The sequence below is a fragment of the Ostrea edulis genome, chromosome 8 (genome assembly GCF_947568905.1).
Source record: "Ostrea edulis chromosome 8, xbOstEdul1.1, whole genome shotgun sequence".
Taxonomy (NCBI): domain Eukaryota; kingdom Metazoa; phylum Mollusca; class Bivalvia; order Ostreida; family Ostreidae; genus Ostrea; species Ostrea edulis.
In genome coordinates, this window is record NC_079171.1 from 14229754 (window position 1) to 14373932 (window position 144179).

The 144179-nt window shown below is 35.0% G+C and overlaps 5 protein-coding genes across 8 annotated transcripts in view; all 5 read left to right on the plus strand.

Annotated features, from left to right (window-relative positions):
- LOC130046609 (receptor-type tyrosine-protein phosphatase T-like) overlaps window positions 1-17530 on the plus strand; it is a 41676-nt gene extending 24146 nt beyond the window's left edge. The window contains exons 11-28 of the mRNA XM_056146966.1: window positions 431-543; window positions 1651-1718; window positions 2095-2378; window positions 3033-3120; window positions 3949-4022; window positions 4290-4326; window positions 5913-6010; window positions 6982-7110; window positions 7272-7420; window positions 7511-7646; window positions 8034-8180; window positions 9025-9118; window positions 9852-9925; window positions 10015-10149; window positions 10586-10705; window positions 11001-11143; window positions 16083-16218; window positions 16720-17530. Of these exons, the coding sequence (XP_056002941.1) occupies window positions 431-543; window positions 1651-1718; window positions 2095-2378; window positions 3033-3120; window positions 3949-4022; window positions 4290-4326; window positions 5913-6010; window positions 6982-7110; window positions 7272-7420; window positions 7511-7646; window positions 8034-8180; window positions 9025-9118; window positions 9852-9925; window positions 10015-10149; window positions 10586-10705; window positions 11001-11143; window positions 16083-16218; window positions 16720-16797 (2103 nt within the window). The 3' untranslated portion in view covers window positions 16798-17530. The remainder of the gene's footprint in view (window positions 1-430; window positions 544-1650; window positions 1719-2094; window positions 2379-3032; window positions 3121-3948; window positions 4023-4289; window positions 4327-5912; window positions 6011-6981; window positions 7111-7271; window positions 7421-7510; window positions 7647-8033; window positions 8181-9024; window positions 9119-9851; window positions 9926-10014; window positions 10150-10585; window positions 10706-11000; window positions 11144-16082; window positions 16219-16719) is intronic.
- A 3945-nt stretch (window positions 17531-21475) lies between these two features.
- Window positions 21476-53282, plus strand: LOC130049426 (receptor-type tyrosine-protein phosphatase epsilon-like). 3 transcript variants are annotated; one of them, XM_056146967.1, is made up of 27 exons: window positions 21476-21631; window positions 23687-23914; window positions 25958-26212; window positions 27332-27469; window positions 29361-29498; window positions 32569-32709; window positions 32925-33062; window positions 33826-33852; window positions 34049-34146; window positions 37567-37679; window positions 37920-37996; window positions 39049-39332; window positions 39976-40063; window positions 40894-40967; window positions 41235-41271; window positions 42845-42942; window positions 43901-44029; window positions 44194-44342; window positions 44432-44567; window positions 44955-45101; window positions 45719-45812; window positions 46546-46619; window positions 46709-46843; window positions 47280-47399; window positions 47695-47837; window positions 51207-51342; window positions 52528-53282. In XM_056146967.1, exons 1-27 carry the CDS (start codon window positions 21556-21558, stop codon window positions 52603-52605), a joined length of 3351 nt encoding a protein of 1116 aa, XP_056002942.1. In that variant the 5' UTR covers window positions 21476-21555; the 3' UTR covers window positions 52606-53282. The 3 variants fall into 3 exon arrangements, with proteins under 3 accessions (XP_056002942.1, XP_056002943.1, XP_056002944.1); XM_056146968.1 differs by lacking the exon at window positions 33826-33852; XM_056146969.1 differs by lacking the exons at window positions 25958-26212; window positions 33826-33852.
- Window positions 53283-60784: 7502 nt separating this feature from the next.
- Window positions 60785-94793, plus strand: LOC130046531 (receptor-type tyrosine-protein phosphatase epsilon-like). The gene is made up of 24 exons (XM_056146974.1): window positions 60785-60895; window positions 64726-64959; window positions 68112-68366; window positions 69902-70039; window positions 71164-71301; window positions 77542-77639; window positions 80235-80347; window positions 81458-81525; window positions 81902-82185; window positions 82848-82935; window positions 83764-83837; window positions 84105-84141; window positions 85592-85689; window positions 86659-86787; window positions 86951-87099; window positions 87192-87327; window positions 87713-87859; window positions 88831-88924; window positions 89658-89731; window positions 89821-89955; window positions 90393-90512; window positions 90808-90950; window positions 94008-94143; window positions 94617-94793. Exons 1-23 carry the CDS (start codon window positions 60820-60822, stop codon window positions 94102-94104), a joined length of 2925 nt encoding a protein of 974 aa, XP_056002949.1. The 5' UTR covers window positions 60785-60819; the 3' UTR covers window positions 94105-94143; window positions 94617-94793.
- A 5111-nt stretch (window positions 94794-99904) lies between these two features.
- LOC125661588 (receptor-type tyrosine-protein phosphatase epsilon-like) lies at window positions 99905-130215 on the plus strand. Of its 2 annotated transcripts, XM_056146971.1 has the most exons (26): window positions 99905-100053; window positions 101900-102127; window positions 104872-105126; window positions 106531-106668; window positions 108328-108465; window positions 111546-111686; window positions 111901-112038; window positions 113034-113131; window positions 114210-114322; window positions 114563-114639; window positions 115691-115974; window positions 116636-116723; window positions 117554-117627; window positions 117895-117931; window positions 119546-119643; window positions 120592-120720; window positions 120885-121033; window positions 121123-121258; window positions 121646-121792; window positions 122636-122729; window positions 123463-123536; window positions 123626-123760; window positions 124197-124316; window positions 124612-124754; window positions 128124-128259; window positions 129445-130215. In XM_056146971.1, exons 1-26 carry the CDS (start codon window positions 99978-99980, stop codon window positions 129520-129522), a joined length of 3324 nt encoding a protein of 1107 aa, XP_056002946.1. In that variant the 5' UTR covers window positions 99905-99977; the 3' UTR covers window positions 129523-130215. The 2 variants fall into 2 exon arrangements, with proteins under 2 accessions (XP_056002946.1, XP_056002947.1); XM_056146972.1 differs by lacking the exon at window positions 104872-105126 and having other exon boundaries at window positions 99906-100053.
- A 6867-nt stretch (window positions 130216-137082) lies between these two features.
- LOC130046639 (receptor-type tyrosine-protein phosphatase T-like) overlaps window positions 137083-144179 on the plus strand; it is a 44267-nt gene continuing 37170 nt past the window's right edge. The window contains exons 1-2 of the mRNA XM_056147456.1: window positions 137083-137191; window positions 141495-141728. Coding sequence (XP_056003431.1) covers window positions 137116-137191; window positions 141495-141728 — 310 coding nt within the window. The 5' untranslated portion in view covers window positions 137083-137115. The remainder of the gene's footprint in view (window positions 137192-141494; window positions 141729-144179) is intronic.

Consider the following 144179-nt stretch of genomic DNA (forward strand, 5'->3'; position numbering starts at 1 on the left):
CGGTTTCTCTCTTTCTCTCTCTCGATTATTTGCAGATTTTCACTGTTGAAAGTCCTTCTTAGAGACATTTTGAAATAATTGCTTGGATTCTCAACAATGTATACCTCTCCTATATGACTTGCACGGTTTGTACGTTTCTAAGGGCGTGGTGTGAACGATCTGCACGTTTCTATCGGCGTGGCTTGATCATGCACGGTACCATTCTTGCACGAAACGATTTGCACGGAACGGTGAACGGTCTGCACGAAACTGTGAACGTTTTGCACAGAACGGTGAACGGTTTGCACGGAAGGAAACGAAACGCTTTGGAGGTGTAGTAGCACGCTTCAGGGTCTGTACATCGTTTAAGCCTACATATAATCATACTATTGATCTATATGCATGCTGCATCCAGATTCTTTGTCATGACCCTTTGGAGTTTATCTTTTAGGTGAACAAACAAGAACATGCAAATACAGTCGACAGCGCTCCGATTATAGGTGGGGTCGCGGCGGCTGTCATTTTATGTATCGCTGTTGTTTTAGTTGTGATCGTGTTCAGAAGGTAAACTTGTTACATTTCTCTTATTTGTAGACACAAAAATCTCTAACAGAGGAATATCAATTCTGCAAAAGTTTTTCTTACGGTATTTTATGGAATATAAATTAATCTAGCCAATAGTTGTTTATCGTATATTATGAAAGATATTTTTTATCCAAATTTGATGAGCGTCCTTCATGTGATTGCATATATTTTCATCATTTTATCTAAATGAAAGGTGAAGATAACGAACAGTCATCAATCTCATAACTCCTGTAAGCAATACAAAATAGTTAGACAAACACGGACCCCTGGACACACCAGAGGTGGGATCAGGTGCCTAGGAGAAGTAAGCATCCCCTGTCGACCGATCACACCCGCCCTGAGCCGTATATCCCGATCAGGTAAACGGAATAACCCGTAGTCAAAATCAGTGTGCCAATATATGCATGAAACACGTTGGGACAGCATTTGACCCAATGATATGCTGTATTGACGAAATAGATCGTTATAACGACCATAGCATTTGCGCAATATTGGCTTCAATCGAGACTGTTGAAACCTCTGTACCATCAACTTGTTTGTCAGTAGCTTGCCTCGATTTAAACACTGACTATACGCAGAACAAGCTCTTGTGTATCGAATCAGTCGAGAGATATAAACACCATATGCAGGTGATAATGGAACATTGCTACAAAAATATGAGAAGTTGACGATGGAGAAGCTGGAATCATACCGTTTGTCATACAGTTGAGTTGTCAGTTATCCGTTAATGTCTACTTTCAATAAAATGTATACCGAACAATTTTGAGACATACAGAAAAAAGCTCTGGCATTCCGTACCCGAGATTCTGTTACTAAATAATCATTGTATCAAGTATCTAATGAAAAACAAAGCAGTTTAAGTGAACATGCCATTTATTATCATGACGTAATAACCCAAGATCAAACAAATTGAATAATAAACCAAAAATACAAAATTAATTGACTGGGACAAATGAATACGGACCGTTTACTACATGTAATGACTAGGTTTGCAGATGAGCAAATAAATATGTAAATTACACAAATTCGTCCAAGCCAATAACGCATGTTACACATACGATATGTACATGTAAATGATATTTTTAGAATGAGGTCGACTAAAACAAGATCGGATCCACCTCCTCAAGCGAGACCTCCAACGGAAAATTTATATCGTAAGAAAAAGTTTCGTTTTTATATATGTCTATACAGGCACATATGCAATATATAGAACCAGTGATCAAATAACTCCCTTTTTCCAAATGTCAGTTTGATTTGATACCTTTTCTTTGCATTGACTTTATTTTCTTTTACTAGTATCGCTGAAAACAAAGTATCGGGAATTAAAGTGATTTATCACTATAATTATGTTTGATATATAAAAAGAAAATAAGATAGCTTTACATAGAAAGGGAACTGTGCTGTCAACCATATACAGGGATTTGTCTGTATTAAAGTATATATAGAACATTCTTGACTATTTGACTCTGATCAAACGAATTATAGATCAAATGCAGTTTCTCAAATTAGCAATGATTATATTTTCTGTAGAGAACAACGACAAAGTAGGTCAAACTTTCACCAACATCTACGAGAATCTGGATCCAAAAGATAAGCTCATCTCAAAACCGAAAAGGAAATCAACTCCTGTCACAAACGCGAAGAAATACGAAACCAAGACTGATTACGACACTGATGACGAAGGCGTAGGGAATCCCTATGGTGATCTGTACATAAATGAAGAAACCATTGCCGATGTTCCCGTCAGTCAGCTAGAGAGTGTTATTGCCGAAAAAAAGAAAGATGAAGAGAATGGATTTAAAAGAGAATATGCTGTAAGTTATGGTGATGAGATCAAGAAAACAAGTGAAGATTGAACTGTACGTACAAGGAATGACGTTGTATTTCAAATGAAACAACATGTATAATTGATTTGAGGATGTTCTTTTAAAAGTTCATTGGTCTACCATTTTCTTTAATTGAGGACATATTGTTAACATGTAGTGACACGTCCCTTCATGTAAGTTCTGTAAACATTGATCAAATGGTATCTAAGAAGTAAATTTTATTTTTGAAAATACATAACAGCATGAACTGTAACGCTTTATGTCAGCATTATTCATGAGGCGTTATCGCGTGAATCGTTGTCGTGCATACTCTCGTGTCATTTTAAAATGAAATTCATTTATCATATTTACATTTTACTATCGATTCTCTCAGAATATTCCCAGCCGTTAAAATAGTCGCACTGTATTTATAAAGATTCATATACACATTGTTAACGTTCATGAAGAAATTAATATTTCCATTGGTAAAGATCTAAAAGGTTAAAACGGGAAATAAGTTAGTTTGAAAATGATGTTGGCTTAAAAATCTGTAAAGTCACTTTGATCAGCATCTCGTTTGTATATATAAATTGTTCATAACCTGATGTATCTAACGTACAATTAAGGAGAAGAAATTCTAATTATCTGTTATTCTTCCTGTAGATGTTGCCGTACGGGGAACAACACCAGTGTGGTGCCGGAAAGCGACCCGAAAACGTGCCGAGAAACAGATTTAAAACGACTTTCCCGTGTATGTTTTCATGATGATATGTTATAAAAGAATCCCTGCTGAATAGAGTAACTGTATTTTATCTACATATTCTCTATTTCTGCACAAGTCTAACGGAGAATATAAAAGCAACAACAAATGTGGGACCTGGAATTTATTCTGTCCCCATTCATCTCAAATGATCATGTGCCATGGAGCGCAATTTCTGTTTGTTTTTATACTTTTGTAGTAACCTGCATATGCGAGTATCTAACGTTGATAGCGATGACGTTTATAACGATTTGAACACCGCTGTTGAAGGAATACTTTTGATAATTATAACTACTGGTTTATATATAACTTCGACATTGGGCTAACTCATTTACATGTAATATTCAACTTTCATTAACTTGTAAAGGGCACCTCCATGGGCTTTATGAAACAGAAATTACAAGGAGTAGCTAAATGTGGTAGCAAGGGGTAGCCTGATATCCAAGAATGTGGTGCACTTATTCTCTGTGTTGGTACTGATATACAGAAAAGACGACTATAGCAATCAATTATGTTAGTGCTCACATTTTGAACGAATCCAGCACTACAGTAATCTGATAAAAAATACGCTGAAAGTATTTTCTTGTGTATCATTTGAAAATGATAAGAGAAATCCATGTTTCAAATGAGAATGTTTAACCATGACATCGTCTCTCTATTTCCTTTTTGGCTACATAAAAAGGCTTTACTTCGATGTCGGGATCCCTCACGTACCTTCCATGCTTTTCTCGCTCAGCGCGGTTTCTCGGACCAGATTGAAAACGTTTGTATGATTTTTTTTAAAACTAGACACATATCTGTCTTATTTTTTGTTTACAGATGATCATTCCAGAGTCATTTTAAAAGGATATAATGGAACATCGTCTGACTATATCAATGCCAATTATATCAATGTGAGTCGACATTATGAACTAGTAGTTGAAGAAACTAAATGTTTATGTTTTCTATATTAAGTAAGTCTGAAATAGAGTAAGAATTCATTTTTTGAAAGAAAATTGATTGCACAAATTAAAGATTGTCAAAATGTTTGTAAACTTCTCGTATTCATAAATGTGTGAATTCAGTTTAAGTTATAATGACGAAGATCGTTATACTGTGTGTTCTTAATACCTAAGTGTTCCACATTTGTGTTTCCACTTTCTATGTTTATTTCATTTAAGGGAACAGACGAAGAGAATGAATACATAGCTTCACAAGGTATTTGTTATCTATCTATCTATCTATCTATCTATCTATCTATCTATCTATATATATATATATATACCTTAATATGTATACATAATGAAATGTTTATTCGGTATTTACATGCATGCCAATGTACATAAATATGTACCTAAGATGACCCACGATATAGTTGCGAATGTATATTTCCAATCTGGTCCTTTGATATGTACGGATGTTTACATTAGGAGGTCTTTATGTGAGTTTACATGTAGTAAACCCACTTGTCTGAGCCTGTGACTACCATACCTTTTCACATACAACCCCTGCCGATCACGGAGATCGAACTGAGGTCGTAGAAATGATAAGCATTAGCGCTACCCGGACATCCTACACGTGTAGATTTATGTTTTACACTGTATTTCAGCTGATTTCACATGTTAAGAAAGATAAGAATACAGTCTGACATTGTTAGTACGAAAAGTTTCTGAAATGTATATCAAGTATACTGCTGTGTTTAGTTAGCTGCTGACCGTAGATTAATGATGGATTCGAACCTAGTTATTCGGACGCGTTGTAGATGTTCATCATCAATGATGCGATCCAATCGAGTCAATTTGAAAGTCTTGATTCCATGCAAAACCACTGGAATCAATGTACTGTCTTGATGACAGAATGTAAGAGAAATTAAAAATCGCTAAAACGCATCAAAGATGCGTATGGCCGAGTTACAGTTTGGTAAATTATTCCCGCTTGCATTCATGAAGTAAAAACAAACGCACGTATTTAATAAAGTTTATAAGAATGAAGCTTTGAATGGCCGCAATAGGTATTTATTTTGATAATGACCTTTGTTCTTTAGATTTCAAAAGCAATATGAATCCTGAATGCAATCAGGATTTGAAGTCCGATAAACATGCTCCAGCAAGTACATGTATAACAGATAGAGGCAAGCTCAAATCTACAGTATATAGTGAAGAAGAGACCTTGACCTTTGACCCTTTAACCTAAAAATGATTAGGAGCATTCCTCTTTCATATGAGATCAAAATATGGAAGTATGACAAAGATGCATCGATTAGTATGAAAGTTAGAGACCGAACAGGCTAAATGTATGGCATTTAGTGACAAAGTGAGCTTGACCTTTGACGTTTTGACGTGAAAATAAGTTGTAACCTTTCTCGTTTGGATGTGATCATGTTATGTAAGTTTTACAAAGATGCCCCTAGTAATATGAAAATTAGAGAACGGACAAGCTCAAATATATGGCATTTAGTGATTAAGTTGCCTTGACCTTTGACCTTTTGACCTCAAAGTAAATAGGAACCTTCCTCTTTTGAATGGAATTATGTTATGTAAGTCTCACAAAGTTGCATAAAATAGTAGGAAAGTTAGAGACCGGACAAGGTAATTGTGGACGCCGCAAGCCCGCCCGTCTGCCCGACTGGATGCCTATCCTTCGCTAATTTAAAAGCCGTGACTTGCTACGCAACTCGGCTAAAATCAACACGAAAATGAAATCTCAAGCGTCTGGACTGTACAGAAAGTTAAAGTGGTAATGAAATATGTAGGCATGATACATTAATTTGCAAAGTGTCTTTTTTATATCACAATGTCTTCCAGGACCTAAACAAACCACCCTGGTGGATTTCTGGGCGATGATATGGCAGGACAATGTTAGTCAGATTGTGATGTTGACAAATCTTAAAGAGGGAGTCAAGGTAAATCTTTACAGTAAAGAACCTCTCAGGGATTAAAGATTGGAATTCAGAAAAGCTATAGTATTCGTGGAGGTACATAACCCAATGTACTTTCAGAGATAGAATCTAGGGGCGGATCCGTAGAATGTTTAAAGGAATGAGTTTCAACATTAGAAGGTACTTTTCCAGGCCGTAATCTGGGATTTCACCCGTCAAGATGTTTAAAAACAAAGCACGTTCCTTTATTCGAAATTGTCCTACCATGTGGTTGGGGGTTATAACCGTTATAACCGTTATTCTCATCCAAATTCTTCACTTCAAATTAATTATGTGTTAATAATCAACTGGAATAAGGTGCAGAAATGAATAAGATATACACAGTAAAACTTTAATCTCAAAAACGAAATCAGTCGAGATGTGAAAAAGAAAATGAAAACGAAACTTTGTAAAGCTGGGGTTGAAGATCAGACTATTAAAAAAACCTTGTGTGATAAAAATAGAGAGCAAGTTATCTTATATGTGTGTGACAGTTTGACATATGTAACTTCAAGGTTTTTAGGAGTCATTTCGAACAAATTGATACTTCGACATTTTATTCAGTTTATTATTATTGTTTTGTAACGGTCATTGTGGTCATTCTAAGATTATTTTACTGTGATGATTTTTCCTCACTGAATCAAATTAATATCCAAGTAACAGAATTTACTATTACCTCCATGATATGGTAACTGATTAATGCTATTATGTTATTAAGGAAAGTTCAATATCGTGTCAGTTATAATGTTTGCATGAAAACTTATTTCTACACGATTGATATTACGAGTGGTAAAACAGGATCAATAAAATGCTGACATTGAATACCTTTGAGCGTACAAATAACATCTTGTGCTTGAACAAGTAGAAGTTTAAAAATAGTTTTGTTCATTAACTATAGACATATTTAAAGTATTCGCATTTAAAATTAATATTGATGACATGAATGCTATTTACAGAGAAAGTGTACACAGTACTGGCCAGAAGAAATGAAAACCAGAGCTTTTGGACAATTTGTGGTGAAATCTGTGGAAGAGAAAAAATATGCGTTTTACATCATCAGAAAACTCTCCGTTTCACACAAAGAGGTAATATAGACTGTTTCTTAAATAGATACAGTTTGCATGGGCGAAATAATAGAAAACCAAGCAATAGAAAGAAATCTTGTCGAATAATTCAAAACAAATATCTATATCAATCTATATTCCCATACATCTATACACTTGTTAACATTGTTCTGTATTTTCAGCTTAAAAAGTCCCGCGTTGTCACACAACATCACTACACCTCCTGGCCGGATCACGGGACTCCAGATCCGCTCTGTTTGGTTGTTTTCCATGACCATGTGACGAGGACAAAACCCAATCAAAATAAAGCACCGATTGTTGTACATTGCAGGTAAAAAAAGTTGCTTCAAGTTTGATAAAGGATATGAGGTGAAATGAATTGAAAACTTTGTGCTTTTTATATGGACTTGGTATTTTTCAGTGCCGGAATAGGGCGGACTGGGACATATATCGCCCTGGATGCTTTGTATAAAGCCGGGAAGGCGACGGGCAAAGTCAATATAGCGGAATACGTGAAGACAATGAGGGCAAATCGAATGAACATGGTCCAAACCTATGTAATTCAACCTTAGTTTTCTTATACGCCGTAATCATTGATGTATATTATCTTTCAATATGAATATTGATGAATATTATGAATAGTAAATGCGAGTTTGAAATATTTGTGGAGAAGTACATGGTTTGAATTAAGAAGTATTCCTTTTATCAAAATGAAAGTATGGGGTGATATATCATATACATGTAAAACTTATACAGGTACCAATTTTAATGCACCAGATGCGCATTTCGACAAATAATGTCTCTTCAGTGATGCTCAACCGAAATGTTTGAAATCCGAAATATGTAATAACAAAAAACCTGATAAAAATGATCAAGAAAAATAATTTAATCCTTCCATCTTATCATGTATTCGATTTTGCTAATCAGTCGATTTCCCATTTCAGGAACAATACATGACGGTGTTTCTTGCTCTGAACGAATATTTTAAATCTGCTGTTGACACCCAGAGTCTTAATCAGTTCATACAGAAGGCAGAAAATTTGGCCGGAGACCAGCCAGCCAACCAGACGACAATTAGGAAGGAGTTTGAGGTGCGTGTGGATTCACTTGAATTTGTATTAAACTAGTTTAAGCTGGTTGATTTGTGTGTGTTGAAAATAATAGAACACTGTAGAAATACAAGCTCATGGCCAATGTAAAATTTTGGGACCACTAGATGTGCTCCAGTTTCTGTCATCTTGCCACAAATGCTTCCGTTTGTCGCCCGGAATTGTTCTGACATTATTAATTGGAAAGAACACAATCTCCCCGATTTGTTTTACGACAGAAAATTCAATAGAAAGGATTTTACATGCTACAGTAATTATGTTATTTTTAATGTACAATGCCCCGGACTGGTCATGAATTGCACTTTTTGTAGCATATTGAACATATTCGACTGTAATGACGTAGTTTGTGACATCACAATTACAAATGAGCAGCGCCAATGTTTACTTATCCTTTTCGTCCCCGTTGGGACATAAGGCTTCAACAAGTTGTCTCCATCTACCTCTGTCCTTTGGGAATCCTGTTCTGGGGCATTTACAGTAATTATGTTATTTTTAATGTACAATGCCCCGGACTGGTCATGAATTGCACTTTTTGTAGCATATTGAACATATTCGACTGTAATGACGTAGTTTGTGACACCACAATTACAAATGAGCAGCGCCAATGTATATCGTGCTTTTGTGACAAAAATATATTTTTTGTGTTCAACAATACATAACAACCAGTCATCGCCCTAGCTCTGAAATACTTTTCTAATTTCCTATCATTACACTGATGAAGCCTGGCATTGTCGACAGAAGGGTTTTTTGTATAAAATATGGTCGTACAGTTATATTTTGTACGTACTTCAGAAATGAAATATTGAAATCTTATTTTGTTTTTCAGCTCTTGATGAAAATAAGACCTATGTACACGCCAACAGATTATAAAATTGCTAGCCAACACAATTCGAACAAAAACGGATATGATTTATTACCACGTGAGTATTATGATTTTACTTTTTATTTTCAGAAAATACGATATCATACCTCCTCGTTCTAACTATAGAGAACGACTCACATATTAAGGGTATCAATTTGGATCGTATATATTAGGATCATTGTTGTGTTGGAAAATTTTATTTTTGTAGTATTCAGCTGCAATTGTGGTAAGGCACCACTACAATATGATCAATAAGATTGAAATTGCATAACCCACATTAGATGTGCGTGATGATGATAATTCAGAGCTTTGGATTGATATGACTTTAGTCTAGTTTCATCTAAACACTATTTTATGATGATAATTCATGATAATATCGGACAACAGGCCGTGTCTATTTAAGTTCTCTCTATAAATTTAGTTTCCTTATTGAGAGAAGTAAAACTTAGATGAGAATTATGCAGATGATGAATTATTGATATATAGACTACAAATTGTTTTCTACATATTATCAAATGTTCCAATATTACAAGTTCCATTGGTTTGTAGTTTGCTCCTTGATCACGCGAGATGTTATATCAATGTCGAAGTACTACAGCAATTTAACATTATTATTTGCAGGCAATTTTTGTATGAAGTATTACAAAATGCTTAGGTAGACTGCTATTTAGAAATGCAGATTTTTTGTAAATACGATACCTTATTCTAACGTTAAATTTTGATGAAGATGTAATACAGTGTTTAGCATAGAGAAATGTTTATAACAATTAGTATTTTTCTAATCAATTTAGTTGACAAGTACAGCTTATATCTAACATCATCGGTTGCAAAACGTGAAAACTTCATCAATGCCATCCATGCCCCTGTGAGTACGATTCAGACAAGAAATATTAACATTACAATGCTATACCCCCAAAGTATCTAAAGTGCAACTGTGCCTTATTTATTCTCCAGTCATACACAGATGATAGGACCTTCATAGTGACGAATTATCCATCAGCAGAGGGCGCTGTGGACTTTCTTCGTCTGCTCAATGACCATGAATCCAATACCGTGATCTGCATGGATCCGTTACGTGAAATAAAATCGGTTTGTATTTGTATTAGAATAATCGACATGCAATATGGATACCCGTTTTTTGAAATCACTTTCAAGAAATTGATTAGTATGTCGGGTAATGGTGAATACTTCAATTTCTTGATTGTCGCTTGTATCTTTGTTAGGTTTGTTTCATTTAAAGTCAAATGCTATTTATAGAAAAATACATGATATATCCCGGAGTCCATGTTTGTTCTACTCCCAATTTTGTATTCTTGTAAAAAGATTTATGAGATTAATCAGCGTACGTTATATTCACCGTTTCCACTTAACATCATTGCATACAGGACTTGTATCTAGCTGAATATTTCCGTATATCGTTAACGTATTTTGAATAGAATTTAAGCTAGCCAGGTGAAAAAGTAGTTTCATGGCTATTCATATACATCAGTGATCTTCATATTAAGTGTTTTTATCTTTGCTTCAGTCAAAAGCATGGTTTCCAGATGCAGGTTCGACTAAATCCTTGGCGCCTTTTGAGGTGCGTCATCAGTCTGAAAATAGCACAGATGTTAAGATCACCACAGCACAGATTTCAAGAGATGAGGTGAGTGAGACGTTTGTATACGCATCTGTTACAGACCATAGTTGCCTCTTAGAATACCTCCAAACATGGTCAAGGAAAAACGATCCTGATATTTCCCTTTAATGTTTGGACGTTTTCGTGCGAGACAAAACGTGATATTTTTCATTAAATGCGGGCCAGTTTTATTATTACTGCAGCTGCTGTGTTGAATTGTTGTCGTGCTGTACGGATAGTAAGGCTAGAAACCAGACAATGATTGCTGTAGTTACACATACTTACATTTCTTGTAGACATATCAGATCTTTATTCATTTCAGGAGACTCCTCAGCTTATAACAATAGTAGAACCACAAGGACCAGTGCAGTCTTCCGGAACTCCTCGTGACACTTCGTTTCTCCGAAACTTAGTGTCATTTGCTCAGAATCTCTCTACAGAATACCCAATCACTGTCGTCAGCAAGTAAGAAAATAAAATTCTCTCTCTCTCGGACAATGTAAATGATATATTATGCTACTACTAGTCGCGGTAGCTTAGTGGTTACAGCATTTATGTCGTGATCGGGAGGTCATATCCCCCTAGTATGGCCGCGTCGAACCTAAGACCTAAACATTGTGGGTTCAAGGTTTGTGATAATGTATATTTAATGAAATGTGTCTTGTTTTGAATGGCACCACATTAACGGTGGGCAGTGAACAGTATAAAGTTATAAATAGTGTGGTGGGAAAGTCCTCTCCCCACAGTAGCGCTGCCACCAGCTGGATTTCCCCCACCAGCAAGGGAAAATAAATACTAAACACCTGTCTGCCCTACTCAACCTCAACCTATACTTAAACATGGGTTGCGACTAAGCGACACACCTAAACAGTGTCTTAATAGGTCAGAAATAATACTCAAATCCAAAAGTCAATTGTTTATTCATTTCTAAGATAATCAACATAAGCAACATGAAGTTAACGCACCAGAGGACTTCACTCTTTCGCGTTGAAGCTAAACAATCAGTGCAATATTCACAATAGCCAGTTAAAAGAAAAGCGGATGACAAACGAGTCAATAAACGAGATGACGAGATCGACATGCGCACGAAAATCCTACTTAAAACTATTCTATAATTCATCCTCCGAAAACACATTCAAGGGGAATAACTCGGGACAAAATCAGATATGAATAATGAACGAAATATTCATATCAAGGGTATTCACTCTCGTGAGTTACTCATAAAGCAAACAATAGCTTACTCCTAAATAAAAAAAATGGGCTATAACTAGAATCTTTAATCTGTAGATTTCTCAGAGGACAATCACTCTTAAGAAATACCCTACCATAAGCCTTAAATAAATATTAAACTTCAATTTCAAATAAGAAAACAACCCTATGCTGCATTCAATACTAAATTGAATCTAAATCACAAGTTAAACTGTGAAATCTGTCACAGATTGCGTTACCATACTCTAGATAAGCAATAAATCAATTATTAATTCCCAAAGAAGAATTTCCCCAAACATTCCCTAAGATAAATCTATTACACTTATGAGAATCAAATTAATAACTAACTTACTCTAAAACACAAATAATAATCCAAATGATTTCTAAAGTTACCCAAAACAATAGAAAAAATAGAGGAGACTCAAAAATAATTAAATTAAAATATAACTTCTTTCAGAAATAAATCCTATTATTGCTCAAATAATAATAATAAAACAAACAGACGACTTACGTCGCTTCCAAATAGAGAGAGAACCAAAAAGAGAGCGAGTCTGCGCAAGTAGTCTTTTATACTCAAAAATACAGAATTCTATATTCCGCACGAGCAAATCATAGAAAAGTACAGAAAAACACCGAAATCTGTATACGACACGCGCTTGACACAGAAACTCTCAAACAGAATTCTATACTCAAATAAAGTCGAATCTTGTCCTTACATAATGAAACAATAAAGTGTTAGGATCGATCATTAAAACATTTGCAATAAAAAAATAATCATCAATACACATCGTATGTACAATGGTAAACCTTTCATATTTTCCGCATTTAAACAGATCGATAATTCTGACATACGGAACTCCTCAGTATGCTTCATACAGTCAAAGGTAAACACCAAATCGACAGGAGATTGACATATCAAAGTGAAAGTAGCTGTAATGTTTAAACACGTGTGAAAATTCATCCGTAGAGCAATATACAAGTAAGATATTCAATAATATATAGCAGCAAGTCAATTCCTTATCATATGAGAACTATGGATAACGTATGTACAACAATAATACAAAAATAAAAAAACCGATCGATACGGGGTGAAATCCTTACACTAGTAACAACACCGGTATCGTGATCCAAAAATAACTAAAATAAAACAGATATTTGAATAGAACTTTTTCTACAAGGAATTTTACGCTAAATTATATGTTGAACATTATCTAGGTTTTAGTTAAGGACTGTCGCGATGTACCGGTAAATAAAACACTTGATGTGGCTGTTGAAAACTCGCACCTAATCTATCTATTAAACTATTACCACACAATACCCGCTGAGTGGTACTTCCAAAGATTTATATACGGACAGTGCGGCGAGATTCACATGAGGTTTGATTTAATCGATGACGTTGGTATCGTTTACAACTGCATGTATTCACGAGGAAATGGCTATCATTACAATTTGTAAAGATATCAAAGGCAAAACCATTGGAAATGTAGACATTTTTAAAAATCAATTTGAACTATATACTTTCAAACAAGTTTGTATTCCTGAAGTGTAGGGGTCATGTAGAGTTAGATAAAAGGAGGAATGTACTAAATTTTATTAATTAAAAACACTATATTAATCAAAGATTAATCTATTTCCTACATGATATGCATTATACAATGAATGATCACAAGTAAACTAGGTCTTTCTGGGGATAAACTACCTATATATCACCTGACCGATGTTTTTGTGGTATTGCAATGGTATTACATGATGACTTTGAATACATAGTTTTAGCAGAACACACTGATCAGGAAGGTAATCTGCGTGTACTTGAATTTAAAGTGCTCAATAAGTATGTTAGCTCATAAACGGTCCAAACATGGATAATCCAAATTTATGTCGTTTAGTTTCGAATGTTTTCCACTTTGAAGGTGACGTCGGTATGAACTTCGATTTTAATCTTGTTCAATGTATAAATCTGAACAATTGTAACTTTGATAGTAAAAAAGGTAATATATGTTTTATCAATATGGAAGATATCCATGGTTTGACTGATCCTCCGAACGTGAAATTTAAAGTGAGAAAAATATATCCTTAATTGAAAACTAACCATACTAAAAAGCTAGACTGCATTTTTCTAATATCTAATGGATTAATGGCATTGTAATACAGCTGGAATTAATCTTGGGTACAGGTCACACCATTCAATAAATAATCATCATATTACATTTACGAAATTCAACAAAAGAAAAGATTATTGGAAATTTAATTACTTACTCATAAAGAATTAGTCATATGAGAATATCATTTTATAAAATGAAAAATACAAAATCCATTCAAAATATAAAGGTAGAATATGCAGCAACCCCATACAACCCTTTAATGGTACATTCTACAGAGGATGCAATACCACAGTGAAGAATGCTGCTATCTGATGGGATACGATTTTTGTCATATACACGATGTGTAGAATAAACAGTATATAAGAATGAGAATGAAACTAAGAATCAGAATACCCAGTAAAACGTATTCCACAGATGTCGGATTAGGCAGTTTCTACTGTATGTTTAAATATAGTTAGGTGATTAGGTATTCATGAAACAAGTACTGTATGCTACGAGGTGTAACAGCATTTTAAATCTCTAGAAAAAAGAGGCATTGCAAAACATTTATGATCTTTCAGACACATGGATGATTCTTCCAGAATCCTATGAAAGCTTAATATAACTCATACCAATGTTGAAGAACTTCTTAAAGCTTTTATCAAAAACTTGCTTGCTAGAACGAAAAGGAAACTCTAGAAAAATATTGTCGAAGTTTAGAAAGAAAGAACGAATTTGTAAATTAAACTGTAAGCCAACTTTTGTATACCAATGGATTTACCTGTATCATGAGTTCTCCATCTGACATTTTATTGGAAATTAAGAAATGTTCCAAGAATTATATTTTGGTTGCGATAACAAGCTGGTGTGGACTTGGGCACTATCATCAATAACTGAAATATCAATATATTGAATATGATGGTGTAGAAATACCAATATATTGAATCTGAAGGTGTAACAACATATGAGGAAGATTGCTGTTATAACAACCGCTTAAACATGAAAAATAATAAGGCCTGGTTGTATTCCCTACAGAATATTTGTTTTCCAATTCTCGATTACTTTCTAATATAATTAAAATGACACATGATGTCTTAATTAATAGTAATGGAAAGGAACTGCTCAAGGGCATTCCTACACTAAGTCAACCAGAATGTATTAGATGTCTACTTACGAACAGAAAAAGGTCCAGATTTATTGATGTCTACAAAACACTATGAGTCAAAATAAATAGGAAACTAGTTTAGAGCTACGACCAGAATTTATTTGAAACTTTATGTCAATATAAAATCAACTACAGAGGATATAAAACTTGTATCGTTTAATTACAGAATCATTTATTGGGTACAATGGATATTTGTATTCAATCCATTAAAATAAAAAACCATCATCTATGTTCAATGCGTTATGTAGAACTGTGAAAATTGAAACATTTATTTGTATTTTGTCCTTCATTCACTAGAATATGATCAGATTTATCATATTTAATTGATTGATGTTTTCCGCCACACTCAACAATTTTTCACTAATATGGTGGCGCCCAGTTTTTAGTGGTGGAAGAGAGAACCCAGATACATTGTACCTGGGAAGAGACCCCCGACCCTCCGAAAGTAAACTGGGAAACATTCTAACTTACCGGCGCGAGCGGGATTCGAACCCGTGCCGACAGAGGTGAGAGGCCTTGTGATTTAGAGCGCCATTCGGCCACGGAGGCCCCAATCATATTTGAATTTTTCGAAATCTGACAAAAGAATCGAATTTAATGTGATGTTTGGTCTTACTGAAAACGTCTTCCGAAACTGTTGATTGAAGTTGATGTATTTTTTGTTTTTATTGTCAAACGGTATAGAAATTCTTGTAATTTCTTATGTTTTCTAAATATAGCCAATAGAGGGGTGGGGACAAATTATTTACCGAGTATTGTAGTTTTCCGAAAAATAAAAACAAATGTTACACAGCTATCGGAGTGGTCAATCTGGCGTCGATTCTAGTATATTGTAATTATTGTAACAGTAGTACCTTACAAAAAGCAATAAGTTGCACACTTTCCAACTCGACTGATCTGGGAATCTTTATCGATCACATTTCCATGTATTTCTCTTGAATTGTTACAGAGATGGCGCCATGCTGTGTGGTGTTTTCTGTTCGGTGTATAACGTGATACAACAGCTGAAGATGGATGACAATATTGACGTCTTTACAGCTGTACGACAACTACAGACAAGGAGACCAGAATTCTGTTCTTCTCAAGTATGTACTAATCGACCACTACTAATTATGTACCAATCAAACACTACTAAGTATATACTAATGGGCAACTACTAAGTATATACTAATTGACCACTACTAAGTATGTATTAATGGGTCACTACTAAGTATGGACTAATTGGCCACTATACTAAGTGTGGACTAATGGGCCACTATACTAAATATGTACTAATAGGCCACTACTAAGAAACTCTGTTTCAACTTAATTAATAATTAGACCACTGCTATATTGATACAAGAGCATGTGACCATCCTTTTTGCGTAGTTATCACTAAACTATTCCTTGCAACTATTCTTAGATATGGAGTACGAAGTTATACACAATGCTTACTGACAGTCTCAATTACTAGCTTGTGTTTTTATTATAATTTCGTGTTTTCAATAACATAGTTCTTGGGAGAATTTTAGATACTCGGTTCTAAGATATACGCATTGCTTACTGATATACTCAATTACTAGTTCGTGTTTTTATCAAAATTTCAGGACGAGTATTTGTTGGTGTATAGAGCTGTTTGTGACTACATCGAGGCTACATCAGAAAACGTATACTACAATCAATAGAGGAGGAAGGAGCGTGATGTGTTGTTTTAATTTATCATTTTATATTGGCGTTGATGATTTGTCATTTGTCATAGTGACGTTGATAAATGTTTCATTTGGAATTGACATTGATGTTTCTCATTTGATATTGAGGTTTAGAAATAGATTGTTTTTATCGCCCTCTATTGTAATTTTATATTAAGATTTCGTTGTTATATGTATTTTATAGTTTAAAGCGTTTATGTGAGAGAGATAGAGAAAGTGGAAAGAAAATAAGAGAAAGAGATGAAAGAAATGTGTCTATGAAAGCGAACGTAGAATACATACCTTATTTAGTATTTAATATACAAGATCACGTATGTTTTACGATGAATATCACATTTACACATGTTAATAGGAGGAGTAAGCATCCTCTGTCTATATATAGTAAGGGAAAATATGCAATTGTCAATTTGAAAAAAAAAACACGAGTTTGAAATGCATTTATTTCAATGAATGTGAACAAAAGACTGATTTGAACTCGGGATCTGCGAGTTAGTATTTCATTTATTCATCCATTGAGCTACGATGACAAAGAAAGATATCGTTCAATCTAAATACTTCACAAAACATCTAAATCACCGATTTATGACGTAGAGTAGTAAAACATGTATTAGTCTTCGTTTGATGAGCCATCTTGATAGGAAAAAAAGTTGAAAAAGGCATATTCTGTTTAGCAATAATGTATTTATTAAAAAAATATTTCAACTGTGAATCAGCTGTTATAATGTATTTCTCATAGACCACATTGTTAACCAAAACATTTCACATACAAAATATTGTGAAATTTGGTAGAGACTCCCAGGCTTATTACAGTCATGTAGCCACTCCCCGGCTACATGTACAGGGGTGTCAACATATGTTAAAATATGTAGTGTTTCTTCAATACATACATAATTCATTTAGCAAGACTCAGGGACCTGGGGCCCGTTGTACAAAACAACTTACGACAAAATCGCAAGTCTTATATTGTATTATACAGTTATTACTTTAAATGAATGCATTAAAACTTTTCTGAGGTTAAATTTTCAATATTTTCTTTAAAAGATATTTTGCATTCGGAGGGAATGATTTACAATGAAGTTAAAAATTCCAGTATGTAAAGTTTCTCGTAAGTCGTAAGTTCTTTTGTAAAACGCACCCCTGATCCCGATGGAGCCACAGAATCAGTGATAGAATTTCACAACCCTGCACTCAGTTTTATGTCCAGCACTCGGGAAGAATTTTAGCCGAAAATTCTGAAGCCTCTAGCAGTGTGACCCAGATCCACAACTTTGGTAGAGGCAGTAACCTTTGTCAAACACACAGTTTGTTTGCGAAATCACTCGCAATAAATGGAGTCAAGTTTTATAACAAATCAATCTTGAGTGTGTTGGCAATGTCTTTCAGCTTCCTGGTGCGAAAGAAGATTACTTTTTGTTCCCCTTATTTCAACGCGAAATATGCGTAAAATCAAAAGTCCAGAATTCCCTAATGGCGTCCTGTTTTGGTATGGGTGAAAGGTGTAAGGTCAGACATAGCTTTGATATGGATAAAAGGTGTAAGGGAAGGCATAATTAAACACCATTTTTAGCTCACCTGAGGCTAAAGCTCAAGTGAGCTTTTCTGATCGCCTGTTGTCTGTCGTCTGTCTCTCTGTCAGTCTGTAAACTTTTCACATTTTCGACTTCTCCAGAGCCACTGCACCAATTTCAACTAGACTTACAAAAACATCCTTGGAAGAAGGGCTTTCAAGTTTGTTCAAATGAAAGATCATGCCCCCTTTAAATTGGGATGTGGTGGGGTAATCTCAAAAATGCAAAAATAAGGTGGGGGTCATTTAAAAATCTTCTAAAGAACCACTGGGTCAGAAGGACTGTTATTTACCTGAAAGCTTCCTGACATAGTGAAAATTCAAGTTTGTTCAAATCACGACCACCGGGATTAGGATGAGGCCACAATAGGGGATCAAAAGTTTACATGCAAATATATAGAGACAATCTTTAAAAATCCTCTCAAGAACCAATGGGCTAGGAAAGTACAAATTTACATGAAAGCTTCCTGCCAGAGTGCAGATTCAAGTTTGTAAATATCTTGGCCCCCGAGTGTAGAATGAGGCCACAATAGGGGATCAAAGTTTTACATGTGAATAGATAGGGAAATCTTTGAATATGGGCCTAAATGACTCATGTGAGTGATGTGGCCAATCAGCCTCTTGTTGATGTTTTAGTATTGATTGTTCACCATGGTGATTTAAGATTCATTCAACAAACTCGTCAACAAGTCTAAAGTGGAACTCTTTGAATTCATATCAGACTAGTATACCATGTGCATGGCAACAGCTGATATCCTTCTGTATTTTAAAGTACTACGGTTAAAATCAATATCTAACCCTGGGATGTTTTCCAATGACATTCGTTATAGTATTTACAAGTGTACTTTATCGTTAAAATGAAAGGTAAAGATAACGAATAGTAATCAATATCATAACTCCTATAAGCAATACGAAATATAGAGTTGGGCAAACACGGATCCCTGGATACACCAGAGGTGGGATCAGGTGCGTAACAGGAGTAAGCATACCCTGTCGACCGGTCACACCCACCGAGAGCTTTATATCTTAATCAGGTTAACAGTTATCCGTAGTCAAAATCAGTGTACCAAGAACGGTATAACAATCAGTATGAAACACGTCAGATAGCATTTGACCCAATGACAGGTTGCATTGATAAACTACATCGTTATCAATACCATAGAATTTCCGAAATACTTACTTTAAACGCGATTGTTGAAACTCCTAAACCATCAACTTGTTTGTCAGTAGACTGTCCCGATTTAAAAACGTACCATGAATTTGAAGACCAGAACGGAATATGTTGTAGGCCTACATATAACAGTGCTTGGCTTCGATATAACAATATTCTCACAGTTTTTCTACGTCTTTGTAAAAATGCTTTTTTGAAAAAGTGCTACTGGCAAAGTAAAGAATATCCACATGTTTTCCTTCATACCTTCCTTTCGAAAATTGAAAAAAACTCAGATGACAAAGATGACAAGATGATAGAAAAATCTTTTCTATAACAGCTAGTACACCCTTAAACGGCACAACATACCCTAATGCAGTGTTTTTGCAAGCCGTTAATGCGAGAATTGGTTTGTTGTCCATTAAATCTAATTTGTTTATGATATGGCTAACAACTGTTTTCAAACCTTCTCGCTCGAGGTCGCATACGACATCACAGATAATGGTGCGTAAAATATCGAAGAAAATAATCATATCGCAAGATTCCAATTTCATCGCTTTTAAACCAGATAACTACGCAAACTGTTTCTAGAACACATGTACAGTAGTTTTAGGCATGAAATGAAAAAAAATTGCTAAAATAAAAAAAAATAATAGAAACATGCGATGTGTCCTTTAAATGAGATTGTTGAAACCCCTGCACCATAAACTTGTTTGTCAGTAGTCTGTCTCGATTTAAAAACTGATCATACGCAGACGAAGCCCTTATTTATCGCAGGGTTGAGAGATATAAACACCATATGCAGGTGGTAATGGAATATTGCTACATAAGTATGGGAAGTTAACGATGGAGAAGCTGAAATGTATGTTAAACTGTGTGTACATGTATTTGAAACATCAGAAAAAAGAGTGGGGCTCATTTCCGTCTCTGTCGGTCATTTAGTCAAAATGTCAGCAATTTTTCAATCCATCACTTCATCTGTTACAGTTTCCGCAAAAGATAGTGCATTGTTTGCAAAATGTTTATGTGTGAATAATTTCCTACCTGCTGTACGACTGAAGTAGTGACGCAAATGTTTGTTACTCTTTCATCAGGCTTCTGGGGATATTTTCATACAGATTTAATTTCTACTTGAGTTTGCTTTAAAAAGGAAGGTAAATTCTGAATTTAAGCTGGGATGGTTCACATTCATCCCCTTGTGACACCAGTAACCGGAAGTTTTCAACTATCTGAGTTACTCTGAAACGGATGACAGGAGGAAATAAGTTTGAATGACAATTAAGACTCTCTGTGGTTTGCTTTTTTCATAATATCGTTAAAAAGTACTGTTATGAACTTTATGATAAGATCATGTATACATGTATTAATTAGATACCAAACACACATGCCATGTTTTATCTTTGTACCGTTAGTCCACTATTTTTACACATCTACAGGGCATACTAAGTTGGTCAGGATATGTGAAGCTCCATACTTCTACTGAAATTCTATCAGCAAGGGATTCTTAAAGATTTTCTTCATCCATCTATCTAAAAATCTTGCGTAAAAGATACAAAACATTTTTGAAATATAAATCCAAGCACCCCCATCATCTCATGAAAGATGGGAGAAGTGGCACCAGTAAAATTCATATATTCCCCACGAATTCAAATTCCCTTTTAACTACATTTGGTATTACAGATGACTGGCGAATTCGGTCTGAATGCATTTAAAGTATATCCATAATTTTATGAATAGCAATTTAACTGTTTAACTGGATAAGAATGAATCCAGTAAAACATGTTGGTTAACAAGATATCTAAACCTCCGAACCGACATATACGACTGACATAATACAAAACACATCAATTTGTACACACATATCTAATGGCCCACTGGCATGGATTTCAAGTGGGTTTCTATCGCCCTATTTTATAAAGGGAACATCACGAGACCTTGACGAGTTATCCCAATTGCAATTCCTCTTCCTGGATCGTAGTGAATCTTTTCCGGACCAGCAGTGCAATAACACATTACAATGGCTGGCCAGATCACGGCCTTGTTGTGTTGTCTCTGTGAACGTGTCTACATAAGGAATGTTGCCTATGCTTACGGTAAGGGAATTTGATTTCTTATTTTTGCTACAGAATAAATAATATACTAATCAGCCCAGTGAATGTTGTATGGAAATGTCCTACTTGTCATGTATGTCGTGGTTAAAATCGGAGAGAACGTTTGATATATACACATCTTACAACGATAGAATGTATACATAGAATAGTAAATTGAATAAAAATGCAAATATACACTAAAACTAAACTACAAAAGTTGATAATAACCAAAACGTCTACATATTGAAATGATCGAGTGTATTAGGATGCAATACAACGTTTGATCAGAAAGAGCGTCAAGACTGGACTGGACTAATTAAGTCTTACGCTGGATAAAAACAACACAAAGAACGAGTTAACTAATCAGCATAATTAAGTCAGAGGTCTCAGAAATCTTAAAGACATGGTGGTGGGATGGAAATTGGAAAATCCTTTGGCCAATAAGGGCTTTAAACATGTTCTGATGGGATATGTCTGATTTGCATTTAGACAGCACGGGCACAGAGTTTTAAGAGCTCTGTCACGGGCCAATGCTTCCGAATTCCTGGGGCATATCCTGTCTCACGGACACATGCTTATATCTCAAAAGCCGCAATATATGTGACATACAATACGTAGGTGAAATTGGGGACCTACGTAAAAAAAATCGTAACTAACGGTCTACCATTAAAACCAAAATGATCAAAGAACCCGCTGCCAAACATTTCAATCTTGTAGGAGAAAACTGGAAGACAAGACAGTAGTAGTTGTTGACCATAACTCTCACTGGACCAATATAGATAGAAAAATCAATGGGGAATTCTGGAAGCCTAAACTGAAGTCATATCACTACAACGGCGTTAACAAATCCAATAACTCCACCAGAATGAATGCAGCCTAGTTTCCCCGGTTATTACTCAGTGTTTTTCAGTCTGTCTTACACTTTATTGTAGCCATGTACTGTCTGTATCAACATCATTATTAGCAGTCGATTTCTTTTTTGAAAAATGTATCATATGAATAAAATACTGGGACACTTTTCCCCAAGGGCAGTATGTATATTTTACAACAGCGGCTTCTTATTTCAATCATAAATGAATGACCAACCCCGAGAAAGAGAGGCCTAAAACAGGTTGTGCCTGTTGTCCAATCTTTGTGAATAAGATATTGATTATCTAGATTAAACCATAAAACTGAATAAACTTGAATAAAATATAAATGAGTATGTGCAGGAAATGAATGTACGCTTAAATATTGATTGACATAAAACGGTTTGGAAATTACGATATTCTTGAGGATTCGAAAAAAGTGGAAATACAAGTTGTAGTTTCGGAGTATCCACGTTGCACAAATAACTGTACATTTAACCAGTAATATATATATCAGTTATATAAAATATATTTGTAACAAGTCAGCATATATGTGGTAACGTTATCAACTTCAAACCTTCAGAAAAATAAAATAATTGTACGGTAATATACATAAATACATGTTTATGTAGAAGTGCACTAAATGCTATAAAGTTTTCGTTTATGTACGTATCTATCAAGCCAGTGGATCATTTAGATAACAAAAATCTAGCTAAAAATAGAAGAAGGGACGTGTTGTGAATTGGGGGAAATTCTATATTGGGTCACATTTTCTTAGGGGATCCGGGTTATTTATTCCAAGAGGGAAAGTTCTATGCTGGATCCGATTTTCCAGAGGGGAGGAGGGGGGGGGGGTCCGTACAGGTAAAGTCTACACTACAAGACCAGGTTTCAAAGTTCGGATGGGCGTTATTGTAATGAAGAACCCTAATTGCTAATTAACTAAAACCCTCAACATATTGACTTGATCAGTACACTTCATCAGATTTTGATGACGATTCTTCATGTAGAGTTTTTTTCAAAACATCCCTTCAACAATGCTATGTCAATTAATAAGTAATTTGCCAACATTGCGATCCCTGCTTGCAGTTAGTATGATACGAGTACATACGACTTTTGTACGTTCTTTTTTTCCAGACTATATTGCTTTTAGACCACAAAAATGCAGTTGATATGGTATTTCCACAATTGTTATAATTATTTTTTTCAGACAACATTGCTTTAGGAAAATATGCACAGCAGCTGTATCCATATAGTCGATATTTTTGGGGAGCAGATCTAGCGGTAGACGGACAGAAATCAGACTTAACTTCTTCAGGAGAACAGTGTACGATATCCACCAATAAAGCGCGGACAGCGAAGTGGTGGGTGGATCTAGGAAGTGTCCTCAGCATACGTCACATAACTATATACTATAGGACGGACAATTTAGTTTGGGGTAAAATCTTTAGTCAGTCCTTCGAATCGGACGTAATCATTACATGTATGGGACTAAAATTCTCAATTAAGACAACGTTTTAATATTTTCTTTGAAATGTAAGATAATTCATATATATATCTACAATATGTACTATCAATGAGAAAGGGGGGTAATTATTGTATTACATTGTTATTTCGGATTTCAAACATTTCGGTTGAGCATCACTGAAGAGACATTATTTGTCGAAATGCGCATCTGGTGCATCAAAATTGGTACCGTATAAGTTTTACATGTAAAGAAAATCGTCCGTCTGTCTATTAGGCTACCTCACACTTTATAACGTAGGAACTGTAACAGATACATATTTTTTTTTCAGGATATAGGATCATTATAAATGTATATGTTATCTGGTGCATGAAATTGGTACTGTATAAGTTTTACATTTCAAAATTAAGGATTATCTCCCTCATGGATGACTCTTATCCTTGGACGAATTTTGCTCTAGTTTTTTTGCACTCTAGTTTTCCTTATAGCTCATACAAGTTATTGTTATTTCAATTTTCCAAACTTTCGGCTTGAGCATCTCTGAAGAGACATTGTTTGTCGAAATTCGCATTTGCTGCATCAAAATTGGTACCGTATAAGTTTTACATTATGACCCCTGGGTTGAGGCCTCTGCTGGTGGACTGTTAGTCCCCGAGGGTCTCTACAGTTCAGTAGCTAAATACTTCGATACTAGCTTGAAAATACGAATGTATATTTAATTGCTGGGATAAAATTTAGAAATTCATTATTCAAAAATTCAAAATTAAGGATTATAATAATAATGTGCGGCATTATATCTCCCTCATGCATAACTATGATCTTTGGACGAATTTGGCACTCTAGTTTTCCTTTTAACTCTTACAAGTTTTGTTTTTCATTTCGAATTTCCAAAATTTCGGATTGAGCATCACTGAAGAGACATTATTTGTCAAAATGCACATCTGGTGCATCAAAATTGGTACCTTTTAAGTTTTACATATTATATGTGATGATATCAGTGGTCAGTATAAATGTATATATTACACGTGATGATATCAGTGGTCAGTACAAACGTATATATTATGTGTGATAATATCAGTGGTAATAATCAATAATCAGGATATAGGGCTCATGGCAGGTGTGCCCGGTTGACAGGGGATGGTTACTCCTCCTAGGTACCTGATCCCACCTCTGGTGTGTCCAGGGTTCCGTGTTCGCCCACCTATCTATTTGGCATTGCTTATAGGAGTTACGAAATTGATCACTGTTCGTTATCGTCACCTTTCATTGACCATTGGTATCACCACATGTCATGTATACATTTATACTGACCACTGATAACATCACGTGCAATATATACATTTATACTGACCACTGATATCATCACATATAATGTATACATCTATATTTACTACTGGTACCATCACATGTAACATATTCATATACATTTGGCGCTGGCTATTATTCAACTTGTTCATACATCAACTGCTATTGTTTTGGACACAAAAATGAATTAAGAAGTAACTAAAAAAACAATGATCTGATCTTTAAAACATTGCATCCATGATTGATTGTTTTGATGTTTTCCGCCACACTCAACAATTTGTTAGTTACCTGGTGGCGCCCAGTTTTTATTGGTGGAAGAGAGAAAAAATACAATGTATTTGGGAAGAGATACCTTCCGAAAGTAAACTGGGAAACTTTCTCACTTTCCGGCGCAAACGGGATTAAAACCCGCGCCAACCAGAGGTGAGAGGCCCTGTGAGTTTGAGCGCTATGCTCTAACCACTCGGCTACGGAGGCCCCTGCATGATGTATCTTATTAAATGTTATATTACATGCATTACGGTAGTTAGACTGATAATCCACGTCTTATGATAGGTATATATGAAAGAAACCATGTTACTAGTGTCATACACAATTTTGACATTGCGATACATAATATCATTAACACAAGAGTTTAGCTTATTGATTATAGAATTTCGATTGCATGCAATATAATACTCTGGAAGCTTTAGCCTTAAACATTTTGTACAGATTCCAAAAACGGTTACACTGCTCGATTTCTTGGTTTCTCGGTATACATATCGAATACAACCAACAAAGATGATGGGGTACTGTGTTTTAAAGACACGATGTACACCAGAGCCACAATACCCAATACGACAACCATAACATGTGCTAGACACGGACGTTACGTCATTTATTACAACGAGAGACTCCAGGATGTCACTTATCCTCCCGACTATTCTACGTACGCATTCAATGAACTCTGTGAATTTGAAGTTTATGGTAAGTAACCACAAATAATGTATTTTGCTATTTTGGTGTAGTAACACAACAAAACCCATTTCTGAAATGTCAAATGTCTGTAACTTTTAGTATATGTTTTAAATATCATAAGAACGGACACAATTTTCTTTCAAGTATATATTTCTTATACATTTAGTCAAATTAGCATGCTTCAAAGATTCATCAAAATATAAAAACTGCGCAAAGCGTTCACAAACAGTTTATATTTTAGATAATATACATGTATATCTATATACTGTGATCAAGATGAGCTAGAAAACTCTATAGTAAGATGTTTCCTCTTTTAACTAGTTATAACTTCACAACCTAAGTACAAGTGCATCTTAAGAAAACATATATCTGGATTATAATACACACAGAAAATGTGCACATCTTCAACCACATACACTTATAATATTTTATCGTAAAATATGACATCGTTTTTTTTTTATTTCATTCGTTAATACAAGAGGTATCCCAACCTCCCTCAGAAACAGATTCAATTTCGTTTTTAATTCTTTTATTACAATAAAAAATTTCCAGGGGCATTATATCAATTTTGGATTGTACACTTTTATAGTATATATTTTTCAAGAATCAGAAGGAACAACTGTACGTTTTCAGTTTCACTCTGCAATTCTGTGGAATCATCAATTATCACGGGGGGGGGGGGGGGGGGGGGGGGCAAATTTCGTGGATTTGACATGCAATCATATTCCAGGAATCGAAATTATTTGAATATAGTTTGAATTTACAGAAATCATAGCCATGGAATTACACCCCAACGAAACCGTATCCTCAACGTTTCATAAAAAAACTGACCCCATGAAATTACACCCTAATGAAACAGTAAATTCTCAACGATTCATAAAACTGACCCCATGAAATCAGAGGATTCTAGAGTGTTATATTGCTTGCAATCCAAATTCTATAATCTATAAAAAAGAAACTATTCTATATAGAATTTAACATTTTGTTGTAAATATCAGGGGCAAATACCACGTGTTTTTTTTTTTTTTTTTTTTTTTTTTTTTTTTTTTTTTGTAAATGTGGTATGGAAATAACCTCCATACATTCATTAAGTATTACCCTTAAAATTAATTCATCAATCAATTGTAGGTTGTCCAACATCAGGTGTTTATGGAGACAACTGTGATATACCGTGTCCCCAGAACTGTCAGGAGAGACACTGTGACATCATGAACGGAAGCTGTCTGGGGTGTATTCCGGGATACAAGGGGTCTTCCTGCCAACATCGTGAGTCTTGTGATTTTGACATTGTCTATGATAACATTTCCTCGAATACTGCAGGAACTTTCACCTCAAAAATTGCATGCAAAATCGTAGACAAATTTATCGCACGGCTGTAGTGACAAATGTAAACTAGGCTTTAAGGATGGTATTTGGTTGCAAACTTGTAAAAGTGCTCACTCCTGATTGTGTTTATGTATTTCAAACATGTTAATGTACTTTAACTTCTAGTCAAAGCAGTTTTATTCGTATACATATACTCACCGATAACGACTATTTCAAATCAAGAACCTGGAATTTTCAGAGTGAAATGATAACCTCATTCAGAATTCTTTGGTAATTTAATGGAAAAGGGACACATTTATCTCACATAGCCTTTCATTAATAGACATAAAACGCCACTCTTATAAAAAGCTAAAACAAAAAAGTTCCAAGAGTAAAAAGTTTGCTTATTTGTAATGGACATAGTCTTTTGTAGAATTTTGGAAATTGAACTTTAAGATTTAGAGTCTAGATTCGACTAATTTCATAATAAAGCTTTTAAATATAAATTTATTAATACTACGGAATTTCCTTTGAAGTACAGCATGCATGTTGTTTGCATCCAGTTCATAATGAATGAATTATTTTACATTACAGCTCAGAAGTAGAAACGTTAAACTTTGATGCGCATCTGGTGCATCAATATTGGTACCGTATAAGTTTTACATTTTGATGATTGTAACAAAATCAAATGTGAAAACTGCGGAAGTCTAACGACGAAGACATCTAGTATATATATAATTTCTACAGTAACGTGATGATCCGAAGTGTCGAATCACGTTGATTTGAGAGCCGCGGGTCATCAGATCACACGAGTCACAATGCGTTGAGTTTAATCTGATGATCTGCGCCAGTCAACGGAACGTGATCCAACTCTTCGGATTAAGTTACTGTAGTAATGATAAATTTATTATATACCCCCATCTGCATTTTAAATCCATATTTATAAGATACTAAATGTAATCCAAATTATAAAAAATACAGACATACAGTGAAATTATGATTTGTGACGCGGTCAATATTTTCCACAGAAACGTTGCGTTGATGCATTGTGACGTCTTTATTATATTATCCGTTTCAGAGGATACTGAAACGGAATCAGAAAAACAAAGTGTGGTAATCCGGAAAACCGAATCACTGTCTGTGAAATCCACAGTATAAAAAACAAACAAACAAACGAAACACTGATGGGTATATAATAAATCTAATTTATCAGTAAGCACACTCATTCTTAATTTCAATTTGACGATTTGTCATGATCATGGAGAAAATTCTCGATAAAATAACAGCAGGATTTATTCCCCCTTTATGGAAGTCCGTGCGCTTTCTATTTGTGTACATTTACAACGCATCGCAAGAATGAACGTGTATCATGTGTAGCAATAACAATAAAACACGTATTTAGTTTATTTAAATGTGAATTATTTGAAAAAAAAAGTTTTGAGTGACTATTTATACATCAGTAAATGTCAATGAAATACTATTTTCGATGTAAATGTGATTTTAAAAATCGTTGGAGACAAACTGCAACACATAAAAAGTATAGTATATTGTACCAGATAAAACACCTGATGAGTAATAAAAACATTATGCATACAAAATTTGTATGTAGATAGTTTACAATTTTGGAAGCTAAAGTGGCTGATACGTTTAATGCGTAGATGTAAATTAATTCCGTATTGATATGTTTGATATATTACAGTTGAACACAAAAAAAGCAATTTTCATTATATGTTATGATTCCACAGTTTTATGTGCATCTAATATATTATGCAGGCATGTCTTGTAATTATGTACACAAAACTTTAGAGTTTAAATTACTAACATTCTAAACATGATTTACTAAATCTTACAGCATGTGATAATAAAAGATACGGTCTGGAGTGTAAACAGAACTGTGGTAACTGTATCTATGGGGGACAGTGCAATCACGTGAACGGAAGTTGTCCAAACGGATGTGACGCCGGAGCTCAGGGAGATAAATGTGACGAAGGTAGGAAAAAATCTAGAATATGCATATTTTGGGGAAAATTGTTCACAGACAGTGATGTGGATCAGATAGATTAAAGATATCACGATTTAAACGAGTAGTTCAGTGACATAGTGTTGGGGTGGTACAGAGATACGTTATCAAATTCATAGGACACACAGAACAAGGAGGTCAATGAGGTACGTTTCATTATACTTGCAGTTTACACTTTAGCCCATCCATAGTTTCAAAAAGTATTTATGACTTGACTAAAATGATAGTTTGGTCCAATGAGGTCATCCCTAGTGTGGTGTGATGAGATACATGTACATGTATTACGTGATAACTTAAGATGTCCGATGCGTTGAAAAGCAATTCACATGCACCTTATTATGAATTTTTGTGATTTGTTTCTATTCATGTCTTGTTGTCCATATGCGTGTATAAACATGTATATTCATAGATGTGAAAAAAGCCATGTAATTGATATACGAATGTACTTGATTTGGGCACCGAGTTATAAAAAAAACTAATGCGTTATTTACATTAATGTATGAAGTGGCTACCCACTTTTTATTTTTGTTTGCATATAAGTATGATTCCCGTCCTGGTCCTTATATACCTTAGCTTTTGTTCCAGTCTAATGTATGAAAATTTCTGCTAGTCTTGCATTTTACTAACTGTTTGTTTAGAAAATATCTTGATCGGACTTTTAGAGAAAAAATGATTTGAACATGTATGCTCTCATATGTCAAAGAAGACACGGATTGTTTTGTCTTGATGAAAATAAGTATTTTCAATCTCAAGCAGATATTGGGTAAAGTGGTTTTTGTAATGAATAAAGATATTTGCAACTCCTATTCGTTGTTTTCAAAGTGAATACACATATTCCACAGACGTTTCACAGCTTTTCTTTCGTACCTCAGTTCGTACACTCTTGACGGATGATATTTTCTGACTGTCTAAATGAAAATAAATTCGCTCCTAAATCTTCAAACTGAAGAAAGCTCTTTCGTGTGTCAACTGAAAAATGTTACAACCCCAAAGATTTCCATGCCCCCAAGATCGAAGATCGGGGGGCACATTGTTTTTGTTCTGTCTGTCATTCTGGTATTCTATCTGAAACTTTGTCCTTGCTTATAACTTTTGAACAGTAAGTGCTAGAGCTTTGATAAATCACACGAGTATTCCTTATGACAAGACCTTTCCGTGGGTATCAACATTTTTGACCATGTGACCTTGACCTCGAGTTAGTTACTTTTAAAATATTTGACATTTGTCATAACTTCTTAATGGTAAATTTATATCAGATCTTTCATATTGCACATTAGCATTTCTAGGGACAAGATCTTTCTACTGGTACCAAGATAAATGTCCTTGTGACATTGGCCATCTTTAGAATTGGCCATTATAGGGGACGTTTGTGTTTCACAAACACATTTTGTCTTTACTAAAACCCAAGAGCACTTAGAACTACAATATTTACAATTGTGATGTATAGCCAATACGTCGCCCTGGAAAAATCGGATTGGATATAACATGCAACCTATCAACCGATGTGTATTCATATGATAAACCAGGAATGTTTCAAAAAGTTTGCTATCTATTGGCTATCAATTGACGGAAGCTAAAGTTTGATAGCATTATAAATAGTACATTTTAACCACTCTATGTATGCAGATACTTTTAATTGAAATGAAATATCGGCACAGTTTTTGCGAAAGGTACTTCATAAACGCAACATTAATGCTGTATTCTACATATATTTTCTATATCTTGTACAAACGTAAGGCAGGTTACTATAATTGGAAACTCTTATAGATTTCGGAGTCATGAGGTTAAAGGTCACATGACCTGAAAAAGTTAAATAAATAAATGTTTATTCGGTATATACATACAGAATATACGTACACACCAATGATGTTATTTTCAATGGGGTCCTTTGATATACGGATATTGGCACAAAGCGAGTGGGCGACCACCATATCCTCTCAGATTCAGCCTCTGCCAATTATGGGGTTCCAACTTGGGTCGCAGTGGTGGGAAGCGAGTGCGCTACGTCTGTTTTACCCGGATACCAAATTTGAAGAAATTGAAAAAGTTTGTTATCAACACCTATCATATTTTTTTTTTTTTTTACAAAAGTAGTTGGTGATTAATAAAAGACACCTAAGATACATTTTGTGGTCATGTCATAGGTTAAGATCGCATCAGAGATTCAATCTAAATTTTATACACATTCATTCTGAACACATTATCTTGGAAAGTTTTCATATTCTACAGACACGTAGTTGTTTATCAAAAGAAGACTTCTACAGATAAGCATATGTCCATCTGCCTTTCTTTTTGTGAACAACTTCAACAAAAACCTTTCATATTTCATACAGATGTGGTGATCAGCAGATATTCCCCCAAAATATTACATTTAGAGTTTTCAAATTTTATACAAATGTATAGCTGATCCTGCATTTAGACATGAAATACAAATTGAAAAAAAAAACCTATTTTTCACTGTCCTGACAAGCATAATACTTTACATTATTAAATTGTCTGTGGAATCCTGTCCTGACTGAAACAGTTCTAGTTTAGCACTAAGTAAATAGGCAATCATATGGCATGCATTTAAAGTCAATATTATCCACAGTCTGTCCAGGTGTTTGGTTTTTATATTTTGATACATGTACCTCTTAGAGAATTCCTCTCTGGTTCCTATCTCGGAATGTTTCAGTTAAAGATACATAATTGAGTTTGGTATTGAGAGAAAAACCGACAAGCTCAACGAAAATGATTCCAATACTAGAGGTAGTTAGGTTTGTAACCATCTAGTTATCTACATGTGACCGTGGTTCAAAACATACATTTTCTGGGAACAATGCCGGTTTCCATCGATATATGAATTTTTGGAGAACTTGCTTAACTACAGATTTTGAAAATTGTGTTTAACGTAATCAGAATATTGATGATGAAAAATTTGGAATTTTAAAAATGATCTCTTGTCGAATGTTTTATTTTCTTTAGTGACGTAGCCCCCGTAATTGAAACGTGCATGTAACTATTGTAACTCGCTCTAACTTTTGTATTGTTTTATAAACAGCATGTCCAGCAGGTCGCTACGGTTACAACTGCCAAGAGAGATGTAACATCAACTGTGGAGTCACTGAGAGATGTGACAGAGTATCAGGGCAGTGTCAGAATGGATGTCAGGCAGGGTGGAAAAATCAGAAATGTGATTCAAGTAAAGAAATATTATAATACATAACTACAGGGATTTTGCTTTCTCATTTTGTTTTTTGTTTGTGCTGTCATAAAGAAATGTATGAGTTTCTACCTGCATACCACAGGAAACTTGTGATCATTTTCGATATTTGATTATCACGTTTTCACAGTTAAGATTTATCTCAGACCAATCACGCATCAGTTTTTTTAATTTATCTATCCTCTTTTACACAGAGTGTGATGGTAAAACATTTGGACTAGGCTGTTCTCAATCGTGTGGAATTTGCCTGGGTAATGAACAATGTCATCACATAGACGGCACGTGCACCAATGGATGTGACAGGGGTTATGAAGGAATCAATTGTAAACAAGGTAATTGATTTAATTGTGGTATGGTTATGTTTTGCTTTTGTTTGGACCAAGAAAGTTTTATTCATTATTTGGAAGTACAGAGGTTTTAACAAAGTAAGGATTGTAGTGAAATTGAACAAAATTTTGGTTGAACACAGAAGTGCCGTATACATTGTGAAATTTAAGTTGCCCAGAAGGCATATGTAAATGATATTATACAGCACTGTGATACAATCTAATATTAAACATAAATGTTATATAACTGATATTACACAGGATTAGGATATACCTTAAATTACTCAGAATTATGATATAATCTTATATTACACAAATAGGTAATATAACTGATGCCACACAGAATTGATAAGGTTAACCAATGTTCAACATATGGTATAAAAATTCCAATGATAATCTACATCGCTACAAGAAAATTTAATAGAGAGATTACAAAATAAGAGAGGAATCTCGAAGATATAAAACATGACTAACTGAAGATATTCACTGTGAATTTGACACCCATGGAGTAGATTTGCAACCACAAACACGAGCATTTTTGATTTCCAATGTTCATAAAGCACACGTTACACAGGGCAGTGGAACTAAAATTTGACCAGAGAGTGATATATTCATTTAACAAACATGGTTAGATTGCAGTTGGTTATTTTCATTGAAAGGAAGGTGTATCTATTCAAATAGATTGCTTTACGTAAGTCAAATTGCATCTCTATATAATTATAATTGGTATACATCCCTATGATAAACCGTATTTTTTTCTCTTCTGCAGCTGATCGCACTTCTGGTGTTTTCAGGGGTTCGTGTTTCCCATACCTTAAATGTTTTATATTTTATGAATTTGTTTGAGATCGATCACTGTTTGCTATCTTTACGATCACGTTGTCGTCATTGTAGCAAGTACGTTCATTGTTATGTATCCTCGAAAGTGCTACCCCGTCAAATACGATACTGTGTTCATTTCATGTCTTTTATTAATTACGTCATTTGTTTAGAATGCGGCTGGAAGTCCTTTGGTTATAACTGCAATGAAACGTGCAGTATGAGTTGTTCCAATCAAACATGTGACGCTATGACTGGATCATGTCCACAGGTACGGGTGATTGTACACATCAGATTAGATAAAAATAACGTGTTCAAAAATTGCTAGAGCTTGGAATTAAGATATGATCAATCGAGTATATTTGTAACTGAGAACATCTGACTAGGTTAAACGATATAAGCGGGTTCAATTCTGAAGCGAAGACATTCCGGGGTCGTTCAACGGGAGAAAAACAATTTTGACTTTCATTACAAAACACTTGGAGGGAAAGTTGTAGGTTTTCTCAGAGAAAACACCGAAGTTCTGTGTTACGTTAGGTAGTGTCTCGATAAAAACAATCCGTAGGAATCCAAGCAATCAATCACAGAAACATACGTTCCAAAGAACACGTAGTAATTAAGATAGTCTTAAAATCAATAGATTTCTGAATCGATTTATATTGAGCAAACTAACCTCTACAAGACAGTGATTATCTTAACTGGGAATGTTTCAACAATTACAAACAATGATGATACCTCTGGTGTGTCCATGACTCCGTGTTTGCCCTACTCTTCATTGTGCATTATTTATGGGGTGTACGGGATTGGATATTATTCTTTTTCTTTACTGTTTACGTTAAGAAATCAATGAGGCGTTCAGATAAGTTTTATTACAGATGTCGAATGATTGTCTACTTTTTCATGGATCTAATTTTCCTAAAGCATGTAAACGTTTGGGATGCATTGTTTCAAAATGATTTTAAAGCCTTCCATGCCCTCATTTAGACCAACATTTAAAATTTAACACATTTTGTTATGTGTATGACCACAAACCCTAAAGTTCATGAGAAATGGAAATAGAAATGAACATTTTTAAAACGTTCTTACTTACAATTACTATTCAAACACGTTCACACATTAAAACCTAAAAAGAGATTCATTTTCATTCAAATTGCAGAGTTATGTACAGAAATACAAATTCCATTTTGAATTACAAACTACAAAGATAGATATCCTTCATTTATCAGAAAGAAACACATTAGCAATGGCGGTCGTTCGCACAACAATGTTCGATTATATCGAAGTCTGTTTTCGTCCACAAAAGGAAAGTAAATGGCAGAATGAGAGTGTTTGTTATATAATAAGTAACGATACTGCTATTTGTGATCGACACCGTGATGCAGCAGCATTCTGTTACACTGCCTTACCCTGGTATATATTGCGTAATAATTCACCTGGATTTTGATGAGGAGAAAATTAACATTTTCAACATTTTTTACAGTAGAAATATGCTAGTACATGCAGCATCATTGTGACATTATACATTGTAATATACTGTCCCAGCCATGTAAATTTATCATTGATTGATGCCCGCTACTTTATTAAATCTGATGACGTCACTTTATGTCAAGAGCGAAAAAATCTGCAATATGAAGTAACACAAACAAACATGTCTACATTATTGATCAGCAAAGTTTTCATTTTATCTGATATCTCTTTTTCTGACAATCAAATTTCTGAGAAGCGGTCGTAAGCTTAAAAAAGAATTCTGGTGCCAGGGTGCTCATTGTTTATTGTGTTATCTACCGAGAAATAGATCTGTTCTTGTTTTACCGTAATCAGTTTCATGTTACTCATTAGTACATATAGTACGTAGGTTTTGACAATTGTTTCTGTATGAGGATATATAATTAATTAGAAATCTCGCGGAGGTAATGGGTGATTAATTAGAAACCTGACTCAGGTTTTTCAAAGTAAACTTAAGTCGAAATTTTGACTTAAGTATGGAAATTTGCTCAGATTATTACGGTGGATTGAAAGGAGAAACCACAGCGTGGTCTGACCAATGCAGATATCCATATTCATATATATCACTATTATCTTTACTTTCATTTTTATATAAATTATAGTTGACTTATTTATTGGTTTTGGGTTTGAATGCACCTAATCGAAAGTTGCAAAAGAGGTTGGCATCCCCTTCCAAAATGTTTACAATTATATGCTATGTGTTTTTCCTTATGACTACTGTTAGTGTTTGCTGTTTTACATCTAAAAGCTTCAAAATACGAATGTATATTTAATTGCTGTAATAAAAATTAGAAATTCATTTCAAAATTAAGGATTATCTCCCTCATGCATAGCTCTTATCCTTAGACGAATTTGACTCTACTTTTTTGTCACGCTGTTTTTGGCTATAATAGGTCTAACGTTTCATTGTTATTTCGGATTTCAAACATTTCGGTTGAGCATCACTGATGAGACATTATTTGTCGAAATGCGCATCTGGTGCATCAAAATTGGTACCGTATAAGTTTTACATTATGACCCCTGGGTCGAGGCCTCTGCTGGTGGACTGTTAGTCCCCGAGGGTCTCTACAGTCCAGTAGCTAAGTACTTCGTTACTAGCTTGAAAATACGGATGTATATTTAATTACTATTGTAAAATTTAGAAATTCATTTCAAAATTAAGGATTATCTCCCTCATGCATAGCTCTTATCCTTAGACGAATTTGACTCCACCTTTTTGGCACGCTGTTTTTGGCTATAATAGGTCTAACATTTCATTGTTATTTCGGATTTCAAACATTTCGGTTGAGCATCACTGACGAGACATTATTTGTCGAAATGCGCATCTGGTGCATCAAAATTGGTACTGTATACGTTTTACATTATGACCCCTGGGTCGAGGCCTCTGTTGGTGGACTGTTAGTCCCCGAGGGTCTCTACAACCCAGTAGCTAAGTACTTCGTTACTAGCTTGAAAATACGGATGTATATTTAATTGCTGTTATAAAGTTTAGAAATTCATTTCAAAATTAAGGATTATCTCCCTCATGCATAGCTCTTATCCTTAGACGAATTTGACTCCACTTTTTTGTCACGCTGTATTTGGCTATATTTAGCTTTACATCAATGAAAGACAATGACGACATGCAGATGTTTAAATGTGTGTTTCTTTAGCTGTGGAGAGGACGTTAAAAAAGATGGCGTATGGAACACCTTAAACATATGATTGGCTCTTAGAGCAATTTAGCAGTGGAGGCTCATTATCATATCAACGTCTTCTTTCTTTCGAACGCTCTATCCAAAAGACCTTCACCTTTCACTTTTAAAGCCGTCCGTTTCATGATCTAGTTATGTTCCAGTTTTCGGTTAGACCCGTACATATATCCCGCTGAGTACTATTATCTGAATATTAAATACTGAATAATACTGTGTAATTTGCGTATTCGTACACTATTTGTAAATAATGACAATACAACAATGCATGAATTCAGCTTTCAGATCCTGAGTCTTCCGTTCAGACTTGCAGTTAAAATGTTTCTACTACGGGCTTTATTGTCCCATACCTTACTCAAACATAGGGACAATCAGGTCATTGTTTTCTCAAACTTCCTATTAAAGAGATCCGAACACGTACTTTTCAGTATCTATGTCAGCCTATTGACAGATATACATTCTACGCCCATCTCCTTTGGGTTTGTTTTTTGCAGGTTCAGAAACAAGAAGATGAAAATTCCTTCGACATCGCTCCGATTATAGGTGGAGTCGCGGCGGCTGTCATTCTTTGCCTCGTTGTTGTCGTAGTTCTTGTCGTGTTCAGAAGGTAAACTTGTTATACTTCTTCTGTTTATAGACACAGGACACTCCCCTAACAGAACAATAGATCAATCCCGCATAAATATCTGTTTACTGCGATCCTTTCTGGAATATGAATTAAATTATTCAGCATGTTTATTGGATTTTATCACATTTATTTACAGATATCGAATTTTGATAAACAGTGAAAATCCTTCATATGCTAATATATGTTTCATATAATTTCATATATTTATGATATTTTTAGAATGAGATCGACTAAATCAAGAACTGATCCACCTCCTCAAGCGAGACCTCCAACGGAAACAGCGGAAAATTTATATCGTAAGAAAATGTTTCGTTTATAATATGGCGACATAACTTCATCTCTATTATGAATTCTGTAGACGATTATGCTAGACGATGGGCTGAATATGAAAATGAAGAAATTGATACATTGTCAGAATGGATTAAAAGTATAAGAGGAATGTTAAAATCCCGCATTAGACATATCAAAACAAAAGTGCGTATCATTTACCCTCTTGTGTTTTTCAAACCAGAAGTGATCAAAGAATTAAATAGTTTCATTCTTAAGTATTCTGAATATGAAATAAAAATATGCAAGAGTTCCTATTTGACAATATCTTCGTGGTCTTTGGTGATCAGGTCTTCCAACAGTCTCTCGGAATTCCCCTGGGCACGAATTGTGCTCCTTTGTTACCTGACCTGTTTTTATATTCATATGAAGCAGAATTTATCAAAAAGATTCTACGTGAGAAGAAACATGTCTTGTTATGGCCTTCAATTTAACATTTCGTGGCCGAGTGGTTAGATCATCGCGCTCTAAATCACACGGTCTCTCATCTGGTCGGTGCAAGTTCGAATCCCGCTTGCGCCGGTAAGTGAGAAAGTTTCCCAGTTTACTTTCGGAAGGTAGATGGTCTCTTCCCAGGTACATTGTATCTGGGTTCTCTTCTCCACCACTAAAAACTGGGCGCCACCAGTTAACAGAAAAAATTGTTGAGTGTGGGGGAAACATCAATCAATCAATCAATTTAACAGTTAGGTATATCGGCAACGTTTTATCTATTATCTTTGAGCCGGGAGGAATCTTTATCGTGCCACACCTGCTGTGACACGAGTCCTCTGTTTTTGCGGTCTCATCCGAAGGACCGCCCCATTTAATCGCCTCTTACGGCAGAGTAGGGGTACTGAGGAACTATTCTAACCCGGGTTCCCACAGGAAGATGAATTGCAACTGCCTTATAAACGATATACAGAGATTTGCCTTAATGAAAGTATTACCGTAAATCTGTCAATGTGTGACTCTGATCAGACATAGAGTTATAAATACTATGCACCGTTTCTCAAATTAGCAATGCTTATATTTTCTGTAGAGAACAACGACAAAGTAGGTCAAACTTTCACCAACATCTACGAGAATCTGGATCCAAAAGATAAGCTCATCTCAAAACCGGAAAGGAAATCAACTCCTGTCACAAACGCAAAGAAATACGAAACCAAGGCTGATTACGACACAGATGACGAAGACGTAGATAATCCCTATGGTGATCTGTACATAAATGAAGAAACTATTGCCGATGTTCCCGTCAGTCAGCTAGAGAGCGTTATTGCCGAAAATAAGAAAGATGAAGACGATGGATTTAAAAGAGAATATGCTGTAAGTTATGGTGATGAGATCAAGAAAAAACGTACAAGGAATGACGTTGTATGTCAAATGAAATAACTTGGATAATTGATTTGAGGATGTTCTTTTAAAGTTCATTGCTCTACCATTTTCTTTAATTGAGGACATATTGTTAACATGTAGTGACATGCCTCTTCATGTAAGTTCTGTAAACATTGATCAAATGGTATTTAAGAAGTGAATTTCATTTTTGAAAATACATAACAGCATGAACTGTAACGCTTTATGTCAGCATTATTCATGAGGCATTATCGCGTGAATCGTTATCGTTTATACTCTCGTGTTGTTTTAAAATGAAATTCATTTATCATATTTACATTTTACTTCCGTTTCTCTCAGAGTATTCTCAGCCGTTAAAATAGTCGCATTGTGTCTATAAAGATTCGTATACACATTGTTAACGTTCATGAGGAAATGACTATTATTTCCATTGGTAAAGATCTATAAGGTTAAAAAAGGAAATGAGTTACTTTGAAAATGATATTGGCTTAAAAATCTTTAAAGTCACTTTGATCAGCATCTCGTTTGTATGATCTATATAAATTGTTCATAACCTGATGTATCTAACGTACAATTAAGGAGAAGAAATTCTAATCATCTGTTATTCTTCCTGTAGATGTTGCCATACGGGGAACAACACCAGTGTGATGCCGGAAAGCGACCCGAAAACGTGCCGAGAAACAGATTTAAAACCACTTTCCCGTGTATGTTTTCATGGTGATATGTTATAAAAGAATCCCTGCTGAATAGAGTAACTGTATTTTATCTACATATTCTCTATTGCTGCACAAGTCTAACGGAGAATATAAAAGCAACAACAAATGTTGGACCTGGAATTTATTCTGTCCTCATTCATCTAATATGATCATGTGCCATGAAGCGCAATTTCTGTTTGTTTTTATACTTTTGTAGTAACCTGGATATGCGAGTATCTAACGTTAATAGCGATGGCGTTTACAACGCATTGAACAACGATGTTGAAGGAATACTTTTGATAATTATAACTACTGGTTTATATATAACTTCGACGTTGGTCTAACTCATTTACATGTAATATTCAACTTTCATGAACTTGTAAAGGGCAGGCACCTTCATGGGCTTTATAAAACAGGAATTGCAAGGAATAGCTGAATGTAGTAGCAAGGGGTAGCCTGATATCCAAGAATGTGGTGCAGTTGTTCTCTGTTTTGGTACTGATATACAGAATAAACGAATATAGCAATCAATTATGTTAGTGCTCACATTTTGAACGAATCCAGCACTACAGTAATCTGATAAAAATACGCTGAAAGTATTTTCTTGTGTATGATTTGAAAATGGTAAGAGAAATCCATGTTTCAAATGAGAATGTTTAACCATGAAATCGTCTATTTATTTCATTTTTGGTTACATAAAATGGCTTTACTTCGATGTCGGGATCCCTCACGCACCTTCCATGTTATTCTCGCTCAGCGCGGTTTCTCGGACCTGATTGAAAACGTTTGTATGAATTTTTTAAAACTAGACACATATCTTTCTTATTATTTGTTTACAGATGATCATTCCAGAGTCATTTTAAATGGAGATAATGGAACATCGTCTGACTATATCAACGCCAATTACATCAATGTGAGTCGACATTATGAACTAGTAGTTGAAGAAAATAAATGTTTATGTTTTCTATATTAAGTAAGTCTGAAATAGAGTAAGAATTCATTTTTTGAAAGAAAATTGATTGCACAAATTAAAGATTGTCAAAATGTTTGTAACCTTATCGTATTCATAAGTTTGTGAATTCAGTTTAAGTTATAATGAGAAAGAGGGTTATACTGTGTTTTCTTAATACCGAAGTGTTCGACATTTGTGTTTCCACTTTCTATGTTTATTTCATTTAAGGGAACAGACGAAGAGAATGAATACATAGCTTCACAAGGTATTTCTTATCTATATATACATACATACACACACACACACACACATATATATATATACGTGAATATGTATACATAATTAAATGCTTATTCGGTATTTACATGCATGCAAATGTACATAAATATATACCTAAGATGACCCACGATAAAGCTGCGAATGTATATTTCCAATCTGGTCCTTTGATATGTACGGATGTTTACATTAGGAGGTCTTTATGTAGGTTTACATGTAGTAAACCCACTTGTCTGAGCCTGTGACTACCATACCTTTTCACATACAATGCCTGCCGATCACGGAGATCGAACTGAGGTCGTAGAAATGATAAGCATTAGCGCTACCCGGACATCCTACACTTGTAGATTTATGATTTACACTGTATTTCAGCTGATTTCATATGTTAATAAAGATAAGAATACAGTCTGACATTGTTAGTACGAAAAGTTTCTGAAATGTATATCAAGTATACTGCTGTGTTTAGTTAGCTGCTGACCGTAGATTAAAGACGGATTCGAACCTAGTTATTCGGACGCGTTCTAGATGTTTATCGTCAATGATGCGATCCAATCGAGTCAATTTGAAAGTCTTGATTCCATGCAAAACCACTGGAATCAATGTACTGTCTTGATCACGGAATGTAAGAGAAATTAAAAATCGCTAAAACGCATCAAAGATGCGTATGGCCGAGTTGCAGTTTGGTAAATTATACCCGCTTACATTCATGAAGTAAAACCAAACGCACGTATTTAATAAAGTTTATAAGAATGAAGCTTTGAATAGCCGCAATAGGTATTTAGTTTGATAATGACCTTTGGTCTTTGGATTTCAAAAGCAATATGAATCTTTGAAGTCCGATAAACATGCTCCAGCAAGTACATGTATAACAGATAGAGGCAAGCTCAAATCTACAGTATATAGTGAAGAAGAGACCTTGACATTTGACTTTTTAACCTAAAAATGAATGGGAACCTTCCTCTTTTATAGGAGATCAAAATATGGAAGTCTGACAAAGATGCACCAAGTAATATGAAAGTTAGAGACCCAACAGGCTAAATATATGGTATTTAGTGACAAAGTGACCTTGACCTTTGACCTTTTGACGTGAAAATAAGTGGTAACCTTTCTTGTTTGCCGCTAGTAGTATGAAAGTTAGAGAACGGACAGGCTCAAATATATGGCATTTAGTGATCATGTTACCTTGACCTTTGACCTTTTGACCTCAAGGTAAATAGGAACCGTCCTCTTTTGAATGGAATTATGTTATGTAAGTCTCACAAAGTTGCATAAAAGAGTAGGAAAGTTAGAGACCGGACAAGGTAATTGTGGACGCCGCAAGCCCACCCGCCTGCTCGACTGGATGCCTCTCCTTTGCTTATTTAAAAGCCGGGACTTGCTACGCAACTCGGCTAAAATCAACACGAAAATGAAATCTCAAGCGTCTGGACTGTAGAGAAAGTTAAAGTGGTAATCAAATATGTAGGCAGGATACACAATTCCTTTCAAATGCTATATTTGTCTTATGGATTTGGATACATCAATTTGCAAAGTGTTTTTTTTTATATCTCAATATCTTCCAGGACCTAAACAAAACACCCTGGTGGATTTCTGGGCGGTGATATGGCAGGACAATGTTAGTCAGATTGTGATGTTGACAAATCTTAAAGAGGGAGTCAAGGTAAATCTTTACAGTAAAGAACCTCTCAGGGATTAAATATTGGAATTGAGAAAAGCTATAGTATACGTGGAGGTACATAACCCAATGTACTTTCAGAGATATAATCTAGGGTCGGATCCATAGAATGTTTAAAGGGATGAATTTCAACATTAGAAGGTACTTTTCCAGGCCGTAATCTGGGATTTCACCCGTCAATATGTTTAAAAACACAGCACGTTCCTTTATTCGAAATTGTCCTACCCTGTGGTTGGGGGTTATAACCGTTATTCTCATCTAAATCCTTCACTTCAAATTAATTATGTGTTAATGATCAACTGGAATAAGGTGCAGAAATGAATAAGATAAACACAGTAAAACTTTAATCTCAAAAACGGAATCAGTCGAAATGTGAAAAAGAAAATGAAAACGAAACTTTGTAAAGATGGGGTTGAAGATCAGAATATTAAAAAAACCTTGTGTGATAAAAATAGAGAGCAAGTTATCTTATATGTGTGTGACAGTTTGACATATGTAACTTCAAGGTTTTTAGGAGTCATTTCGAACAAATTGATGCTTGGACATTTTATTCAGTTTATTACTATTGTTTTGTAACGGTCATTATGGTCATTTAAAGATGATTTTACTGTGATTTTTCCCCACTGAATCAAATTAATATCCAAGTAACAGAATTTACTATTACCACCATGATATGGTAATTGACTAATGATATTATGTTATTAAGGAAAGTTCAATATCGTGTCAGTTATAATGTTTGCATGAAAACCTATTTCTACACGATTGATATTACGAGTGGTAAAACAGGATCAATAAAATGCTGACATTGAATACCTTTGAGCGTAGAAATACATCTTCAGCTTGAACAAGTAGAAGTTTAAAAGTATTTTTGTTCATTAACTATAGACATATTTAAAGTATTCTAATTTAAAATTAATATTGATGAAATGAATGCTATTTACAGATAAAGTGTACACAGTACTGGCCAGAAGAAATGAAAGCCAGAGCTTTTGGACAACTTGTGGTCAAATCTGTGGAAGAGAAAAAATATGCGTTTTACGTCATCAGAAAACTCTCCGTTTCACACAAAGAGGTAATATAGACTGTTTCTTAAATAGATACAGTTTGCATGGGCGAAATAATAGAAAACCAAGCAATAAAATGAAATCATCTTGTCGAATAATTCAAAACAAATATCTATATCAATCTATATTCCCATACATCTATACACTTGTTAACATTGTTCTGTATTTTCAGCTCAAAAAGTCCCGCGTTGTCACACAATATCACTACACCTCCTGGCCGGATCACGGGACTCCAGATCCGCTCTGTTTGGTTGTTTTCCATGACCACGTGACGAGGACAAAACCCAATCAAAATAAAGCACCGATTGTTGTACATTGCAGGTAAAAAAGTTGCTTCAAGTTTGATAAAGGATATGAGGTGAAATGAATTGAAAACTTTGTGCATTTTATATGGACTTGGTATTTTTCAGTGCCGGAATAGGGCGGACTGGGACATATATCGCCCTGGATGCTTTGTATAAAGCCGGGAAGGCGACGGGCAAAGTCAATATAGCGGAATACGTGAAGACAATGAGGGCAAATCGAATGAACATGGTCCAAACCTATGTAATTCAACCTTAGTTTTCTTATACGCCGTAATCATTGATGTATATTATCTTTCAATATGAATATTTATGAATATTATGAATAGTAAATGCGAGTTTGAAATATTTGTGGAGAAGTACATGGTTTGAATTAAGAATTATTCCTTTTATCAAAATGAAAATATGGGGTGATATATCATATACATGTAAAACTTATACAGGTACCAATTTTAATGCACCAGATGCGCATTTCGACAAATAATGTCTCTTCAGTGATGCTCAACCGAAATGTTTGAAATCTGAAATATGTAATAACAAAAAACCTGATAGAAATGATCAAGAAAAATAATTTAATCCTTCCATCTTATCATGTATTCGATTTTGCTAATCAGTCGATTTCCCATTTCAGGAACAATACATGACGGTGTTTCTTGCTCTGAACGAATATTTTAAATCTGCTGTTGACACCCAGAGTCTTAATCAGTTCATGCAGAAGGCAGAAAATTTGGCGGGAGACCAGCCAGCCAACCAGACGACAATTAGGAAGGAGTTTGAGGTGCGTTTGGATTCACTTGAATTTGTATTAAACTAGTTTAAGCTGGTTGATTTGTGTGTGTTGAAAATAATAGAACACTGTAGAAATACAAGCTCATGGCCAATGTAAAATTTTGGGACCACTAGATGTGCTCCAGTTTCTGTCATCTGGCCACAAATGCTTCCGTTTGTTGCCCGGAATTGTTCTGACATTATTAATTGGAAAGAACACAATCTCCCCGATTTGTTTTACGACAGAAAATTCAATAGAAAGGATTTTACATGCTACAGTAATTATGTTATTTTTCATGTACAATGCCCCGGACTGGTCATGAATTGCACTTTTTGTAGCATATTGAACATATTCGACTGTAATGACGTAGTTTGTGACACCACAATTACAAATGAGCAGCGCCAATGTATATCGTGCTTTTGTGACAAAAATATATTTTTTGTGTTCAACAATACATAACAACCAGTCATCCCCCTAGCTCTGAAATACTTTTCTAATTTCCTATCATTACACTGATGAAGCCTGGCATTGTCGACAGAAGGGTTTTTTGTATAAAATATGGTCGTACAGTTATATTTTGTACGTACTTCAGGAATGAAATATTGAAATCTTATTTTGTTTTTCAGCTCTTGATGAAAATACGACCAATGTACACGCCAACAGATTATAAAATTGCTAGCCAACACAATTCGAACAAAAACGGATATGATTTATTACCACGTGAGTATTATGATTTTACTTTTTATTTTCAGAAAATACGATATCATACCTCCTCGTTCTAACTATGGAGAACGACTCACATATTAAGGGTATCAATTTGGATCGTATATATTAGGATCATTGTTGTGTTGGAAAATTTTATTTTTGTAGTATTCAGCTGCAATTGTGGTAAGGCACCACTACAGTATGATCAATAAGTTTGAAATTGCATAACCCACATTAGATGTGCGTGATGATGATAATTCAGAGCTTTGGATTGATATGACTTTAGTCTAGTTTCATCTAAACACTATTTTATGATGATAATTCATGATAATATCAGACAACAGGCCGTGTCTATTTAAGTTCTCTCTATAAATTTGGTTTCCTTATTGAGAGAAGTAAAACTTAGATGAGAATTATGCAGATGATGAGTTATTGATATAAAGACTACAAATTATTTTCTACATATTATCAAATGTTCCAATATTACAAGTTCCATTGGTTTGTAGTTTGCTTCTTGATCACGCGAGATGTTATATCAATGCCGAAGTACTACAGCAATTTAACATTATTATTTGCAGGCAATTTTTGTATGAAGTATTACAAAATGCTTAGGTAGACTGCTATTGAGAAATGCAGATTTTTTGTAAATACGATACCTTATTCTAACGTTAAATTTTGATGAAGATGTAATACAGAGTTTAGCATAGAGAAATGTTTATAACAATTAGTATTTTTCTAATCAATTTAGTTGACAAGTACAGCTTATATCTAACATCATCGGTTGCAAAACGTGGAAACTTCATCAATGCCATCCATGTCCCTGTGAGTACGATTCAGACAAGAAATATTAACATTACAATGCTATACCCCCAAAGTATCTAAAGTGCAACTGTGCCTTATTTATTCTCCAGTCATACACAGATGATAGGACCTTCATAGTGACGAATTATCAATCAGCAGAGGGCGCTGTGGACTTTCTTCGTCTGCTCAATGACCATGAATCCAATACCGTGATCTGCATGGATCCGTTACGTGAAATAAAATCGGTTTGTATTTGTATTAGAATAATCGACATGCAATATGGATACCCGTTTTTTGAAATCACTTTCAAGAAATTGATTAGTATGTCGGGTAATGGTGAATACTTCAATTTCTTGATTGTCGCTTGTATCTTTGTTAGGTTTGTTTCATTTAAAGTCAAATGCTATTTATAGAAAAATACATGATATATCCCGGAGTCCATGTTTGTTCTACTCTCAGTTTTGTATTCTTGTAAAAAGATTTATGAGATTAATCAGCGTACGTTATATTCACCGTTTCCACTTAACATCATTGCATACAGGACTTGTATCTAGCTGAATATTTCCGTATATCGTTAACGTATTTTGAATAGAATGTAAGCTAGCCAGGTGAAACAGTAGTTTCATGGATATTCATATACATCAGTGATCTTCATATTAAGTGTTTTTATCTTTGCTTCAGTCAAAAGCATGGTTTCCAGATGCAGGTTCGACTAAATCCTTGGCGCCTTTTGAGGTGCGTCATCAGTCTGAAAAAAGCACAGATGTTAAGATCACCACAGCACAGATTTCAAGAGATGAGGTGAGTGAGACGTTTGTATACGCATCTGTTACAGACCATAGTTGCCTCTTAGAATACCTCCAAACATGGTCAAGGAAAAACGATCCTGATATTTCCCTTTAATGTTTGGACGTTTTCGTGCGAGACAAAACGTGATATTTTTCATTAAATGCGGGCCAGTTTTATTATTACTGCAGCTGCTGTGTTGAATTGTTGTCGTGCTGTACGGATATTAAGGCTAGAAACCAGACAATGATTGCTGTAGTTACACATACTTACATTTCTTGTAGACATATCAGATCTTTATTCATTTTAGGAGACTCCTCAGCTTATAACAATAGTAGAACCACAAGGACCAGTGCAGTCTTCCGGAACTCCTCGTGACACTTCGTTTCTCCGAAACTTAGTGTCATTTGCTCAGAATCTCTCTACAGAATACCCAATCACTGTCGTCAGCAAGTAAGAAAATAAAATTCTCTCTCTCTCTCTCTCGGACAATGTAAATGATATATTATGCTACTACTAGTCGCGGTAGCTTAGTGGTTACAGCATTTATGTCGTGATCGGGAGGTCATATCCCCCTAGTATGGCCGCGTCGAACCTAATACCTAAACATTGTGGGTTCAATGTTTGTGATAATGTATATCTAATGAAATGTGTCTTGTTTTGAACGGCACCACATTAACGGTGGGCAGTGAACAGTGTAAAGTTATAAATAGTAACAACACCGGTATCGTGATCCAAAAATAACTAAAATAAAATAGATAATTGAATAGAACTTTTTCTACAAGGAATTCTACGCTAAATTATACGTTGAACATTATCTAGGTTTTAGTTAAGGACTGTCGCGATGTACCGGTAAATAAAACACTTGATGTGGCTGTTGAAAACTCGCACCTAATCTATCTATTAAACTATCACCACACAATACCCGCTGAGTGGTACTTCCAAGGATTTTTCTGCGGACAGTGCGACAAGAAGCACATGAGGTTTGACTTAATCGATGACGTTGGTATCGTTTACAACTGCATGTATTCACGAGGAAATGGCTATCATTACAATTTGTAAAGATATCATTGGCAAAATCATTGGAAATGTAGATATTTTTAAAAATCAATTTGAACTATATACTTTCAAACGAGTTTGTATTCCTGAAGTACAGGGATCTTGGAGAGTTAGATAAAAGGAGGAATGTACTAAATTTTATTAATTAAAAACACTATATTAATCAAAGATTAATCTATTTCCTACATGATATGCATTATACAATGAATGATCACAAATAAATTAGGTCTTTCTGGGGATAAAGTACCTATATATCCCCTGACCCATGTTTGTGGTATTGCAATGGTATTAAATGATGACTTTGAATACATAGTTTTAGCAGAACACACTGATCAGGAAGGTAATCTGCGTGTACTTGAATTTAAAGTGCTCAATAAGTATGTTAGCTCATAAGTGAAAATATATACGGTCCAAACATGGATAATCCAAATTTCTATCGCTTAGTTTCAAATATTTTCCACTTTGAAGGTGACGTCGTTATGAACTGCGATTTTAATCTTGTTCAATGCATAAATCTGAACAATTGTAACTTTGATAGTAAAAAAAGGTAATATATGTTTTATCAATATGGAAGATATCCATGGTTTGACTGATCCTCCGAACTTGAAATTTAAAGCGAGAAAAATATATCCTTAATTGAAAACTAACCATACTAAAAAGATAGACTGCATTTTTCAATATCTAATGGATTAATGGCATTGTAATAAAGCTGGAATTAATCTTGGGTACAGGCCACATCATTCAATAAATAATCCTCATATTACATTTACGAAATTCAACAAAAGAAAAGGTTATTGGAAATTTAATTACTTACTCATAAAGAATGAATCATATGAGAATATCATTTTATAAAATGAAAAATACAAAATCCATTCAAAATATAAAGGTACAATATGCAGCAACCCCATACAACCCTTTAATGGTACATTCTACAGAAGATGCAATACCACAGTGAAGAATGCTGATATCTGATGGGATACGATTTTTGTCATATGCACGATGTGTAGAATAAACAGTATATAAGAATGAGAATGAAACTAAGAATCAGAATACCCAGTAAAGCGTATTCCACAGATGTCGGATTAGGCAGTTTCTACTGTATGTTTAAATATAGTTAGGTGATTAGGTATTCATGAAACAAGTACTGTATGCTACGAGGTGTAACAGCATTTTAAATCTCTAGAAAAAAGAGGCATTGCAAAACATTTATGATCTTTCAGACACATGGATGATTCTCCCGGAATCCTATGAAAGCTTAATGTAACTCATACCAATGTTGAAGAACTTCTTAAAGTTTTTATCAAAAACTTGCTTGCTAGAACGAAAAGGAAACTCTAGAAAAATATTGTCGAAGTTTAGAAAGAAAGAACGAATTTGTAAATTAAACTGTAAGCCAACTTTTGTATACCAATGGATTTACCTGTATCATGAGTTCTCCATCTGACGTTTTATTGAAAATTAAGAAATGTTCCAAGAATTATATTTTTGTTGCGATAACAAGCTGGTGTGGACTTGGGCACTATCATCAATAACTGAAATATCAATATATTGAATATGAAGGTGTAGACATACCAATATATTGAATCTGAAGGTGTAACAACATATGAGGAAGATTGCTGTTATAACAACCGCTTAAACATGAAAAATAATAAGGCCTGGTTGTATTCCCTACAGAATATTTGTTTTCCAATTCTCGATTACTTTCTAATAGAATTAAAATGACAAATGATGTCTTAATTAATAGTAATGGAAAGGAACTGCTCAAGGGCATTCCTACACTAGGTGAACCAGAATTTATTAGATGTCTACTTACGAACAGAAAAAGGTCCAGATTTATTGATGTCTACAAAACACTATGAGTCAAAATGGGAAACTAGTTTAGAGCTACGACCAGAATTTATTTGAAACTTTACGTCAATATAAAATCAACTGCAGAGGATATAAAACTTGTATCGTTTAATTACAGAATCATTTATTGGGTACAGTGGATATTTGTATTCAATCCATTAAAATAAAAAAACATCATCTATGTTCAATGTGTTATGTAGAACTGTGAAAATTGAAACATTTATTTGTATTTTGTCCTTCATTCACTAGAATATGATCAGATTTATCATATTTGATTGATTGATGTTTTCCGCCACACTCAACAATTTTTCACTAATATGGTGGCGCCCAGTTTTTAGTGGTGGAAGAGAGAACCCAGATACAATGTACCTGGGAAGAGACCCCCGACCCTCCGAAAGTAAACTGAGAAACTTTCTCCCTTACCGGCGCGAGCGGGATTCGAACCCGTGCCGACAGAGGTGAGAGGCTTTGTGATTTTGAGCGCGATGTTTTAACCATTCGGCCACGGAGGCCCCAATCATATTTAAATTTTTCGAAATCTGACAAAAGAACCGAATTTAATGTGATGTTTGGTCTTACTGAACACGTCTTCCGAAACTGTTGATTGAAGTTGATGTATTTTTTGATTTTATTGTCAAATGGTATAGAAATTCTTGTAATTTCCTATGTTTTCTAATTATAGCCAATAAAGGGGTGGGGACAAATTATTTATCGAGTATTGTAGTTTTCCGAAAAATAAAAACAAATGTTACACAGCTATCGGAGTGGTCAATCTGGCGTCGATTCTAGTATATTGTAATTATTGTAACAGTAGTACCTTACAAAAAGCATTAAGTTGTACACTATCCAACTCGACTGATCTGGGAATCTCTATCGATCACAACATTTACATGTATTTCTCTTGAATTGTTACAGAAATGGCGCCATACTGTGTGGTGTTTTCTGTTCGGTGTATAACGTGATACAACAGCTGAAGATGGATGACAATATTGACGTCTTTACAGCTGTACGACAACTGCAGACAAGGAGACCAGAATTCTGTTCTACTCAAGTATGTACTAATCCACCACTACTAAGTATGTACTAATCAAACACTACCAAGTATGTACTAATCGAAAACTACTAAGTATGTACTAATCGAAAACTACTAAGTATGTACTAATCAAACACTACTAAGTATATACTAATGGGCAACTACTAAGTATGTACTAATGGGCAACTACTAAGTATGTACTAATCAAACACTACCAAGTATGTACTAATCGAAAACTACTAAGTATGTACTAATGGGCAACTACTAAATATGTACTAATCGAATACTACCAAGTATGTACTAATAAAAAACTACTAAGTATGTACTAATCGACTACAAGTTAGTATGTACTAATCGAACACTATTAAAAATGGACTAATGTGCAACTACTCAAGTTTGTACTAATGGGCTACTACTCAAGTTTGTACTAATGGGCAACTACTCAAGTATGTACTAAAGGGTTACTACTAAATATGTACTAATGGGCAACTACTAAGTATGTACTAATGAACCACTACTAAGTATGTACTAACCAACTACTACTATGTATGTACTAATGTACCACTACTAAGTATGTACAAATGGGCAACTACTAAGTATGTATTAATCGCTCGCTACTAAACATGTACTGATGGGTTGCTACTAAGTATGTACTTATCGACCACTACTAAGTATGTACTAATCGACTACTACTAAGTCTGTGCTAATCAACCATTACTAAGTATGTACCAATTGTCAACTATTAGATATGTACTGATGGACCACTACTAGGTATGAACTAATGAGTTACTGTTAAGTATGTACTAATGAGTCACTATTAAGTATGTACTAATGAGTCACATTAAGGATGTACTAATGAGTCACTATCAAGGATATAGTGATGGTCCATCACTGAAAACTTCAAAATTTCTGTTTCAACTTACAATCTATAATTAGACCCCTGCTACATTGATACAAAACCATGTGACCATCCTTTTTGCGAGGTTGTCACTAAACTATTCCTTGCAACTATTCTTACATATGGAGTACGAAGTTATACACAATGCTTACTGACAGTCTCAATTACTAGTTCGTGTATTTTATCAAAATTTCGGATGTTCACTAACATAGCTCTTGGGAGCATTTGCTGACTAGAGTCTATGATATACGCAATGCTTACTGATATTCTCAATTACTAGTTCGTGTTTTTTATCAAACTTTCAGGACGAGTATATGTTGGTGTATAGAGCTGTTTGTGACTATATCGAGGCTACATCAGAAAACGTGTACTACAATCAATAGAGGAGGACGGGGCGTGCTGCGTTGTTTTAATTTCTCATTTTATGTTATCGTTGATGATTTGTCATTTGATATTAACGTTTAGAAATAGATTGTTTTTATCACCCTCCATTGTAATTTTATAGTTTTTTACGATTTCGTTGTTATATGTATTTTATATTTTAAAATGTTGATGTGAAAGAGATTGAGAAAATAGGAACGAATGTAAGAAGATAAATGAGAGAAACGTTTTTATGGAAGATAGGGTAGAGTACGTTCAATATTTAATATACAAGATCATGTATATTTCACAATGAGTATCACATTAATATATGATATATTCCTAGGAGGAGTAAGCATCCCCTGGCTATATGTAGTACGTTTATATGCCAAAATGGCAAAATATTCAATTGTGGATTGAACAAAACAATATTTCAATGAATATGAACATTTGACTCTGGTGGATTTAAACTCAGGATGTGTGTTTCAGTCTCTCCTTTCTTTTATCCACCGAGGAAAGATGACAAACAAACAAATCGAACGATACAATTAATTCACAAAACATTTAAATCGCCGTCATATGATGATATGTATCAAAATATTCGTGTCATGACCCACCATATTTGGTAATTTTTTAAAACCATTATATACTGTTTTGCAAATACGTATTTCGCCAATAAAAAGAACTATTACAAATACGAGATCAGAGTCTTTAATATATTTTTTCATAGACCCTATTCTTCACCCAAGGATTTCAAATATAAAATATTATGGACTTTGGTAGAGACTCCCAGGATTATTATAACCACGTTGCCATTATCATGCTACGTGTAAAGGAGGATCTAAAGATGTAATGTTTCTTCACTTTACACACAATTCAATTAGCAAGGCTCAGGGACCTGATCCCGATGGAGCCGCAGAATCAGTGATAGAATTTCACTACCCTACACTCAGTTTGATGTCCAGCACTCGGGAAGAATTTTAAACAAAAACTCCAGCCTCCAGCTGTATGAGCCATATCCAGGACCTCAAATCCAGGGGCCACGAATTATACAAATTTGTTAGAGGTAGTAACGTTTGTCATCAAGATAATACAGTTTGTATGCGACAGCACGTGCAGTAAAAGAAGTAGAGTTTTAAAATAGTTCAATCTTGACTGTGTTGGCCGTTTCTCTCAGCTTCCTGGTGCGAAGGGAGATCACCCCCCCCTATTCCAACGCTAATTATGATTAAAATTAAAGGCCCGAAGCTCCATAATGACATCTGGTTTTGATATGGATGAAAGGTGTAAGGAAAGACATAATTAAACAAACTTTTCGATATTTTAGTATTGGTTGTTCACCATGATGAATTAAAATTCATTCAACAAAGTCGAAATTGAATTTATTACTAAAAATGAGAAACTGCAACAACCAGTAAACCACTGACTTAGTGTTTGTTAATGGAATTCAGTTCCAACCTCCACAAGTCAGAAGTACAACCCTGTCAATTCATATGAGACCAATATCCCATGTGTATGGCAACCATTGAAGTCCTTGTGTCTTTTAAAGGACTATACTTATAATTATAATATTTTTAACCCTACAATTTTCTCCGATGAAGTTATGGGTAATATTTTAGTTTATCCTTTCAAAATGGGTACTTAAATTATATTTAAAACCTTGAAATTTTATACAGCTGGAAACTAGTTTCTACCAAAATGTCGGAATTGTAAAACATAATATTTCTTCCATTCTTTTTCTTTAATGTCCATCAGATTAAATCTTCGAAATCAGCTTTAAATAAAATTTATAGCACCTACCAACAAAATAATGGTTATATAATGCTTTAAAATTGTTTAGACGGCAAACTGTCGTTAATTCGAAATTGTACTACAATAATGATAGTGCCAATTTCAATACTTTTTATTTAACTATGTTTTACCAATCATTCTCTTTCATTTGTAAACATTTTGTTTTCTATGCAACATGCTAATATTTTGCCTTCAACGTGTCCTTAATTGGAAATAAATAATCATATCATACATCACTGTGAAATCCACACATATTATTGTACACATTGCGCGTTCATATTTGTAAAAGAGGTCAATAGTATATCCACATTAGTATTTAAATTGCTCTTACATTATCACATCATGATATTTAGATCTCTTGCACAAACACGGAATATTGGACACTACAATGCAGCGTGATGCAGACAGCTGCACGTTTAAGTGGCTGTGGTTATGTATACAGCTAATCCGAACTACCCCAAACTGTAGGGGGTTTACCTGTGGTCATCACCCTCTATATTTTGAAGTGTTGTCAATGCTAATGGAAGCCTATAAAATTACCGTTCTATCGACATCTAGTATGCCATGCTTCGTTCATCACCAACACTACAACGATGACGAGAAATGTCGTGCGGCGTTTGTCTAGCGGACATATTTTCGCTAAGGACAGCGAGTTCATGAATTAAATTGTTAATACATATGGATATAATTCATATGAATTTTCTGCATGCTGGTTGCTCGGTTTTCACACGTGTATATGCAGCGTATAAAGTACAGCGTGAAAGTAACATCCCGATAATCGTGAAATGCGGTTTATTCCAAATACAATAAATGAACCCATTTCTTATTCGCATTATTCGAATTTAAAACTGTATAACCTAAACTAAATTCACTTTGTATTCCTAGCACTATGAACTGGCGTGAAAATGTCCTCCGATTGAAGTTATCTGCCCTTTATTCAGACTTGCATGTACCTGTGTGTCACAAAATGCTATTTCTATTTTCTGTTGTTTTTTTCCTTCTTTTGAAGAGATCTTAGTATTTTCTACTTGGAAATCATTCAAAACTCTGTTTGATTCCATTACCAATATTACCTATCAGATATAATGCTATTGTCACAGTTGTAATTTATCTAAAATATATCTATTCACTACATTGACACACATAGTCAATTGAATACAAACTATCTTTTGAAGTATGTGAAAGACAGGTGTGAACGTTTTGTATTATACAGATGGTAATGATTATAATTCTAGTTCAACTCTACCTTTGAATGACTAGTGCTCTGAGTTCAAAATACTCAATATATTTTACGGAATACTAATTAAATACGCATGTTTTACTAAAGCCTTTTCACACAATCGTGGATGAGAGGCCGGGTCATCACGGATGGTCAATCCGTGATGGTCCGTGACGTCATCACCGTGTACAAACCGTATATACACCCGGTGTCGTCCGCTACCATTCGGTTTGGGTAAGCCAAACCAAGAAAAAATTAAACACGTTTAAGCCCTTTTCTGACGTTCACGAATCGAGAGCTGGTCACCGCCGGATGCAAATTTCTAGCCACCCGGGGAAATAAGATATTTCTCCCCTGTGTTTATAATGACTGTCCGTGTAGTGACCGGAAACGATCCGTGTACAAACCGTGGGCATCTGTGTTCTTAAGCAGAAAATGTTCGTACATAGATGACCCCTGACTTTACAGGGTTCCTTCGGTGGCTACACGGACTTGTTTGATGATACACGGACCTTTTTGTTGATACACGAAGGTACACGGTACCTACACGGATGAATACGGATAATTTTCTTCCGGGGAAAATTTAAATATGTTTGATTTTTTTCCGGTTTTACTTAACCAAGCCAGATGGTCCCGGACGACGCTGGATAGATATACAGTTTGTACACGGTGATGACGAATTGTCACGAAACATCACGGATTAACAATACGGGATGATCCGGCGTCTCATCTGTGAATGTGTGAAAGGGGCTATTTTTTCCCGAATCGTCCCAAGAGAAAATCCTAACTATTGATCCGTGTATTTACAGTGTACCTCCGTGTATCAGTCGAGAAATCCATGTAGCCACCGAAGTGAACGTCTAAAGTCCAGGATCATCCGTGTTTGAGACTTTTCTGATGAAGAACACGGATGTCTACGGATTATACACGGATTGTTCCTGGTAACTACATGGGTAGCCACTATAAACACGTGGGAGAAGGACAGGGATAATACATGGACATCCGGGTATCCCCGTGAAACAACCGTGGGTAGACCGGCAGAAACCGTGATATTCCGTACGCTCCGTGATCACCCCGGTACCGACTGGAATTTTTTTCAGTTGACGTACTGGTAGCTGCCGTGCTTATCCGTAGGGAAACCGGCGTTGTCCATGTCTGCATCGTGATAAAACCGTGTTGACATCGGCATTACGAAGTCACAGAACCCAACGACGCCGGGTTTCCCCTGGATGACTAGAAATTTGCATCCAGTGTCGACCAGTTCCTGATCCGTGATTGTGTGAACAGGCTTAACCCGTGTACTATACAATGTAAATAACCAACCAATATCCACACTCGAAGCTTTATACCTTAATGGTTATATAGGAGAGTCGATATTGGGTACATCATGTTGATTCACTCGTTCATGAATCGGTGTAACGATATTTTTCACTCATTATGCTGGATGCCTGTTTTCCCTTCTGTTCTTCAAATAATAAATAATTTTTCAAAGACTGACCCAAACAAAATAATGACCCTGCGACACTTTAGCAGTTTGATTTCAGGTGAAAGTTGCTGAAAATGATGTAAGTGGATTCTCCAGATTCTACATGACAAACATAATTGAGTACAGTATCGGTATCCTCATCAGAACTAACTTCTTTAGATTTAATTTGAGTAAAGAAAATTTCATATACTGAATCTATTTCTTTTCTTTCATGTAAAACTTATACGGTACCAATTTTAATGCACCAAATGCGCATTTCAACAAATAATGTCTCTTCAGTGATGCTCAACCAAAATGTTTGAAATCCGAATGAATAGAGAATTTGTGTAAAAGTCCTTTTATAAACAATAAGACTTGTATTATCAATGTATCATATTTGCTTGAACGTTACCTCCCTGCTTTGCTTGAATTGTCATTTTATTATTCTAAGAAATTGTATGACTTTAAACCCTCATCCTCATTATTCTTTACCACACAATTGAATGAAACACTGGCTGCGGAAAGGTCAAAGCATAAAGGCTATTTTTTTAAATGGACGTTGAATATGATTTATAGGTACACAAAATTGTTTTATAGGAATATTTTCTTTCCAAAAATGCTGCTATTAACTATGTGTTTATCAATTTCGTCAAAAATCTTGGACTTCAAGACACTCCTCACAATAGAAATTTCCATTAGACAAAACACTGGTGTTTTTCCACTTCAAAGGTATTATAGGGGTTATGAGATTGATCAGTATTGGTTATCTGTTAGTTATCCACACCTCTTGTTTTGACTAGCAAGCATCTGGGCATGATACGCCCTTTCAATTAGCCAATCAGATTGCTAGGAGATTGGTAATTCGTTACTTTGACGTGGATGAGAAAAGTTTTAACAAACTAACGGCTTGATTTTCTAAACAAAACCACCACTTCCCCTCCACCCCTATTTCTTTTTCATAATCACATGTACATGTATCATGGGTTTGGTGGCAGCTGCTGCTTTTTAATCGGAACCTTTCTGCTATGGAGTGTTTTTATTATGTCTGGTAGCTATTTTGTTATGCGGCTGAGAAGTTTTAAAATGTACGATGAATATTTGTGAAAAACTTCATCCCAGTTGTTTTATTATGTAATTATTTACGTATAATATTGCTGGGATGAAGTATTTTGAGTCTATATTCAATGTATCATGCATACCGATTGTTACACGTAGGTCGTTATTAGCACAATGATTTTGACTGCGGATGACTCCGTTTACCTGATCAAGATATAGGGTTCATGGCAGGTGTGACCGATCGACAGGGGATGCTTACCCCTCCTCGGCATCTGATCCCACCTCTGGTATATTCAGGGGTCCGTGCTTGCCCAACTCTCTATTCTGTATTGCTTATAGGAGTTATGAGATTAATCGCTGTTCGTTATCTTCGCCTTTCATTTGCTTTAACCTTACCTCCAATATTTGCATGAATTGTCATTTATTCATTTAAGAGAATAAATGACTTCCAACCCTCGTCCTTAATATCTCTTTCTACACAATTGAATTGACTTTAGAAATGGGAGCTCATCTTTTTTAACCTAAGAAAAGGATACTTTTGTATAAATGAATAGTTCCGTGGAACATGTTCTATGGAAGAGACTAAATATGTCACATGTATTCAGAGCGCCTTTAGCAAATGAATAATTGAATAGTTTCTTTCATCAACAGGGGACTCAATTAAAGTAATTCCACCCTCATATTACGTATTAGGAGTTTGCGAAATCGATTATATATTTATAATTACAGTCAAACTTGTCTTAGTGGCCATTTGAAAACAATGGCCACTTCCGAACAACGGCCACTCTCAATTCCCCCATGAGTGTCCTTATATATATATATATATATATATATATATATATATATATATATATATATATATTCCTATAAAAATTATTTCAGGTTTTTTTTTAACTTCACATGAGTGGAATGTCAATACCCCGAGAATACCTCCTTGAGTGTATATTTTTTCAAGGGATGAATCCCAAAAACAAAAATCGCTAACTTAAATTTTTATTCGTATTTTGTTTTATATTCTAAGGGCGATAAATCTGACGGATTCTTACGATTCCGGTCTCGATCGATCGAGGAAAGATCATAGTTTGTAAAAATACCTAATTCATGTTTGCATCGGCAATGGATATGAAGAAGCATGTTCTGTTGTTTTCGAACCATAGGAACTTTTCCTCAATCACCAAAAATAGAGAAAGCGTTCCTATTGGTCAATTCAATTGTACACCAAACCCGAGCTCAAAGGGCTTCTTGGTCACCTGAGTATCCAATACACAGACCAAGTAATTAGTTTTTATACCACATGTTTGAGAGCAGATACCATTTTTGAAGATTAATTTTTAATAAAAGAAAAATTTACCAGTGCCTGCAACGCCCGTGATAATAAAAAACCCTGATAGTACAGCATAAGTGCGAATTGAATTTCCCAATGAGAATGCGCTTTTTATTTTGGTCGATTGAGGAAAAGTTCCTGTGGTTCAAAAACTACAGGAAATGCATTGGTTCTTCACATTTATTGCCGGTGCAAACATATATTGGGTATTTTTACAAATTATTATCTCTTGTCAATCGATCGAGACAGGGTTTGTTAGATTTGACCTTCCTGAAATATAAAAGTTTGAAGTTACTATTTTTAGGATTCTGGATTCCTTCCTTGTGTAAATACAGATTAAAGAGGGTCAATTCGTGACGAGCCCCTGTGCTGAGATTTTTTCCCCCAAATGACTGTATACATAACTACCGAATTATAGATAAAACCAAATTTATAAAGATACATGTAGGTTTGTTCTTAAGACAGGTAATGAACCTTCGACACAAAGATCCAATGGAAGGCAGTTCCATAAAGCAGACTTCTTTTCAACTAAATTTCATTTTACAGAGGGTTTGCGATTTTTTTTTATCATAATCCCTTTTAAGTTAATTCTATTCATACGTTTATAAACATTACTTCAACTGTTCAAGTGGATAAAAGTTAAGTCAATGAAATAGTTCCGTTACTGAGCAATCTAGCCCTCCGAACTGAAACTTGCAGCTCATACCCAACACAACTATTTTACACAAACAATTAAAGGTCCCACTTATATGCATTCCAAGTAGGTTTATATCTCCCTATCTGTTGAAGAGTTATATCAATCCCCATTCCACTTCCTGGATCGTAGTGAATCTGTATCGCACCAGCAGTAGAATAACACAGCACAATGGCTGGTCAGATCACGGCGTTGTTGTTTTGTCTCTGTGAACTTGTTTACGTAACGAATGTTGCCTTTGCTTACGGTATCTCATTTTGAACCGTCTTAAGGATCATAAAATAGCTTTGCAATGCAAGCTTTACATACATGGCAACTTTCATCAGTGTTTTCTATGCTCTAGTTGCCCATCATTTTATTTTACAGATATAATATATCGATGATTCCTAACAAGAATATGGTTCTCAATTTTCCAAGGGCGGTTGTAGAATTTAATCATATAGCGATAAACGTCTACTATTTTTGAAAATCGGTATTTATGAGTGTTAAAATTCATCTTTTATCCATTGTCATGGTAATATTTACCAAAGACAATTTAAGTGTTTGTTATTTAAAGGTCCCACTTGAATGAATTCCAAGTGAGTTTATGTCCCCCTATCTCATACGGCGAACCTCATCAGATCCTAATTTCCTTCCTGGATCATATTGTATTTTTTATAGCGGATTAGCAGTGCAATAACACAGTGCAATGGTTGGCCAGACCACGGCGTTGTTGCTTTGTCTCTGTGAACTTGTCCACGTAACGAATATTGCCTTTGCTTACGGTAAGAAAATTTAATTTCTTATTTCTGCCACAGAATGAGTGAGATATTAATCAACTCGGTGCATTTTGTATGGAAAGGTCCAACTTGTGTGTGCCGTGGTTAAAATCGGCGAGAAGTTTTAGCATGTATATATATTTCTATATATAGATATCGTAAATGACAGTCTTTAACAATAAAAACCCTTGCTTAAGAATTAAATCAATAGTGTCCTATCATGTATTTTAAATCACCCGCCGGTAGCACTGTAAAGATGACAAATCACGAACAGTTAAGTTTTGAGCCGTATTAATTTGAGCCCGTTCTTTCGTCAGAAGAAATTGAGAAAAGAGGACGGTCAGTCGAGTCGCAGACCAGGCAGACGGTAAACGTTTCTCCATACAAATGTCTCAAACCTCAATTTGTCATTACGCAAATGATGGATCCACAGTTTACGTAGTCTTTTCTTTCCAAATGACTTGTTTGTGTCGGGAAATTTAAAAGAAAACCTTTTTTCACATCTTTCCTTCGCATTAGTGCAATTACCTGCTTGACAGGAAGGCATCAACATATTATTCGTCAGAGCTACCACATACACATCTTTGATGATCTTAGAATCTCATCAAAACTGGAACAGACGGTGTGACGTCAAAATTATTGATTTTTGTTGACTTGAATACAAAAGAGTTACAATGTACAAATTATGGTAGCCTCTATAGATCGCGGGAATTTCAATTTTTAACGTTTTGAAATTAGTACTGAAGTTTATCTAGGCCGTATATAAACAGAATAGTATGACACATATTTATCATATGATTAATCCTATCATTTATCATGTAAAAATCTTTGGGTTGCCCTTCCCTTTAATGAAATGTTTTCCTTCTCACATCTCTGAATGTCACTTCCACCTGTAAACTTGTAGAATGGAAATATATTAAATTCTTTTTTCCACACACATCTAAATGTTCACTTATGTTGAATTTGCCTGTATTCCGGGTTGTGGATATGCTGTTTGTGGACCTGCACGCGAGCTTGAAGCGGATTAATTATTTCCCCAATATATTTTTTTTTGCATGCAGGACGTGTAATGACAAACGGGACATTTTTGCTATCGCACGACATGTTGGCACTAACTTTAAATATCCGTCCGTTATAGTTATAGTGTGATTCTTCCGTGATGTAGTGACAGGTCCCGCATCGTGGATCCCCACACTTATTGACATTGCGTCTCTATATTATATATATATATATATATACATATATATATATATATATATATATATATATATATATATATATATATATATCTGTGTGTGTATATGTATGACTTGGCTAGATGGTCGAGCGGTCTAGCGCGCTGGTTACATGCTGCTAGGAGATTTACCATGATGGTCCTCTCTGTTGTGAAATTTACTTCATTTATCCAAGCGTGTTTCCGTAGTTCACCAATTCTCTCATTGTGTTACTTTAAACGCAAAGACAATCCTCTCTTGCAAATATTTCCCAGTCCACAATAGCATGTCCACTTCTAATCCTCGGTTCCCTCGAACATAGTTGCGTCAGTGGCCTAATGGTTAGGCTGTCAGACTCTCGACCGAAAGATCGTGGGTTCGAGTCCTGGCTGCGGCAGGGCCGACGTTGTGTCCTTGGGAGAGGCACTTTACATGGATTTTCTCACTCTACCCAAGGGTAAAAGGGGTACCTGGCTATATACAATGAAAGATATTGTTAGAATGTTACATGTAGTGCTCTAGCGCCTGTAACGGCAGCTTGCACTATATGCTTCCCAGGAAACTGAGAATGTTCTAGATTGATATAAGGTATGTCAGGGTAATAGTGTATTGTAAAGCGCTTTGAGCAGTATGCGCCTATTATTATTGTTTAATATTATCTTAAATAAAGTACCCAGTAACATGTAGCTCTTAAACCTAGAAGTAAGTACTACCTGCTTTAATTGTAGATAACTTCTTGAAAAGTTGCGGAAATCGCATTGTTACAATGCCGAATGCTACAACTCCAAACAACACAGTCCTTACTGTAAGATTTGTCCTCCACTTTTTTAACATATTCATAATTGCAAGGGTCGCATTTGCCACTCAAGTTTCCTAGATGTCCCGAATTTTTCAGGCAAGCAATTAAAAATATCCGTTCGTCACAAATTTCATACAAAACATCATATAAGACAAAGGATATTATAATGCTAAATGAAAGGTGATCAATCCCAAACCTTCTATAAGCAATACAAAATAGAGAGTTTGGCAAACACAGACCCCTGGATATACCAGAGGTGGGATAAGGTGTCCAGGCTTTGGGATCATGAAACTGTCTTAAAGTTTAGTCAAAATTTTGACTTTAAATTACGACTGATCGTAGTTAAGATTGCTGACTTAAATGGATCACAAAACGAACTTAAGCAAACCTTAACTAAGATTGTCGTAACTTAAGTCTAAGTCTAGAATCTAAATTTGTTATGGCAACAAGGAACTCTTTTGCGTAGAGGTAACAATAGAATATAAAATATAAATGACTTAAACAGCATAGTCAGTGTCTAAAACGTCTAGTTTATGATCACTAATGCTGATCCAGCACATACATGTAGCAACATCCCACCCCTCTTGTCAATAAGAATTTTTATTCGTTGTTACAATGTTTGATATATTGACCCCGTCGCCTACCTCTTTTTAAAAGAAGTAATGGATGATAGTGGAAATGTAAGAGTGTTTGAAGCGAAATTTCTATTAAATTCAATGCCTTTAGGCCTATTTATTTTTGTCGACTGCGTGCGTAGCAAATTCGGGCTCGGACTGCACATTATTCATGTCCAAATACAGACTACAAGTCTAATCACAAGTAATGGCTGTTTCCTTCTTCCATATTGTCAATTAAAAATCTAAGTATGAAGCAGAAATGGACGGTCATAGCTCATGTTTCCAAAGTATGCAAAATTATATGCATATTGTCTTTCTTATACATATAGTAATTCATTCTAGTAGTTAATAGTTTGCAGAAATATTGCGATAATTAATCAGAATACGGTTTTAAATGTAAGCCCCTATTTCAATAAATATCCGTAATTAATTAGGTAGTCACGTGGTACAATGACGCCACATGTGACCTTTGATCAACTAATCTTAAAAGTAGTGTTGAATATCTTTAAAAACCCAGCTTCACTTCACTTTAGACAACATTTAGGTCGATGTTGACAAATTTTCCGAGTCTTAACATTCAAACCCTAAATATTTTATCCACCAGTGCTTACAAAATGCGAAGTAAATACCCAAGAATGTAACGAGGAAAGCAAGTATGAAATCGGCAGTTGACAATAAATATTTTCATGAGTACACTATTCCTTCAATCATTTGTAATTGGTGTTATATCTATAATAAAGTGTGCAATTATTATTTATTTTTAGATTAGAAATATTATTATGTATGTTACATCGTTGACAATTAGGCATACTCTCACAGGTCCATTTAAAGAAATAAACAATTTTTAAAAGCAAATTTAAAGTAGAAATCGCGACACTTTATTCAATAAAGTAATATCATTTTCTTTTTTAAAAAAGAATATGTAATCTACACGTCATTATGTACCTCGTGTTGTGAGTTCATTGTTTATTGTGAAAATATCATAATTCAATTTAAAGTTAGGAATTGCATAATTTTACTATTTTTGAATACATGTTTCGATCTTGAAATTTTTGTAAATGTTTGTGGTGGTAGGAACTGGGAGCACAAGTATAAGTTGGTGTAAAGTCCGTTTTACGATCCTATGTCATGTATGAAGTGATTCACCAACATTTCGATCACTGCTTGCAATGGGCAAAATACACATAACCGTTATCCATTTTTCAGACAATATTGCTTCAGGGAAATCTACACGGCAGCTGAATCCTTATAATTCTATTTCTAATGTATGGGGAGCGAATCTAGCGGTGGACGGCCAGAAATCAAACTTTTCTTCTTTAGGAGGACAGTGTACGGTATCTGACAATAATAAACGAACAGCGAAGTGGTGGGTGGATCTAGGAGGTGTTCTCAGTATACATCACATGACTATATACTACAGGACGGACAATGTGGCCTGGGGTAATTTTTATGAATCATTTCATACTTGGTAAGGATCAGTAGTATGTCATCTATCAATACGTAAATTACGAACCGTCTCGTAGTATACATCGCATGGACAATCAGACCTAAGGTAAAGTCTTTGGTAATCTATATATCGGAGTAAAAAGAGAATACCGAACGTCGAAATTAGTAACTACATGTTTGGAACTTTATCTCATTCGTGTGGTGCATATTGCTAGTTTGATATACCATAGCTCTGTCAAACGCCCGTTGTATATACCACTTCTGGTCCGAACTACTTTGGAGATCATTCCTCCTCAATGTCCCCTAATTTCCTATTTATCAATAGGATGCATGAATTAAAAACAAGATTTTTTGCAATCTTTCCAACAATGTTTATCACATTTAACGTATAAACAATATATTAACTAATTTTTTGATTGGTTTGTCAAACAAAAGTTTTGTATCAACTCTATTCGAAAAAAGAACAAATATATGAATCTGAAAGCGGCAAACAAGTATCAGAAAACATTGTATACAAAATTGCAAGAAAATAGCATTGCACTCACTGACATAATGCAAGTCACACAGTTCATAGAAATGTAGAAACCCAAAACAAATACTCTGAAATTACGAATCGACTAAAAATGTGAACAAAAAAGAGAAATCAACAAGTATTGTCACCAAGGTAACAATATGGCTAGGTGGACGCACACGATCCATCAACTCTTCCAACAACAGCAGTAGGTCAACATGTCAAATCTCTCTTATCTGGATCCATTTTAAAACAAATGTGAACATATTTACCATATTTACAGGACGTCCTATCCCCCAATACTCTGGAAAACACGTGATAATTGAATTTAAAACCAACAAAATTCCAATAAAAAGACTTTATTTAATACAAGAATTGTTTCAGTTGAAATAAAGTATTATCAATCCATAGCAGTTGATTGTTGATATGATTTCAACACGTTTTCCAGCATACGCCAACGAAAAAAAGTTTTGAAAGAAAAATAATAGTTTGAATGAAAATGAAGTAATTACTAGCTTTAGTTATCTAAATGCCTTGTAAAACAAATTTATTTCATAAGTATGAATGCAAATAAGTGTAACTATATGACTTGATCGCATTATTTCTTTTTCCGCGTGTGATTATGAACAAGCACGTCTATCGGTAATGATACGTTGGAAATGATTTGAATCAGCTATTTTGCTGTATTGGGAATCATCTCAAAACTTGTGATGGAAAGAGCAAATGAGATATGATGTTTGATCTATTCAACGAGTTGAAACGGTTATTTATTCGCTCGGCAATCTTCGCGAATAGAGTTACCATTTCAACGAGTTCGTTAATAGATAATACTTATAAAGATAATGATAAGGCATATTACCGAGATTTCCTTTTCTAACTGATCATTTGACATACTTTCGATGTAGAAAACGTATAACTCCCTATCAATTATAGAAATGTATGTTTTGTGCGCGTACTGTATAGATAGATAACAAGTCTGTGAACCGGTAGTAGAAAATGCAGCAGGCTTGCGATGTACACACAAGACAAACAGTCAAAAATTAAATCGATTTTATGGATAATTGTTGTCATACATATCTCCTAGGTTTGAAAACGTGCTTTTAATCATCTCTGAAGTAAATTCTGCAACAAGAGATAAAGAATTCTCAATATACTCAAACAATTTTAACAAAATTTTACTTGTGACGATGATTTATTTTCCGGATTGCATGTTACATGTAAAGTTACTTAAAACAATACGAGCTGTAACTGACGGTATTTTTTCAACTATCCAATTATTCACCAAATAACACCTACTGGTTTCAGTAATATAATCCCCAAGATCTGAAGAAAAATTCTGCAAAATAAACAAGGGAATATGTTTGAGAGCACACCTACAATGAGCGTTTCGTATAAACCGCCATTGTGTCGTATACACGGACATGGGAACGATGATTGCCGAACATAATCGGGTTGCTGAGACCGAGGCCATATACAGAGACGGAAACTGACGCGAGTAACGACACGTGTCGTTTGATTTAAAATATTACGTTGTTTCATGAATGACTAGAAATACTATGCAAGTGTAAAAAGGTAATAATTACGCAAATGTACCACTCAAATGAAATTTTGATTGTGAATTCTATAAAATTGGCATGTTAAACTGTTTACAAATCTAACACGTGCTCAGTGTCTCTCTTTCGCTTTTTCCGACTGGTGACCTCCAAGGTCAATGCACATCGGAGGTTACGAGCAGGAATTACTGACAGGATGACAATGATTCATGAATATATATTTTCTGCTGATTTGACGGACTTATTGCTTCAGATTCACTTGGATTCTATTAAGTTATATATATTCAATCACATATATGTTGACTATTTGTTCTTTTATTTTTTAATTTATTTTCCGTCAGTTACAGCTTGTATTGCTTTAATATAACGACCATGTAATTCCATAATAATACAGTATACGTATACAAGATACGACTTTAAATGTTACTGTTGATTCATTGTCATTACGACATTTCAAAGTCGTTTGTGACATTTTCACGTACGTTTTATGTGGTAATTACCATATGTATGAATTATCATTATCTTGTACCCTGATATTTTGACCTCGTTCTTATCATTATATTGCACCTTGACCTTTTGACCTCGTTGGGCTTCCTAATAAAACCAATAATCATTCATGATTAATCTTAAAGACATAATGAAAGTCATTTTGGTGGGAAAATATTTCTCAACCCAAATCATTTTATCCCTTTCTGATATACCTATATATGAACGATATTCCTTAACTTTGAAATGGCATCATGTTTGTCAAAAGTTGCACTTGGTGCCAGCTTGTATAGTAGATTGTCCAGGAAATAAAAAAAAAAGAAGTAAAAAATCGGGTACATAATTTGAAGATTACAATCGTTTAAATTAGGAAATAAATGCTGCTGAATACATACAATTTTAGAGAATGACTTGTGTGAGACATTTTGATTCCTTTTAATTTTTTCAAATAAATTGAACCTTTACTCTCCCTTTAGTAATATATTACGTGTATTACGTTAGTTAAAATTTTAATCCACACTCACGTTGCGATAAATAATACAAAAAGACGTTATACATATTCTACCTCCTCGTATTTAGTAATTACGGGTTTTCAGATTCCAATAATGGTTACACCGCTCGATTCCTTGGTTTTTCGGTGTACATATCGAACACAACCAACAAAGATGACGGGGTACTGTGTTTCAAAGACACGATGTACACCAACGCCACAGTACCGAATACGACAACCATAACATGTCCTAGACACGGACGTTACGTCATTTATTACAACGAGAGACTACAGAATGTCACTTATCCTGATGGATATTCTCAGTACGCATACAACGAACTCTGTGAATTTGAAGTTTACGGTAAGTAAACACAAATTATGGTTTTTTTGTTTTTTTTTAGTATGGAAGTACAAGGAAGGCCATGTTTGAATTGACAAACGAACGAGTAGCTTTCGAACTTTCATGGGTTAAGTTCAAATTTCGTATCGGTCCGTTAAATTTTACATTAGATTGGCCCTTGGACTTAGAAAAATGATATGAATTGTCAGTTTTCAGACTTTTTGTCGTGCTTACAGATATTTATTTATCATTGGTACATTGGTACATTGCATTGTCATAACAAGTTATATATCAAGTTCCAATTTCGTTTCAGTTATTTAATTTTTCACCAAGTTATGACCCTTTGACTTAGATAAATAGCATGAATTATCAGTTTTACAGACTTACTTTTGTTTTGTTTGTAGATATTCATTTTATATTTAAATTATTGTTGAAATTAAAAATATGCGGATGTTCCTCATTGAAAATGTCTTCGTAGTCTTTGGTAAAATCTCTTGCTGTGGCCTTCAATTCGACATTTAGATATATCGACGACATTTTGTTTAATAACAATGATAACATTCATTCACATGTCGATTCGATATATCGCTGTGGGTTCGAAATAAAAGACACCACAGAGTCGTCCACTTCTGCTTCATACTTAGATATTTTATTGAAAGTAGACATTAACGGCAAACTGACAACTCAACTGTATGACAAACGGGATGATTTCAGTTTCTCCATCGCCAACTTCCCATATTTATGTAGTAATTATCACCTACATATGGTGTTTATATCTCATAACTGATTCGATACACAATAGTTTGTTTTGCGTATTGTCAATTTTTAAATCGAAACAAGCTACCGACAAACAAGTTGATGGTATAGGGGTTTCAACAGTCTCGATTGAATTCAGCATTTTGCACATTCCATGGTCGTTATAACGATATAGTTCGTCAATACAACCTATCATTTGGGTCAAATGATGTCTGACGTGTTTTATACTGATTGTTAGGCCATTTTTGGCATGCTGATTTTGACTACGGATAACGCCGTTTACCTGATCAGGATATAGGGCTCACCACGGGTGTGACCGGTTAACAGGGGTTGATTACTCCTCCTAGCCACCTCTAGTGTGTCCAGGGATCCATGTTTGCACAAATATCTATTTTGTGTTGCTTTATAATATATTAATAATGAGATTGATCACTGTTCGTTGTCTTCACCTTTCATATATCAACAATAATAATATGCATTCATATGTCGCTTCGATATTTTCTTTTGAACTCGAAATAAGACACAACAGAGTCATCCACTTCTGCACCATACATAGAGATCTTATTAAAATTAGATATTTATGATAATCTAACAACTCAACTTTCTGATAACTTACATAATGAATTTCGAATATAGTTGCGGTCCGATAATTTTTGTGAGCGGTAGGGGACTATGTATTGTCATGTAATACTCTCAGAATGCTTGTTTTTTTTCCCTTATAGCTATTTTTAATAGATATTTGATGGAAATAGAATGGAGGTATTGGTTACATAAAAAATGAATTCATCAACCGATTTTAGGTTGCCCAATACCAGGCGTGTATGGAGAGAACTGCAATAATCAATGTCCCCAGAACTGTCAGGAGAGACACTGTGACATTGTGAACGGAACCTGTCTGGGGTGTATTCCGGGATACAAGGGGTCTGTCTGCGATCAGGGTGAGTCTTGTTACATGTTTAACCCTGGTCTAAAATTGCACTTCATCGACAATTGAAGACGTTGATCAATTTGGCAATCTGCACGTGTATATTAACGGTTATAAGAAATATATCAATGTTGACCAATGAATCTCTATAAGGATGGTCCTCTCGTACATTTCATATATGTCATACATTTGTTCTAAACATAAATACATAATTCTTTTGATAACACAGATCCTTTCAGTAATCGTAGTGTAGCCCAACCAAACCAGGAAACTGGCATTAGCATTCATTGTAGTTGATTGTACTCCTGGGTAGAAGAATTAGTAAAAGAAAAATATAAAAATACATGGATGGACAAAAAGAATGTTCCCTAATTTCAGGCCAGTAAAAAAGTCGACATTTACTACCGCGCAAACAGTTCATCAAATTACGTTCACTACATAAGTAACACATCATTATAATTGGTACAGCTGTTAATGTATGTTTAGCAAATACAGTCCACTCTATCTAATCCGACACCTGTATAATCCAACAGTTTGGAAATTCTAAATTTAATTGGAAAAGGCATTTACTCAATTGCTCGAAGTTACAACATGCCCAACTAGCATCTATCGTAACTATACTTACACTGTTTACAATCGATTTGAAAATATGTGCACTGTTGAAACCCAATTCGGATTGTACAGCTTTTTTATAAGTTGATGTTTTTGATATTTGTTTGTTTACAAATTTTCCAGAATTGGCCATACTTTTTCATCCGTTGTGCACTCTTTTCTTTTTCCTTATGACATCAGATTTTGCTTTGAATTGCTGGTCCTCTAATTGCTACTAGCCAACATAATTAGTCGGGAAGTGTTTAAGATATAAATGAAATATATGCACATTAAGAAAGCAAGAATTATAATTTTTTGAAGGATTTAGTCTCATAACAACAACGGTGTGTGCAAACAATTTTTTATAACACGCTAATGCGCATTATCTAACTTGCATCCACACACCATTGCAGTTATGAGACTACATATTTCAGAAAATGATATTGCATTGATTATATATATATCATATGATTGTATCATTTGTCAATATACGTGATGAATTTGAATATTACTAGCATACTAAGCATGATTTACTATATATTACAGCCTGTGTAAATAAAAGATACGGCCTGGAGTGTAAACAGAACTGTGGTAACTGTAGTGATGGGGAACAATGTAATCACGTGAACGGAAGTTGTCCAAACGGATGTGACGCAGGAGCTCAAGGCGATAAATGTGACCAAGGTCAGAGGAATTGTAGAAATGCATATCTAAGGAACTACTTTTACGGACAGTGCCATAGAACAGATAAATCAAATGTAGTGACCCCATGGGGATCGGGTTATAATAGGTAGATTAGCGTCGGGAGGGTTGGGATGGAACACAGATAGGTCATCAAATTTATACAGAATGAAAAGTCCATGTCGTGTGTTATATGATATATATGATTTTCGCAAATTTAAGACCATTTAAAGTTCCTTAAGTAAGGCTTTACAATAGTCTATTTGAAATAGATTGAACTTAACAAGAAAAGATAATGTTTGTTCCTTTCTACTGTAACAAGGTTTTAAGTGTTAACTTAGAATATCCAATGCATTGAAAATGCACCACATAATTTTGAAATTGTGTTATTTGTTTATTGAATTGAACATATTTTATTGTATATATACAACTCAAAATTGATAAGGATCTCTAGGTTATATGTGTATAATTTACCACCAACATAACACAAGACATAAATTTGACTCAGAAACCTGTTTACTCAGGTTATGAATGAAAATTCATGAACGGCATGAACTTTTATCAATACGGAATGCTTGAAATCTGATAACAACATCAAAAGGTATTTCATTATAAAAAGTTAACAGCAATCCAGAGAAAGAATTACACAGTTTTTGGGGATAGTCCATCATTACACTTAGTCGATGAAGTGTCAATACCGGGTATTGCGTTCCCTTGCATTAATGACGGCTTGACAACGTCGAGCCATGCTGTCAATAAGCACCCGGATGTTTCCAAAGGGAAGGTTGTTCCACTCTTCCACGAGGGCGTTTCCGAGCTCTGCCAAAGTCGTGGGTTGTTCTCTACGGCGTGAAAGGGCAACCTAAAACATGTTCCTTACATGCTCAATCGGGTTCAAGTCCGGCGAACGCGCTGGCCAGTCCATACGGAAAATTGTCTCCTGCTGAAGGTACTGCTCCACCACCCTGTCGCGATGAGGACGGGCGTTATCATCCATCAGGATGAACTCAGGACCAACAGTACCAGCGTAGGGTCTGACGTAAACATCGATGATCTCATTCCGGTACCGCACCCCCGTCATTGTTCCTTTCTCCAGGACATGAATATCTGTTCTTCCATCCCTGCCGATTACACCCCAGACCATGATGAAACCACCACCATAACGGTCATGTTCACTGATGTTGTCTTCATGGAAACGTTCACGTTGTCGTCGCCACACTCGGTGCCTCCTGTCTGTAAAGTCCAAACAATACCTGGACTCATCGGTGAATAGAACTTGAACCCAATCGTTCTATGTCCAAGTGACACGATCTTCAGCCCAGTCCAATCGCTCCCACCGGTGTCGAACAGTCAGAGGGACTCGAACACTGTAAAGCCGATTCCGTATCGTCTGAGTGGACACATTCACCCCCGAGGCGTTCAGGAGGTCGTTACGTAGGCTGGTTGCTGTCCAGAAGGGATGGCGTCGTGCCTGAAGAGCCACAAAATGGTCTTGGTGTTGAGTTGTCAACCTCTGACGACCACCCCCATGTTGGTGTACTGCTGTACCAAGAGTTTGCTGTCGGTTCCAGGCCCTGTTTACAACGCTCTGGCTGACTTTTAGTGCATTTGCAACGTCACTTTTTGAATTGCCAGCGTCAAGCCTTACACGTTGAGGGGGCATTGTGTTGATAAACGTAGTGTAAACACTCAAGTGAGTTTGAAATTTTAGAAAGAATCAGACACCGATGGCTGAGTGAAAATCGTGCAATGGTAGGAAAAGCATAAACTGTAATAAGAAATGCATTTCCCAGTGCATAAAATGCACGTGCAAGTTTGTTGAAGACGTTTTTAATTTCACTTGGACACAATATTTCCAGTTATGCAGATATTAATTTTTTAATTATAAAAATATCAATGATCTTTATCAAATTTTGAGCAGTATACAATCAATATACCATTGATTAGAAACAACATCTAACATCTTACTAGTTCTTCCACTTGTGGTAGCAACTAATGCAAACGTCACAAAATTACACATGAATAGCCGAGTAGTGCAGCAAATGTGAATATCATTAATGCAATTGGTATTTTCTTCTATCCATGACTTGTTGCCCGTATGCATGTGTAGCATATGCATTTTATATACTTAACAATCCACATTTAAAAATCCAACGTGGTTGATGTACGAATTCGATTAATTTAATTTCGACATAGTTCTCGAAAACTAACGCGTTATTCTCGCATTATGGATTTAGCATCATACATGTTTTGTATTGATTAAAATTTGGCATCAATTCACAAATTAATAGTATTGGGTAAATACTATTGGATTAAACTATGAGCATTCACTTTTCGTGGAACATTTCAAAGGGGATACACATACTTTAAAAACCTTTTCCTATTTCTAGTCCTCCATTTGATAGGAGGAATACACACCACACTTTAAAAATCAAAACCTCTTTCACATAACAACTGGAAATTATTATAGCTCCTATGAGCTGAAGAGCAATATGTACTCAAACTCGAGAAAACTTCGACATGTACATGATTTACGATATATACTGAAGGCGTCGTTCTGGAAATATCATATTGTACATTAACCGATGTATATTCGTTCAATAAACCAGTAAATTGTCAAATGGTATAGGGAACGACTTGACTATCTACTGACGAAAGCTCAGTGTTTGAGGGCACTGGAGATAGTACGATCTGACCACTGCCAGTATACATACACATTAAACCGGAATATGATATCGACACAGTTTTGCAAGAAGCACTTCACAAATGCAAAATATTCTCTATGTTATGGGAAATCGTTGTTTATCACTAATCATTGTATCTCTTTTGTTCATGATATGGGGATTTGGTGACATTAAAAGAAAAATAATGTTAGCAAAATATTGATTAATTTGCAAACTTCACTTTCAAAGTATCATTTTAATCGCAAAATTCAAATATATACTACGAAAAAAAGACGAACAACTGCCTCATTGCGCGTAGCGCATAATGCAAAAGTGTGCCGTCTCTTTTTTCCTGGTATACCTCCATCCAACGAAAAAATAAGGAATTTATTCCTCTTCATTTGATATTTGAAAACGTGATATGATTTCAGTTGATTTAATGGACTACATTCTATGCCATTTCGATAAGGGCGTAGTAATTTGTGAATACACATTTTGAAAAAGAAAATAAATCCGTTAATGGCGGTTTCCACGAACTGTTGTTTACTTTTGAGCAAACGGGTTTCTTGTGGAGTAAAATATACAGTTTTAAAAGGAAGAGTTGGAGATAAGCCCTGTTGAGAGAAAATTGCTGTAATTTTGTTGAATAGAACTGGAATTATGTGCAAGGTTCGATGTTGGTACTAACAGCAAGCGTGGGACACGTGCATGACGATAGTGTGGGATGCCAGGTAGGGTTCTCTTGAGGGTTGTCACGGCTTTCAGGTGTACAAGTGAGTGTTACAGATTTTTTTTTTAGTTTTACTAGTGAATTCCTAAGGTACCACAGCTGTTGCAATGTCATACGGAAGCTTCGTTTTGATGCCCACTCATAAACAAATATTATGCCGGAGTTTTAGTTCGAAACCATCGTCGTTAAGGGCTACGATATTGCAGTGTTCGAAGACAGTGTGCACTGTATCTGGCATTTGGGTTTGTGACATGAAGGAAGTTATCGAAACGTGCAAACTGGACTATTGTCATCCCCGGATGAATACATATGACTCTCAAAATCACAGAAGCAGACGTGTGTTATTATTTTTTTTTTGGGGGGGGGGTCCCAAGTAGCTATGTTTATTTCATTTTGTATAATCAATTATTATTTATATTTAAAATTTGTTTCATTTTGTTGAATAAATATATATATACTACTCAAAATTTGATAAGGATCACTAGGTTATATGTGTGTAATTTACCACTAACATAACAAAAGACATAAATTTGACTCAGAAACCTGTTTACTCAGGTTATGAATGAACATTCATGAACGGCATGAACTTTTATCAACACGGAATGCTTGAAATCTGATAACAACACCAAAAGGCATTTCATTACAAAACGTTAACAGCAAACCAAAGAAAGAATTACACAGTTTTGGGGATAGTCCATCATTACACTTAGTCGATGAAGTGTTAATACCGGGTATGGCCTCCCCTTGCATCAATGACGGCTTGACAACGTCGAGCCATGCTGTCAATAGGCACCCGGATGTTTCCAATGGGAAGGTTGTTCTACTCTTCCACGAGGGCATTTCCGAGCTCTGCCAAAATCGTGGGTTGTGCTCTACGGCGTGAAAGAGCAACCTACAGCATGTTCCATACATGCTGAATCGGGTTCAAGTCCGGCGAGCGCGCTGGTCAGTCCATACGGACAATTGTATCCTGCTGAATAGACTGCTCCACCACCCTGGCGCGATGAGGACGGGCGTTATCATCCATCAGGATGAACTCAGGGCCAACAGCACCAGCGTAGGGTCTGACGTAAACATCGAGGATCTCATCCCGGTACCGCACCCCCGTCATTGTTCCTCTCTCCAGGACATGGATATCTGTTCTTCCATCCCTGCTAATTCCAACCCAGACCATGATGGAACCACCACCATAACGGTCATGTTCACTGCTGTTGGCATCATAGAAACGTTCATCTTGTCGTCGCCACACTCGGTGCCTCCTGTCTGTAAAGTCCAGGCAATACCTGGACTCATCGGTGAACAGAACTTGAATCCAATCGTTCTGTGTCCAAGTGACATGATCTTCAGCTCAGTCCAATCGCTCCCACCGGTGTCGAATAGTCAGAGGGACTCGAACACATGTCCTTCTCGAGTTGAAAACTGCATTATGAAGCCGATTCCGTATCGTCTGAGTGGATATATTCATCCCCAAGGCGTTCAGGAGGTCGTTACGTAGGCTGGTTGCTGTCCAGAAGGGATGGCGTCGTGCCTGAAGAGCCACAAAATGGTCTTGGTGTTGGGCTGTCGACCTCTGACGACCACCCCCATGTTGGTGTGCTGTTGTACCAAAAGATTGCTGGCGGTTCCAGGCCCTGTTTACAACGCTCTGGCTGACGTTTAGTGCATTTGCAATGTCACGTTGTGAATAGGCAGCGTCAAGCATTCCAATACATCTGCCCAGTTGTTCTGTCGTCAGGCAACGTCTTACACGTTGAGGGGGCATTGTGTTGATAAACGTAGTGTAAACACTCAAGTGAGTTTGAAATTTTAGAAAGAAACATACACCGATGCCTTAGTGAAAATCGTGCAATGGTAGCTAAAGCATAAACTGTGATGAGAAACGCATTTCCCATGGCATGAAATGCAAGTGCAAGTTTGTTGAAGACGTTTTTGATTTCACTTGGACACAATATTGCCAGTTATGCAGTTATTAATTTTTTAAACAGAAAAATATCTATGATCCTTATCAAATTTTGAGTAGTATATATGGATAGAATGTTAATTTTTTTTTTCTTTTCAGGATTTGCAATCTATAAATCGATCTATAAATGTGAAGCATCCAGAGGAATCCCCAACATTCAAATTGATAGTAGTTCCGGCATCTTTTTAGTTAAATACTATATACCAATATTTTTTCAACAAATGGAAAAGCATGTAACATGTTAAATTAAATGATATAGAAATTCCAATGATATTCTGCAAGTAAATTTGAGAAATTACAAAATATCATTGACATGTTGAACATATAATATTTGACGAACTGAAGAAAGTATATGTGAATTCGGTACCCACGGAATAGAATTGCAACCACAAAGTTGAGTGTTTAATTTTCTATGCTCTGTCAATTTTCATAAATCACACATGTTGCACAGGGTAGTGGAATTTACAATTGATCAGAGAGTACGATTGTCACCTAACAAAAATGGTTAGATTCAGTTATTTTTTTTGTACGGGAGAAGTGTTCATTTTCATAAACTATTTTACATAAGTCTTATTGTACTCCTATATTATTGTACTGTAATTCTTATGCATCTGTATCATAAACCATAAGTTTTCCTCTGAGGCAGCTGATCCCACATCTGGTGTTTTTAGGGGTTCCGTGTTTCCCCCTACCCTTATTATTATTTTTTTTTAATATTATGGGTTTTGTTTTAGATTCATCACTGCTTGCTATCTTCATGATCACGCTGTCATCATTATAGCAAGCAAGCACTATGTTCCTTATTGTCATATCCCCTCCTTTAAGGTTTTATCCCGTCAAATACGATATCATGTCCATTACTTGTTTTAATTAATTACTGTATTCTTTAGAGTGTGGCTGGACGTCCTTTGGTTATAACTGCAATGAAACATGCAGCATGAGGTGCTTCAATCAAACATGTGACACTGTGACTGGATCATGTCCACAGGTAGGTGTGGTTTTACACATCAGATTCGATAATAACGTGTTGCCAAAATTGCTGGAACTAAGAATTAAACTAAATTACTTTGAATTTATAAATACCTTTGAGAACCCAAACTAAATTAAACGATATATGTGGATTCCATACTGAGGTCGCAACATTCCGGGGTTGATTAAGGTGGCTCACCATACCTTGAAAGACTTTATCAAATCAGCACGGGGTGATTCAATCTTGAAAGATATGATGAAATATAATAATACGCGATGTTAGAGAGAGAGGGGGAGAGAGCGAGAGCGAGAGAGAGAGAGAGAGAGATGAATAACACAACTATGATAAAGACTTTACTGTTTAATACAGACTTTGAAGCGTACTACTACACCACTTGCACGGAACAGTACGAAACCATTCTTGCACGGAACGGTGAACGGTTTGCACGAAACGCTGAACGATCTGCACGGAACGGTGAACGGTTTGCACGAAACGCTGAACAGTCTGAATGGGACGGTGAACGGTTTGCACGAAACGCTTCACATGAAATGCTGACCACTTTGTACGCGTGGCTTGCACACTTCGTGAACGGTCTGCAAGAAATGGTAGGCGTGGACTGCACGCTTTGATTTTTTTCGGTATTATTTGGTTCAAATAGTTTCAATATGATTGCAGTATTCTAGATATTAGACAAAGGTTGAGAAAGAAATGATAATGATTCATTTTAAAACGATTGCTCATGTACGACGCGGTTAATTTCATTTTTATTTATTAGATCAATGACTTATGAACACGTTGGGATGAAAAAAAAGAAAAGAATTTCAATTTCGGAAATAAAAGAAAAATATGCAAAAATCGTATCGTCAAGGATTGTTGATTAATCAAATTTTAAGCATTCATTACTCTGTTAAGTTCATCTAAACTGAATATGAAATGATCGCGTCTATTTTCGAGTGTCGTTGAAATGCATTTGCAATTTGTATATCCCAGGTCTCTTCCCAAAGACAGATGTTAAATAAACTATACATCTTATCTACATGTGTACGTGTATGAAAACAGATAAAATGATTTCAAAAAACTTCTCGTCATGAAAGATTGAAAAATACATGTATTTGGGCGGGAAGAGGGTTGTGAACGGTCTGCACGAAACGATAGGCATGACCTGCACGCTTTAATTTTTTTCGGCATTATTTGTTTCATCCTGGGGTTAGCTAAAGCAAGGAATAGTTAAATTGACTTATGGACACGTTGGAATAAAAGGAAATGAATATTTTTTAACTTCGGAATTAAAGGGAAAAAATGCATAAAGTGTACCGTCATAGAATATTGATTATTCAGCTTTATTTATACATTGCTTTATTAAATTCATTGAATAAGTCGCATCTGTTGCGCTGTTTTTTTTTACATTCAAGCTGATTGTCGTTAAAACACGTGTGCAATTAGTATATTCCAGGCCTCTTCTCAAAGACAGATACATGATTAAAAAAAACTTCTTGTCCGGTAAAACTGGAACATATTCTCGGGCGGGGGGTGGGTGGGTGGGGTCAAGACATTGCATTAGCCAGTCAATAAGAACGTGTCACCTTGAATAAGAAGAGAAAATACAAAACAAAAAGAAGCAATCAAAATATGGTTGAAATAAATTGAGAAACAAATCAAGTATATAAATGAATAGATAAAACAAATAATGACTAACTTCAGTAATGACCAACATATATGTGACCGGATCTAACATCCAGTTTTAATTAGATTGTTGCATTTGCCTTAATCTTAAACCTATAGAAAACTGCATTCATTTGTAAGAGACAAAAATGTATAAACACCTCTTTTGTCATATTTCAATTTCCCCGCCGATTTTCACACATTCTGTACGAATGTTAATTTCAAATACCCGGATTAGCTGACCTCTATTGTGGTTTAAAAATTTGTGTGGAATATACAAGTTATACACAGGTCGGTATTTGCATTATGCAGACAGTTCCGCAGAAAATAAGCAATTTTGAATATTTTTTATTTAAAAAGAGAAGCTTGATGATACAAATGTAATTAGACAAATAAATTATTCCTATATTTAAAATAAACTACCGCGGGCAGATATCTACATGTTTCTGCACTTGCTAGAAACAACCAAAGGTGATAAATGGTATCGAATTTTTCTCTGCCCAGTGATTTTATTATAAACTCTGTCTCTCTCTTTCTTTCTCTCGATTATTTGCAGATTTTCACTGTTGAAAGTCCTTCTTAGAAACATTTTGAAATAATTGCTTGAATTCTCAACAATGTATACCTCTCCTATATGACTTGCACGGTTTGTACGTTTCTAAGGGCGTGGTTTGAACGATCTGCACGTTTCTAAAGGCGTGGCTTGATCATGCACGGTACTATTCTTGCACGAAACGATTTGCACGGAACGGTGAACGGTCTGCACGGAACTGTGAACGGTTTGCACAGAACGGTGAACGGTTTGCACGGAAGGAAACGAAACGCTTTGGAGGTGTAGTAGCACGCTTCAGGGTCTGTACATCGTTTAAGCCTACATATAATCATACTATTGATCTATATGCACGCTGCATCCAGGTTCTTTGTCATGACTCTTTGGAGTTTATCTTTTAGGTGAACAAACAAGAACATGAAAATACAGTCGACAGCGCTCCGATTATAGGTGGGGTCGCGGCGGCTGTCATTTTATGTATCGCTGTTGTTTTAGTTGTGATCGTGTTTAGAAGGTAAACTTGTTACGTTTCTCTTATTTGTAGACACAAAAAAATCTCTAACAGAGGAATATCAATTCTGCAAAAGTTTTTCTTACGGTATTTTATGGAATATAAATTAATCTAGCCAATAGTTGTTTATCGTATATTATGAAAGATATTTGTTATCCAAATTTGATGAGCGTCCTTCATGTGATTGCATATATTTTCATCATTTTATCTAAATGAAAGGTGAAGATAACGAACAGTCATCAATCTCATAACTCCTGTAAACAATACAAAATAGTTAGACAAACACGGACCCCTGGACACACCAAAGGTGGGATCAGGTGCCTAGGAGGAGTAAGCATCCCCTGTCGACCGATCACACCCGCCCTGAGCCGTATATCCCGATCAGGTAAACGGAATAACCCGTAGTCAGAATCAGTGTGCCAATATATGCATGAAACACGTTGGGACAGCATTTGACCCAATGATATGTTGTATTGACGAAATAGATCGTTATAACGATCATAGCATTTGCGCAATACTGGCTTCAATCGAGACTGTTGAAACCTCTGTACCATCAACTTGTTTGTCAGTAGCTTGCCTCGATTTAAACACTGACTATACGCAGAACAAGCTCTTGTGTATCGAATCAGTTGAGAGATATAAACACCATATGCAGGTGATAATGGAACATTGCTACAAAAATATGGGGAGTTGACGATTGAGAAGCTGGAATCATACCGTTTGTCGTACAGTTGAGTTGTCAGTTATCTGTTAATGTCTACCTTCAATAAAATGTATACCGAACAATTTTGAGACATACAGAAAAAAGCTCTGGCATTCCGTACCCGAGATTCTGTTACTAAATAATCATTGTATCAAGTATCTAATGAAAAACAAAGCAGTTTAAGTGAACATGCCATTTATTATCATGACGTAATAATCCAAGATCAAACAAATTGAATAATAAACGAAAAAATACAAAATTAATTGACTGGGACAAATGAATACGGACCGTTTACTACATGTAATGACTAGGTTTGCAGATGAGCAAATAAATATGTAAATTACACAAATTCGTCCAAGCCAATAACGCATGTTACACATACGATATGTACATGTAAATGATATTTTTAGAATGAGGTCGACTAAAACAAGATCGGATCCACCTCCTCAAGCGAGACCTCCAACGGAAAATTTATATCGTAAGAAAAAGTTTCGTTTTTATATATGTCTATACAGGTACATATGCAATATATAGAACCAGTGATCAAATAACTCCCTTTTTCCAAATGTCAGTTTGATTTGATACCTTTTCTTTGCACTGACTTTATTTTCTTTTACTAGTATCGCTGAAAACAAAGTATCGGGAATTAAAGTGATTTATCACTATAATTATGTTTGATATATAAAAAGAAAATAAGATAGCTTTACATAGAAAGGGAACTGTGCTATCAACCATATACAGGGATTTGCCTGTATTAAAGTATATATAGAACATTCTTGACTATTTGACTCTGATCAAACGAATTATAGATCAAATGCAGTTTCTCAAATTAGCAATGATTATATTTTCTGTAGAGAACAACGACAAAGTAGGTCAAAATTTCACCAACATCTACGAGAATCTGGATCCAAAAGATAAGCTCATCTCCAAACCGAAAAGGAAATCAACTCCTGTGACAAACGCGAAGAAATACGAAACCAAGACTGATTACGACACTGATGACGAAGGCGCAGGGAATCCCTATGGTGATCTGTACATAAATGAAGAAACCATTGCCGATGTTCCCGTCAGTCAGCTAGAGAGTGTTATTGCCGAAAAAAAGAAAGATGAAGAGAATGGATTTAAAAGAGAATATGCTGTAAGTTATGGTGATGAGATCAAGAAAACAAGTGAAGATTGAACTGTACGTACAAGGAATGACGTTGTATTTCAAATGAAACAACATGTATAATTGATTTGAGGATGTTCTTTTAAAAGTTCATTGGTCTACCATTTTCTTTAATTGAGGACATACTGTTAACATGTAGTGACACGCCTCTTCATGTAAGTTCTGTAAACATTGATCAAATGGTATCTAAGAAGTAAATTTCATTTTTGAAAATACATAACAGCATGAACTGTAACGCTTTATGTCAGCATTATTCATGAGGCGTTATCGCGTGAATCGTTATCGTTCATACTCTCGTGTCATTTTAAAATGAAATTCATTTATCATATTTACATTTTACTTCCGTTTCTCTCAAAGTATTCTCAGCCGTTAAAATTGTCGCACTGTGTCTATAAAGATTCGTATACACATTGTTAACGTTCATGAGGATATGACTATTATTTCCATTGGTAAAGATCTATAAGGTTAAAAAAGGAAATGAGTTAGTTTGAAAATGATATTGGCTTAAAAATCTTTAAAGTCACTTTGATCAGCATCTCGTTTGTATGATCTATATAAATTGTTCATAACCTGATGTATCTAACGTACAATTAAGGAGAAGAAATTCTAATTATCTGTTATTCTTCCTGTAGATGTTGCCGTACGGGGAACAACACCAGTGTGATGCCGGAAAGCGACCCGAAAACGTGCCGAGAAACAGATTTAAAACGACTTTCCCGTGTATGTTTTCATGATGATATGTTATAAAAGAATCCCTGCTGAATAGAGTAAATGTATTTTATCTACACATTCTCTATTTCTGCACAAGTCTAACGGAGAATATAAAAGCAACAACAAATGTGGGACCTGGAATTTATTCTGTCCTCATTCATCTAAAATGATCATGTGCCATGGAGCGCAATTTCTGTTTGTTTTTATACTTTTGTAGTAACCTGCATATGCGAGTATCTAACGTTGATAGCGATGACGTTTATAACGATTTGAACACCGCTGTTGAAGGAATACTTTTGATAATTATAACTACTGGTTTATATATAACTTCGACATTGGGCTAACTCATTTACATGTAATATTCAACTTTCATTAACTTGTAAAGGGCACCTCCATGGGCTTTATGAAACAGAAATTGCAAGGAGTAGCTAAATGTGGTAGCAAGGGGTAGCCTGATATCCAAGAATGTGGTGCAGTTATTCTCTGTGTTGGTACTGATATACAGAAAAGACGAATATAGCAATCAATTATGTTAGTTCTCACATTTTGAACGAATCCAGCACTACAGTAATCTGATAAAAAATACGCTGAAAGTATTTTCTTGTGTATCATTTGAAAATGATAAGAGAAATCCAGGTTTCAAATGAGAATGTTTAACCATGACATCGTCTCTCTATTTCCTTTTTGGCTACATAAAAAGGCTTTACTTCGATGTCGGGATCCCTCACGTACCTTCCATGCTTTTGTCGCCCAGCGCGGTTTCTCGGACCTGATTGAAAACGTTTGTATGAATTTTTTTAAAACTAGATACATATCTTTTTTATTTTTTGTTTACAGATGATCATTCCAGAGTCATTTTAAAAGGAGATAATGGAACATCGTCTGACTATATCAACGCCAATTACATCAATGTGAGTCGACATTATGAACTAGTAGTTGAAGAAACTAAATGTTTATGTTTTCTATATTAAGTAAGTCTGAAATAGAGTAAGAATTCATTTTTTGAAATAAAATTGATTGCACAAATTAAAGATTGTCAAAATGTTTGTAAACTTCTCGTATTCATAAATTTGTGAATTCAATTTAAGTTATAATGACGAAGAGCGTTATACTGTGTGTTTTTAATACCCAAGTGTTCCACATTTGTGTTTCCACTTTCAATGTTTATTTCATTTAAGGGAACAGACGAAGAGAATGAATACATAGCTTCACAAGGTATTGGTTATCTACACACACACACACACACACACACTCAAATTATTCGAGTTTTGTGTTTCTTGACTTTTATTATTGGATGTATTTACTGTATCAAATACCGAATTCTTTATTTACAAACTATATATATATATATATTCGGTATTTAGATGCACGCAAATGTATATAAACATGTACCTAAGATGACACACGATAAAGTTGCGAATGTATATTTCCAATCTGGTCATTTGATATGTACTGATGTTTACATTAGGAGGTCTTTATGTGAGTTTACATGTAGTAAACCCACTTGTCTGAGCCTGTGACTACCATACCTTTTCACATACAACCCCTGCCGATCACGGAGATCGAACTGAGGTCGTAGAAATGATAAGCATTAGCGCTACCCGGACATCCTACACTTGTAGATTTATGATTTACACTGTAATTCAGCTGATTTCACATGTTAAGAAAGATAAGAATACAATCTGACATTGTTAGTACGAAAAGTTTCTGAAATGTATATCAAGTATACTGCTGTGTTTAGTTAGCTGCTGACCGTAGATTAATGATGCATTCGAACCTAGTTATTCGGACGCGTTGTAGATGTTTATCATCAATGATGCGATCCAATCGAGTCAATTTGAAAGTCTTGATTCCATGCAAAACCACTGGAATCAATGTACTGTCTTGATGACGGAATGTAAGAGAAATTAAAAATCGCTAAAACGCATCAAAGATGCGTATGGCCGAGTTGAAGTTTGGTTGCTCCAGCAAGTACATGTATAACAGATAGAGGCAAGCTCAAATCTACAGTATATAGTGAAGAAGAGACCTTGACCTTTGACCCTTTAACCTAAAAATGATTGGGAGCATTCCTCTTTTATATGAGATCAAAATATGGAAGTCTGACAAAGATGCATCAAGTAGTATGAAAGTTAGAGACCTAACAGGCTAAATGTATGGCATTTAGTGACAAAGTGAGCTTGACCATTGACGTTTTGACGTAAAAATAAGTGGTAACCTCTCTCGTTTGGATGTGATCATGTTATGTAAGTTTTACAAAGATGCCCCTAGTAATATGAAAATTAGAGAACGGACAAGCTCAAATATATAGCATTTAGTGATCAAGTTACCTTGACCTTTGACCTTTTGACCTCAAGGTAATTAGGAACCTTCCTCTTTTGAATGGAATTATGTTATGTAAGTCTCACAAAGTTGCATAAAATAGTAGGAAAGTTAGAGACCGGATAAGGTAATTGTGGAAGCCGCAAGCCCGCCCGTCTGCCCGACTGGATGCCTATCCTTCGCTAATTTAAAAGCCGTGACTTGCTACGCAACTCGGCTAAAATCAACACGAAAATGAAATCTCAAGCGTCTGGACTGTACAGAAAGTTAAAGTGGTAATGAAATATGTAGGCATGATACATTAATTTGCAAAGTGTCTTTTTTATATCACAATGTCTTCCAGGACCTAAACAAACCACCCTGGTGGATTTCTGGGCGATGATATGGCAGGACAATGTTAGTCAGATTGTGATGTTGACAAATCTTAAAGAGGGAGTCAAGGTAAATCTTTACAGTAAAGAACCTCTCAGGGATTAAAGATTGGAATTGAGAAAAGCTATAGTATTCGTGGAGGTACATAACCCAATGTACTTTCAGAGATAGAATCTAGGGGCGGATCCGTAGAATGTTTAAAGGGATGAGTTTCAACATTAGAAGGTACTTTTCCAGGCCGTAATCTGGGATTTCACCCGTCAAGATGTTTAAAAACAAAGCACGTTCCTTTATTCGAAATTGTCCTACCATGTGGTTGGGGGTTATAACCGTTATAACCGTTATTCACCTCCAAATCCTTCACTTCAAATTAATTATGTGTTAATAATCAACTGGAATAAGGTGCAGAAATGAATAAGATATACACAGTAAAACTTTAATCTCAAAAAACGAAATCAGTCGAGATGTGAAAAAGAAAATGAAAACGAAACTTTGTAAAGCTGGGGTTGAAGATCAGACTATTAAACAAACTTTGTGTGATAAAAATAGAGAGCAAGTTATCTTATATGTGTGTGACAGTTTGACATATGTAACTTCAAGGTTTTTAGGAGTCATTTCGAACAAATTGATACTTCGACATTTTATTCAGTTTATTATTGTTTTGTAACGGTCATTGTGGTCATTCTAAGATTATTTTACTGTGATGATTTTTCCTCACTGAATCAAATTAATATCCAAGTAACAGAATTTACTATTACCTCCATGATATGGTAACTGATTAATGCTATTATGTTATTAAGGAAAGTTCAATATCGTGTCAGTTATAATGGTTGCATGAAAACTTATTTCTACACGATTGATATTACGAGTGATAAAACAGGATCAATAAAATGCTGACATTGAATACCTTTGAGCGTACAAATAACATCTTGTGCTTGAACAAGCAGAAGTTTAAAAATAGTTTTGTTCATTAACTTTTGACATATTTAAAGTATTCGCATTTAAAATTAATATTGATGACATGAATGCTATTTACAGAGAAAGTGTACACAGTACTGGCCAGAAGAAATGAAAACCAGAGCTTTTGGACAATTTGTGGTCAAATCTGTGGAAGAGAAAAAATATGCGTTTTACGTCATCCGAAAACTCTCCCTTTCACACAAAGAGGTAATATATACTGTGTCTTAAATAGATGGAGTTTACATGGGCGAAATAATAGAAACCCAAGCAATAGAATAAATCATCTTGTCGAATAATTCAAAACAAATATTTATATCAATCTATATTCCCATACATCTATACACTTGTTAACATTGTTCTGTATTTTCAGCTCAAAAAGTCCCGCGTTGTCACACAATATCACTACACCTCCTGGCCGGATCACGGGACTCCAGATCCGCTCTGTTTGGTTGTTTTCCATGACCACGTGACGAGGAGAAAACCCAATCAAAATAAAACACCAATTGTTGTACATTGCAGGTTAAAAAAAAGTTGCTTCAAGTTTGATAAAGGATCTGAGGTGAAATGAATTGAAAACTTAGTGCTTTTTATATCGACTTGGTATTTTTCAGTGCTGGAATAGGGCGGACTGGCACATATATCGCCCTGGATGCTTTGTATAAAGCCGGGAAGGTGACGGGCAAAGTCAATATAGCGGAATACGTGAAGACAATGAGGGCAAATCGAATGAACATGGTCCAAACCTATGTAATTCAACCTTAGTTTTCTTATACGCCTTAATCATGGATGTATATTTTCTTTCAATATGAATATTTATGAATATTATGAATATTTAATGCGAATTTGAAATATTTGTGGAGAAGTACATGGTTTGAATTAAGAATTATCCCTTTTATCAAAATGAAAGTATGAGGTGATATATCTTATACATGTAAAACTTATACGGTACCAATTTTGATGCACCAGATGCGCATTTCGACAAATAATGTCTCTTCAGTGATGCTTAATCGAAATGTTTTAAATCCGAAATATGTAATAACAAAGAACCTGATAAAAATGATCAAGAAAAATAATTTCATCCTTCCATCTTGTCATGTATTCGATTTTGCTAATCAGTGGATTTCCCTTTCAGGAACAATACATGACGGTGTTTCTTGCTCTGAACGAATACTTTAAATCTGCTGTTGACACCCAGAGTCTTAATCAGTTCATGCAGAAGGCAGAACAATTGGCGGGAGACCAGCCAGTCAACCAGACGACAATTAGGAAGGAGTTTGAGGTGCGTGTGGATTCACTTGAATGTGTATTAAACTAGTTTAAACTGGTTGATTTATGTGTGTTGAAAATAATAGAACACTGTAGAAAGACAAGCTCATGGCAAATGTAAAATTCTGTGACCACTATGTGCTCCAGTTTCTGTCATCTTGCCACAAATGCTTCCGTTTGTCGTCCGGAATTGTTCTGACATTATTAATGGGAAAGAACACAATCTCCACGATTTGTTTTACGACAGAAAATTCAATAGAAAGGATTTTACATGCTACAGTAATTATGTTATTTTTAATGTACAATGCCCCGGACTGGTCATAAATTGCACTTTTTGTAGCATATTGAACATATTCGACTGTAATGACGTAGTTTGTGACATCACAATTACAAATGAGCAGCGCCAATGTTTACTTATCCTTTTCGTCCCCGTTGGGACATAAGGCTTCAACAAGTTGTCTCCATCTACCTCTTTCCATGACAATATACTGTGCCTGTCCCAATGAGTAGCCCATTTCCTCTAGTTCTGATGTTACGGTTCTCCTCCAGGTAGTACGTGGTCTGCCTCTTTTCCTCTTTCCAGGTGGTGTCCAGTGTAGAGCTACTTTGGGAATCCTGTTCTGGGGCATTTACAGTAATTATGTTATTTTTAATGTACAATGCCCCGGACTGGTCATGAATTGGACTTTTTGTAGCATATTGAACATATTCGACTGTAATGACGTAGTTTGTAACACCACAATTACAAATGAGCAGCGCCAATGTATATCGTGCTTTTGTGACATAAATATATTTTTTGTGTTCAACAATACATAACAACCAGTCATCCCCCTAGCTCTGAAATACTTTTCTAATTTCCTATCATTACATTAATGAAGCCTGGCATTGTCGACAGAAGGTTTTTTTTGTATTAAATATGGTCGTACAGTTATATTTTCTACATACTTCAGAAATGAAATATTGAAATCTTATTTTGTTTTTCAGCTCTTGATGAAAATACGACCTATGTACACGCCAACAGATTATAAAATTGCTAGCCAACACAATTCGAACAAAAACGGATATGATTTATTACCACGTAAGTATTATGATTTTACTTTTTATTTTCAGAAAATACGATATCATACCTTTTCGTTCTAACTATAGAGAACGACTCACATATTAAGGGTATCAATTTGGATCGTATATATTAGGATCATTGTTGTGTTGGAAAATTTTATTTTTGTAGTATTCAGCTGCAATTGTGGTAAGGCACCACTACAGTATGAACAATAAGTTTGAAATTGCATAACCCGCATTAGATGTGCGTGATGATGATAATTCAGAGGTTTGGATTGTTATGACTTTAGTCTAGTTTCATCTAAACACTGTTTTATGATGATAATTCATGATAATATCAGACAACAGGCCGTGTCTATTTAAGTTCTCTCTATAAATTTGGTTTACTTATTGAGAGAAGTAAAACTTAGATGAGAATTATGCAGATGATGAGTTATTGATATAAAAATTACAAATTATTTTCTACATATTATCAAATGCTCCAATATTACAAGTTCAATTGGTTTGTAGTTTGCTCCTTGATCACGCGAGATGTTATATCAATGCCGAAGTACTACAGCAATTTAACATCATTATTTGCAGAGAATTTTTGTATGAAGTATTACAAAATGCTTAGCTAGACTGCTATTTAGAAATGCAGATTTTTTGTAAATACGATACCTTATTCTAACGTTAAATTTTGATGGAGATGTAATACAGAGTTTAACATAGAGAAATGTTTATAACAATTAGTAATTTTCTAATCAATTTAGTTGAGAAGTACAGCTTATATCTAACATCATCGGTTGCAAAACGTGGAAACTTCATCAATGCCATCCATGTCCCTGTGAGTACAATTCAGACAAGAAATATTAACATTACAATACTATACCCGCAAATTATCTAAACTACAACTGTGCCTTATTTATTCTCCAGTCATACACAGATGATAGGGCCTTCATAGTGACGAATTATCCATCAGCAGAGGGCGCTGTGGACTTTCTTCGTCTGCTCAATGACCATGAATCCAATACCGTGATCTGCATGGATCCGTTACGTGAAATTGAATCGGTTTGCATTTGTATTAGAATAATCGACATGCAATATGGATACCCGTTTTTTTAAATCACTTTCAAGAAATTGATTAGTATGTCGGGTAATGGTGAATACTTCAATTTCTTGATTGTCGCTTGTATCTTTGTTAGGTTTGTTTCATTTAAAGTCAAATGCTATTTATAGAAAAATACATGGTATATCCCAGAGTCCATGTTTGTTCTACTCTCAATTCTGTATTCTTGAAGAAAGATTTATGAGATTAATCAGCGTACGTTATATTCACCGTTTCCACTTAACATCATTGCATACAGGGCTTGTATCTAGCTGAATATTTCCGTATATCGTTAACGTATTCCGAACAGAATGTAAGCTAGCCAGGTGAAAGAGTAGTTTCATGGCTATTCATATACATCAGTGATCTTCATATTAAGTGTTTTTTATCTTTGCTTCAGTCAAAAGCATGGTTTCCAGATCCAGGTTCGACTAAATCCTTGCCGCCTTTTGAGGTGTGTCATCAGTCTGAAAATAGCACAGATGTTAAGATCACCACAGCACAGATTTCAAGAGATGAGGTGAGTGAGACGTTTGTATACGCATCTGTTACATACCATAGTTGCCTCTTAGAATACCTCCAAACATGGTCAAGGAAAAACGATCCTGATATTTCCCTTTAATGTTTGGACGTTTTCGTGCGAGATAAAACGTGATATATTTCATTAAATGCGGGCCAGTTTTCTTATTACTGCAGCTGCTGTGTTGAATTTTTGTCGTGCTGTACGGATAGTAAGGCTAGAAACCAGACAATGATTGATGTAGTTACATATACTTACATTTCTTGTAGACATATCAGATCTTTATTTATTTCAGGAGATTCCTCAGATGATAACAATTGCAGAACCACAAGGACCAGTGCAGTCTTCCGGAACTCCTCGTGACACTTCGTTTCTCCGAAACTTAGTGTCATTTGTTCAGAATCTCTCTACAGAATACCCAATCACTGTTGTCAGCAAGTAAGAAAAAATAGACTCTCTCTCTCTCTCTCTCTCTCTCTCTCTCTCTCTCTCTCTCTGACAGTGTAAATGTTATATCATCGTGGTAGCTTAGTGGTTACAGTATTCATTTCGTGATCGGGAGGTCATATCCCCCTAGCATGGCCGCGTAGAACCTAAGACCTAAACATTGTGGGTTCAAGGTTTGTGATAATGTATATTTGATCAAATGTGTCTTTTTTGAATGACACCGCATTAACGATGGGCAGTGAACAGTGTAAAGTTATAAATAGTAACAACAGCGGTATCGTGATCCAAAAATAACTAAATAAAACAGATAATTGAATATAACTTTTTCTACAAGGAATTCTACGCTAAATTATACGTTGAACATTATCTGGGTTTTAGTTAAGGACTGTCGCGATGTAAATAAAACACTTGATGTGGCTGTTGAAAACTCGCACCTAATCTATCTATTAAACTATCACCACACAATACCCGCTGAGTGGTACTTCCAAGGATTTTTCTGCGGACAGTGCGAGAAGAAGCACATGAGGTTTGACTTAATCGATGACGTTGGTATTGTTTTCAACTGCAATGTATTCACGAGGAAATGGCTATCATTACAATTTGTAAAGATATCAATGGCAAAACCATTGGAAATGTAGACATTTTTTAAAAATCAATTTGAACTATATACTTTCAAACAAGTTTGTATTCCTGAAGTGTAGGGGTCATGTAGAGTTATATAAAAGGAGGAATGTACTAAATTTTATTAATTAAAAACACTATATTAATCAAATATTATTCTATTTCCTACATAATATGCCTTATACTATGAATGATCACAAGTAAACTAGGTCTTTCTGGGGATAAAGTACCTATATATCACCTGACCCATGTTTTTGTGGTATCGCAATGGTATTACATGATGACTTTGAATACATAGTTTTAGCAGAACACACTGATCAGGAAGGTAATATGCGTGTACTTGAATTGAAAGTGCTCAATAAGTATGTTAGCTCATAAGTGAAAATATATACGGTCCAATGATGGATAATCCAAATTTATGTCGCTTAGTTTAAAATATTTTTCACGAAATTCAACAAAAGAAAAGGTTATTGGAAATTTAATTACTTACTCATAAAGAATGAATCATATGAGAATATCATTTTATAAAATGAAAAATACAAAATCCATTGAAAATATAAAGATACAATATGCAGCAACCCCATACAACCCTTTAATGGTACATTCTACAGAGGATGCAATACCACAGTGAAGAATGCTGATATCTGATGGGATACGATTTTTGTCATATACATGGTGTGTAGAATAAACAGAATATAAGAATGAGAATGAAACTAAGAATCAGAAAACCCAGTAACACGTATTCCACAGATGTCGGATTAGGCAGTTTCTACTGTATGTTTAAATATAGTTAGGTGATTAGGTATTCATGAAACAAGTACTGTATGCTACGAAGTGTAACAGCATTTTAAATCTCTAGAAAAAAGAAGCATTGCAAAACATTTATGATCTTTCAGACACATGGATGATTCTCCCGGAATCCCATGAAAGCTTAATGTAACTCATACCAATGTTGAAGAACTTCGTAAAGCTTTTATGAAAAACTTGCTTGCTAGAACGAAAAGGAAACTCTAGAAAAATATTGTCGAAGTTTAGAAAGTAAGAACGAATTTGTAAATTAAACTGTAAGCCAACTTTTGTATACCAATGGATTTACCCGTATCATGAGTTCTCCATCTGACGTTTTATTGGAAATTAAGAAATGTTCCAAGAATTATATTTTTGTTGCGATAACAAGCTGGTGTGGACTTGGGCACTATCATCAATAACTGAAATATCAAAATATTGAATATGAAGGTGTAGAAATACCAATATATTGAAACTGAAGGTGTAACAACATATGAGGAAGATTGCTGTTATAACAACCGCTTAAACATGAAAAATAATAAGGCCTGGTTGTATTCCCTACAGAATATTTGTTTTCCAATTCTCGATTACTTTCTAATAGAATTAAAATGACACATGTTGTCTTAATTAATAGTAATGGAAAGGAACTGCTCAAGGACATTCCTACACTAGGCCAGCCAGAATTTATTAGATGTCTACTTTCGAACAGAAAAAGGTCCAGATTTATTGATGTCTACAAAACACTATGAGTCAAAATGGGAAACTAGTTTAGAGCTACGACCAGAATTTATTTGAAACTTTATGTCAATATAAAATCAACTGCAGAGGATATAAAACTTGTATCGTTTAATTACAGAATCATTTATTGGGTACAATGGATATTTGTATTCAATCCATTAAAATCAAAAACCATCATCTATGTTCAATGTGTTATGTAGAACTGTGAAAATTGAAACATTTATTTGTATTTTGTCCTTCATTCACTAGAATATGATCCGATTTATCATATTTGATTGATTGATGTTTTCCGCCACATTCAACAATTTTTCACTTATCTGGTGGCGCCCAGTTTTTAGTGGTGGAAGAGAGAATCCAGATACATTATACCTGGGAAGAGACCCCCGACCCTCCGAAAGTAAACTGGGAAACTTTCTCACTTACCGGCGCGAGCGGGATTCGAACCCGTGCCGACAGAGGTGAGAGGCCTTGTGATTTAGAGCGCCATTCGGCCACGGAGGCCTCAATCATATTTGAATTTTTCGAAATCTGACAAAAGAATCGAATTTAATGTGATGTTTGGTCTTACTGAAAACGTCTTCCGAAACTGTTGATTGAAGTTGATGTATTTTTTGTTTTTATTGTCAAACGGTATAGAAATTCTTGTACTTTCTTATGTTTTCTAAATATAGCCAATAAAGGGGTGGGGACAAATTATTTACCGAGTATTGTAGTTTTCCGAAAAATGAAAACAAATGTTAAACAGCTATCGGAGTGGTCAATCTGGCGTCGATTCTAGTATATTGTAATTATTGTAATAGTAGTACCCTAAAAAAGCAATAAGTTGCACACTTTCCAACTCGACTGATCTGGGAATCTTTATCGATCACAACATTTCCATGTATTTCTCTTGAATTGTTACAGAGATGGCGCCATGCTGTGTGGTGTTTTCTGTTCGGTGTATAACGTGATACAACAACTGAAGATGGATGACAATATTGACGTCTTTACAGCTGTATGACAACTACAGACAAGGAGACCAGAATTCTGTTCTTCTCAAGTATGTACTAATCGACCACTACTAATTATGTACCAATCAAACACTACTAAGTATATACTAATGGGCAACTACTAAGTATGTACTAATCAAACACTACCAAGTATGTACTAATTGACCACTACTAAGTATATACTAATTGACCACTACTAAGTATGTATTAATGGGCCACTACTAAGAAACTCTGTTTCAACTTAATTAATAATTAGACCACTGCTATATTGATACAAGAGCATGTGACCATCCTTTTTGCGAGGTTGTCACTAAACTATTCCTTGCAACTATTCTTACATATGGAGTACGAAGTTATACACAATGCTTACTGACAGTCTCAATTACTAGTTCGTGTATTTCATTACCATTTCGTGTTTTCAATAACATAGTTATTGGGAGAATTTTAGATACTCGGTTCTAAGATATACGCATTGCTTACTGATATACTCAATTACTAGTTCGTGTTTTTATCAAAATTTCAGGACGAGTATTTGTTGGTGTATAGAGCTGTTTGTGACTACATCGAGGCTACATCAGAAAACGTATACTACAATCAATAGAGGAGGAAGGAGCGTGATGTGTTTTAATTTCTCATTTTATATTGCCGTTGATGATTTGCCATTTGTCATAGTGACGTTGATAAATGTTTCATTTGGAATTGACATTGATGTTTCTCATTTGATATTGACGTTTAGAAATAGATTGTTTTTATCGACCTCTATTGTAATTTTATATTAAGATTTCGTTGTTATATGTATTTTATATTCTAAAACGTTTATGTGAGAGAGATAGAGAAAGTGGAAAGAAAGTAAGAGAAAGAGATGAAAGAAATGTTTCTCACATTATCACCAGTGTGAGATCGACTTTACCCATGTGAGACAGCCATGTGAGATTTTTCTGTCTCACACTGCTGCGACGTCATTTGATTGTGACGTCATCTATTTTCTATGATTTACGTTACACGGTGAAGATTTACGTTACACGGTGAAGTAAAAATATTTTGCATTGTTATCTTTAAATTTTAATGTAGTATGGCTTTCTGGTGGACAACCTTGGGTTTTTTAGTTTACACTTACAGTGTAAACCATTTTCGGGTATGCTCTTTCTGCCTATCTAATTAGTTTTTGCATCGAAGTTCAAATGAGGATTTTGATAATCTAAAATTTTCTGAAAGCTCCTAATTATATGCACTAAACTGTAGTTAAAATGTGAGAAAAATAATCCTTCATGATTTACTCGTGTGGGATAGGGAAATTCCACCTCTGGAACAAGATTCGCTGTCTAGGACTCGGCAAAGCCTCGTCCAAGACTGCGAATCTTGTCCCCTCGGTGGAATTTCCCTATCTCACACTCGTACTAATGAAGGATTCTATTAGTCTATGAAAGCGAACGTAGAATACATACCTTATTTAGTATTTAATACACAGGATCACGTATATTTTACGATGAATATCACATTTACACATGTTAATAGGAGGAGTAAGCATCCTTTGTCTATATGTAGTAAGGGAAAATATGTAATTGTAAATTAAAAAAAAAAACAAAAAAAAACACGAGTTTGAAATGAATTTATATCAATGAATGTGAACAAAAGACTAATTTGAACTCGGGATCTGCGAGTTAGTATTTCATTTATTCATCCATTGAACTACGATGACAAAGAAAGAAATCGTTCAATGTAAATACTTCACAAAACATCTAAATCACGGATTTATGACGTAGAGTAAAACATGTATTAGTCTTCGTTTTATGAGCCATCTTGATAGGAAAAAAGTTGAAAAAGGTATATTCTGTTTAGCAATAATGTATTTATTAAAAAAATATTGCAACTGTGAATCAGCTGTTATAATGTATTTCTCATAGACCGCATTGTTCACCAAAACATTTTACATACAAAATATTGTGAAATTTGGTAGAGACTCCCATGTTTATTACAGTCATGTAGCCACTCCCTGGCTACATGTACAGGGGTGTCAACATATGTTAAAATATGTAGTGTTTCTTCAATACATACATAATTCATTTAGCAAGACTCAGGGACCTGGGGCCCGTTTTACAAAACAACTTACGACAAAATGGCAAGTCTTATATTGTATTATACAGTTATTACTTTAAATGAATGAATTAAAACTTTTCTGAGGTTAAATTTTCAATATTTTCTTTAAAAAATATTTTGCATTCGGAGGGAATGATTTACAATGAAGTTAAAAATTCCATTATGTAAAGTTTGTCGTAAGTTCTTTTGTAAAACGCACGCCTGATCCCGATGGAGCCACATAATCAGTGATATAATTTCACAACCCTGCACTCAGTTTTATGTCCAGCACTCGGGAAGAATTTTAGCCGAAAATTCTGAAGCCTCTAGCAGTGTGACCCAGATCCACAACTTTGGTAGAGGCAGTAACCTTTGTCAAACACACAGTTTGTTTGCGAAATCACTCATAAATGGAGTCAAGTTTTACAACAAATCAATCTTGAGTGTGTTGGCAATGTCTCTCAGCTCCCTGGTGCGAAGGGAGATTACTTTTTGTTCCCCTTAATTCAACGCGAAATATGCGTAAAATCAAAAGTCCAAAATTCCCTAATGGCGTCCGGTTTTGTAATGGGTGAAAGGTGTAAGGTCAGACATAGCTTTGATATGGATAAAAGGTGTAAGGGAAGGCATAATTAAACACCATTTTAGCTCACCTGAGGTTAAAGCTCAAGTGAGCTTTTCTGATCGCCTGTTGTCTGTCGTCTGTCTCTCTGTCAGTCTGTAAACTTTTCACATTTTCGACTTCTCCAGAACCACTGCACCAATTTCAACTAGACTTACAAAAACATCCTTGGAAGAAGGGCTTTCAAGTTTGTTCAAATGAAGGATCATGCCCCCTTTAAAGGGGGATGTGGTGGGGTAATCTCAAAAATGCAAAAAATAAGGTGATGTCATTTAAAAATCTTCTAAAGAACCACTGGGACAGAAGGACTGTTATTTACCTGAAAGCTTCCTGATATAGTGCAAATTCAAGTTTGTTCAAATCACGACCACCGGGATTAGGATGAGGCCACAATAGGGGATCAAAAGTTTACATGCAAATAAATAGGGACAATCTTTAAAAATCTTCTCAAGAACCAATGGGCTAGGAAAGTACAAATTTACATGAAAGCTTCCTGCCAGAGTGCAGGTTCAAGTTTGTAAATATCTTGGCCCCCGAGTGTAGAATGGGGCCAGAATAGGGGATCAAAGTTTTACATGTGAATAGATAGGGAAATCTTTGAATATGGACCTAGATGACTCATGTGAGTGATGTGGCCAATCAGCCTCTTGTTGATGTTTTAGTATTGATTGTTCACCATGGTGATTTAAGATTCATTCAACAAACTCGTCAACAAGTCTAAAGTGGAACTCTTTGAATTCTTATCAGACTAGTATACCATGTGCATTGCAACAGCTGAAATCCTTCTGTATTTTAAAGTACCACGGTTAAAATCAATATTCCAATGACATTCTTTATAGTATTTACAAGTGTACTTTATCGTTAAAATGAAAGGTAAAGATAACGAATAGTAATCAATATCATAACTCCTATAAGCAATACAAAATATAGAGTTGGGCAAACACTGATCCCTGGATACACCAGAGGTGGGATCAGGTGCGTAAGAGGAGTAAGCATACCCTGTCGACCGGTCACACCACCGAGAGCTTTATATCTTAATCAGTTAAACAGTTATCCGTAGTCAAAATCAGTGTACCAAGAACGGTATAACAATCAGTATGAAACACGTCAGATAGCATTTGACCCAATGACAGGTTGCATTGATAAACTACATTGTTATAAATACCATATAATTTCCGAAATACTGACTTTAAACGAGATTGTTGAAACTCCTAAACCATCAACTTGTTTGTCAGTAGCCTACCCCGGTTTAAAAACGTACTATGAATTTGAAGACCAGAACGGAATGCATATGTTGTAGGCCGACATGTAACAGTGCTTGGCTTCGATATAACAATTTTCTCGCAGTTTTTCTACGTCTCTGTAAAAATGCTTTTTTGAAAAAGTGCTACTGGCAAAGTAAAAAATATCCACGTGTTTTCCTTCATACCTTCCTTTCGAAAATTGAAAAAAACTCAGATGACAAAGATGACAAGATGATAAAATAATCTTTTCTATAACAGCTAGTACACCCTTAAACGGCACAACACACCCTAATGCAGTGTTTTTACAAGCCGTTAATGCGAGAATTGGTTTGTTGTCCATTAAATCTAATTTGTTTATGATATGGCTAACAACTGTTTTCAAATCTTCTCGCTCGAGGTCGCATATGACATCACAGATAATGGTGCGTAAAATATCGAAGAAAATAATGATATCGCAAGATTCCAATTTCATCGCTTTTAAACCAAATAACTACGCAAACTGTTTCTAGAACATATGTAAAGTAGTTTTAGGCATGAAATGGAAAAAAAAAATTGCTGAAATAAAAAAATGAATAATAGAAACATGTGATGTGTCCTTTAAACGAGATTGTTGAAACTCCTGCACCATAAACTTGTTTGTCAGTAGTCTGTCTCGATTTAAGAACTGATCATACGCAGACCAAGCCCTTATTTATCGCAGGGTTGAGAGATATAAACACCATATGCAGGTGGTAATGGAATATTGCTACATAAGTATGGGAAGTTAACGATGGAGAAGCTGAACTGTATGTTAAACTGCGTGTACATGTATTTGAAACATCAGAAAAAAGAGTGGGGCTCATTTTCCGTCTCTGTCGGTCATTTAGTCAAAATGTCAACAATTTCTCAATCCACCACTTCATCTGTTACAGTTTCCGCAAAAGATAGTGCATTGTTTGCAAAATGTTTATGTGTGAATAATTTCCTACCTGCTGTACGACTGAAGTAGTGACGCAAATGTTTGTTACTCTTTCATCAGGCTTCTGGGGATATTTTCATACAGATTTAATTTCTACTGGAGTTAGCTTTAAAAGGAAGGTAAATTCTGAATTTAAGCTGGGATGGTTCACATTCACCCCCTTGTGACACCAGTAACCGGAAGTTTTCAACTATCTGACTTACTCTGAAACGGATGACAGGAGGAAATAAGTTTGAATGACAATTAAGTCTCTGTGTGATTTACTTTTTCATAATATCGTTAAAAAGTACTGTTATGAACTTTATGATAAGATCATGTATACATGTATTAATTAGATACAAAACACACATGCCATGATTTATCTTTGTACCGTTAGTCCCCTATTTTTACACATCTACAGGGCATACTATGTTGGTCAGGATTTGTGAAGCTCCATACTTCTACTGAAATTCTATCAGCAAGGGATCCTTAAAGATTTTATTCATAAATCTCTCTAAAGATTTTGCATAAAAGATACAAAACATTTTTGAAATATAAATCCAAGCACCCCCATCATCTCACGAAAGATGGGAGAGGTGGCAATACCAGTAAAATTCATATATTCCCCACGAATTCAAATTCCCTTTTAACTACATTTAGTATTACAGATGACTGGCGAATTCGGTCTGAATGCATTTAAAGTCTATCCATAATTTTATGAATAGCAATTTAACTGTTTAACTGAATAAGAATGAATCCAGTAAAACATGTTGGTTAACAAGATATCTAAACCTCCGAACCGACATATACGGCTGACATAATACAAAACACATCAATTTGTACACACATATCTAATGGTCCACTGGCATGGATTTCAAGTGGGTTTCTATCGCCCTATTTTATAAAGGGAACGTCACGAGACCTTGACGAGCTATCCCAATTGTAATTACTCTTCCTGGATCGTAGTGAATCTTTTCCGGACCAGCAGTGCAATAACACATTACAATGGCTGGCCAGATCACGGCCTTGTTGTGTTGTTTCTGTGAACTTGTCTACGTAAGGGATGTTGCCTATGCTTACGGTAAGGGAATTTGATTTCTTATTTTTGCTACAGAATAAGTAATATACTAATCATCCCAGTGAATGCTGTATGGAAAGGTCCTACTTGTCATGTATGTCGTGGTTAAAATCGGAGAGAACGTTTGATATATACACATCTTACAACGATAGAATATATACATAGAATAGTAAATTGAATAAAAATGCAAATATACACTAAAACTAAACTACAAAACTACAAAAGTTGATAATAACCAAAACGTCTACATATTGAAATGATCGAGTGTATCATGATGCAAAACAAAGTTTGATCAGAAAGAGCGTCAAGACTGGACTGGACTAATTAAGTCTTACGCTGGATAAAGACAAAACAAAGAACGAGTTAACTAATCGGCATAATTAAGTCAGAGGTCTCAGAAATCTTAAAGACATGGTGGTGCGATGGGAATTGGAAAATCCTTTGGCCAATAAGGGCTTTAAACATGTTCTGATGGGATATGTCTGATTTGGATTTAGACAGCACGGACACAGAGTTTCAATAGCTCTGTCACGGGCCAATGCTTCCAAATTCCTGGCGCACATCCTGTCGCACGGACACATGCTTATATCTCAAAAGCTGCAAGGTATGTGACATACAATACGTAGGTGAAATTGGAGACCTACGTAGAAAAATCGTAACTAACGGTCTACCATTAAAACCAAAATGATCAAAGAACCCGCTGCCAAACATTTCAGTCTTGTAGGAGAAAACTGGAAGACATGACATTAGTAGTTGTTGACCATAACTCTCACTGGACCAATGTAGATAGAAAAACCAATGGATAATTCTGGAAGCCTTAACTGAAGTCATATCACTATAATGGCGTTAACAAATCCAATAACTCCACCAGAATGAATGCGGCCTAGTTTCCCCGGTTATTACTCAGTGTTGTTCCGTCTGTCTTACACTTTATTGTAGCCATTTACTGTCTGTATCTACATCATTATTAGCAGTCGATTTCTTTTTTGAAAAATGTATCATATGAATAAAATATTGGGACACTTTTCTCCAAGGGCAGTATGTATATTTTACAACAACGGCTTCTTATTTCCATCATAAATGAATGACCAACCCCGAGAAAGAGAGGCCTAAAACAGGCTGTGCCTGTTGTCCAATTTTTGTGAATAAGATATTGATTATCTAGATTAAACCATAAAACTGAATAAACTTGAATGAAATATAAATGATTATGTGCAGGAAATGAATGTACGCTTAAATATTGATTGACATAAAACGGTTTGGAAATTACGATATTCTTGAACATTCGAAAAAAGTGGAAATACAAGTTGTAGTTTCGGAGTATCCACGTTGTACAAATAACTGTACATTTAACCTGTAATATATATCAGTTATATAAAATATATTTGTAACAAGTCAGCAGATATGTGGTAACGTTATCAACTTCAAACCTTCAGAAAAATAAAATAATTGTACGGTAATATACATAAATACATGTTTATGTAGAATGTTTGTTTATGTACGTATCTATCAAGCCAGTGGATCATTTAGATAACAAAAATCTAGCTAAAAATAGAAGAATGGACGTGTTGTGAATTAGGGGAAATTCTATATTGGGTCACATTTTCTTAGGGGGTCCGGGTTATTTATTCCAAGAGGGAAAGTTCTATGCTGGGTCCGATTTTCCAGAGGGGGGGGGGGGGGTTCGTACGGGTAAAGACTACACTACAACACCAGGATTCAGAGTTTGGGGTGGGCGTTATTGTAATCAAGGACCCTATTGAATAATTAACTAAAAACCTCAAAATATTATATATTTATATATATATTATACAGTTGATATGGTATTTCCACGATTGTATTTTTTCAGATAACATTGCTTTAGGAAAAAATGCACAGCAGCTGTATCCATATTCTTATAGTAAATGGGGAGCAGATCTAGCAGTGGACGGACAGAAATCGGACTTAACTTCTTCAGGAGGACAGTGTACGATATCCACCAATGTAGCACGGAAAGCGAAGTGGTGGGTGGATCTAGGAAGTGTCCTCAGCATACGTCACATAACTGTATACTACAGGACGGACAATCTAGCCTGGGGTAAAATCTTTAGTCAGTCCTTCGAGTCGGACGTCATCATAACATGTATGGGACTAAAATTCCTAATTAAAACAACAACGTTTTAATTTTTTCTTTGAAATGCAAGATAATTCATATATATATATATATATATATCTACAATATGTACTATCAATGAGAAAGGAGGGTAATTATTTTATAACCTGTAAAGAAAATCGTCCTTTTGTCTATTCGTCTACCTCACACTCTATAACTTAGAAACTGTAATCAATACATAGATGGCTTTTTTATTGATATAGGATCAGGATATAGGATCATTATAAATGTATATATTATCTAGTGCATCAAAAATGGTACAGTATAAGTTTTACATTATGACCCCTGGGTCGAAGTCTCTACAGCCCAGTAACTAAATACTTCGTTACTAACTTGAAAATACGGATGTATATTTAATTGTTGGGAAAAAATTTAGAAATTCATTTCAAAATTAAGGATTATATCTCCCTCATGCATAGCTCAGATCCTTGGACGAATTTGGCCCCAGTTTTTTTTTTTTTTTTGGCACTCTAGTTTTCCTTTTACCTCTTAGAAGTTGTTTTTTTTTCATTTCGAATTTCCAAAATGTCGGCTTGAGCATCACTGAAGAGACATTATTTGTCGAAAAGCGCATCTGGTGCATCAAAATTGCTACAAAATTGCTACCGTATAAGTTTTATATATTATATGTGATGATATCAGTGGTCAGTTTAAATGTATATATTACACGTGATGATATCAGAGGTCAGTATAAATGTATATATTCTATGTGACAATATCAGTGGTAATAATCAATAATCACTATCTATTTAGCATTGCTTATAGGAGTAATGAAATTGATCACTGTTCCTTATTCATTGACCATTGATATCACCACATGTCATATATACATTTATACTGACCACTGATATTGTCACATGTCATATATACATTTATGCTGACCACTGATATTGTCACATGTAATATATACATTTATACTGACCACTGACATCATCACGTGCAATATATATATATATATATATATATATATATATATATATATATATATGTATATATATATATTTATACTGACCACTGATATCATCACGTAATATATACATTTATACTGACCACTGATATCATCACGTACAATATATATATATATTTATACTGACCACTGATATCATCACGTGCAATATATATATTTATACTGACCACTGATATCATCACGTGCAATATATATATTTATACTGACCACTTATATTGTCACATGTCATATATACATTTATACTGACCACTGATATTGTCATATGTAATTAGATATATACAATTACACTGACCACTGATATCATGACATGTAATATATACATTTATACTGACCACTGATATCATCACGTGCAATATATATATTTATACTGACCACTGATATTGTCACATGTAATATATACATTTATACTGACCACTGATATTGTCATATGTAATTAGATATATACATTTATACTGACCACTGATATCATCACGTAATATATACATTTATACTGACCACTGATATCATCACGTACAATATATATATATTTATACTGACCACTGATATCATCACGTGCAATATATATATTTATACTGACCACTGATATCATCACGTGCAATATATATATATTTATACTGACCACTTATATTGTCACATGTCATATATACATTTATACTGACCACTGATATTGTCATATGTAATTAGATATATACAATTACACTGACCACTGATATCATGACATGTAATATATACATTTATACTGACCACTGATATCATCATGTACAATACATATATTTATACTGACCACTGATATCATCACGTGCAATATATATATTTATACTGACCACTGATATCATCACGTGTATTATATATATTTATACTGACCACTGATATCATCACGTGCAATATATATATTTATACTGACCACTAATATATCATCACGTGCAATATATATATTTATACTGACCACTGATATTGTCACATGTAATTAGATATATACATTTATACTGACCACTGATATCATCACGTGCAATATATATATTTATACTGACCACTGATATTGTCATATGTAATTAGATATATACATTTATACTGATTACTGATATCATCACATATAATATATACTGGTACCATCACATGTAACATATTCATATACATTTGGCGTTAGCTATTATTCAATTTGTTCATACATCAACTGCTATTATTTTTAGACATAAAAATGAATTGATAAGTAAAGAAAAAAAAACAATGATCTGTACTTTAAAAAAATTGCATCGATGATTGATTGTTTTAATTTTTCCGCCGCCACAGTCAACATTTTTTTAGTTAACTGGTGGCGCCCAGTTTTTGTTGGTGGAAGAGAGAAAAAAATACAATGCACCTCGGAAGATACCACCGACCTTCCAAAAGTAAACTGGGGAACTTTCTCACTTACCGGCGCGAGCGGGATTAAAACCCGCGCCAACCAGAGGTGAGAGGCCGTGTTATTTTGAGCGCGGTACTCTAACCACTCGGCCACGGAGGCCCCTGCATCAATGAAATATCTTATTAAATGTTATATTACTTGTATTACGGTAGACTGGTAATCCACATCTTATGATAGGTGTATATGGAAGAAAGCATGTTACTACTGTCATACACAATTTTGACATTGTGATATATAATATCATTAACACAAGCGGTTAGTTTACACATAAGCTTTAGTCTTAAACATTTTGTACAGATTCAACAAACGGTTACACAGCTCGATTCCTTGGTTTCTCTGTATACATATCGAACACAACCAACAGAGATGACGGGGTACTGTGTTTTAAAGACACGATGTACACCAGAGCCACAATACCGAATACGACAACCATAACATGTCCTAGACACGGACAATATATCATTTATTACAATGAGAGACTCCAGGGTGTCAATTATCCTATTGGATATTCTACGTACGCATTCAACGAACTCTGTGAAGTGGAAGTTTATGGTAAGTAAACACAAATAATGTATTTTGATATGTTGGTATAGCCACACAACAAAACTCATTTCTAAAACATCAAATGGAAAAATGCCTATAACTTAGAGTCTATGTTTTAAATATTATAAGAACGGACAAAATTGTCCTTCAAGTATATATTTGTTATACATTTAATAAATTTAACATGCTTCAAAGATTCATTAAAATATAAAAACTGCGAAAAGCGTCCCCACGCAGTTTATATTTTAGACAATATACATGTATATCTATATACTGTGATCAAGATGGGCTAGAAAGCTATAGTAAGATGCTTCCTCTTTTAACTAGTTATAACTTCACAACCTAAGTACAAGTGCATCTTAAGAAAACATATATCTGGATTATAATACACACATAAAATGTGCACATCTTCAATCACATACAGTTATAATATTGTATGGTAAAATATGAAATCGTTCGTTTTTTTATTTCATTCTTTGATATAAGAGGTATCCTACCACCCTGCAGAAACAGATGTTACAGTTAAGGACGCCCTATCCTGTATTGATTCCGAGTTATATTTCATCATTAATAAACTCATCATGTGCTTTATGCTGAATTTATTGATAACATTACCAGTTTCCATGATATCTTACACACCATGTTCCCGTCTAGTTTTATATGCTTTTATGATAGTTGATCGGTAGATATGTTATTTTGATGTACAATATATGTCTCCCCACAACGTTAAACTATGTAAAACAAAATCTTCAAACGTTTTGAACTAAAAGATCTAGGTAAAAGCTATATGACTGCATAGAACAAGGTCATTCATAAATATGAATGTCAAAATATGTCCATCTTTGATTATGGGAAGGCTTTGATGTATATTTAATCAAAGAATTTCAATTTCATTTTTAATTCTTTTATTAGAATAAAAATCCTTCCAGGGACATTATATCAATTTCTGATTGTACACTTCTATAGTATATATTTTTCAAGAATCAGAAGGAACAACTGTACGTTTCCAGTTTTACTCTGCAATTCTGTGGAATCATCAATTTTCACGGGGGGGGGGGGGGGGGGCAAATTCCGTGGATTTGATATGTAATCATATTCCAGGAATCGAAATTATTTACATAAAGTTTGAATGTACAGAAATCATAGCCATGAAATTACACCCTAACAAAACCGTAAATCCTCAACGTTTCATAAAAAATTGACCCCATGAAATCAGAGGATTCTAGAGTGTTATATTGCTTGCAATCGAAATTCTATAATCTATAAAAAAGAAATTATTCTATGTAGAATTTAGCATTTTGTTGTAAATGTCAGGGGCAATTACCACGTGTTTTTCCTTTTATTTCATGTAACATCGATACATTCATTAAGTATTACATATACTCTTAGAGTTAATTCAGCAATCAATCATAGGTTGTCCAACACCAGGCGTTTATGGAGAGAACTGCAATTTACCGTGTCCCCAGAACTGTCAGGAGAGACGCTGCAAGATCGGGAACGGAACCTGTCTGGGGTGTATTCCGGGATACAAGGGGTATTTCTGCAAACAGCGTGAGTCTTGTGATTTTGACATTGTCTATGATAACATTTCCTCAAATACTGCAGGAACTTTCACTGCAAAATCGTAGACAAATTTATCGCACATCTGTAGTGGCAAATGTAAACTAGGCTTTAAGGAGGGTATTTGGTTGACCGTTGCAAACTTGTAAGGATGCCCACTCCTTATTGTGTGTATGTATTTCAAACATGTACTTTAACTTCTAGTCAAAGCAGTTTTATTCTTATACATACACTCACCGATGATAACAACTATTTCAAATCAAGAACCTGGAATTTTCATAGTGAAATGGTAACTTCAGTCAGAATTCTTTAGTAATTTAATGGAAAAGGGACACATTTATCTCACATAGCCTTTCATTAATAGACATAAAACGCCACTCTTATAGAAAGCTAAAACAAAAAAAAAAGTTCCAAGAATAAAAAGTTTCTTATTTGTAATGGACATGGTCTTTTGTAGAATTTTGAAAATTGAACTTTAACTTTTAGAGTATATTTTTGACTAATTTCATAATAAAGCTTTTTAATATACATTTATCAATATTACGGAATTTCGTTTGCAGTTGAGCATGTATGTTGTTTGCATCCAGTTCGAAATGAATGAATTATTTTACATTACAGCTCAGAAGTCGTATCATTAAACTTTAATTATGCTGATTGTAACAAAATCAAATGTGAAAACTGCAGAAGTCTAACGACAAAGACATTTAGTAGATCATCACATCACAGACATACACTGGAATTATATTTTGTGTACGCAGTTTTCTTTGTTACGCGGTCAACATTTTCCACAAAAACGTTGCGTTGATGCATTGGGACGTAATTATGATATTGTCAGTTTCAGAGGATACTGATATGGAATCAGAAAACCAAAGTGTGGTGATCCGGAAAACCGGATTACTGTCTGTGAAATCCATAGTATAAAAAAACGAAACATTAATGGAAATATAATAAATCTAATTAATCAGTGAGCACACTCATTTTCAATTTTAATTTGATGATTTGTCATGATCAAGCAGAAAATTGTCCATAAAATAACAGCAGGATTTATGCCCCCTTTCTGGAAGTCTGTGCACTTTCTATTTGTGTACATTTACAACACACCACAAGAACGAACGTGTATCATGTGTAGCAACAACAATAAAACACGTATTTAGTTTATTTGAATGTGAATTATTTGAAAAAAAGTTTTGAGTGACTTTTTATAGTTCAGTACATGTCAATGAAATATTATTTTCGATGTAAAAATGATTTTCAAAATCGTTGGAGACAAACTGCAACACATAAAATATCTATTATATTGAACCAGATAAAACAGCTTATGAATAATAAAACCATTATGCATACACAATTTATATGTACATAGTTTACAATTTTGGAAGCTAAAGTGGCTGATAGGTTTAATGTGTAGATGTAAATTAATTACGTATTCATATATGTATATACACATTTCATTATTGTATATGATATACTTGCTTACAATGATGTTTGATATATTACAGCTTAACACAATAAGCACTTTTCATTATATGTCATGATTCCACAGTTTTATGTGCATCTAATATATTATGCAGGCATGTCTTGTAATTATGTACACAAAACTTTAGAGTTTAGATTACTAACATTCTAAACATGATTTACTGTATATTGCAGCCTGTGATAATAAAAGATACGGTCTGGAGTGTAAACAGAACTGTGGTAACTGTATCTATGGGGGACAGTGCAATCACGTGAACGGAAGTTGTCCAAACGGATGTGACGCCGGAGCTCAGGGAGATAAATGTGATGAAGGTAGGAACAAATCTAGAATATGCATATTTTGCGGAAAATCGTTCACAGACAGTGATGTGGATCAGATAGATTAAAGATATCACGATTTAAACGCGTAGTTCAGTGACATGGTGTTGGGATGGTACACAGATACGTTATCAAATTCATAGGACACACAGAAGAAGAAGGTCAATGAGGTACGTTTCATTATACTTGCAGTTTACTTTTTTCTTATTTTAGCCCATCCATAGTTTCAAAAAGTATTTATGACTTGACTAAAATGATAATTTTGTCCAATGTGGTCATCCCTAGTGTGGTGTGATGAGACACATGTACATGTATTACGTGATAACTTAATATGTCCGATGCGGTGAAAAGCAATTCACGTGCACCTTATTTTGAATTTTTGTAATTTGTTTTTATTCATGTCTTATTGTCCATATGCGTGTATGAAGATGTAGATTCATAGATGTGAAAAAAGCTATGTAATTGATATACGAATGTACTTAATTTGGGCACCGAGTTATAAAAAACTAATGCGTTATTTACATTAATGTATGAAGTGGCTACCCACTTTTTATTTTTGTTTGCATAGAAGTATGATTCCCTTCCTGGTCCTTATATACCTTAGCTTTTGTTCCAGTCTAAAGTATGGAAATTTATGCTAGTCTTGCATTTTACTAACTGTTTGTTTAGAAAATATCTTGATCGGACTTTTAGAGAAAAAATAATTTGAACATGTATGCTCTCATATGTCAAAGAAGACACAGATTGTTTTGTCTTGATGAAAATAAGTATTTTCAATCTCAAGCACATATTGGGTAAAGTGGTTTTTGAAATATATAAAGATATTTACATCTCTTATTCGTTGTTTTTCAAAGTGAATACACATACTCCGCAGACGTTTCACAGCTTTTCTTTCGTACCTCAGTTCGTGCACTCTTGACGGATGAGATTTTCTGACTGTCTAAATGAAAATAAATTCGCTCCTAAATCTTCAAACTGAAGAAAGCTCTTTCGTGTAACAACTGAAAAATGTTACAACCCCAAAGATTTTCATGCCCCCGAGATCGAAGATCGGGGGGCATATTGTTTTTGTCCTGTCTCTCATTCTGTAATTCTGCCTGAAACTTTATCCTTGCTTATAACTTTTGAACAGTAAGTGCTAAAGCTTTGATAAATCACATGAGTATTCCTTGTGACAAGACCTTTTCGTGGGTACCAACATTTTTGACCATGTGACCTTGACCTCGAGTTAGCTACTTTTAAAATATTTGACATTTGTCATAACTTCTTAATGGTAAATTTATATCAGATCTTTCATATTGCACATTAGCTTTTCTTGTGACAAGATCTTTCTACTGGTACCAAGATATATGTCCTTGTGACATTGGCCATCTTTACAATTGGCCATTATAGGGGCCGTTTGTGTTTCACCAACACATTTTGTCTTTACTAAAACTCAAGATAACTTCTTCATGATTTACAATTCTGATGTATAGCCAATACGTCACCCTGTAAAAATCGGATTGGATATAACATGCAACCTATCAACCGATGTGTATTCATATGATAAACCAGGAATGTTTCAAAATGTTGGCTATATATTGGCTATCTATTGACGGAAGCTAAAGTGTGAGAGCATTATAAATAGTACCTTTTAACAACTCTATGTATGCATATAATTTTAATTGAAATGAAATATCGGCAGTTTTTGCGAACGGTACTTCATAAACGCAACATTAAAGCTGTATTCTACATATATTTTATATATCTTGTACAAACGTAAGGCAGGTTACTATAATTGGAAACTCTTATAGATTTCGGAGTCATGAGGTTAAAGGTCACATGACCTGAAAAGTTAAATAAATAAATGTTTATTCGGTATATACATACAGAATATACGTACACACCAATGATAACCCATGTTATTTTGATGGGGTCCTTTGATATACGGACATTGGCACAAAGCGAGTGGGCGACCACCATATCCTCTCATATTCAGGCACTGCCAATTATGGGGTTCCAACTTGGGTCGCAGTGGTGAGAAGCGAGTGCGCTACGTCTGTTTTACCAGGATACCAAATTTGAAGAAATTGAAAAAGTTTGTTATCAACACCTTTCATATTTTTTTTTTTTACAAAAGTAGTTGGTGATTAATAAAAGACACCTAAGATACATTTTGTGGTCATGTCATAGGTTAAGATCGCATCAGAGATTCAATCTAAATTTTATACACATTCATTCTGAACACATTATCTTGGAAAGTTTTCATATTCTACAGACACGTAGTTGTTTATCAAAAGAAGACTTCTACAGATAGACATATGTCCATCTACTTTCTTTTTGTGAACAACTTCAACAAAAACCTTTCATATTTCATACAGATGTGTTGATCAGCAGATATTCCCCCCCCCCCCAAAAAAAATTACATTTAGAGTTTTCACATTTTATACAAATGTATAGCTGATCCTGCATTTAGACATGAAATACAAATTGAAAAAAAACCTATTTTTTCACTGTCCTGACAAGCATAATACTTTACATTATTAAATTGTCTGTGGAATCCTCTCCTGACTGAAGCAGTTCTAGTTTAGCACTAAGTAAATAGGCAACCATATGGCATGCATTTAAAGTCAATCTTATCCACAGTCTGTCCAGGTGTTTGGTTTTATATTTTGATACATGTACCTCTCAGAGAATTCCTCTCTGGTTCCTATCTAGGAATGTTTCAGTTAAAGATACATAATTGAGTTTGGTATTGAGAGAAAAACCGACAAGCTCAACGAAAATGATTCCAATACTAGAGTTAGTTAGGTTTGTAACCATCTAGTTATTCACATGTGACCGTGGTTCAAAACATACATTTTCTGGGAACAATGACGATTTCCATCGATATATGAATTTTTGGAGAACTTGCTTAACTACAGATTTTAAAAATTGTGTTTAACGTAATCAGAATATTGATGATGAAAAATTTGGAATTTTAAAAATGATCTCTTGTCGAATGTTTTATTTTCTTTAGTGACGTAGCCCCCGTAATTGAAACGTGCATGTAACTATTGTAACTCGCTCTAACTTTTGTATTGTTTTATAAACAGCATGTCCAGCAGGTCGCTACAGTTACAACTGCCATGACAAGTGTAACATCAACTGTGGAGTCCCTGAGAGATGTGACAGAGTATCAGGGCAGTGTCAGAATGGATGTCAGGCAGGGTGGAAAAATCAGAAATGTGATTCAAGTAAAGAAATATTATAATATATAACTGCAGGGATTTTGCTTTCTCATTTTGTTTTTTGTTTGTGCTTTCATAAAGAAATGTATGAGTTTCTACCTGCATACCACAGGAAACTTGTGATCACTTTCGATATTTGATTATCACGTTTTCACTGTTAAGATTTATCTCAGACCAATCACGCATCAGTTTTTTAATTTATCTATCATCTTTTACACAGAGTGTGATGGTAAAACATTTGGACTAGGCTGTTCTCAATCGTGTGGAATTTGCCTGGGTAATGAACAATGTCATCACATAAACGGTACGTGCACCAATGGATGTGACAGGGGTTATGAAGGAATCAATTGTAAACAAGGTAATTGATTTAATTGTGGTATGGTTATGTTTTGCTTTTGTTTGTACCAAGAAAGTTTTATTCATTATTTGGAAGTACAGAGATATTAACAAAATAAGGATTGTAGTGAAATTGAACAAAATTTTGGTTGAACACAGAAGTGTCATATACATTGTGAAATTTAAGCTGCCCAGAAGTCATATATAAATGATATTATACAGCACTGTGATATAATCTAATATTAAACATAAATGTTATATAATTGATATTACACAGGATTGGGATATAACTTAAATTACTCAGAATTATGATATGATTTTATATTATACAAATAGGTAATATAACTGATGCCACACAGAATTGATAAGGTTAACCAATGTTCAACATATGGTATAAAAATTCCAATGATAATCTACATCGCTACAAGAAAATTTGATAGGGAAATTACAAAATAAGAGAGGAATCTCGAAGATATAAAATATGACTAACTGAAGATATTCACTGTGCATTTGGCACCCACGGAGTAGAATTGCAACCACAAACATGAGCGTTTAATTTCCTACGCCCTGCAAATTTTCATAAAAAACAAGTTACACAGGGCAGTGGAACTAAAAATTGACCAGAGAGTGATATATTCATTTAACAAACATGGTTAGATTGCAGTTGGTTATTTTCATTGAAAGGAAGGGGTATATATTCAAATAGATTGCTTTACGTAAGTCAAATTGCATCTCTATATAATTATAATTGGTATACATCCCTATGATAAACCGTATTTTTTTCTCTTCTTCAGCTGCTCGCACTTTTGGTGTCTTCAGGGGTTCGTGTTTCCCCTACCCTAAATGTTTTATATTTTAAGAATTTGTTTGAGATTGATCACTGTTTTCTATCTTTACGATCACGTTGTCGTCATTGTAGCAAGTACGTTCATTGTTATGTATCCTCGAAAGTTTTACCCCTTCAAATACGATGCTGTGTTCATTTCATGTCTTTTATTCATTACGTCATTTGTTTAGAATGCGGCTGGAAGTCCTTTGGTTATAACTGCAATGAAACGTGCAGTATGAGTTGTTCCAATCAAACATGTGACGCTATGACTGGATCATGTCCACAGGTACGGGTGATTTTACACATCAGAGTCGATTAAAACGTGTTGAAAAATTGCTAGATTGATTTTGTATATAGTTTAACGTCCCACTCGAGAATGTTTCACTGATATGGAGATGTCACCACTGCCTGTGTAGGACTGCAAAATTTAGGCCTATGTTCGGCACTTACGGCCTTTGAGGAAGAAGGAATCTTTATCCTGGTACACCTGCTGTAAACTTAAGTCGATATTTTGACTTAATTATGGAAATTTACCCAGATTATGACGGTAGATTGAAAGGAGAAACCACAGCGTGATCTGACCAATGCAGATATTTATATACATGTATATCACTATTATCTTTACTTTCATTTTTATGTAATTTATAGTTGACTTATTAATTGGTTTTGGGTTTGGATACACCTAATCGAAAGTTGCAAAAGAGGTTGGCATCCCCTTCCATAATGTTTACACTGATTTACTAGGTGTGTTTCTTATGACCAATGTTAGTGTTTGCTGTTATATATCAATAAAAATCAATGACGACATGCAGATGTTTAAATGTGTGTTACCCTAGCTGTTGAAAAGTCGTAAAAAAGATGGCATGTAGAACACCTTAAACCTATGATTAGCTCTTAGAACAATTGAGCAGTGAAGGCTCTTTATCATATCAACGTCTTCGTTCTTTCGAAAGTTCTATCCAAAAGACCTTCAACTTTCACTTTTACAGCCGTCAGTTTCAGGATCTAGTTATGTTGCAGTTTTCGGTTAGACCCATGTATCCCGTTTAGTACTATGATTTGAATATTAAATACTGAATAATACTGTGTAATTTGCGTATTCGTACACTATTTGTAAATAATGACAATACAACAATGCATTAATTGAGCTTTCAGATCCTGAGTCTACCGTTCAGACTTGCAGTTAAAATGTTTCTACTACGGGCTTTATTGTCCCATACCTTACTCAAACGTAGGGACAATCAGGTCATTGTTTTCTCAAACTTCCTATTAAAGAGATCCGAACACGTAATTTTCAGTATCTATGTCAGCCTATTGACAGATATACATTCTACGCCCATCTCCTTTGGGTTTGATTTTTGCAGGTTCAGAAACAAGAAGATGAAAATTCCTTCGACAGCGCTCCGATTATAGGTGGAGTCGCGGCGGCTGTCATTCTTTGCCTCGTTGTTGTCGTAGTTATTGTCGTGTTCAGAAGGTAAACTTGTTATACTTCTTCTGTTTATAGACACAGGACACTCCCCTAACAGAACAATAGATCAATCCCGCATAAATATCTGTTTACTGCGATCCTTTCTGGAATATGAATTAAATTATTCAGCATGTTTATTGGATTTTATCACAGATATTTACAGATATCGAATTTTGATAAACAGTGAAAATCCTTCATATGCTAATATATGTTTCATATAATTTCATATATTTACGATATTTTTAGAATGAGATCGACTAAATCAAGAACTGATCCACCTCCTCAAGCGAGACCTCCAACGGAAACAGCGGAAAATTTATATCGTAAGAAAATGTTTCGTTTATAATATGGCGACAGAACTTCATCTCTATTATGAATTCTGTAGACGATTATGCTAGACGATGGGCTGAATATGAAAATGAAGAAATTGATACATTGTCAGAATGGATTAAAAGTATAAGAGGAATGTTAAAATCCCGCATTAGACATATCAAAACAAAAGTGCGTTTCATTTACCCTCCTGTGTTTTTTTAACCAGAAGTGATCAAAGAATTAAATAGTTTCATTCTTAAGTATTCTGAATATGAAATAAAAATATGCAAGAGTTCCTATTTGACAATATCTTCGTGGTCTTTGGTGATCAGGTCTTCCAACAGTCTCTCGGAATTCCCATGGGCACGAATTGTGCTCCTTTGTTACCTGACCTGTTTTTATATTCATATGAAGCAGAATTTATTAAAAAACTTCTACGTGAAAAGAAACATGTCTTGTTGTGGCCTTCAATTTAACATTTCGTGGCCGAGTGGTTAGATCATCGCGCTCTAAATCACAAGGCCTCTCATCTGGTCGGCGCAAGTTCGAATCCCGCTTGCGCCGGTAAGTGAGAAAGTTTCCCAGTTTACTTTCGGAAGGTAGATGGTCTCTTCCCAGGTACATTGTATCTGGGTTCTCTTCTCCACCAATAAAAACTGGGTGCCACCAGTTAACAGAAAAATTGTTGAGTGTGGGGGAAACATCAATCAATCAATCAATTTAACAGTTAGGTATATCGGCAACGTTTTATCTATTATCTTTGAGCCAGGAGGGATCTTTATCGTGCCACACCTGCTGTGACACGGGTCCTCTGTTTTTGCGGTCTCATCCGAAGGACCGCCCCATTTAATTGTCTCTTACGGCAGAGTAGGGGTACTGAGGAACTATTCTAACCCGGGTTCCCACGGGAAGATGAATTGCAACTGCCTTATAAACGATATACAGAGATTTGCCTGAATGAAAGTATTACCGTAAATCTGTCAATGTGTGACTCTGATCCGACGTAGAGTTATAAATGCTATGCACCGTTTCTCAAATTAGCAATGATTATATTTTCTGTAGAGAACAACGACAAAGTAGGTCAAACTTTCACCAACATCTACGAGAATCTGGATCCAAAAGATAAGCTCATCTCCAAACCGGAAAGGAAATCAACTCCTGTCACAAACGCGAAGAAATACGAAACCAAGGCTGATTACGACACAGATGACGAAGGCGTAGAGAATCCCTATGGTGATCTGTACATAAATGAAGAAACCATTGCCGATGTTCCCGTCAGTCAGTTAGAGAGCGTTATTGCCGAAAAAAAGAAACATGAAGAGGATGGGTTTAAAAGAGAATATGCTGTAAGTTATGGTGATGAGATGAAGAAAACACGTGAAGATTGAACTGTACGTACAAGGAATGACGTTGTATGTCAAATGAAATAACTTGGATAATTGATTTGAGGATGTTCTTTTAAAATTCATTGGTCTACCATTTTTTTTAATTGAGGACATATTGTTAACATGTACTGACACGCCCCTTCATGTAAGTTCTGTAAACATTGATCAAATGGTATTTAAGAAGTGAATTTCATTTTTGAAAATACATAACAGCATGAACTGTAACGCTTTATGTCAGCATTATTCATGAGGCGTTATCGCGTGAATCGTTATCGTTCATACTCTCGTGTTATTTTAAAATGAAATTCATTTATCATATTTACATTTTACTTCCGTTTCTCTCAGAGTATTCTCAGCCGTTAAAATAGTCGCACTGTGTGTATAAAGATTCGTATACACATTGTTAACGTTCATGAGGAAATGACTATTATTTCCATTGGTAAAGATCTATAAGGTTGAAAAAGGAAATGAGTTAGTTTGAAAATGACATTGGCTTAAAAATCTTTAAAGTCACTTTGATCAGCATCTCGTTTGTATGATCTATATAAATTGTTCATAACCTGATGTATCTAACGTACAATTAAGGAGAAGAAATTTTAATTATCTGTTATTCATCCTGTAGATGTTGCCGTACGGGGAACAACACCAGTGTGATGCCGGAAAGCGACCCGAAAACGTGCCGAGAAACAGATTTAAAACCACTTTCCCGTGTATGTTTTCATGGTGATATGTTATAAAAAAAATCCCTGCTGAATAGAGTAACTGTATTTTATCTACATATTCTCTATTTCTGCACAAGTCTAACGGAGAATATAAAAGCAACAACAAATGTGGGACCTGGAATTTATTCTGTCCTCATTCATCTAAAATGATAATGTGCCATGAAGCGCAATTTCTGTTTGTTTTTATACTTTTGTAGTAACCTGCATATGCGAGTATCTAACGTTAATAGCGATGGCGTTTATAACGCATTGAACAACGCTGTTGAAGGAATACTTTTGATAATTATAACTACTGGTTTATATATAACTTCCACGTTGGTCTAACTCATTTACATGTAATATTCAACTTTCATGAACTTGTAAAGGGCACCTTCATGGGCTTTATAAAACAGAAATTGCAAGGAATAGCTTAATGTAGTAGCAAGGGGTAGCCTGATATCCAAGAATGTGGTGCAGTTGTTCTCTGTGTTGGTACTGCTATATAGAAAAGACGAATATAGCAATCAATTATGTTAGTGCTCACATTTTGAACGAATCCAGCACTACAGTAATCTGATAAAAAATACGCTGAAAGTATTTTCTTGTGTATCATTTGAAAATGATAAGAGAAATCCATGTTTCAAATGAGAATGTTTAACAATGAAATCATCTATCTATTTCATTTTTGGTTACATAAAAAGGCTTTACTTCGATGTCGGGATCCCTCACGCACCTTCCATGTTATTCTCGCTCAGCGCGGTTTCTCGGACCTGATTGAAAATGTTTGTATGATTTTTTTTTAAAACTAGACACATATCTTTTTTATTTTTTGTTTACAGATGATCATTCCAGAGTCATTTTAAATGGAGATAATGGAACATCGTCTGACTATATCAACGCCAATTACATCAATGTGAGTCGACATTATGAACTAGTAGTTGAAGAAAATAAATGCTTATGTTTTCTATATTAAGTAAGTCGGAGATAGAGTAAGAATTGATTTTTTGAAATAAAATTGATTGCACAAATTAAAGATTGTCAAAATGTTTGTAAACTTCTCGTATTCATAAATTTGTGAATTCAGTTTAAGTTATAATGACGAAGAGCGTTATACTGTGTTTTCTTAATACCGAAGTGTTCGACATTTGTGTTTCCACTTTCTATGTTTATTTCATTTAAGGGAACAGACGAAGAGAATGAATACATAGCTTCACAAGGTATTTGTTATCTATCTATCTATCTATCTATCTATATATATATATATATATATATATATATACACGTGAATATGAATACATAATTAAATGTTTATTCGGTATTTACATGCATGCAAATGTACATAAAAATGTACTATATGACCCACGATAAAGTCGCGAATGTCCAATCTGATCCTTGCATATGTACGGATGTTTGCATTAGGAGGTTTTTATGTGGGTTTATATGTAGTAAACCCACGTATCTGAGCAGGTGACCACCATACCTTTTCACATACAACCCCTGCCGATCACGGAGATCGAACTGAGGTCATAGAAATGATAAACATTAGCGCTACCCGGGCATCCTACACGTGCATATTTATGTTTACACTGTATTTGAGTTGATTCCCATTTTAAAAAATATAAGAATACAGTCTATCATTGTTAGTACGAATAGTTTCTGAAATGTATATCAAGTATACTGCTGTGTTTAGTTAGCTGCTAACCGTAGATTAATGATGGATTCGAACCTAGTTATTCGGACGCGTTCTAGATGTTTATCGTCAATGATGCGATCCAATCGAGTCAATTTGAAAGTCTTGCTTCCATGCAAAACCACTGGAATCAATGTATTATCTTGATCACGGAATGTAAGAGAAATTAAAAATTGCTAAAACGCATTAAAGATGCGTATGGCCGAGTTGCAGTTTGGTAAATTATGCCCGCTTGCATTCATGTAGTAAAAACAAACGCACATATTTAATAAAGTTTATAAGTATGAAGCTTTGAATGACCGCAATAAGTATTTAGTTTGATAATGACCTTTGGTCTTTGGATTTCAAAAGCAATATGAATCTTGAATGCAATCAGGATTTGAAGTCTGATAAACATGCTCCAGAAAGTACATGTATAACAGATAGAGGCAAGCTCAAATTTACAGTTTATAGTGAAGAAGAGACCTTGACCTTTGACCTTTTAACCTAAAATGAATGGAAACCTTCCTCTTTTATATGAGATCAACATATGAAAGTCTCACAAAGATGCACCAAGTAGTATGAAAGTTAGAGATCGGACAGGCTAAATCTATGGCATTTAGTGACAAAGTGACCTTGACCTTTGACCTTTTGACGTGAAAATAAGTGGTAACCTCTCTCGTTTTGATATGATCACGTTATGTAAGTTTTACAAAGATGCCCCTAGTAGTATGAAAATTAGAGAACGGACAAGCTCAAATCTATGGCATTTAGTGATCAAGTTATCTTGACCTTTGACCTTTTGACCTGAAAATAAATAGGAACCTTCCTCTTTTGAATGGAATTGTTATGTAAGTTTCACAAAGTTGCATAAAAGAGCAGGAAAGTTAGAGACCGGACAAGGTAATTGTGGACGCCGCAAGCCCGCCCGTCTGCCCGACTGGATGCCTATCCTTCGCTAATTTAAAAGCCGGGACTTGCTACGCAACTCGGCTAAAATCAACACGAAAATGAAATCTCAAGCGTCTGGACTGTACAGAAAGTTAAAGTGGTAATGAAATATGTAGGGAGGATACACAATTCCTTTCAAATGCTATATTTGTCTATGGATTTGGATACATCAATTTGCAAAGTGTTTTTTGTATATCTCAATATCTTCCAGGACCTAAACAAAACACCCTGGTGGATTTCTGGGCGATGATATGGCAGGACAATGTTAGTCAGATTGTGATGTTGACAAATCTTAAAGAGGGAGTCAAGGTAAATCTTTACAGTAAAGAACCTCTCAGGGATTAAAAATTGGAATTGAGATAAACTATAGTATACGTGGAGGTACATAACCCAATGTACTTTCAGAGATAGAATCTAGGGTCGGATCCATAGAATGTTTAAAGGGATGAGTTTCAACATTAGAAGGTACTTTTCCAGGCCGTAATCTGGGATTCCACCCGTCAAGATGTTTAAAAACACTTTATTCGAAATTGTCCTACCCTGTGGTTGGGGGTTATAACCGTTATTCTCATCTAAATCCTTCACTTCAAATTAATTATGTGTTAATGATCAACTGGAATAAGGTGCAGAAATGAATAAGATAAACACAGTAAAACTTTAATCTCAAAAACGAAATCAGTCGAGATGTGAAAAAGAAAATGAAAACGAAACTTTGTAAAGATGGGGTTGAAGATCAGAATATTAAAAAAACCTTGTGTGATAAAAATAGAGAGCAAGTTATCTTATATGTGTGTGACAGTTTGACATATGTAACTTCAAGGTTTTTAGGAGTCATTTCGAACAAATTGATGCTTGGACATTTTATTCAGTTTATTACTATTGTTTTGTAACGGTCATTATGGTCATTTAAAGATGCTTTTACTGTGATTTTTCCCCACTGAATCAAATTAATATCCAAGTAACAGAATTTACTATTACCTCCATGATATGGTAATTGACTAATGATATTATGCTATTAAGGAAAGTTCAATATCGTGTCAGTTATAATGTTTGCATGAAAACTTATTTCTACACGATTGATATTACGAGTGGTAAAACAGGATCAATAAAATGCTGACATTGAATACCTTTGAGCGTAGAAATACATCTTCAGCTTGAACAAGTAGAAGTTTAAAAGTATTTTTGTTCATTAACTATAGACATATTTAAAGTATTCTAATTTAAAATTAATATTGATGAAATGAATGCTATTTACAGATAAAGTGTACACAGTACTGGCCAGAAGAAATGAAAGCCAGAGCTTTTGGACAACTTGTGGTCAAATCTGTGGAAGAGAAAAAATATGCGTTTTACGTCATCAGAAAACTCTCCGTTTCACACAAAGAGGTAATATAGACTGTTTCTTAAATAGATACAGTTTGCATGGGCGAAATAATAGAAAACCAAGCAATAAAATGAAATCATCTTGTCGAATAATTCAAAACAAATATCTATATCAATCTATATTCCCATATATCTATACACTTGTTAACATTGTTCTGTATTTTCAGCTCAAAAAGTCCCGCGTTGTCACACAATATCACTACACCTCCTGGCCGGATCACGGGACTCCAGATCCGCTCTGTTTGGTTGTTTTCCATGACCACGTGACGAGGACAAAACCCAATCAAAATAAAGCACCGATTGTTGTACATTGCAGGTAAAAAAGTTGCTTCAAGTTTGATAAAGGATATGAGGTGAAATGAATTGAAAACTTTGTGCTTTTTATATGGACTTGGTATTTTTCAGTGCCGGAATAGGGCGGACTGGGACATATATCGCCCTGGATGCTTTGTATAAAGCCGGGAAGGCGACATGCAAAGTCAATATAGCGGAATACGTGAAGACAATGAGGGCAAATCGAATGAACATGGTCCAAACCTATGTAATTCAACCTTAGTTTTCTTATACGCCGTAATCATTGATGTATATTATCTTTCAATATGAATATTTATGAATATTATGAATAGTAAATGCGAGTTTGAAATATTTGTGGAGAAGTACATGGTTTGAATTAAGAATTATTCCTTTTATCAAAATGAAAGTATGGGGTGATATATTATATACATGTAAAACTTATACAGGTACCAATTTTGATGCACCAGATGCGCATTTCGACAAATAATGTCTCTTCAGTGATGCTCAACCGAAATGTTTGAAATCCGAAATATGTAATAACAAAAAACCTGATAGAAATGATCAAGAAAAATAATTTAATCCTTCCATCTTATCATGTATTCGATTTTGCTAATCAGTCGATTTCCCATTTCAGGAACAATACATGACGGTGTTTCTTGCTCTGAACGAATATTTTAAATCTGCTGTTGACACCCAGAGTCTTAATCAGTTCATACAGAAGGCAGAAAATTTGGCCGGAGACCAGCCAGCCAACCAGACGACAATTAGGAAGGAGTTTGAGGTGCGTGTGGATTCACTTGAATTTGTATTAAACTAGTTTAAGCTGGTTGATTTGTGTGTGTTGAAAATAATAGAACACTGTAGAAATACAAGCTCATGGCCAATGTAAAATTTTGGGACCACTAGATGTACTCCAGTTTCTGTCATCTTGCCACAAATGCTTCCGTTTGTTGCCCGGAATTGTTCTGACATTATTAATTGGAAAGAACACAATCTCCCCGATTTGTTTTACGACAGAAAATTCAATAGAAAGGATTTTACATGCTACAGTAATTATGTTATTTTTAATGTACAATGCCCCGGACTGGTCATGAATTGCACTTTTTGTAGCATATTGAACATATTCGACTGTAATGACGTAGTTTGTGACATCACAATTACAAATGAGCAGCGCCAATGTTTACTTATCCTTTTCGTCCCCGTTGGGACATAAGGCTTCAACAAGTTGTCTCCATCTACCTCTGTCCTTTGGGAATCCTGTTCTGGGAAATTTACAGTAATTATGTTATTTTTAATGTACAATGCCCCGGACTGGTCATGAATTGCACTTTTTGTAGCATATTGAACATATTCGACTGTAATGACGTAGTTTGTGACACCACAATTACAAATGAGCAGCGCCAATGTATATCGTGCTTTTGTGACAAAAATATATTTTTTGTGTTCAACAATACATAACAACCAGTCATCCCCCTAGCTCTGAAATACTTTTCTAATTTCCTATCATTACACTGATGAAGCCTGGCATTGTCGACAGAAGGGTTTTTGTATAAAATATGGTCGTACAGTTATATTTTGTACGTACTTCAGAAATGAAATATTGAAATCTTATTTTGTTTTTCAGCTCTTGATGAAAATACGACCAATGTACACGCCAACAGATTATAAAATTGCTAGCCAACACAATTCGAACAAAAACGGATATGATTTATTACCACGTGAGTATTATGATTTTACTTTTTATTTTCAGAAAATACGATATCATACCTCCTCGTTCTAACTATAGAGAACGACTCACATATTAAGGGTATCAATTTGGATCGTATATATTAGGATCATTGTTGTGTTGGAAAATTTTATTTTTGTAGTATTCAGCTGCAATTGTGGTAAGGCACCACTACAGTATGATCAATAAGTTTGAAATTGCATAACCCACATTAGATGTGTGTGATGATGATAATTCAGAGCTTTGGATTGATATGACTTTAGTCTAGTTTCATCTAAACACTATTTTATGATGATAATTCATGATAATATCAGACAACAGGCCGTGTCTATTTAAGTTCTCTCTATAAATTTGGTTTCCTTATTGAGAGAAGTAAAACTTAGATGAGAATTATGCAGATGATGAGTTATTGATATAAAGACTACAAATTATTTTCTACATATTATCAAATGTTCCAATATTACAAGTTCCATTGGTTTGTAGTTTGCTCCTTGATCACGCGAGATGTTATATCAATGCCGAAGTACTACAGCAATTTAACATTATTATTTGCAGGCAATTTTTGTATGAAGTATTACAAAATGCTTAGGTAGACTGCTATTTAGAAATGCAGATTTTTTGTAAATACGATACCTTATTCTAACGTTAAATTTTGATGAAGATGTAATACAGAGTTTAGCATAGAGAAATGTTTATAACAATTAGTATTTTTCTAATCAATTTAGTTGACAAGTACAGCTTATATCTAACATCATCGGTTGCAAAACGTGGAAACTTCATCAATGCCATCCATGTCCCTGTGAGTACGATTCAGACAAGAAATATTAACATTACAATGCTATACCCCCAAAGTATCTAAAGTGCAACTGTGCCTTATTTATTCTCCAGTCATACACAGATGATAGGACCTTCATAGTGACGAATTATCCATCAGCAGAGGGCGCTGTGGACTTTCTTCGTCTGCTCAATGACCATGAATCCAATACCGTGATCTGCATGGATCCGTTACGTGAAATAAAATCGGTTTGTATTTGTATTAGAATAATCGACATGCAATATGGATACCCGTTTTTTGAAATCACTTTCAAGAAATTGATTAGTATGTCGGGTAATGGTGAATACTTCAATTTCTTGATTGTCGCTTGTATCTTTGTTAGGTTTGTTTCATTTAAAGTCAAATGCCATTTATAGAAAAATACATGATATATCCCGGAGTCCATGTTTGTTCTACTCTCAGTTTTGTATTCTTGTAAAAAGATTTATGAGATTAATCAGCGTACGTTATATTCACCGTTTCCACTTAACATCATTGCATACAGGACTTGTATCTAGCTGAATATTTCCGTATATCGTTAACGTATTTTGAATAGAATGTAAGCTAGCCAGGTGAAACAGTAGTTTCATGGCTATTCATATACAGCAGTGATCTTCATATTAAGTGTTTTTATCTTTGCTTCAGTCAAAAGCATGGTTTCCAGATGCAGGTTCGACTAAATCCTTGGCGCCTTTTGAGGTGCGTCATCAGTCTGAAAAAAGCACAGATGTTAAGATCACCACAGCACAGATTTCAAGAGATGAGGTGAGTGAGACGTTTGTATACGCATCTGTTACAGACCATAGTTGCCTCTTAGAATACCTCCAAACATGGTCAAGGAAAAACGATCCTGATATTTCCCTTTAATGTTTGGACGTTTTCGTGCGAGACAAAACGTGATATTTTTCATTAAATGCGGGCCAGTTTTATTATTACTGCAGCTGCTGTGTTGAATTGTTGTCGTGCTGTACGGATAGTAAGGCTAGAAACCAGACAATGATTGCTGTAGTTACACATACTTACATTTCTTGTAGACATATCAGATCTTTATTCATTTTAGGAGACTCCTCAGCTTATAACAATAGTAGAACCACAAGGACCAGTGCAGTCTTCCGGAACTCCTCGTGACACTTCGTTTCTCCGAAACTTAGTGTCATTTGCTCAGAATCTCTCTACAGAATACCCAATCACTGTCGTCAGCAAGTAAGAAAATAAAATTATCTCTCTCTCTCTCTCGGACAATGTAAATGATATATTATGCTACTACTAGTCGCGGTAGCTTAGTGGTTACAGCATTTATGTAGTGATCGGGAGGTCATATCCCCCTAGTATGGCCGCGTCGAACCTAATACCTAAACATTGTGGGTTCAATGTTTGTGATAATGTATATGTAATGAAATGTGTCTTGTTTTGAATGGCACCACATTAACGGTGGGCAGTGAACAGTGTAAAGTTATAAATAGTAACAACACCGGTATCGTGATCCAAAAATAACTAAAATAAAACTGATAATTGAATAGAACTTTTTCTACAAGGAATTCTACGCTAAATTATACGTTGAACATTATCTAGGTTTTAGTTAAGGACTGTCGCGATGTACCGGTAAATAAAACACTTGATGTGGCTGTTGAAAACTCGCACCTAATCTATCTATTAAACTATCACCACACAATACCCGCTGAGTGGTACTTCCAAGGATTTTTCTACGGACAGTGAGACAAGAAGCACATGAGGTTTGACTTAATCGATGACTTTGGTATCGTTTACAACTGCATGTATTCACGAGGAAATGGCTATCATTACAATTTGTAAAGATATCATTGGCAAAACCATTGGAAATGTAGATATTTTTAAAAATCAATTTGAACTATATACTTTCAAACGAGTTTGTATTCCTGAAGTACAGGGATCTTGGAGAGTTAGATAAAAGGAGAAATGTACTAAATTTTATTAATTAAAAACACTATATTAATCAAAGATTAATCTATTTCCTACATGATATGCATTATACAATGAATGATCACAAATAAATTAGGTCTTTCTGGGGATAAAGTACCTATATATCCCCTGACCCATGTTTGTGGTATTGCAATGGTATTAAATGATGACTTTGAATACATAGTTTTAGCAGAACACACTGATCAGGAAGGTAATCTGCGTGTACTTGAATTTAAAGTGCTCAATAGGTATGTTAGCTCATAAGTGAAAATATATACGGTCCAAACATGGATAATCCAAATTTCTATCGCTTAGTTTCAAATATTTTCCACTTTGAAGGTGACGTCGTTATGAACTGCGATTTTAATCTTGTTCAATGCATAAATCTGAACAATTGTATCTTTGATAGTAAAAAAAGGTAATATATGTTTTATCAATATGGAAGATATCCATGGTTTGACTGATCCTCCGAACTTGAAATTTAAAGCGAGAAAAATATATCCTTAATTGAAAACTAACCATACTAAAAAGCTAGACTGCATTTTTTAATATCTAATGGATTAATGGCATAGTAATACAGCTGGAATTAATCTTTGGTACAGGCCACATCATTCAATAAATAATCCTCATATTACATTTACGAAATTCAACAAAAGAAAGGGTTATTGGAAATTTAATTACTTACTCATAAAGAATGAATCATATGAGAATATCATTTTATAAAATGAAAAATACAAAATCCATTCAAAATATAAAGGTACAATATGCAGCAACCCCATACAACCCTTTAATGGTACATTCTACAGAGGATGCAATACCACAGTGAAGAATGCTGATATCTGATGGGATACGATTTTTGTCAAATACACGATGTGTAGAATAAACAGTATATAAGAATGAGAATGAAACTAAGAATCGGAATACCCAGTAAAGCGTATTCCACAGATGTCGGATTAGGCAGTTTCTACTGTATGTTTAAATATAGTTAGGTGATTAGGTATTCATGAAACAAGTACTGTATGCTACGAGGTGTAACAGCATTTTAAATCTCTAGAAAAAAGAGGCATTGCAAAACATTTATGATCTTTCAGACACATGGATGATTCTCCCGGAATCCTATGGAAGCTTAATGTAACTCATACCAATGTTGAAGAACTTCTTAAAGTTTTTATCAAAAACTTGCTTGCTAGAACGAAAAGGAAATTCTAGAAAAATATTGTCGAAGTTTAGAAAGAAAGAACGAAATTGTAAATTAAACTGTAAGCCAACTTTTGTATACCAATGGATTTACCTGTATCATGAGTTCTCCATCTGACGTTTTATTGAAAATTAAGAAATGTTCCAAGAATTATATTTTTGTTGCGATAGCAAGCTGGTGTGGACTTGGGCACTATCATCAATAACTGAAATATCAATATATTGAATATGAAGGTGTAGACATACCAATATATTGAATCTGAAGGTGTAACAACATATGAGGAAGATTGCTGTTATAACAACCGCTTAAACATGAAAAATAATAAGGCCTGGTTGTATTCCCTACAGAATATTTGTTTTCCAATTCTCGATTACTTTCTAATAGAATTAAAATGACAAAAGATGTCTTAATTAATAGTAATGGAAAGGAACTGCTCAAGGGCATTCCTACACTAGGTCAACCAGAATTTATTAGATGTCTACTTACGAACAGAAAAAGGTCCAGATTTATTGATGTCTACAAAACACTATGAGTCAAAATGAGAAACTAGTTTAGAGCTACGACCAGAATTTATTTGAAACTTTACGTCAATATAAAATCAACTGCAGAGGATATAAAAGTTGTATCGTTTAATTACAGAATCATTTATTGGGTACAGTGGATATTTGTATTCAATCCATTAAAATAAAAAACCATCATCTATGTTCAATGTGTTATGTAGAACTGTGAAAATTGAAACATTTATTTGTATTTTGTCCTTCATTCACTAGAATATGATCAGATTTATCATATTTGATTGATTGATGTTTTCCGCCACACTCAACAATTTTTCACTAATATGGTGGCGCCCAGTTTTTAGTGGTGGAAGAGAGAACCCAGATACAATGTACCTGGGAAGAGACCCCCGACCCTCCGAAAGTAAACTGAGAAACTTTCTCCCTTACCGGCGCGAGCGGGATTCGAACCCGTGCCGACAGAGGTGAGAGGCTTTGTGATTTTGAGCGCGATGCGCTAACCATTCGGCCACGGAGGCCCCAATCATATTTAAATTTTTCGAAATCTGACAAAAGAATCGAATTTAATGTGATGTTTTGTCTTACTGAAGACGTCTTCCGAAACTGTTGATTGAAGTTGATGTATTTTTTGATTTTATTGTCAAACGGTATAGAAATTCTTGTAATTTCTTATGTTTTCTAATTATAGCCAATAAAGGGGTGGGGACAAATTATTTACCGAGTATTGTAGTTTTCCGAAAAATAAAAACAAATGTTACACAGCTATCGGAGTGGTCAATCTGGCGTCGATTCTAGTATATTGTAATTATTGTAACAGTAGTACCTTACAAAAAGCATTAAGTTGTACACTATCCAACTCGACTGATCTGGGAATCTCTATCGATCACAACATTTACATGTATTTCTCTTGAATTGTTACAGAAATGGCGCCATACTGTGTGGTGTTTTCTGTTCGGTGTATAACGTGATACAACAGCTGAAGATGGATGACAATATTGACGTCTTTACAGCTGTACGACAACTGCAGACAAGGAGACCAGAATTCTGTTCTACTCAAGTATGTACTAATCCACCACTACTAAGTATGTACTAATCAAACACTACCAAGTATGTACTAATCGAAAACTACTAAGTATGTACTAATCGAAAACTACTAAGTATGTACTAATCAAACACTACTAAGTATATACTAATGGGCAACTACTAAGTATGTACTAATGGGCAACTACTAAGTATGTACTAATCAAACACTACCAAGTATGTACTAATCGAAAACTACTAAGTATGTACTAATCGAAAACTACTAAGTATGTACTAATCGAATACTACCAAGAATGTACTAATAAAAAACTACTAAGTATGTACTAATCGACTACAAGTTAGTATGTACTAATCGAACACTATTAAAAATAGACTAATGTGCAACTACTCAAGTTTGTACTAATGGGCTACTACTCAAGTTTGTACTAATGGGCAACTACTCAAGTATGTACTAAAGGGTTACTACTAAATATGTACTAATGGGCAACTACTAAGTATGTACTAATGAACCACTACTAAGTATGTACTAACCAACTACTACTATGTATGTACTAATGTACCACTACTAAGTATGTACAAATGGGCAACTACTAAGTATGTACTAATCGCTCGCTACTAAACATGTACTGATGGGTTGCTACTAAGTATGTACTTATCGACCACTACTAAGTATGTACTAATCGACTACTACTAAGTCTGTGCTAATCAACCATTACTAAGTATGTACCAATTGTCAACTATTAGATATGTACTGATGGACCACTACTGGGTATGAACTAATGAGTTACTGTTAAGTATGTACTAATGAGTCACTATTAAGTATGTACTAATGAGTCATATTAAGGATGTACTAATGAGTCACTATCAAGGATATAGTGATGGTCCATCACTAAAAACTTCAAAATTTCTGTTTCAACTTACAATCTATAATTAGACCCCTGCTATATTGATACAAAACCATGTGACTATCCTTTTTGCGAGGTTGTCACTAAACTATTCCTTGCAAATATTCTTACATATGGAGTACGAAGTTATACACAATGCTTACTGACAGTCTCAATTACTAGTTCGTGTATTTTATCAAAATTTCGGATGTTCACTAACATAGCTCTTGAGAGCATTTGCTGACTAGAGTCTATGATATACGCAATGCTTACTGATATTCTCAATTACTAGTTCGTGTTTTTTATCAAACTTTCAGGACGAGTATATGTTGGTGTATAGAGCTGTTTGTGACTATATCGAGGCTACATCAGAAAACGTGTACTACAATCAATAGAGGAGGACGGGGCGTGCTGCGTTGTTTTAATTTCTCATTTTATGTTATCGTTGATGATTTGTCATTTGATATTAACGTTTAGAAATAGATTGTTTTTATCACCCTCTATTGTAATTTTATAGTTTTTTACGATTTCGTTGTTATATGTATTTTATAGTTTAAAATGTTGATGTGAAAGAGATTGAGAAAATAGGAACGAATGTAAGAAGATAAATGAGAGAAACGTTTTTATGGAAGATAGGGTAGAGTACGTTCAATATTTAATACACAAGATCATGCATATTTCACAATGAGTATCACATTAATATATGATATATTCCTAGGAGGAGTAAGCATCCCCTGGCTATATGTAGTACGTTTATATGCCAAAATGGCAAAATATTCAATTGTGGATTGAACAAAAACATGATTTTGAAAGACAATATTTCAATGAATATGAACATTTGACTCTGGTGGATTTAAACTCAGGATGTGTGTTTCAGTCTCTCCTTTCTTTTATCCACCGAGGAAAGATGACAAACAAACAAATCGAACGATACAATTAATTCACAAAACATTTAAATCACCGTCATATGATGATATGTATCAAAATATTCGTGTCATGACCCACCTTATTTGGTATTTTTTTAAAACCATTATATACTGTTTTGCAAATACGTATTTCGCCAATAAAAAGAACTATTACAAATTCGAGATCAGAGTCTTTAATATATTTTTCATAGACCCTATTCTTCACCCAAGGATTTCACATAAAAGATATTGTGGACTTTGGTAGAGACTCCCAGGATTATTATAACCACTTTGCCATTATCATGCTACGTGTAAAGGAGGATCTAAAGATGTAATGTTTCTTCACTTTACACACAATTCAATTAGCAAGGCTCAGGGACCTGATCCCGATGGAGCCGCAGAATCAGTGATAGAATTTCACTACCCTACATTCAGTTTGATGTCCAGCACTCAGGAAGAATTTTAAACACGAATTACACAAATTTGTTAAAGGTAGTAACTCTTGTCATCAAGATAATACAGTTTGTATATGACAGCACGTGCAGTAAAAGAAGTAGAGTTTTAAAATAGTTCAATCTTGACTGTGGCGAAGGGAGATTACCCCCCCCCCCTATTCCAACGTTAATTATGATTAAAATCAAAGGCCTGAAGCTCCATAATGACATCCGGTTTTGATATGGATGAAAGGTGTAAGGAAAGACATAATTAAACAAACTTTTTGATATTTTAGTATTGGTTGTTCACCATGATGAATTAAAATTCATTCAACAAAGTCGAAATTGAATTTATTACTAAAAATGAGAAACTGCAACAACCAGTAAACCACTGACTTAGTGTTTGTTAATGGAATTCAGTTCCAACCTCCACAAGTCAGAAGTACAACCCTGTCAATTCATATCAGACCAATATCCCATGTGTATGGCAACCATTGAAGTCATTGTGTCTTTTAAAGGACTATACTTATAATTATAATATTTTTAACCCTACAATTTTATCCGATGAAGTTATGGGTAGTATTTTAGTTTATCCTTTCAAAATGGGTACTTAAATTATATTTAAAACCTTGGAATTTTATACAGCTGGAAACTAGTTTCTACCAAAATGTCGGAATTGTAAAACATAATATTTCTTCCATTCTTTTTCTTTAATATCCATCAGATTAAATCTTCGAAATCAGCTTTAAATAAAATTTATAGCACCTACCAACAAAATAATGGTTATATAATGCTTTAAAATTGTTTAGACGGCAAACTGTCGTTAATTGGAAATTGTACTACAATAATGATAGTGCCAATTTCAATACTTTTTATTTAACTATGTTTTATCAATCATTCTCTTTCATTTGTAAACATTTTGTTTTCTATGCAACATGCTAATATTTTGCCTTCAAAGTGTCCTTAATTGGAAATAAATAATCACATCATACATCACTGTGAAATCCACACATATTATTGTACACATTGCGCGTTCATGTTTGTAAAAGAGGTCAATAGTATATCCACATTAGTATTTAAATTGCTCTTACATTATCACATCATGATATTTAGATCTCTTGCACAAACACGGAATATTAGACACTACAATGCAGCGTGATGCGGACAGCTGCACGTTTAAGTGGCTGTGGTTATGTATACAGCTAATCCGAACTACCCCAAACTGTAGGGGGTTTACCTGTGGTCATTACCCTCTATATTTTGAAGTGTTGTCAATGCTAATGGAAGCCTATAAAATTACCGTTCTATCGACATCTAGTATGCCATGCTTCGTTCATCACCAACACTACAACTATGACGAGAAATGTCGTGCGGCGTTTGTCTAGCGGACATATTTTCGCTAAGGACAGCGAGTTCATGAATTAAATTGTTAATACATATGGATATAATTAATATGAATTTTCTGCATGCTGGTTCCTCGGTTTTCACACGTGTATATGCGGCGTATAAAGTACAGCGTGAAAGTAACATCCCGATAATCGTGAAATGCGGTTTATTCCAAATACAATAAATGAACCCATTTCTTATTCGCATTATTCGAATTTAAAACTGTATAACCTAAACTAAATTCACTTTGTATTCCTAGCACTATGAACTGGCGTGAAAATGTCCTCCAATTGAAGTTATCTGCCCTTTATTCAGACTTGCATGTACCTGTGTGTCACAAAATGCTATTTCTATTTTCTGTTGTTTTTTTCCTTCTTTTGAAGAGATCTTAGTATTTTCTACTTGGAAATCATTCAAAACTCTGTTTGATTCCATTACCAATATTACCTATCAGATATAATGCTATTGTCACAGTTGTATTTTATCTAAAATATATATATTCACTACATTGACACACATAGTCAATTGAATACAAACTATCTTTTGAAGTATGTGAAAGACAAGTGTAAACGTTTTGTATTATACAGATGGTAATGATTATAATTCTAGTTCAACTCTACCTTTGAATGACTAGTGCTCTGAGTTCAAAATACTCAATATATTTTACGGAATACTAATTAAATAAGCATGTTTTACTAAAGCCTTTTCACACAATCGTGGATGAGAGGCCAGGTCATCCCGGATGGTCAATCCGTGATGATCCGTTCATCACCGTGTACAAACCGTATATACACCCGGTGTCGTCCGCTACCATTCGGTTTGGGTAAGCCAAACCAAGAAAAAATTAAACATGTTTAAGCCCTTTTCTGACGTTCACGGATCGAAAGCTGGTCACCGCCGGATGCAAATTTCTAGCCACCCGGGGAAATCAGATATTTCTCCCGTGCGTTTATAATGACTGTCCGTGTAGTGACCGGAAACGATCCGTGTACAAACCGTGGGCATCTGTGTTCTTAAGCAGAAAATATTCGTACATAGATGACCCCTGACTTTACACGGTTCCTTCGGTGGCTACACGGACTTGTTTGATGATACACGGACCTTTTTGTTGATACACGAAGGTACACGGTACCTACACGGATGAATACGGATAATTTTCTTCCGGGGAAAATTTAAATATGTTTGATTTTTTTCCGGTTTTACTTAACCAAGCCGGATGGTCCCGGACGACGCTGGATAGATATACAGTTTGTACACGGTGATGACGAATTGTCACGAAACATCACGGATTAACAATACGGGATGATCCGGCGTCTCATCTGTGAATGTGTGAAAGGGGCTATTTTTTCCCGAATCGTCCCAAGAGAAAATCCTAACTATTGATCCGTGTATTTACAGTGTACCTTCGTGTATCAGTCGAGAAATCCGTGTAGCCACCGAAGTGAACGTCTAAAGTCCAGGATCATCCGTGTTTAAGACTTTTCTGATGAAGAACACGGATGTCTACGGCTTCTACACGGATTGTTCCTGGTGACTACACGGGTAGCCACTATAAACACGTGGGAGAAGGACAGGGATAATACATGGACATCCGGGTATCCCCGTGAAACAACCGTGGGTAGACCGGCAGAAACCGTGATATTCCGTACGCTCCGTGATCACCCGGCACCGACTGGAATTTTTTTCAGTTGACGTACTGGTAGCTGCTGTGCTTATCCGTAGGGAAACCGGCGTTGTCCATGTCTGCATCGTGATAAAACCGTGTTGACATCGGCATTACGAAGTCACAGAACCCAACGACGCCGGGTTTCCCCTGGATGACTAGAAATTTGTATCCAGTGTCGACCAGTTCCTGATCCGTGATTGTGTGAACAGGCTTAACCCGTGTACTATACAATGTAAATAACCAACCAATATCCACACTCGAAGCTTTATACCTTAATGGTTATATAGGAGAGTCGATATTGGGTACATCATGTTGATTCACTCGTTCATGAATCGGTGTAACGATATTTTTCACTCATTATACTGGATGCCTGTTTTCCATTCTATTCTTCAAATAATAAATACTTTTTCAAAGACTGACCCAAACAAAACAATGACCCTGCGACACTTTAGCAGTTTAATTTCAGGTGAAAGTTGCTGAAAATGATGTAAGTGGATTCTCCAGATTCTACATGACAAACATAATTGAGTACAGTAGCGGTATCCTCATCAGAACTAACTTCTTTAGATTTAATTTGAGTAAAGAAAATTTCATATACTGAATCTATTTCCCTTCTTTCATGTAAAACGTATACGGTACCAATTTTGATGCACCAAATGCGCATTTCTACAAATAATGTCTATTCAGTGATGCTCAACCGAAATGTTTGAAATCGGAATGAATAGAGAATTTGTGTAAAAGTCCTTTTATAAACAATAAGACTTGTATTTTCAATGTATCATATTTGGTTGAACGTTACCTCCCTGCTTTGCTTGAATTGTCATTTTATTATTCTAAGAAATTGTATGACTTTAAACCCTCATCCTCATTATTCTTTACCACACAATTGAATGAAACACTGGCTGCGGAAAGGTCAAAGCATAAAGGCTGTTTTTTTAAATGGACGTTGAATATGATTTATAGGTACACAAAATTGTTTGATAGGAATTTTTTCTTTCCAAAAATGCTGCTATTAACTATGTGTTTATCAATTTCGTCAAAAATCTTGGGCTTCAAGACACTCCTCACAATAGAAATTTCCATTAGACAAACACTGGTGTTTTTCCACTTCAAAGGTATTATAGGGGTTATGAGATTGATCAGTATTGGTTATCTGTTAGTTATCCACACCTCTTGTTTTGACTAGCAAGCATCTGGGCATGATACGCCCTTTCAATTAGCCAATCAGATTGCTAGGAGATTGGTAATTCGTAACTTTGACGTGGATGAGAAAAGTTTTAACAAACTAACGGTTTGATTTTCTAAACAAAACCACCACTTCCCCTCCACCCCTATTTCTTTTTCATAATAACATGTACATGTATCATGGGTTTGGTGACAGCTGCTGCTTTTTAATCGGAACCTTTCTGCTATGGAGTGTTTTTATTATGTCTGGTAGCTATTTTGTTATGCGGCTGAGAAGTTTTAAAATGTACGATCAATATTTGTGAAAAACTTCATCCCAGTTGTTTTATTATGCAATTATTTACGTATAATATTGCTGGGATGAAGTATTTTGAGTCTATATTCAATGTATCATGGATACCGATTGTTACACGTAGGTCGTTATTAGCACAATGATTTTGACTGCGGATGACTCCGTTTACCTGATCAAGATATAGGGCTCATGGCAGGTGTGACCGATCGACAGGGGATGCTTACCCCTCCTCGGCATCTGATCCCACCTCTGGTATATTCAGGGGTCCGTGCTTGCCCAACTCTCTATTCTGTATTGCTTATAGGAGTTATGAGATTAATCGCTGTTCGTTATCTACGCCTTTCATTTGCTTTAACCTTACCTCCAATATTTGCATGAATTGTCATTTATTCATTTAAGAGAATAAATGACTTCCAACCCTCGTCCTTAATATCTCTTTCTACACAATTGAATTGACTTTAGAAATGGGAACTCATCTTTTTTAACCTAAGAAAAGGATACTTTTGTATAAATGAATAGTTCCGTGGAACATGTTCTATGCAAGAGACTAAATATGTCACATGTATTCAGAGCGCCTTTAGCAAATGAATAATTGAATAGTTTCTTTCATCAACAGGGGACTGAATTAAAGTAATTCCACCCTCATATTACGTATTGGGAGTTTGAGAAATCGTATATATATTTATAATTACAGTCAAACTTGTCTTAGTGGCCATTTGAAAACAACGGCCACTTCCGAACAACGGCCACTCTCAATTCCCCCATGAGTGTCCTTATATATATATATATATATATATATATATATTCCTATAAAAATTATTTCAGGGTTTTTTTTAACTTCACATGAGTGGAATGTCTATACCCCGAGTATACCTCCTTGAGTGTATATTCATACAAGGGATGAATCCCAAAAACAAAAATCGCTAACTTAAATTTTTATTCGTATTTTGAATTATATTCTAAGGGCGATAAATCTGACGGATTCTTACGATTCCGGACTCGATCGATCGAGGAAAGATCATAGTTTGCAAAAATACCTAATTCATGTTTGCATCGGCAATGGATATGAAGAAGCATGTTCTGTTGTTTTCGAACCATAGGAACTTTTCCTCAATCACCAAAAATAGAGAAAGCGTTCCTATTGGTCAATTCAATTGTACACCAAACCCGAGCTCAAAGGGCTTCTTGGTCACCTGAGTATCCAATACACAGACCAAGTAATTAGTTTTTATACCACATGTTTGAGAGCAGATACCATTTTTGAAGATTAATTTTTAATAAAAGAAAAATTTACCAGTGCCTGCAACGCCCGTGATAATAAAAAACCCTGATAGTACAGCATAAGTGCGAATTGAATTTCCCAATGAGAATGCGCTTTTTATTTTGGTCGATTGAGGAAAAGTTCCTGTGGTTCAAAAACTACAGGAAATGCATTGGTTCTTCACATTTATTGCCGGTGCAAACATATATTGGGTATTTTTACAAATTATTATCTCTTGTTAATCGATCGAGACAGGGTTTGTTAGATTTGACCTTCCTGAAATATAAAAATTTGAAGTTACTATTTTTAGGATTCTGGATTCCTTCCTTGTGTAAATACAGAATAAAGAGGGTCAATTCGTGACGAGCCCCTGTGCTGAGATTTTTTCCCCAAATGACTGTATACATAACTACCGAATTATAGATAAAACCAAATTTATAAAGATACATGTAGGTTTGTTCTTAAAACAGGTAATGAACCTTCGACACAAAGATCCAATGGAAGGCAGTTCCATAAAGCAGACTTCTTTTCAACTAAATTTCATTTTACAGAGGGTTTGCGATTTTTTTTTTATCATAATCCCTTTTAAGTTAATTCTATTCATACGTTTATAAACATTACTTCAACTGTTCAAGTGGATAAAAGTTAAGTTCCGTTACTGAGCAATCTAGCCCTCCGAACTGAAACTTGCAGCTCATACCCAACACAACTATTTTACACAAACAATTAAAGGTCCCAATTAAATGCATTCCAAGTAGGTTTATATCTCCCTATCTGTTGAAGAGTTATATCAATCCCCATTCCCCTTCCTGGATCGTAGTGAGTCTTTATCGCACCAGCAGTACAATAACACAGCACAATGGCTGGTCAGATCACGGCGTTGTTGTTTTGTCTCTGTGAACTTGTCTACGTAACGAATGTTGCCTTTGCTTACGGTATCTCATTTTGAACCGTCTTAAGGATCATAAAATAGCTTTGCAATGCAAGCTTTATATACATGGTAACTTTCATCAGTGTTTTCTATGCTCTAGTTGCCCATCATTTTATTTTGCAGATATAATATATCGATGATTCCTAACAAGAATATGGTTCTCAATTTTCCAAGGGCGGTTGTAGAATTTAATCATATAGCGATAAACGTCTACTATTTTTGAAAATCGGTATTTATGAGTGTTAAAATTAATCTTTTATCCATTGTCATGGTAATAATTACCAGAGAAAATTTAAGTGTTTGTTATTTAAAGGTCCCACTTGAATGAATTCCAAGTGAGTTTATGTCCCCCTATCTCATACGGTGAACCTCATCAGATCCTAATTTCCTTCCTGGATCATATTGTATCTTTTATAGCGGATTAGCGGTGCAATAACACAGTGCAATGGCTGGCCAGTCCACGGCGTTGTTGCTTTGTCTCTGTGAACTTGTCCACGTAACGAATATTGCCTTTGCTTACGGTAAGACAATTTAATTTCTTATTTCTGCCACAGAATGAGTGAGATATTAATCATCTCGGTGCATTTTGTATGGAAAGGTCCAACTTGTGTGTGCCGTGGTTAAAATCGGCAAATTTTTTTTAGCATGTATATATATTTCTATATATAGATATCGTAAATGACAGTCTTTAACAATAAAAACCCTTGCTTAAGAATTAAATCAATAGTGTCCTATCATGTATTTTAAATCACCCGCCGGTAGCACTGTAAACATGACAAATCACGAACAGTTAAGTTTTGAGCCGTATTAATCTGAGCCTGTTCTTTCGTAAGAAGAAATTGAGAAAAGGGGACGTTCAGTCGAGTCGCAGACCAGGCAGACGGTAAACGTTTCTCCATACAAATGTCTCAAACCTCAATTTGTCATTACGCAAATGATGGATCCACAGTTTACGTAGTCTTTTCTTTCCAAATGACTTGTTTGTGTCGGGAAATTTAAAAGAAAACTTTTTTTCACATCTTTCCTTCGCATTAGTGCAATTACCTGCTTGACAGGAAGGCATCAACATATTATTCGTAAGAGCTATCACATGCACATCTTTGATGATCTTAGAATCTCATCAAAACTGGAACAGACGGTGTGACGTCAAAATTATTGATTTTTGTTGACTTGAATACAAAAGAGTTACAATGTACAAATTATGGTAGCCTCTATAGATCGCGGGAATTTCAATTTTTAACGTTTTGAAATTAGTACTGAAGTTTATCTAGGCCGTATATCAACAGAATAGTATGACACATATTTATCATATGATTAATCCTATCATTTATCATGTAAAAATCTTTGGGTTGCCCTTCCCTTTAATGAAATGTTTTCCTTCTCACATCTCTGAATGTCACTTCCACCTGTAAACTTGTAAAATGGAAATATATTAAATTCTTTTTTCCATACACATCTAAATGTTCACTTATGTTGAATTTGCCGGTATTCCGGGTTGTGGATATGCTGTTTGTGGACCTGCACGCGAGCTTGAAGCGGATTAATTATTTCCCCAATATAATTTTTTTTTGCATGCAGGACGTGTAATGACAAACAGGACATTTTTGCTATCGCACGACATGTTGGCACTAACTTTAAATATCCGTCCGTTAAAGCTATAGTGTGATTCTTCCGTGATGTAGTGACAGGTCCCGCATCGTGGATCCCCACACTTATTGACATTGCGTCTCTATATTATATATATATATATATATATATATATATATATATATGTGTGTGTGTGTGTATATGTATGACTTGGCTAGATGGTCGAGCGGTTACATGCTGCTAGGAGATTTACCATGATGATCCTCTCTGTTGTGAAATTTACTTCATTTATCCAAGCGTGTTTCCGTAGTCCACCAATTCTCTCATTGTGTTACTTTAAACGCAAAGACAATCCTCTCTTGCAAAGATTTCCCAGTCCACAATAGTATGTCCACTTCTAATCCTCGGTTCCCTCGAACATAGTTGCATCAGTGGACTAATGGTTAGGCTGTCAGACTCTCGACCGAAAGATCGTGGGTTCGAGTCCTGGCTGCGGCAGGGCCGACGTTGTGTCCTTGGGAGAGGCACTTTACAAGGATTTTCTCACTCCACCCAAGGGTAAAAGGGGTACCTGGCTATAGACAGTGAAATATATTGTTAGAATGTTACATGTAGTGCTCTAGCGCCTGTAACGGGAGCTTGCACTATATGCTTCCCAGGAAACTGAGAAAGTTCTAGATTGATATAAGGTATGTCGGGGTAATAGTGTATTGCAAAGCACTTTGAGCAGCATGCGCCTATTATTATTGTTTAATATTATCTTAAATAAAGTGCCCAGTTACATGTATCTCTTAAACCTAGTAGTAAGTACTACCTGCTTTAATTGTATACTTCTTGAATAGTTGCGGAAATCGTATTGTTGCAATGCCGAATGCTACAAATCCAAACAACACAGTCCTTACTGTAAGACTTGTCCTCCACTATTTTAACATATTCATAATTGCAAGGGTCGCATTTGCCACTCAAGTTTCCTAGATGTCCCGAATTTTTCAGGCAAGCAATTAAAAATATCCGTTCGTCGCAAATTTCATACAAAACATCATATAAGACAAAGGATATAATAATGCTAAATGAAAGGTGATCAATCTCAAATCTTCTATAAGCAATACAAAATAGAGAGTTTGGCAAACACAGACCCCTGAATATACCAGAGGTGGGATAAGGTGTCCAGGTTTTGGGATCATGAAACTGTCTTAAAGTTTAGTCAAAATTTTGACTTTAAATTACGACTGATCGTAGTTAAGATTGCTTACTTGAATGGATCACAAAACAAACTTAAGCAAACCTTAACTAAGATTGTCGTAACTTAAGTCTAAGTCTAGAATCTTAATTTGTTATGACAACAAGGAACTCTTTTGCGTAGAGGTAACAATAGAATATAAAATATAAATGACTTAAACAGCATAGTCAGTGTCTAAAACGTCTAGTTTATGATCACTAATGCTGATCCAGCACATACATGTAGCAACATCCCACCCCTCTTGTCAATAAGAAACTTTATTCGTTGTTACAATGTTTGATATATTGACCCCGTCGCCTACCTCTTTTTAAAGGAAGTAATGGATGATAGTGGAAATGTAAGAGTGATTGAAGCGAAATTTCTATTAAATTCAATGCCTTTAGGCCTATTTATTTTTGTCGACTGCATGCGTAGCAAATTCGGGCTCGGACTGCACATTATTCATGTCCAAATACAGACTACAAGTCTAATCACAAGTAATGGCTGTTTCCTTCTTCCATATTGTCAATTAAAAATCTAAGTATGAAACAGAAATGGACGGTCATAGCTCATGTTTCTAAAGTATGCAAAATTATATGCATATTGTCTTTCTTATACATATAGTAATTCATTCTAGTAGTTAATGGTTTGCAGAAATATTGCGATAATTAATCACAATACGGTTTTAAATGTAAGCCCCTATTTCAATAAATATCCGTAATTAATTAGGTAGTCACGTGGTACAATGACGCCACATGTGACCTTAGATCAACTAATCTTAAAAGTAGTGTTGAATGTCTTTAAAAACCCAGCTTCACTTCACTTTAGACAACATTTAGGTCGATGTTGACAAATTTTACGAGTCTTAACATTCAAACCCTAAATATTTTATCCACCAGTGCTTACAAAATGCGAAGTAAATACCCAAGAATGTAGCGAGGAAAGCAAGTATGAAATCGGCAGTTGACAATAAATATTTTCATGAGTACACTATTCCTTCAATCATTTGTAATTGGTGTTATATCTATAATAAAGTGTGCAATTATTATTTATTTTTAGATTAGAAATATTATTATTAATGTTACATCGTTGACAATTAGGCATACTCTCACAGGTCCATTTAAAAAAATAAACAATTTTTTAAAGTAAATTTAAAGTAGAAATCACCACACTTTATTCAATAAAGTAATATCATTTTCTTTTTTAAAAAAGAATATGTAATCTACACGTCATTATGTACCTCGTGTTGTGAGTTCATTGTTTATTGTGAAAGTATCATAATTCAATTTAAAGTTAGGAATTGCATAATTTTACTATTTTTGAATACATGTTTCGATCTTGACATTTTTGTAAATGTTTGTGGTGGGAGGAACTGGAAGCACAAGTATAAGTTGGTGTAAAGTCCGTTTTACGATCCTATGTCATGTATGAAGTGACTCACCAACATTTCGATCACTGCTTGCTGTGGGCAAAATACACATAACCGTTATCCATTTTTCAGACAATATTGCTTCAGGGAAATCTACACGGCAGCTGAATCCTTATAATTCTATTTCTAATGTATGGGGAGCGAATCTAGCGGTGGACGGCCAGAAATCAAACTTTTCTTCTTTAGGAGGACAGTGTACGGTATCTGACAATAATAAACGAACAGCGAAGTGGTGGGTGGATCTAGGAGGTGTTCTCAGTATACATCAGATGACTATATACTACAGGACGGACAATGTGGCCTGGGGTAATTTTTATGAATCATTTTATACTTGGTAAGGATCAGTAGTATGCCGTCTATCAACACGTAAATAACGAACCGTCTCGTAGTATACATCGCATGGACAATCAGACCTAAGGTAAAGTATTTGGTAATCTATATATCGGAGTAAAAAGAGATTACCAAACGTCGAAATTAGTAACTACATGTTTGGAACTTTATCTCATTCATGTGGTGCATATTGCTAGTTTGATATACCATAGCTCTGTCAAACGTCTGTTGTATATACCACTTCTGGTCCAAACTACTTTGGAGATCATTCCTCCTCAATGTCCTCTGATTTCCTATTTATCAATAGGATGCATTAATTAAAAAAAGATTTTTTGCAATCTTTCCAACAATGTTTATCACATTAAACGTATAAACAATATATTAACTAACGTTTTGATTGGTTTGTCAAACAAAAGCTTTGCATCAACTCTATTCGAAAAAAAGAACAAATATATGAATCTGAAAGCGGCAAACAAGTATCAGAAAACATTGTATACAAAATTGCAAGAAAATAGCATTGCACTCACTGACATAATGCAAGTCACACAGTTCATAGAAATGTAGAAACCCAAAACAAATACTCTGAAATTACGAATCGACTAAAAATGTGAACAAAAGAGAGAAGTCAACAAGTATTGTCACCAAGGTAACAATATGGCCAGGTGGACGCACACGATCAATCAACTCTTCCAACTACAGCAGTAGGTCAACATGTCAAATCTCTGTTATCTGGATCCATTTTAAAACAAATGTGAACATATTTACCATATTTACAGGACATTCTATCCCCCAATATTCTGGAAAACACGTGAAAATTGAATTTAAAACCAACGAAATTCCAATAAAAAGACTTTATTTAATACAATAATTGTTTTAGTTGAAATAAAATAATATCAATCCATAGCAGTTGATCGTTGATGTGATTTCAACACGTTTTCAAGCATACGCCAACGAAAAAAAGTTTTGAAAGAAAAATAATAGTTTGAATGAAAATGAAGTAATTACTAGCTTTAATTATCTAAATGCCTTGTAAAACAAATTTATTTCATAAATATGAATGCAAATAATTGTAACTATATGACTTGATCGCATTATTTCTTTTTCCGCGTGTGACTATGAATAAGCACGTCTATCGGTAATGATACGTTGGAAATGATTTGAATCAGCTATTTTGCTGTATTGGGAATCATCTCAAAACTTGTGATAGAAAGAGCAAATGAGATATGATGTTTGATCTATTCAACGATTTGAAACGGTTATTTATTCGCTCGGCAATCTTCGCGAATAGAGTTGCCATTTCAACGAGTTCGTTAATAGATAATACTTATAAAGATAAGGATAAGGCCTATAACCGAGATTTCCTTTTCTCACTTATCATTTGACATACTTTCGATAAAGAAAACGTATAATTCCCTATCAATTATAGAAATGTATGTTTTTATGCGCGTACTGTATAGATAAATAACAAGTCTCTGTACCGGTAGTAGAAAATGCAGCAGGCTGGAGATGTACACACAAGACACACAGTCAAAAATTAAATCGATTTTATGGATAATTGTTACCATACATATCTCCTAGGTTTAAAAGCGTGCTTTTAATCATCTCTGAAGTAAATTCTGCAACAAGAGATAAACAATTCTCAATATACTCAAACACTTTAAACAAAATTTTACTTGTAACGATGATTTATTTTCCGGATTGCATGTTACATGTAAAGTTACTTAAAACAATACGAGCTGCAACTGACGGTATTTTTTCAACTATCCAATTATTCACCAAATAACATCTACTGGTTTCAGTAATATAATCCCCAAGATCTGAAGAAAAATTCTGCAAAATAAACAAGGGAATATGTTTAAGAGCACACCTACAATGAGCGTTTCGTATAAACCGCCATCGTGTCGTATACACGGACATGGGAACGATGATTGCCGAACATAATCGGGTTGCTGAGACCGAGGCCATATACAAAGACGAAAACTGACGCGAGTTACGACACGTGTCGTTTGATTTAAAATATTACGTTGTTTCATGAATGACTAGAAATACTATGCAAGTGTAAAAAGGTAATAATTACGCAAATGTACCACTCAAATGAAATTTTGGTTGTGAATTTTCTATAAAATTGGCATGTTAAACTGTTTACAAATCTAACACGTGCTCAGTGCCTCTCTTTCGCTTTTTCCGACTGGTGACCTCCAAGGTCAATGCACATCGGAGGTTACGAGCAGGAATGACTGACAGGATGAAAATGATTCATGAATCTATATTTTCTGCTGATTTGACGGGTTTATTGCTTCAGATTCACTTTGATTCTATTAAGTTATATATATTCAATCACATATATATTGACTATTTGTTCTTTTATTTTTTAATTTATTTTCCGTCAGTCACAGCTTGTATTGCTTTAATATAACGACCATGTAA

Bases quoted from the DNA above. Each gene is read 5' to 3' on its own strand.
- LOC130049426 (XM_056146967.1), top strand. From the start codon at position 21,556: ATGGCTGGCCAGATCACGGCCTTGTTGTGTTGTCTCTGTGAACGTGTC. The intron at 41,272-42,844 runs GTATTTCTTATC...AATATCTTCCAG, and splicing joins TGAATACATAGCTTCACAAG to GACCTAAACAAAACACCCTG. The intron at 44,343-44,431 runs GTAAAAAAGTTG...GGTATTTTTCAG, and splicing joins CCGATTGTTGTACATTGCAG to TGCCGGAATAGGGCGGACTG.
- LOC130046531 (XM_056146974.1), top strand. From the start codon at position 60,820: ATGGTTGGCCAGACCACGGCGTTGTTGCTTTGTCTCTGTGAACTTGTC. The intron at 82,936-83,763 runs GTATGTTTTCAT...TTTTGTTTACAG, and splicing joins ATTTAAAACGACTTTCCCGT to ATGATCATTCCAGAGTCATT. The intron at 87,328-87,712 runs GTAATTCAACCT...TTTCCCTTTCAG, and splicing joins TGAACATGGTCCAAACCTAT to GAACAATACATGACGGTGTT.
- LOC125661588 (XM_056146971.1), top strand. From the start codon at position 99,978: ATGGCTGGCCAGATCACGGCCTTGTTGTGTTGTTTCTGTGAACTTGTC. The intron at 116,724-117,553 runs GTATGTTTTCAT...TTTTGTTTACAG, and splicing joins ATTTAAAACCACTTTCCCGT to ATGATCATTCCAGAGTCATT. The intron at 124,755-128,123 runs GTAAGAAAATAA...GAATTGTTACAG, and splicing joins CCAATCACTGTCGTCAGCAA to AAATGGCGCCATACTGTGTG.